The 138901-nt window shown below is 37.5% G+C and overlaps 1 long non-coding RNA gene across 2 annotated transcripts; it reads right to left on the bottom strand.

Annotated features, from left to right (window-relative positions):
- Positions 1 to 30826: 30826 nt before the first annotated feature.
- LOC307002340 lies at positions 30827 to 103726 on the bottom strand. Of its 2 annotated transcripts, none has more exons than XR_013798471.1 (4): positions 103108 to 103726; positions 97411 to 97533; positions 82323 to 82525; positions 30827 to 32700 (listed from the first exon to the last, which is right to left on the bottom strand). It is a non-coding gene; the product is annotated as an uncharacterized lncRNA (long non-coding RNA). The 2 variants fall into 2 exon arrangements; XR_013798472.1 differs by lacking the exon at positions 30827 to 32700 and adding an exon at positions 52537 to 52653.
- Positions 103727 to 138901: the final 35175 nt, after the last annotated feature.

Genomic DNA, 138901 nt, shown 5'->3' on the forward strand with positions numbered 1-138901 from the left:
TACCTTGCCAAGCTCCTCTCGTCTAGTTAACTTTACTGATGTGATTCCAGCTGTCACTCTGTTTAATCTTATTCTTTACCTCGGTGCTCTCCACTTCACTAACACCTTCCATCACTCCAGTCCTCCGCAACAGGCTATTCAGACCTCATCTCGCTCCTCAGCTATGTGGCCACACAACAGGATTTAAAACTCATTAAGGGATTTCCCAACAACCTCTCTAATGAGTTATGAACAGGCGGTATCAGGGTTGATTAGTGAGTTTGCTTTTGATGGGCCACTTCAACAATTGTGCCCGTAGCCGATTTGAAAAGGTTGGGGTCATGGCACGGCCTCGGTACCCTTTGTTGAAGAGGTTAGTGGTCAGAAATGATATCAGGTGGAGTGGCACAAAGTGAGGAACAGGAAGAGTCTTTGAGCTACCTGAGATTACTCCTGTCCCCTAATCAAAAACATATTTAAAATAAATAATTAATAATGGTATACAAAATGTAAAAGTTGCAATGTCCATAACATTAGTCTTGCCCTTGTAGTCGTTGTTTTATTGGACATAACATAAAAGAATCAGTTTGTGATTTACTCATACCCATTTTATTTTAGAAAGGCAGTCCTTCACAAAGGAATCATCATATTTGAAGGTCATTGCCATCAAAAAGTTGCAAACTTTTGAGACACTATATGACAAAAATATGCTGGCCAGTATTGCTAAAGCTTTATGATTATCTCTTCAAAATCATTATGTAGCCTATAGTAGTAACTCATTCTGATGAAAATATAAGACAAATTCACAAAGGATCTACCGGTAGTTGTTTTTGTGAGAGGTGGCATTTCACTAAAAGACTGGCTAGTAAACAATTCTGGGAATGACACAATGACCAGCACATTTTGTTGTAAAATGGGAAACTGCTAAATTATTCCTTTGTCGTTGGGGGCAAAATAAATGTATAATTGAGGAAATATAGCAAAATACAGTATTCTTCTGTAAAAAAAAACAAAAAAACATATATATATATATATATATATATAGGCCTATACTTTTTTTTTAAATTAATCTTGTTTTATTGCCAGGTGTGACGAGAAGTTGGAAATCAGAAGAAAGTTTTAATGTCACATGTCAGTTTAAAACTAATTTACGGTCTGAATTCAAAAGTGCCTCATTTGCATGCATTCAGTATCTCAAGATAAACTAAACCTTTGAGTAGCTTAACACATGAATGTGACAATTTTATACAATGTCATATGTGCTTTATTCCACTTTAAATGATGATAGAACCATGTGAAAGGCACTTTTTCTTGCGTTTCAGACTGTCAGAAGCATGTAAAAATGCATCTGACATTTTTGGTGCACTCAAAAAAATAGCCTCCAGTCTCATCAAGTGATTTGGGCAGCTAACACAAAGACACATGTGTTTTGGTAGCCCATTACAGCTAGGATCACACTGAAACGTCCTTTTTTTCTTCTGACACACACACACAGAAAGTCAATCTCCAGTAAAACAGATGACTCCACTGAAATGTTCTGTGAATAGAGATGCTTGTGTGCTATCAGAATCTGGAACCCTGACAAGGGCTGTCTCTCCTTCCATCACAGAGACTCTAAAACCTTCGCTTCATACGCTGCATTTCCTGGGAAAACAGCTTTTTTTTGTGAGTTGTAAAAAGCATTTTGCTGCATGTTATAACTAACATCTCTATGAATGTTCTAGCTTATATCTAGTTCAAAACCAGGTCCAAGCATAACTATAAATGTTTAGGTTAAAGATTTATATCACGTATTTTGTGAGAAATACATAATAATGTGATGAATATAATGCAACCAAATACTTGTAGACTCAGTACTGTTTGAAGGATCCCACCAGTAAAATCAGAATTTGCACATTGCAGGCCAACCAATGACAATTATAAGACATAAAGCACTATTGACATCTGCTAATGGCCTGATCATCTTTCTAATGGGCAATCTCGAGGTCAAAACAATTACCATACTAATGAAGTAGATAGTAGCTGAAGTGCCATGGGATCTAAATTGCCATCACCGTGACCTTTGTGTGCTTTGTTATTTGTACACTGTACAATGTAGAATTTCAAAAATTAGTTGAGGTTTTGTTTTCTATGGGTAATGCTTGTAAATGGAGAGCGCTTGTCTGTAACTATGGACAGCATTACATAAAGACTCATGAGAAAAATATACATATATTACATTCCTACAACTGCACAAATAAGTCTAAACATTATGTGCACGATTATTTTAAGCCGAGGAACAAGCACTTTATAAAATCACAAGACAGTAAGTTACTAAACAAGACAGCAAAGTCAACAACAGTGTAAATAAAGGTGGCAAAGAGTCAAAAAAGCCCCACTAAGATTCATGGGTCAGTGGAACTTCACTGAAACGCTAGTTTCTGGCTGTAAATAGACCCTATTTCACCTACCTATAAATAGTTACCTAATTTGTACCTGTAATAGGTGGTACTTTTACATTAATAGGTTGCGACCATTGAAAAGGTATGTTCTTTATTAGTATAAATGTGTTGTATTGGTGCGTTCACTCCATGTCGTAAATATGAGATTACAACTTGTAAAAAGCTTTCATGTCCTTGTGAAACTCATAATTACAACTTGTAAACTGAGGATTTTCTGAGAGCTCCGACTTGTAACACCTGACCGCTGCAGGTTCAATTTGGAATTGATAGTGTTACCATAGAAGTTCATAATTCCGAGTCTGAGGACATAAACAGCTCAGAGTACACGTCACATGTTGTCATCTCATAATTACGGTTATTACGACATGGCATGAATGCAGAATATGAATGTAATCCAGATGTACTACATTCATAATGTTGTCATTGTCATGTGATCTATAGTGTCAATTCCCTCGCTTCACTGCCATTAGTTCGACTTGAAGTGGCGCTGCACAGACCGATCGGTGTGTGACATCAAAGTACCGCAAGAGCGATTCGAAAGGAAACGGGGCCGTCTGCTCTCGCGATACTTTGATGTCATACACCGATTGGTCTGTGCAGCGCCACTTCAAGTCGAAAACACAACTCCTCATGGGATAGTGCACTTCAGAATCTTGCAGGACGTAGTAGGTCATCCTGGTAATTTTTTGCAACTGTTTTATGAAAGTAGGGATGAATATAGTAGGGTAGTATGCACATTCAAATGCAATCTTTGTTTTATTGAAGTCCCATTGACCTTCCAAGTATGCAGTGGGCAAGGCCTATTTGAACTGTAATGCATAAATGTACAGTAACTCAGCTGCAGTGTTTGTTGCTTTAAAAAAGTGATACAAAAGTAAAGCTGCATCAACAATACTTATATTTCTGAAAGTTGTATTTTGTGAGAAATAGAAGTAATTGACTATTCTTCGGCTTTATATACTGGATCTAAGTATATGTTGGCAGTGTACTAGCTCTATAACCTTTATTCTTTGTAGAGTGAATGTGATACCTGATTCTGTTCTTTTAGCTCTGACTATTGTTTATGGAAAACCCATGTTTTGTTATTTGCTTCACACCGCCTTTCCTCCTAGTGATTATATTGACCCCTGGGAAATCATTTCACAACAATTATAACTCAAAACACAGACTGCACAAGCAGTTATCTGCATTGAAATCATACTGAAGGAAACATTTAAAACAGTACAAGCTAAAAAAGAAAAGTCAAATTATTCCTGGCTGAAACGAGCATGTGGATGGTACAAATCTAAAAGTGAAATTGCTCTGATTACTGTGGCTGATGCATTAAGTCGAGTCATTCTAACAAAAAATAACAAAAAAATGTTTGCATTTTTTCTGGGAAGAATTAGTTTGACATCCTTAGAAGCCTGGGGGATTCAGGCAACAGTTGTTGGATGCCATGTTTTTTATGATTTTAAATGACCAATTCATTACTCATAAATATGTGTATCCTCATAAATATAAGTAATTTGCTATTTTTAACACCATCTCTTTCCTTCTACAGCAGTAAAGCAACCTGCCTGTCATAAGCTGCACGTTGCACGTCATGTCTGAGGTCATGTGTGTACAAGAGTGATGAGAGTGCGAGTGAGGCAAGATGGAGGAAATTTGCTGACTTAAACTGTGGCAAAGGTGACCAGGACTACAAGTGCACTGACAGCTTTATGAGCTGCTGGCCTGGGAGGAAAACGCTGGAACATGAGGCGCTGGCGGAGGTCCCAGATTTACACAGGTACTAACCAAAACAAGCTGGCGTCATACCAGTGCACCTCACAGCAGCTGATGAGCGACAGAAATTCTGTGCATACTTGACCTGCCTCCATTTACCATTGTGACTTAGCCAGAAAATTGATGAAATAAGGGAAGTATTGGGTTTGAGACACTTGTTCCATGGCTTTTAAAATATTTAGGAACATACAGCAGTACAGTCAGCGGTAATTACGCCATCACTGAATTAGCATAGCTTTGTCGAGGATGTCGTTCATTTCAAATTCATTTTCCAGCCAACAGCAACTTGATTCTGTGGAAACACAAATACATTAGAGTAAATTGTGCACGTGCTACAAGCTTTATGATGAGTGTTGTGTGTTATACTAAGAGGCACTTTGAGGGGCGTTCACATTCACAGTAGAGGTTGCAGAGAGGCTGTATTGTTGGTTGTAGTGGGTGTTCCTACAGCTAGATGACCGAACGTTATTGGTGGGCTGCACAACTAGGCATTGCTTTTGAGAATTTGATCACAAACGGCATGGTAAGAAATAACAAGATGGAATTATTATTTGAAAATATTTTTTATATATTGCTGCTAAAAAATGATTATTCTGAAAGCAAAAATGCATATATTTAGAGATTGCAGTATCGTCAAGATGAATGCTTACATTTGATTTAATAGATTAAAGTGTTTTCAAATGTTCATCTAAGGACCCCCAGGGGTCCTCAAAGGGTGTTAGGAGGTCCATGGAAAAGTTCCAAGAAAAACTGTAAAAAAAAAAAATCAACCTGAATTAGAAATAAGTAATATAAAATAAGTTAATATTATTACTGTTTTATTTTGCTTTCCAAGAACTGTTTGCACTTTTTTATTTTCTGTTTGCACTTTCTAATTTACTGTACAAATGGGGTAGTAGTGGTAAAGTAAATATAATTGAAAAGAAAAAATTTCCAGATACTATTTTACATTTTTATAGTAATAACAGTATTTTAAATGATCTTTTATACATTAATGGGTCTTTATCCGTCCTTCGTATGAGACGTAAAAATCCAAAGATGTCGTTCAGAAAAAGAGTAGGCTAGGGGTTTAACCCTGGCATCCTGGCCCAAAATTTGCCAAAAATCCATCATCATGACACATATATAGTGATTGGCTTCAACACTCTGTCTCTGTGGTGGGCTTTCTGGCGCACTATGGCTGTGCCGCATCATCCAGGTGGATGCTGCACATTGGTGGTGGTTGAGGAGATTCCCCACTTCATGTAAAGCTCTTTGAGTACCCAGAAAAAGTCCTATGTAAATGTAATGAATTTTTATTTATACATTGAAATATATTGCTATATTTTAGAATGGAGTTACCTCACAAGGGGGTCATATTTGGGGGTTGTTGCCACCAAACAGTTTGAAAACCTCTGAAATAACCCTCATTACAGCTAAACTTTTCTGAGTTTTGTCTCACCGCCAGTAGTCATGAATGTCTATGTCACTGGAAATCACGTAACTTCTAGTTGCGTTCTCAGTGCAAATCACTGTATGTGAATTCCCATGAAGTGTTTGATTCAAAACATTGCTCTCAACACTCACAGCACTTTTAAAGCAAATCTTTAAAACTTACGTTTCCTGAACGTCTGCTAAATAAAATCATGCTTCTGTCGCACTTCCAAAACAAGCTTGTTTAAACATCTGGGACGGTATAGTCGCTTTTTTCAAGCAGAGTGTAAATGCTGTGTTTACACTTGACCGCCACATCTCATTAAGCAGCCTCTGCACTCTGACTGCCTAAATACTGCGTCACCCTCTTTCTCTCAGTTTGTTTTCTCTGTCATTCACCATGTATTTGCACTCACTCAGCCTGTGGGTTTGGCCCCTGGCAGCAGCGCAAACGGGTTACGGTGTAACCGCACCCCTCGCCTGCTTCATCCTCCCGATCGTCCTCTCAGCCATGTGGTGTGAGGTAACACGGCTGACCACAACTGTAAGTAGTTCCACCTTCAGCTCATGGAAACCTGGGAGAAGGCTAGACCGTACAATTATGACCAGCATCTTCCAGAAGAAAAATACATTTCTCACTGTTAGCGGTTGAGGAATGGCAGTAAGGGGTTTAATGATGAGGTGGAAGGGCCAGAGAAATTAAATGACATCTGATGACCTCCATTATTAAGATTCATTAAGGGAGCATTGGTTCTGTGTAATCTAGTTTTAAAAACACTGACAAATGCTGACTCTGTCAATAGTTTTAGCTGAACTAATGTGAAAAGGCTGATGTGCTACAGTCAATATACTACTAGTTCAGAGTGGAGTCGGCGCCAGGATGAATTTCTTAAGGGAGTGTTTGGAATTTCGGAGGGGGGGACGCATTTGTCACTTTGCCCTAATTCGATGTAACGCTGATTAAACGAGTAGCTATTGCCGTCGTCTGAAGGAAAGAGCGATTCGTTACTGTTCGTCATTATATGCATAATCCTAAAAACATATGTACACTACCACTCAAAAGTTTGGAATCATTAAGATTTATGTTTTTGAAAGAAGTCCCCCAAGGCATCTCACTCAGATTGCATTTGATTATTTGATAAAAAATACAGTAAAACAGTATTTTGAAATAAAACTTTTTATTTTTATTTTTCATATATTCTAAAAATAATTCCTAGAATATATTGCAACAAGCTAACTGATACCTTTTACCCATAAACTTAGCAACATCTATATGTGTGATAAGGTTCCATTTTGTGAAGGCGTTGACTGCTTGAACCTTGGTGATTATTTCATAAAATTGTTTAAATATAAAAAAAAAAAAAATCATTTTTAAATGACTGTCTTTCAGTGTTCCAACTTTTAAAATCTCAAAAACAGAAGCCATAAATTAAAACACATGTGGTCAATATTTCACTGTTTCTATGGTTACACATGAAAAAAAAATCCGTTTAGAAATGTAGGTGATGTTTTCTTGCCCATTTTTGCACAATATTCTCTCTTGAGGAAAGCTGTAGCTCCTTCACATGTGAGATAGAGGCCTGCAATCCACATATACTGCAATCTGTCTTGAAAACAAAGTTCTGTTTTGTGAAAGCCAGTCTTCATTTCATCTTCGATTTGAGCGTGACTCAAAAAGACCAATTTACAGATGAAGCCTGTGGGTACTTAAGTAGCATCAAACACTTGAAAGCCTTTGATTTTAGTCCTGCATGCTGAATATGTCACAGAATTTACAAACAAGAATACCCGTTTAAATGCAAGCTGAGCTATGAGGTTGAGACTCTTTTGTGTTGTGAGTTTGTGTAGGGGCCTGGAACTCGCATTGATGGAGCCAAGATTGTGTTTAAAATGTATGTTGCATGTGTGTATTTTTTCCGAGTTTTATCCAATTACATGTGAGTCTTTCAAAATTTTTATAAAATGCAGATACATTTTAAATTATGTGTCTCATCAAACAGTAAGAATCATTCATTAAGAAAAATCAGGAACAGAAATTATAAAGTCAAATGGTTTAAATGTAAATTGCACAATAGGTTAATGAGCCAGATCGAATGAAGAAAGAAGTGCCTCTCATTTCACAAGGGCTTCGCAAGATTTTGAGAAAAATTCCAAGAACATTAAATCTGGTTATTCACCTCCAATATACACTGGATAATGGTTATAAATAATATCTCAAACTAAGTTAGATCTGTAGGGAATATGATTATGGTTTTGAAGTCATGGCAGAGCTTCAAAGATCCTGCTTGCTCGTGTCTGATGCCAAAGATTAAGAACACAGATGAAGTGCTCTTAGCTGTGAACGCTGTTCTGTATTAGAAAATCGTGACGAAACACCGACTGTCACTCAATGAAATAATAAAGTGAATGAACGTAAATTCTTACAGTTTATTAAAAATGAATCATCGAGTAGACTTTAGCATTAACAATAATTTTCATAACCATCTAGCAACTGTGAACACTCAGTGATTATACAACCTTGCTTGTCTTCACATAGGATGCGTTCTTGTATTCTGGCAAAATCATATAAAAATGCATGAGCCAAACCTAAAGTCCAACCCCAAACCTTAAAATTAGACTTTTAAAAGTTACAAAACCATTGCATTGGATTTTTTTATTGGATTTTTATAATTAATCACACTAAATAAAGTGTTAATTGACAGCACTAATAAATAAATAAAAATCATTTACCATCACATTTTTTTGTAGTTTGACTTCCAAGTTTGGGTGTTATTTTTTTTACTTTTATGCAAATTTGTTTATTAATGTGTATAATTCTTTAATTTACGTGTCACTCCAAAATGTTCTGAACTATCTCTTACATCTTTCGTCATCAAAAATGTTTATCAAAAATGGCTCAGAAAACATTCACCATCACATTTTACAGTTCAGGCGTCTCATTCCAGTGATGATCTGATTCCATTTTGGGAGCGTGTATGACATTAAATGCCCCTTTCAGAAGAAGGTCATCACGACAAGCAGTTCTTGATCTGTACACAGGAAGGGACATGCACGTATCCGCGGACCCACACACACATTTTTGTCCACAAGACTGGGGGCAACTCTTCATCACAGGAATTCTTGGGGAATTTCTGCTCTACCTCGCAGGCAAATGAAATTAGTGGGGATTGTGGTGACAGAGTGGCCATTGTGGGAATCATACAATGTGCTTCTTCATCCTCTCTACACTGCTTGGGGTGGAAAGTCCTGTCTTGAAGGCTGGTTCACTGGCCTGCAGGGGTGCTGTTATCCTCCCCCCTGCCCCAGACATGGTGGGATGCTGGCCAAAAAGGAATGATTAAATGATTACAAAGCAAAGGGGGTTTGGCCCTTATGGTCATCTGGCGAACATGCTTACTTGATACCTGTATCAATGGCAAACTTGATGAAGCCAGTTTTTATTTTGGACAAATTTGATTATCTGACAAGCTTATAAAGTCACATTTTCTCATGCAAATTACTGTACATATAAATATCAGTGTACTCAGTTCATTTACAAACAATGAGTATCAGTTGTATTCTGACAGCCAGGGTAGCAAGTTTGCTTTATTGCTGTCATAATGTAGGAGCCAGCTGTGATGTCAAGGTTGGCTTTGTTAAGAGCCTACTCTGTAACTTAATATTAATAAATATTCTAAAATAGCTCTAGTTAAATTTTATGCGGTACTGTGCCATAAAATTTGATTTGCAAGTAAATTAGAGAGAGTTATACACATTCAAATGCTGACTTCTGTTCAGCACTCAAGATTAAATTGTTTTTCAAAGTTGCAGAGAAACTGATGAGCCCAGCACCTGAGGTTGGGAAAGAGCTGGAGATTTCCATGGCATCATAACAGACCTTGTGATGTACTTACTATTTGGCCTGAAAGGAATAATCAAACATTATGTAGTAAATGAGAAGCTTTTTGTAAAAGAAAAGAAAATCACAAAGGTTTGACTGACAACAATGTCATTGTATGCTTTAGGTAGTGATCTTTACCAGTCTGGTAATGCATGCATACAGACTGCATGTGGAATGCCAGCTTTTGCATTTATTGAACACAGAGGACTTTACATTTCAAGCTTGGCAACTCGCGGGTAGATGAAATCTCATTGTTGGGACGGTATTCTAAAAATATGAGATGATCTGTTCGCCATTAAGGAGGTCTTTGTGGATGGCAGTTGGTCATACATTCCTTTGCACAATTACACATTGCCCCCTGTTCTAGGAACAGAGGTAGCATTATAACTGTAGCGCACGATTGCATTTGGGGTTTCAACTGACAAAATAAAAATGAAATGCTAATACAAAACATACATGGGGTAGCTCCAATGCTTGTTCTGAACGTTACATTTGATTTTATTTGTAATGTTTTCAGGAGAAAGTACATTTTAAAAATTCCTTTGTCAAAATGGCAAGTACAAATAAACACACTTTGTTCATGGTTTGTTCATATTTTTGCCTCCAGGTGTAGTTATTATTCTGTGTCTGGCCTTTATTGAAGTGCGGATAGATTTGGAAGTCTATAAAGACATAATTTTACTAAACGTTAAAAAACAGGTCTTGGATGGTTCTGAAATATGACTTTGAAGGGTGACTATTTTTAGTAGCATATATATAACACTTAATCGCATTGCAATAAAAATAATCAATCTGATACTTTTTTCTGTGAAATGGAGGAAACAGTAAATGCTTTATCTCTATCAGCCTTGGATTCCTTTTTGCATCGATTTTTTTATGTCATAAAAATAAAAAAGCAGTGACTTTTCTCATCTGTTTGAGAAGTTTCTAATCTTATTTTACAGGGCTGTGGCACAGTTGCCAGCTATTTACAAGGCTTCGCTAATTACCATCAACCCATCACTATTTAAACTCATAGAAACCAAGAACACAAAAGCCATGCTGGGCTTAGCAAACAGATTACTACTCTTAGAAGTACATGCAGTAAAGATTTAATCAACTCTCTTGAATTCTGGCACAGAACTGAAGCGACTTTATTGAGGCTGTGCATGATTTATCACTCTATGATCCAAGAACTAACATTTCTTACCTGTTTATAAGCATGGACTCCAGTCTCATGCCAGCCAAATACATAATTACCGGAGACCCTGACTATATTTTTTATGTACTTTACCGCAGTGAGTTCTTAAGTAAGTCCTGCATGTCCTTAATTTGATCTTCTCCCTGAATTACAGCCACCCAGACGGTGGTTCCCTGGAGGATTCTGACTGTTGTGGCAGCACTAATTTAACCACTGACCTCCCAAATGATATTGTCTCTCTTTCTTCATCCAGATTTTTTCCACATTTTCATTTGAGCACATATCTTTTCACCATGTTGTTGATCATGTTCCCTTTTTCCCCCTGGAGAACCCCTGAGCTGAACAAAGATAAACTCACTGCATTCCTCCGTTTCCTCCTGGTGGGAGGTAGTGCTCTGATTCCAGTGATGAGCACATCTTGACTTGCGGCACTGGCCCATCTGGGTTCAATATGCCCCTTGTCACTATTTCATCTGTGCCTAAACAAATCCTTTGATTTGGGTAATCACAGGCTGCAGTGTAATTTCGTATTTTTATCCTAAAGCCAAAAGTTTCTACCTGTGTCTGGAACTGAGCAACTTTTGTTTTAAGAAATCTATGAATTTATGAAATCTAATCATCTGCCTTAGGAAAGATGTGAATAGAATTAATCAAGTAGCAGTTGATTGTTTATCATTGGATTGTACCTATAAGATAACATAAACTTTAGAATTTGCATTTTTTTTATCTAAAGCAAGTATTAGACTGCAATTATTTTTCGGTTTTCTAATGTGCCACTGAGATTGTTCTCAAATTACAGGATACATTTTACTGCAATTTAAAGGGAGATTTCATCCAAAATGAACCTGTATGAGTTTCTTTCCTGCAACATAAAAAAGTTCTGTTAAAAAAGGGTTTAAAAGAAAGCTAGAAAGTTGCTTTTTCCCACTCAGTTAAAGTGAACAACAGTGATAATCATTCACGATAATTAAATGGACAAACCAGCTTGGACATTCTGCTAAACTTCTCCTTTTGTGTTCCTTACAAGAAATAAAGTCATAAAGGTATGACATGACACGAGGGTGAGTAAATGAGTTTTTGTTTTTTCAAGAATGTGTCTAGTGTAATGCAGCAATACAAATTGATAGTAGTGCAAAAACATATAAACAATATTTGTCTCTGGATCTTGGCATCTGTGGTTTTCCAGAGTAAGGTTTCAGATGTAGTTTTAGATTGGATTAGTGGTAATAAAGTGAGCAGAAGGGAAACTCAGCAGCTGTTGGTGCCCCCCAGGTGAGCGGGACGCCCTGATGGCTTAAGGCTGTCTGAGATAATGGCACTGTCTCACCCCTTCATCTCCCACTGTCTTTACATCCTTACCAGTAAGAGTTTAATGATTAATCCTTCAAAGTGTACTAGAGATGTCTGGGTAAACATTCACTCATATTTCCTTCTTGTAATCTAACGGCTCATTTTGTTGGTGTTTTGTTTTATTGGTAAGATGAGACTATGATAGCACTTTCTACAATTGTTTGATCCTCAAGAGTCTTATAAAAGCGTTTCACAGCTGTTCCTGATAGACCAATAGAAACACTTTACAATAAGATTCAATTCAATGGATTGAAATTTATTATAATCAACACTATTAAAATTCACGTAATAGTTTTAAATACATGAAGTGTCATGAACAACCATTTTTACAGCATTTATTAAATTAGGTTAATATTAATTTATAATACTATTTTTGTTTATAGTTAATTATTGTTTGTTCATAATACATTGACTAATAAAATTAAAACATTAAAACTACTTAATTTTGTATATGTAGAAATAAACATGTCTTTGAAGTCAAAGAAGTGAAAATTTGTTTAGACATTTAGACAAACTATACAAACATTTAATGCATAATAGTAATTCAATTTATATAAATGGTAAATACTGTCATACCTTCCACTGTAGTGAGAAAAATGTATATAATTCTTTATTCTAATTATTGCTATTATGTGTGTGTATCTAAACTTGAATGGATGTAGGTGTATATATAATTTTTTTTTGTTTCTATATATTGTGTGTATAATACTGTATACTGCACTGTGTCCCGCACCTGTAACCAACTTTTTCTAGGATTTCTCTACAGAGACCAAACTTTTTTTTAGTTAACATTCAAATGGTTGCTTTAATATATGTACATAAGATTATATCAAATAAATGACATTGTTAAAATATGACTACATTCTTTAAACAAACATAATTCGGGCTGCATTAAAAAACAAATCATGGTCATTCACTGCTTCACATTTGAAGGGGATCATTATCTCATGGACAAAAGAACACACAAGAACAGGTGACAGAGGCCTCACAACAGTCTAAATTCCCACTGTGGCCCCTTTCGGCCTAGCAGATGGCACAAGGCTTGTTGCTAGGGATAAGGAGTAAGGAATCCATTTTTTAATTCCAGATTATTTGCTTCAGCATGGCAAGCAATATCCAAAGCTTTCCCAAGGCCAAAGGGGGAGGAGGACGCATTGAGAGAAGACACAGGCCAGGTCAACAGTCACTTTTATAGGCAAAAGGACTTGTCAGTACAGCTGGCTGAGCTCGCTGAGGCCTCAAAGAAACAGATTTGCTAAAAGTTGCTCTAGTTCGCTTGAAGTGCCTGAAAAGGGGGGCAAAAAAAAAATGTTTTTAACAGGTGAGAGATTGCTGGCTCTCTTAATTAATGAAAACATGCACTACCTTTTTTGCTCTCAAGTTTGTTGTGTAGAAAAACAACCGGTCCACTGGACACATACAAACATTGGATAAGTGGGGATTCCAGCCAAGAGGGAAGTGTTGGTGGTCTCCCAAGACGTTTGATGAAGGAGCTCTACCGCAGCAGCTGATGTTTGTTTTGATCTCACCGATCTCTTTATCGGGCTCATTTGTAACAAGAAACAAAAACAGACTTTTTTAGTTCAGAGAAAACAGTCATGTCCACCTAGAAAAACCTATTGGCAACGATGTCAGATGTTAAGGGCCAAAAGTAAAAGCACAATAAGAGGGTTCAACAAAGGATATGGAAATGTCACAACTGAATTTCACTACTAATTTGTCACATATTAGCAAAACGGTACAAAATAAATGTGTCTATCTATTATAAAACGGAAGCAAGTCAGTTTGAGCAAGTAAGCTCATCAATATACTGTTCAAATAAAGTAGGGCATATTTCACCTATCAATCCAATCATTTTGGAGTCTTCTTTGTATTCATAAATATAAGTCCGTAACTTCTGGATTTCAACTAGATAAAACTCAATGCCTCTCCAGTGAGACAGACAAACATAAAAAAGCTTTTGTGAAAGTTTGAGTAGTTCTGATGTAATGAGAGGAGCTCTCCATGCAAATGCTTATGTGCCGTCTCTCAGTGGATCTGATGTCAAGACTACATTTACACTCCATTATATGCAAAAGCAAGCAATAATACATGTTTGAGAATGTGATTTAGCGCCCTTTCAGGGAAAAAAAAATACAAATGAAATGGCTGTACTTTAACTCATTTTATCCTGAAACAATCCAATATAATGGTTGAGGAAATGACACTTATTTGGCTAAATTAGGTGTCAGCAAATGACTACTGTGTTTAAGCAGGCCACCAATTTCCTTGTAGTGAGTTTCGTATCAGTTTGTGCTAGCATCTGAGTTTCAACTGAGAGCAGAAAAGAAAGTTCCACAGTTTCAATGTCTGCATATTGACTTCCACGTCACCATGCTGAATCTACATTTTCAGCTTAATTTTAAATGTCATTTAACATGTCATTTAATGTCATTTAAAATGTCATTTAAAAAAAAAAAAGTTTGGCTGGTTAGTGTTGTTCAGGTGAACTATATGTGTTAAATTTGAATTGTTCAATTTGAAATGTAATGCAAAAAAACTTTTCTCATCAAAGAAACCCGAAAAAAGCAGTTTCCACAAAAAATATAAAGCAGCACAACTGTTTTCAACCCTGATAGAAATGTTTCTTGAGCACCACATCAGCATATAGACTGAATATCTGAAAGATCATGTGAAACTGAAGACTAATAGGACTAATAGTAATGGCTACTAAAAACTCAAGAGATTTTTATTTTTTATTTTAAACATTGGCTTTTAAAAGTGTTAAATTGACCGTTTTCTATTTACATCACATGCTGCCCACTCCTCATTCCTCGCCTCAGGTTACAAGAGGCATTGCAGCCTCCACCTGTTTCCCTCATGAGTGACATCATCCCAGCCCCGCCCATCGCATGCCATCACGTCAGTGGTCGTGTGCGACAAGCGCATGACAAGCAAACACCGCGCGGACAGGCTATTTGTCTGAGCAGGCAGCGTGGCGTCTCGCAGTCTGCGTGAAGACTCTTTCGTCATGTTACATTTCCTCCCTCTCCTCCATCTCTTCCTTTATCTGTGTCCCTCGCTCTCCTCTCGTTCCCTGCAGCTCAATTTCAGACTCTCTCACATCCTGATTATAATGTCGTTATCTCATTAAAAACGGCCATAGATGCAAGAGCGAGCAAGCTGAGTTTAGCACACAAGCAGTGTTTACTGTGGTAAAGCTGAGGTATTGTCCATGTAAAGATGAAACTTTGTAACTTTTCAGAACCAAATTCCCACATTCTGTAACCAGTACTGTTCGTCTGGACTCAGTCAGGTTGACAGGTACTTTAAATCGCCTTTATGTGCAGTATCTATGCATCTCTGTGTGCCGTTTAATGATTTCTTTCAGCTGAAGTAGGCCATGAAGTATGACCATTGGATTTGTTCCATATAGATTTGCAATGTATTTATCTCTTATTTCATTAATTTTTATAGAGCAGACAAATCCTTGCTAGCCACTGTCATCAATAACTCTTCAGAAGTGAAGTTCCAGTGCTCTACCAGTGATTCATGGCCGAAACGTATCCATTTTTCTACTTCATCTTCCTTTGAAATATACTGTAGCTTTTATTTACTAACTGTTGCTCAGTGAATCTGATCGTAAATAAAGAATGATTTTTATACTAACAAAAGAAGAGTAAAACATAACAGATGTGCACCATTAGAAGAGAGTTACAGGAACGGTCACAATTCAAGTGGGCATTACAGTGCCAAAACTCCAATGACGGAATACCACAGTGGATCAAAAGCAATAAAAGATTATATTATAATGAAAATGAATGATATTCTCACTTATAGGTTTCTCTGCAGTACAGTGAGGGTTTTGAGAAGAGCAGAGCAAGGTTAGATTAAAAAACTGTCTGGCCTCGAGTTTAATTTAGATATTATATGATTATTGACAAACATTGGGTGGCTTTAAGAAAACCTCAAGTTGCCCATCCAGCCCAGGCACCAGGACTTTGCTTGTTCTCGCCCTTTACTAAAAATTGAGCAGAATTTTTATATAAATGTTAGATTAGTTATGCAGAACTGAGCTCTTGCTGACTTGCTGCTTTGACCTGTCAAGAGAGACTCGTCGGTTTGCTGAATATTAAATTCAGAGGTAATTTGTTTGAAACGAAAACGTGCAGCAAGGAAAAGGATGTCTCAGAAATACATTAAAGTGTGTTCCTATATGATTATCAAAATACTATAGCATGGTGTTTTGTTTAACTACACTGTTTAGATTTGGCTTAAGCAATGTTGTTTGTACGTGAAGACCAGTTACTGGTTCTTTTGAGGGGACCGTGCCATTTAGCCTATTTTAATTCTCATGTTAAACACTCCCCTGAGACGTGTTTCTCCTCTGCAGCTCTTAAAGATTATTATTGCAAAAATCTGGATTAAAACAGCAGGATTACCAACTCACATGTGTGTGTTTTTTAACACTTCACCTTTTAACCATTTGAGAGCTTGTAACTTGACAGCAAGTCTGCCAAAGGGATTACAAACCACTTTGTAGACATCGGTTTATAACCACGTCTCATTTGTTCTTCTACAATGCTCCTTTGACATTGATGTACACAGCACTAAATAGAGCTCTTTAATGCTATTTGAAAGCAAAAAATGTTAGAAAAGCATCTTACAAACCATAGCGTCCTAAGCAACAAGCTATTTTATAATTATAAATAATAATAATAAATTATAACAATAATTCAGAATGTTACTGTTTTCACTGTATTTTTGAACAAATAAATATAGCGTTTAGGTTTCTTTCAAAAACATAAAAAATCTTCCAGACCTCATGGTAGTGTAGATAAATAGATTAATAGATAAATAAATAGATAGATAATGTTAGTAGCGTTATTATTGTAGTTAGTTACAGCCCCACACTGGTAATCTGACTAGTGCATACAATGCAAATAATCATTTGTCTTGACATTGTGGGATCTATACTGTATGCATTTTTAAGTATGCAAAACAATTATGAGGAACTGTCACTTTTTCTGATTGTACTGTTTTCTAATGCAATGATGTTAGCTGTGTTGAATATAGCATAACTCCATGTAACTAGTTTTGAAATGAGCGCAAACCTGCTGAAGCTGCACTTGACATGTTCATTCCTTCCTGAACTCATAGCATATATGACTCATGCCGAATCAGATCATCTGAATAAACTCCAGCCATACTGGGAACATGCTAACCAATTTCTCTGTAGGGAGGAATCTTTGGCATTACAAATTACGGCGAGGAAATGCGCCCATCAGAGACCTCTAAAGTGTTGCAAAGGGGAGGATGTCATGCCGCGTATTTGCTACAACACTCAGAGGATGTGGCTTACGCATATTTTTAATTATCCTTGTCACCCTAAGGCTGGGCCTCAAATGTGTTTGTGTCTTTGACTCAAATGGCTCAAGTGAAACTCATTTTCACAAACAAAAACCCGAAAAGTTTTCCTCACGTAAATCAAGTGCGCCGAGCGCCCCGCAGTTCTCCTCCCTGTCACTTCCCTCAGAGCCCTTTGGCAGGGGCTCGCAGTAACTTCTGGCCACGTTCTGGAGGAGATCCACCCCGGGTAATTGCGGCCTCCTAATTGCCCAGGCACCGCTGGGCTTTGTGAGGGGAGACAGCGGCCCGTGCTCGCCGGCAGCCCCCCCTCTAAATGAATGCCATGTGCTGGGAGTGAACGCCCGAGTGAGTGGCTGCGCCGGAACGTTCTTTGAGGTGGCGCCGTGACTCCTCCGGCTCCATCGCTCCGGCCCGGCGCTGCCAAGAGCAGCATAGTTCAACTCTTACGTCTCTCAAGACACACCTCTCTCTCTCTGTCTCTCTCTCCTGGTTTATTCTTTCTTTTGGTTTCTTTCTAGCTGTCTGTCTCCACACACACCCTCTCCTACTCTCGCCCTGTTCTTGTCTTTGGCCATCTCTGTTTCTCTCTCACTCTTTATTTCTACTCTGTTTAAATAATGTTCATGGGACATTACTGCTCATTACCAGCAAAGCTTGAGCTTCTCTCTCTCTCTCTCTCTCTCTCTCTCTCTCTCTCTCTCTCTCTCTCTCTCTCTCTCTCTCTCTCTCTCTCTCTCTCTCTCTCTCTTGCAGTCTCTCTCTCTCTCTCTCTCTCTCTCTCTCTCTCTCTCTCTCTCTCTCTCTCTCTCTCTCTCTCTCTCTCTCTCTCTCTCTCTCTCTCTCTCTCTCTCTCTCTCACTCTCTCTCTCGAAACTGGGGAATGCTGGCCTTGGGAATGCCAGCATGTGCCAGCCTCTCTGGATAGGCGACCCTGCTGGTTTTTCTCTTCACTGGCCCTGGCTTCTTCCAAGATTCTATGATGTCAGTCAGAGAGCCTGACATCTGGGAGGCTAGTTAGCACACCAGCGCTTAAAGAGGCCACGTGTGTTTGGTGGGAAACCCTCATGCTGCTGTCCAGCTCTCTCTCTCTCTCTCTCTCTCTCTCTCTCTCACTCACACACACACGCACACACACACAACACAAGGCCCCTTTAAAGGGCTGATCCTCTTGACCACATCTCTGATTCATTCCATCAAGAGATTTTGCCATTCTGAATTTTGGGAGCAAACGTGTAGGACAGTATGCACTAAAAAAGTATGCATATTGCTCTACATTCAAAATTGCAGCACAGCTGTTCTGCACCCTCTGCATTTTTCTTCACGGTATTGTATATGGACACAAGGCAGATTTAGGCCCTGTTTACAGCTGGTATTAAGATGTATTTTGGTTGAAACGATCACAAGTAAACGAGGGAGACGCATTCCCAGAGACACTTACCACTTTCAAATACTTCTTTCCTGATTTCCTTGAGGGGAGGGGCTCAAGCAATTGAACGCACTGAAGATGACGGAAAAACACACGGAGAGCAGCAGCTTCAAGTCCACGATTTTGAGAGAACATTGTACTTGGTACGTTTTTTTTGTCTTCAAACCAAACTTGGGTCTTCGGCCGACAAAGTTTAAATCCTGTCTGGCACTTCCCATAATGTTTGTGCATTAGATCAGTTGAAGGAGAGTAGGCGGTCTTTTGTGGCTGTTCGACGCGTTCAGCCACATGAGCGCCTACCATACGAAAGCAGTCCGGTCCAATGCGTTTTCGACTACCTCTGAAAGTGGTTGAAAGTGGACAAGCTCAAAACGTTTTAGACCCTGTTTACACCTGTATTTAGCATCGTCCACTTGCGATCTGGTCAACCAAAACGCATCTTAATACTAGGTGTAAACAGGACCATGAAAGTGATGGGTGCAGTAGTTCTATCTACAAACAGATAGATAGACATCTATAGATTAGTTAGTGGTGGAAGAAATGAAAAAAACACTTAAATTTGAATTTATATTCAACTCTATCCTATCCGATTCTATTCTATTGTATTCATATTGTCACAACAAACAATGGGAAAAAGGTAATTAAGCTTACCCTAAAAGGGCCCAATATAGTTAAACAATGCAGTTATCTCTGATGTGTTCTGAGGTAAACCCATGGAGTTTCGTAATATGAGCAAAGGTGTTGTAAAATAGAACTATTATGTCTCAATATGCATCATGGGAAACAGTGTGACTAAAATCTGTGTTCTCGCTATTGTATAAATAGGGGATTTTTACTGAGAGACTCGCCAACATTTTTTACTCCTTCCCAAAAATCTTTACGAGATAGGTGCATTTTTTCCCAGGCTAGAACAACAGCCTGTTCCCTGTGGAATTGAGTGACTGACTGTAAGTCACACACACACACACACACACACACCAGACGTCCCCCCCGTCTTGCCCTACAGAGAAGCAGGAAACGTCTAAAAATAGACTCGATTAAAGGTATGTTATGGCAGAGACACATGAGAAGGATGTACTTGTGTAAGAGAAAGATTTGCTCCTCAACATTCCTGCCTCTGTTTCTCATGTGAAAGTTTGGGAAAGAGCCCAAGCAGCTGAGAAGTGGCCCGTTTATTTTCCTTTAAGGTTCAACATTCTCTGTGTCACAGTTCAGAGAAAAGAGTAGTGTATGTGTGTGTGTCTCTCTATGCATGCGTGCACATGTGCATTTCAAACATGTTAGTTGTTTTTAGAACAAATTAGACTAGTGGCATGTTTCCTGTACAACACCTTTGATAGTCTAGTCTTGTATTTTCTGTTCTAGTCTATTCTATTCTGGGCATTCTCAACTGATTTTACTTTGGGACCCAGACATTTACATTAGTGGTGACCTTACACAGTTCCAAAAATGTCATCGTACCAAAGCAAACAAAGCAAATTAATTTAAAATTACAGTCACACTTTAGATTAGGGTCCAATTCTCACTATTATCTAACTATTAACTACGATAACCTCAATAAACTCCTAATTACTTCTTATTAATAGGTAATCACTCACTGCTCTTGACAACGCAGTGTTTTATTTTTACATTTGATTATTCAGTTTATGTTGTTAAATAAACCTAATGTTGACCTACCTGAAACCCTAAACCCCGTGGTTTACACTGATAATAACACTTCTTATGCTACAGTAAAATACTGCTGTTCACTTTCAGAAGTTGTGGGGATGTTTTCTTGACAAAAAAAGAATGTGAAACATATGTAAGTTCTATAATTTTAAAGAAAATGTAAGTTTATTTTACACACTTTAAACATTATTGTATCGCATATTGAAAATTGCATTATTTAATGAGTTATCGCATATCGCAGATTAAGGCAATAATATGTGCTTTATAAGTACTGATAAACTGTCAATATCCTAGTAATATGCATGCTAATAAGCAACTAGTTAATAGTGAGAATTGGACCCTAAACTAAATTGTTACCTTAATTATTATTGTAGTTATTAATTATTATAGCACATACTGAATAGGAACCATTTTGGGTCAGGACCCACTATTTGAGAACTGCTGATCTATTCTATTCTGTTTTTATTCTATTCTATTTCAATCTATTAAGACTGTTATTGACTTCTATAGTTTTTTATTTTATTTTTTTAGTCGTGTGCAGATGTACACGGCCATGCATGTGTGTGCGTTGTGCTGTATGTCTGCACGTATGCAAACATTCCCGTCTGCGCTGCACCTGAGCAGCACTTAATGAACGGAAACCTTGTAAAATTATCTTTGTTACAGGCACTCAAATAAAAGGACTGCCTTCCAAATTTCAGTAATTTCATCCTGCCAAAGGCAATGCAGTCCCTCTGCAGCCTCTCTTTTTCATCATCCTTAAATCAAGCCTTTCAAATCTGATTAGAGATATCCCTCCGATGAATGTATACAAATGAAACGTTTGATGAAATCTTGTGCGGCCCTTCTCACTCAGAATTTTCATACGCACGTTTATCTCTCTCGACACCCAAGAGAAGTCAAGAAAATGTTGAGCACACATTTCTAGGCAGGATCATTTGGGGCAATTACAAACACATGGCACCAAAGGGAGGAATAAATTGTAATTTGAGTGGATTGGCTGAAAGCACAGAAAGCATTTCAGGAGACTCCGTACCTGCAGATATGCTAGATATGAAGGATTTCTCTGAATGCATGTTTTTAAAAGTGTCACATGCGTTTGGCAGCTCATTGACTGACTTGCTGTTTTATCTTTACCATTTTTGCAGTGTTTATTTTGACTTCATCATTCCTACTCTAATGTTGACAGAATTAAACTGACTTCAACCGAATGGTGCCACTAGATGAGGTAAAGGCCTTTCGCACTCACGGTGCATTCGAAACCAGAATGCGATCCAAAGCGAGGGACGCCACATCTGGATCTCTCTCCTTGTGAAATTAGTTCAAAGACTCACAGCTCCTTGATTATTTAAACATTGTTCAAGCCAATTGAGGCGCCTTCTTTTCAGAGGGGATGGAACTGTATAAAAATACACCGCAGTCACTTCAACACCCCTGTAAGAGCACGGAAAAGAGGGGGGAGCGGAAAAAGAGAAAGAGAGGCTCCATACGGAGGACTTCTGTGGGCAGCGTGTGTTTGCTTTGAATCCTCTCAAGACATCATGTCGCTTCGGGGAGCCTTTTGACGTGCTCTTTACTCTTCGCGTGAGGCTTTGATGTGGTCTGGATGAGGGTTATGTAAATCAAACCCATAAAATACCGAATCGCGCTCTAGATTTGAGCCTCTACAATACTGTTGTGGCGTATATAACATTAGAACAGATTGTAATGAATTCTAAGCGAGCACAACCTCGCCCAGAATGAAAACTGAGACCGTTAGTGGTGAATAAAAACTCTGAAAGTTTGTGAAACCGTGTTTGTTTGTGTTAACAAAATGTGACGCCAGCTTCGTCTCCGGCTGACCTCCAATCCTACAAATTTGGTTGAACCGAACTGGGCTATTTTAGGGCCAAGGTTCGAAAGTCTGACGCGACTTTGATGTGGGAAAAGTTTGTCCTCTACACTCCCCTGTCGCCTGATGCATTCCAGCTCAACAAGTCGAAGAGTGTGGTCTAAAAATGTGTATTAATGTGTAGTATGTTGACATAAGGGATTTAGAAATGTGAGAGTCAAGCCATCACTGTTCAAACAGGTCAGTGTCACTATCTCACACACGTAGAGCGCAGGAAGACTTCCTCCTTGGCCCTCTCTCTGCCTCGCTTGTATCAGAGGAATGGCATTCCTGAGCCATTTCATTGCAGAACAGGAAGTGGGTCCAGGGCCAAAAATGATTAGGGGCTGGGGAAAACATAACATCCCCAGTGCCTGAGTGCTTCGGTGGGAGTTTTGTGGCCTGACACTGCGTCAAACACATGTGAGATAGCAGTCCCTTACACTTAAGAGACCAGATCCGTGGCGCTCTGGCTGCGGTACCTGACTCCCACCCTGAGAAAGCAGCCATAGTCCAAATATCAGGGGATTCTACACAAACAAGGGATTGGAGGAATCAAAACTGTGCTGTTGATTTAGTAATAACAATACGTTGGATGTGTCTCAGTGTTTTACAATACGAATGTAGTGTAATTGAGATATATTAGGCAATATGTAATTACTAGGCAAAGTAAATTGACATTTTCCTCCTCAAAAGGAGAAGAAAACAATATTGTCTTTCTCAATACTTTCTGAACTGTGGAGATTAATTCAGTCTTTTGTTACATTAACAAAACAGCAGTGCTATTAAAGTTGAAAATAACCTACTCTATTGCAACGCTGATATAACATTCTTATTTTTCTAGAGCCAAAACAGCATAAGTCGAATGCAAACGCTTTGCATATACTGTAGGTGATGGAATACCAGGAGCTCCACCGATTTGATATTCGACTTGTGTTTCCCGCGCAGTTTGGGATTATGCCCCATCCAGATCCACTTGGCAGGATGTGTGCCTCAGTTATTAATATTCCACCAGAGCTTAGAGAAAATAAACTCCCTGTCAGAGCGTGTTGCCATAGCATCTGTGGCCGCCACAGAAGTCAAACTTTATTTGGCAGGTCCAAAATGTCTCCGCATGGCTCATTGTTCTCAATGGCTTCATTTTACAAAGAGGCCCCTTTTCAGTAGACGTCAAATTTCCGTTTATTTACTCTCTACATTAATCATGTCTTTTATGAACAGAGTGTAACTTTTTTGTCTTGTTTTTTGAAAAGAGGAAGAAAGGCCAGCAAAACAGGAAGTTTCTAGCAGGGCATGAGACAAAGAATCAAACATTTTTAGCAAATAAAATATAAAGTGTTGCTTTGGAGTCCCGCTGGTTTCAGCCTATTTTGCACATTTCAAGCATGTCCATTATCTCCCTGCATACCCAATTGAGCAATGATAGAGTAGGCATATTTGCATAGACTACAATAAATTGACTTTTATAATCTTGGGAAATGAAATTTCCAGGTAGAATCTCCTATTAGTATGAAACTGCAGTTTTGTCCTATACAAAATAATCATAGTTGATACATTACCATTGAAAAGGTCAGTAAGAATACCTAAGATTGCTGTTTCAAATAAATACTGTTCTTTTTAACTTTCTATACACCGACGAATCCTTAAAAATGTTATCATAGTTCCCACAACAACATTAAGCTGCACAACATTGATACATTTTTTAAATAAAACACATTAGACTGATTTCTAAAGGATCATGTGACATAGAAGACTGCATTTTTGATCAAATAAATAGTCAAATTGGTCAGCATAAGAAAAAAGAAAAATTTCTCTCTTGCATAATACTTCACTCAAAGGTGTGACAACACTATTGCATATAGTGCAGCAAATTGTGAAACAGTAAAGCAGCAATTTCCATGATTTATTATGTTGCAGTGCATGCTGGGAATTGGGGTCTTCCCCCAGCACAGCATACATCAAAATATATTATGGTCAATTTGTGCAGTTATTGTACAGTGAATTGTACAATGGTAGACTGGGCTTTTTGTATGGACTGTTCCTTTGTTTGAATAGCTACTTACCGGTAGTTTCCTATGAATAACAATATATTGTATAATAACATTCATATTTAAAATGTTATTATTTATTACAAGTAATGTATTGTATATTCAAAGAGATCTGCAAAGTAAGCCGGATGGTGAGAGGAGCTTGAATAAAGGAGGACAAGGATTTCCAAGTGTCTCAGGCAGGCCAAATGTATTGTTCTTTCTACGAGACAGGCTGAAGGAGTCAGGAGCCAAGGAATACACTTTATAGACACAAATACTCGTAAATTGGGAATGTCACCTTAAAGTCAGGGCATTTTTATTATTGTTGGTGGAGCTGCTGAGAGCCTCTGATAGTTTATTCTCCGAGACTCCAGCCGTTCCCAAGTCCAGGAATCCGCGGTGTTCCTCTTGCCTGTGTGTGAGGGGATGACAGGGTGCCAGGGGGCACTCACTAGACCTTGGGGTGATTGATGGCTAATGGCTAACCTATCTGCACACAGGACAGGATTATGTTGGCTTTCATTAGAAAGATTGAATTCACTTTTGTCACAAAATTGTTTTGTTTTGTAAAAGGGGATGCTTAGTGCGAAGGTATTGTAGACAGTTTAATGAATGCTGCTAAATGCGGTGAGAGCGGCTTTTCTTGCCAACAGTGATTCTGTGGAAGGTTTGATGTCATTAAAATTTGTGGTCGCTTATTTTTATGATTTGCCCACTTGAATGTTTGACTGAGTTTGTTGTGGTTGACTAATTTAATCTGCAAAACCTTTGTTTCTAAAATATAACAATGACACATCTAATGGCATCTGTTATTTAGATAAATAACAAATGAGTCACTCTAGGCAGGTCATAGATAGATAGATAGATAGACAGACAGACAGACAGACAGACAGACAGACAGACAGACAGACAGACAGACAGACAGACAGACAGACAGACAGACAGACAGACAGACAGACAGATAGATAGATAGATAGATAGATAGATAGATAGATAGATAGATAGATAGATAGAGAAAAATTCAAAAAATGTTTTTGCCCAGGTTTATGGTTCATTCGGTTATCTAAAAAGCAGTATCTATGATTTCCCCTTGCTGCCAAGTGGGATAGGGGCAACAGACAAAGGAAACATTCATATATTCCAATTAGATTTGACACACTTCACTGGCTCCAGTGTGTATGGGGGTCGGAAGGTCCATTTTCTGTCTGTTTTCCATTTTTGTTGGTGTCTGCAAATTAACAGAGAATGAGTGTGTTGCGTTTTTATTTTACCTCTTTAATTATCAGAGTTTAAAATGCATGCACACACATACAGCCTTTAATCATTTTTTGTTGTGAAGGAGTCTTGCAAAATACAATTTGCATTATACAAATAAATATAGTATTTGTATAATGTTGACCAATGCAAACACATACAAACATTGAACTACTATTGAAATACTACATACCACTGGGTTCATTTAATGATTAAAATTAATCTAATTCATTAGAAATTTAATATAATTCATATTCTACAAAGCTGAAATGATTTGTAAATGTGTCTCTTAAGTTGTTCATACGTGAAAGGTTTTACATTGTAGATGTCAATGCATTTATACTTATAATGTGTGTTGTAATTAAATGTACATGTGCTAGAACCACTTTACATATGAATACCTGTGAATACTAATGAGATCAGTAACTGAACCTTAATTATGGACTTTTTCCCTTTTTTTTTTTGCTAACAAGCGACCATGGCAAGTTTAATTTGAAGGCAGTTGATGTAGAAATCATACCCCCATCTCTAGTTCAGCTCGCGTTCCTTGAGCCCTGCAGTTAACGTGGCGGTGTTTCTCAAAACAGTAACTCAAACCTTTTTTTGTGCTGTAAGCAGCCTCGCTTCAAATAAGGTAGACCACAGACCACAGTGCTGTCAACTCCACACAGGTTTGTCAAATGTCAGCCAAGCCACGGTGCCGTTTTCAAAGGGACCACAGCTAAAATTATATGTCAAATGAGAAGTCTTAAAACTGTTGACGAAACAAAATGAGAAGAAGAGGCTGATTTGGTCCGGACTGTTTTATTTTTCAGTCCTGTTTTTGGAAGCCTCCCTCAAATACCTGTGGAGGCTGGAGATGAGGGACTTACTACAAAACCTTGACTGCTCAGCGGACTGAATTTTAGACAATTGATTGTGTTTTATGTCAAGGGTACCGATTTTAAGACCGCAGCTGTGCATAAACTATTTAGTGGAAATGACAACTTAACTACTTTCCATCATTTTTCTCTTGAAACATATCCATGTGCATAATCAATTGCTATTTTTCAAAGTGACAAGTGTGCATAGTCCGCTCCAATCATATCATGTTATGTGACAGTATTTTACAGTGAAATTACATTTGGAAACAAAATTCAAAAACACTGAGCTTGACATTGATCAATTAATGTGCGATGAGGTTCAGAAAAGGTATTAGAACAAGAATATGACACATTCCTGAATTTGACAACTTACAAGCAGTGCACTGGTAGTTTGACATGTTGCAAAAACAGCCGGAGGAGTACAAATTAGTGGCCATACTGTGTTCATGGACTGAAACCTCAGTCACATATACAGTGGGTTGAGAAAACAAATGGATGTCCAGAGCAGCCAACCAAAAGTGTGGTAAAGATTGGTTGGTCTGAGAACTGAGTTGTCGTGGAGAAAGTTCAAACCTCAGTGCCTTCACAGTCTCAACAGCCCATAGTGTGGCATGACCCCATCCACCACCCTTTTCCCTACTGTATCAACACACTGCTTGACTGTATACTCATGGCTCAGGAGGCTATAAAATGATCAAAATTAGTATTAACTACTGGATTCTATATCAAGCACATTCTCCCCAGCCCTTGAGCAAATAAAGGCCTTAATATCTTTTTCTTGGAAAGGGTTTCTCCTTTTGTCTGCTGACGCCAGGAAGCTTTTCGCAACAGGGTGAGTGAAGCAGGAATATGAGGTCACATGGCCTGCGTGTATGGGTGTGACTGGTAGGAGGCATCAGAGGCTCGCTATCGCATTCCCTGTGAGAGGTCCCTGCGTTCCAGGATTGAGGCTGAGGTCTGGCACATGGATGCTCAGTTAATTTTACTCTCCATGCTTATTTCACTTGGCAGGCAGTCTGAGGATCTTGAATGCAATTGCTGACCATGATGGTTAGCATCCTTTGACCACTGTTTTTAAGTGAGTTTTCAAGTGTTCTATCAACCTGATCATTTGAGTGGTGAATATCAGGCAAGCGGTTTCAAGGCGGTTAAGATGTATATCCAGGGTCATGCTGTTTTAAGAAGAGTCACACACTTGATTTATATTTGTGTCACTTTGCTTGGACTGTATGCTAACTGCTAACATAGTAAGTTCTTTTTAAAACATTGGATGGATGGATGGATATTATTTATACAATAAATATTGTAAAAATTATCTACAATATTTATTCAAACTAGGCTATTAAGTGGATTAGAGCTAAATGTTACAACATCTGTGGAACTGATTTTGGTGTCACAGCATAAACCAATGCACAGACACACATGTCCTCAGATGAGCTTGTAATTCCATGGATAAATGCTTTTAAAAAGCTAAGTTATATATTTAATTATTTCCCTTCACTATCTGCAGGACGCTTATAGTAATCTGATTATATCTTCAGCATCTGAGCGGTTTTTCAGGACCATGCATTGCTTTCTGCCTATCCCCCTTTAAACATAATGCAGGTAGGTACAGTACTGTACATTGGAAAAACACGTCCAGTTGTATCTGAGAGCGGAGAGGACCCTGGTAAATCCCAACCTCTGGGTCTATCGTCACAGGCTCCACTGATCGGTGGCACTGCTATTGCATATGAGATCAGGCATGTTGAGACCATTGTGTATCCCTGAACAGATGCCTTTCTTCCGGGCTTGGTACCGAGGGAACACATTTTTGTTGTCACAATTTCTGAGGCGCAAAAAGGTTAAAACAAGCCATAATTCCATGTAATGCCTCCAAATGCCACAAATCTGGAATAGCACATCTATTTGGCAGATGTTGGAACAAAGTGATACAGAAAAAAAAGGCATAGGGAAAATGTGGGAAAGCATATTTCTTTCATTTGGTAGCTTTAGATGGAGAATTGCTCTGTAGTGATATGTTAAAGTGAAAAAACAACACATTATGGTATTTAAAAGAGTGAAGTCTGCACATGATTATATATTTCTGTGAATTAAGAACCTTTCATATATTAACAACAAAGAAAACCATGTCTATTAAAAAAACTGGTGAAAGGGAAGACGATATACATGTCTCGATAAGAACATCAGCCCTAAGAGAAATGCAGCATTTTAGTCATCTGTTAATGACCTTGTTGCTCTGGAAGAATAATAGCATGGCATCTCAGACATTTCTGTAACAAAGACAACGATCATCACCATTGAGTGAAAAGAGTGGAAAGTGATCCATGAACTGGAAAGCTCCCTCAGCACTGTTAAATTAAATGAGTTTAAACTTTTATGAAAGAGAGACACCAAATTATAGCTCAAATACTTCCATCGACAACATATAATTTAAAATTCACCAAGGAGATGTCTCTGCTGCCAAAGAGTGCGGTTTTCTTTTGAATGTTTTTTGCATATGACAGGCTGCAATTATTCAATCCCAGTAAAATGTCACTGATGTTTTTAAACAGACATGCGCCTCTCACCTCAATTAATCAGTCCGGCTCATTTTCTAGACTTTTTACCACGTTCATTCAGGTTGTTTTGAGTTACATTTGAAGAGAGGAGCCTCAAATGCTTCAAAAAGCTAAATAATGGAACAATAATCATATCAAATTTGTGGTGAGACGCTGCCAATGTAGAAGGCATACTTACTTCAGCCTGAAGTAATTCAAAACTATTCCAGTTCATTGGTGGATTCATTAAAGAGTCATTTCACCTAAACAGGAATTGTGAAGCATTTTCCAGAAAGCTGGTCTACTGATCATTTTGAGGTTCTTAGCTACATCTTTGTGGTTCAAGGAGTTTCTGGATTCATCATGCTCTCCTTTGATTTCAGATGGTGTCAAAATGTAAACCACAAATGAAAATTCTGCAATATGTGGTGTAGTAGTACGCTATACTATAATGTAGCTGTGTAATATTCCGGGTTCAGTACAAGTTAAACTCAATAGACTGTATTTGTGGTAGAATGTTGATTAACACAAAAATAAATTTTTCTTTTGTCCATTTTTGTCTTAAAAACAATGTTTACTGTGAGCCAATTACAATGTGAAATGAGACCAATCCATTAATGCTAAAATATTAACTTTTCCAATAATCCTGAGACCCTGTATATGACAGGTGGTTTGGAAATGTGATGGATGGATGGATGGATGGATGTTTAATAGTATAGCCATTAACCATGTGTGTTTCAACATGATTTTAGTGGGAAAATGTGTTAAGATATATTCAATTTAACTACTTTGTCACCATGGCTTAGCCCTAAAATGACCAAAAAGCTTCACAGCTGAAATAAAAAAATTTTACACAAGAATTATGTAAGTGCTTTTATAAAATAATTAACTTCACCTACCTAATTTTTGAGCTATAATAACTCCTTGCAATTTGTCAGTTAAAAGCTTAACTGACAAATTTTGCCCCCTTTATTTCCATTTAAAGTGCCTAACTGTAACCATTTTTTCTTTTTATAACGAGGGACAAATTAAATAATAATTTCATGTGGTAATCAACATTATGCCACAAATCCTGTCAGTTGAGCTCAACTTGTATTGAACCTGGAAAATACTAACAGCAGGGAATGCACATCAACTGCACTATACAAATGATTCTGGATGGGGGTGAATGGCTGAGGTTGTCAGAAGCTGAGCGTTTTGTCTATGAAATGGAATTTCTGATCTGCTTCAGTCTAAGTAAATTTTAAATTCACTGCTGGAAGCCAAGACTGGGATCAGAGGTTAAACTAGGCACAGAAAGGTGGGGGACTGTAAGTGGGCATCCATTATCTAGAGCTGCATAAATACTGAGGTTTAAATGCTGAATTATGCCTCCAAAGCCCAGATTAAACTAGCCCTCAGTATAAATGGGATTTTGGGAGCTCGGTCCACTTAGCTCATGTCCATAGTGAATTTTACCTTGTTGTGATTTGCAGGGGGTGGGGGATTTGTCCAAATATGGACAAATCCAACCGCTGCGTTTAAAAATGTAATTAAACATTTTAAACTAGCGGTTGGGTTTGTCCATATTTGACCCAAAAATGGGTTGAAACTTGAAACAACCCAGCATTTTTTAGAGTGTATAAAATCATACTGCGCTGTAAATCATTTCATTGGATGCAAAGCAACACACAGGGACAAGACGCGAGTCACCTAAACAAATTTATTATAAAATTGAATTAATAAAATCAACCCATTATGCTGGGTTAAATAACCCAATTTGCTGGGTAAAATTAGCCCAACGTGTGTTCTGTCCTAGTTTCACCCAGCCCTTTAGCTACCAAATTTGAGTTGTTTTTAACCCAGTGTTTTTTTAGAGCGGCCTTGTACATGTAGCGTAAAATCTCAAGGTGACGATACACAGGGCAACTTTCTTGAGCAATGTTGCCGAGCGACGTTGCTTGGGGACTTTCCCATTGAGAATGGGCAACAAATATCCATCTTTAGATCGGTCGTGGGCACTGTCTCACCTGGTTGCCCGTTGACAGCAACATTGCCCAGCAACATTGCTCAAAAAATTGCCCCGTGTATCATGACCTTCACTCTTTACAGATAGTCCAGCATGCTTTCCTCCCCTTTTAAATGCACAGATCTCACTGACTGCTTGCAATTTGGCAGCATTAACCTTGTCTCTTGAGCTGTATGAGTCTTGCGGTGGACTTCATCTCAACTGAACTTTTAATCGAATGGAATCTGATTGGTTGTGGCTGTCCTGAAGTTTTGAATGACAAAACCAAAATTCTTGCCTCAGGATTAGAATCATCATCCCTTCAGAGTGCTGACTATATCAAAGCAGTTAGTGATGACAGGATGCCTTCTGAGACAGAAAGAGCATTGGAAAACACATGGCCACTTTTATGTTCCAGGCGTTGATATTTATTTAAACTAGCAGATTTTTCTTTTTTTGTTACATTTAAAACTTTTTAAAACTGGGAAACTTTTTTTTTATCATGCCTTCTTTTATTATGCTGTTGAATGCTTGAATCAGATTGGTTGACGAATGTTCTAAGGTGTACAGGGAAACTCACCGTCACGGCTAAAGTAGTTCCAGGTAGTTGCCTGCATTACAGTTCCATATAACTTTGCCAAATGATTTCAGTTCATTCAAAGGTCCTTGCAGCCCACAACAGCAAAACAACCAAACCCCACAACGGCATTGACAAAGCAAATTAACATATTAAACAATAGGATAAAAATGAGAAATTATTGCCATGTTTTTTTGCACATGCTCTCTCCTACTCAAACGCACAAACACATACATTTTGGACATATACATATAAGGATACACCCTAGCAACCTTATACACCCGCTTAGCCACTCTCTAGCAACCACCCCAAGTACCCTAGCAACCACTCAGAATCTGTCTGTCTGTCTGTCTGTCTGTCTGTTTGTATCGATAGACTATTGCTTTCAAAACCCTCAAACTTCAAGCTTTAAAAGTTTTTCAAACTATCTGGTCTGGCTTTTTCAAGGTAACTTCAAAGTTTGTTTTGATAAATGTTTTATCTAGTTTAATATATACTAGAATATATTGTACAATGCAAATATTAATTGGGGTGTGGTGGAATCTTCTGTTACAGGAGTTCTGGAAAAATAATTCCTGTGATGCATGTACTGTAAATCCATTGTTAGTAGACAAATAAAATATAGAGAGCGTGAAGAGCGTTTTAGAGTTAGTGTAAGCCCACAGGGCCAATTTATTTTATTAATTTAGTAGGAACCATATTTTTTAATGAATTGTATTCCTCTTAATATGGGATGATTCATTCCTAATCTGAAAAATATATTGGCACACACCCTCATGAAGATCTACAATACGAAGACCTCCTTGTTTAGATAACCCTGAAGATCGGGTCACACTGCACTCGGGTCACAGATGAGGAGGTCACACTGAACTCTACACAAGATTAAGGGAAAAAAGCATTTTTATCCATAGTTGTCTTGACCGCCTGTTCAATTTCAGCAGGACACGTCTGGCCCCGGCTCATCGACAGCAATATGCCCAGGACATCTGTATCAGCATACTAAACACTTCTTGTATCTGACCGGATTAGTTCAGATGTTCACAGGGACAAGAGCCCCGTGCTCTGGAACTGCCGACACAGGTGGCGTCCTGCTCTCAATCCCGTCCTAAAACGGCTTTACAGCTGCCTGTCAGAAATAAAAAAAGAGGAGGCAAAAACATCTGTCCGGAGATTGCTTTTTTAAGACTGATTAATGAAATAAAGCTGCTCCACCAAATCCTCTACCTTGTCTGAGTAGTATTTCCAAGTTGAATGTCCATGTGGTGAGATAAAAAAAAGTCAGGAGTGAAGAGGTCTTGTAAGCCTGGGCTAAATCCTCGGCCTGCTGGCTTAATGTGTGGCTGTCTGCTGTTATAAGGTGTATTAGAGGTCATGTAAATGCTGTATGTCGGTGCTTTTATTTTAGTGTTTTCAATGTTGATGTGTTGTTGCTATTGTCTTTGGCTCCAGAGATCTGATACCATTGTTTTTGGTTGGGAACATAACCAATTCGTCTTTATTTGCAGAAACATGGCCCACTGTGTTTGGTATAATGTATTGCTGATGATCGACGCGCTTAAACAAAGGTCTCTCTCTCACATATGAAAGTATGTTGAGCATAATTCATCTTACCTAAACTGGTATTAAAGGAAGAAAAAATATGACATTAAAAAAGTTATTTACAATCTTTGCATGGTGGAATTTAATATCATTGAATTCTCTGAAGAAGGCACGCGCCGAAACGCGTTTGTGCAAATAAAAAGATCATTTATGCATAGTGCGGCCTCTCTCCTGTTCTTAATATCATTGAATTGCCCATGAATGCAGTAAAACTGAACATTTTGAACGAAGAAAAAAACCTTGCGATTCAAAAGTTCTGAAGATTAAAAATAATCGACGTGATTATTTTATTGTGTAGTATGTTTGCCGTTTTTAAATGGCTGCTACTTTTTTAAATTCATCATTGGTTAGCGTTTTTTAACTTTATAAGCCAGCTGTTCTCTCTCAGGTCCTCTGTACAAGAAGGCCATCAGGTTGTTTCTGGTTTATTCATCATTGATTCTTTGGAGAGTTATTTTAATGTTCTGAGTTCTCCTTAAGAGAACATGCTGGACCATGGACCTCCACAGGTGGGAAATGAATTAGAGGAAGTAGAGTTCATTGTGCAGTGCATACAGTTTTGATTCCAGCTGAGAGCTCTTTGTATGTGGTCACTAATGGCTGCTAAGAGCCCCTCACTCGTTGGAGGTGTTGATACAAAGGCCATATCAGGCATGAGAATAATCACAGTTTGCTCATACACTTACTGGGAACAGCATTTTTCACACATGAGTTTCACAGCACACTCAAAACAGAGCTCATGCCACAAAGCAGTGCATACATATTTAAATTGACTGATGAAAATCCTAAAGACTTTAAAATGTTACAAAATATATATATTTTTTCTTCTTTTGAACTTTCTATTCATCAATAAATCCTGACAAAATGTATCACAGTTTCCACAGAAATGTTAAGCAGCACAACTATATTCAACATTGATAATAATAATAATAATAATAATAAATGTTTCTTGAGCAGCAAATCAGCATATTAGATTGATTTCTGAAGGATCATGTGACACTGAAGACTGAAGTAATAATGCTGAAAACTTAAACTTGATAAATTACATCTTAAATTGTATTAAAATTGAAAGCAGTTCTTTTAAATTGTATTAATATTTCATAATATTATGATTTGTCCTGTATTTTTGATCAATACATAACATAACATAAGAGACTTCTTTCAAAAACATAAACTCTTACTGACCCCAAACTTTTGAATTGTAGTACACACATTTATAGCTGTTTTTTATTTATTTATTCATTTATTGACAATTGACAACCCTATTTAAAACGTCTCAGAGTGTCAGTATAAATTTAAAATTCTATGCTATGTTGTAGCATGACTGTTGAATCTTCAACAAATGTAACAAAAAATGTAGTCTGGGTTCATCAATTTTCCCTTTATGCTCCTGACAACATTACTTTTTATTACTTCCCAATATGCTGTTTGGGAAAATATTGTAAATAGTGAATAGATGTGTTAAGATGGTCAGCGTGATTAGCCTGTATTACTTCTCTTCTAAAACTGACAAATCCGCCGTAATCCGTCATCCAAGATAACATGCGGAAAAGTTGAAGGACACATTGCCAGAGAGAAATTACCAATATTTCTACTTAAAGAAGCACTCTGGGACTTTTTGATGTGTGTGCTTAACTGGCTGGCCCATCATTTCTGATTACACTAAAAGCATCTGACACATGCTAATTATATTCAATTTATCAACATTTGTTTGATTAGTAATGACATGGGTGTCACGAGTGGCATGTTTTCTCATGATGTGTTCACTGTCTTGTCCAAATTGGCTGTTTTTTATTTTACCCTGCAGAAAAGCTTCCTGTAACGAACTAGCCGGCCCTTAACGCTTCCTCATTTGTGTATCACTGATGTTAGCGCAGTCAGCTTGAGATGTCAGGCAACTGGAAAAAGAACACAGTGCTTAGAGCACTTATCTGGGATGAAGTGAAATGACATGGTCTCCAAGTGAAGCATGGGATAATTTCAAGTCGCTAACAGCAAAGAGTCCAGTGATGTACTGGAGAACTTCTAATTCGTTGACGTCCCCCAGTCTACAGAAGAGCACGTTGGTTGTTTCTCACAAGGATTAGGCCGATAGTTGGTTCGTCGGTTCAACATTGTTGTGATAGTGGAATCCGACCAGGTGGACTCACGGGGGCATGTTGCTTTTCTCTAATCCGCGTGTAAAACGGAAGTGTAAATGTTCTGCTTTGTTTAGAGTCACTAAGGCATACGCTCAGGGAAAATCCAGCGTGTTTCCCATTTTAATACCTACCTCCATGAGGGTAACCAATCCCAGATGTGCTCCAGCACAAAATACATTTTCACTCTCTTTAAAACCTCTTTTTTTCCCCTCCCTTCTGACTCGGGGGTCAATGACTTGAGTTTCAGCTGTAGTGGTAGCTAAATATAGATTTATTGAGAGTCACTAAATGACTTGTTTTTAGAGCATTTGTCAATGCGGCCCTTAAGAGAACAAATATTTATGCATTTTTAAATGGGGATACGTCCGGGAGAGTGGCGTCGCTCTTCCTGGGGCTGACGTGAGAATGCAGTTCACCGCGTGTCAGGTTTTAGTAAATCAAGATAATTGGTCATTTAAAAACAGGGAAGACAGTAAGTGTGAGAGAAAGAAGACCCTAACGGAGACCTGGTCCATCAGTGTCTTTTGCTGTAATAATAGACATGGCAAGAACAATAATATCAAAAGGGTGAAAAGGCGGTGGTCCTCTTGTTTGAGAGGCCGCTGTACACAAACCAGCGCATCGCAAACTCTGTGAGAAAGTACGGGCTGGGTTGGAGGGGTAGGAACGTGTGAATCTATAGTGTGTTATGATAGCTCTGTACAGGGCCCCCAGAGCGATGTCCTCTCCACGTTTTGGATCACCTAGGGGGTCCTTGCATCCTGTTCTTCTCCAGCAGGGAGAGGTGGGAAGTTCCCCCGACAGGAAGTGGGCCTGTCAGATCTGCAGATTGTGAGGGCTTTGAGAAAGTTCGGGGTGTTTGGCTTGCCCCGTGCTTTCCCAGGGAGAAGAGCCTCAGGAAGAACTCATGAGACGGGGATTTAGGCCTGTTTCCTTTTTAGATGTTCCTCGTGTTTTCGAGTATCTTTTCCTTACTGATTGGATGAATCTGTGCCCTGTAACAGGACTGTCACTGTGTTCTTGTTATTGTTTTGTCTCCTGCACTGTGTTTTGAACAGACAGAGCTTATCTTTAGTAATGCTTTTTTATCGCCATACTTATATTTGACTTTATATTAAGCAATATGACTTTATATCTGACAGTTTGACTATATATCTCACAATAAGACTATTTGCAGTTGCTACTTTATTTCTTAAACCTGCAACTTTAGATTTCAAAATTTGGCTTTATATCTAGCAATATGACTATTGCGCAGTTGCAAGTTTATTCTCATAATTATGACTCGCATGTCTATTTCTTAAAAATTGTTGTTGGACTTAATGTATCACAATCTGACTTTATATCTCACAATTGTACTTTAAATCTCGCCATATAACTTTATAATGTGCAGTCGCAACTTTGTGACTTTTGTGACTGTATGTCTTAAAAATTGCAACTTTATATTTCACAGTTTGACTTAATATCTCACAATGTCTATTAGTTACTACATTAAGGAAGAATATACAGTATGTACATTTATAGGATGAGGAAAATTGTTGAATATGATTGTTGAAGCCTATTTATTCATAAACTTGGAGTCATATACATAGATATAAGAATATATGTAAGAAAATGAATGCATATTGAACGATAACATACATATGCCACTTTTGTTCTTCTTTATTTCCCCCATAGTTATTTTGCTCATTCATCTCAAATACAGCCCTGTCCAAAAGCAGCTATGAAGACAGAGCCTATACTAAAACTAAATGTTCCATTATCAGCACTGAAACTGAAAGGAAATGAAATTAGGATTTTACTGTCCTTAAGTCAAAGGCCTGAAGCAAGCTCTCTCTCTCTCTCTCTCTCTCTCACTCTCTCTCTCTCTCTCTCTCTCTCTCTCTCTCTCTCTCTCTCTCTCTCTCTCTCTCTCTCTCTCTCTCTCACACTCACTCACACACACACACACACACACACACACACACACACACACACACACACACACACACACACACACACACACACACACACACACACACACACATCATGGGAGATAATCTCCCTCACTGTGATGTGGCTCAGCCCATGGGCATTGTGATATTGGTGTGCAGACATGTATCAGCACTGCCCTCCCAGTGCCACCCTGGGTTCGGCCCACAAGCTAGACCTCATTGCTGCATGCATGAACAATTCAGGGATGCCGTCAAGGCAGCTTACTGGAGACTTGAAGACTCAAGTAAGAAAAAATGAAAAGTGAGTTATACTTCCTGTTAGAGGCCAGACATATTCTAATACAATATTGTGAATTTGTTATGCTTTATTTGGGGGGGGATATCAGTTTCTACAAGAAATATTAAGCAGCACAACTGTATATTAAGCAGCACAACTGTTTTCAACATTGATGATAATAAAAGGATATGTTTCTTGAGCATCAAATCAGGAAAGGATCACATGACAAAGGATCATGTGATACTGAAGACTGGAGTAATGGTTGCTGAAAATTCAGCTTTGACAAATTACATTTTAAAATATATTAAAATTGGAAAAAAATTCAGTTAGGTTACAGTTATTTTTAATTGTAATATTTCACAATATTACTGTTTTTTTTTACTGTATTTTAGATAAAAGAAATGGAGCCTTGGTGAGCATAAGAGACTTCTTACCGACCCCAAATTTCTTGAACAGTTGAACAACATTGTTGTGCATCTGATTAATCTCATGATGTGTTTCAGGTAGTTAATTAACCAAAAGCACTTCAACTTACCGGTGTTCATTCATAATGATTGGATCATTTTAAACAATTGTATTCTTTCTATATATATATTTAAAAAAAAGGAAAACATTGTCAGTGCATTGTTAATCACATTTTCGTCAGCAATATATTTGAGTTTAAATCTCTTAAAGGGATAGTTCACCCAAAAATTCTGTCATTGTTTACTCACCCTTTAAGTTGTTCCAAACCTGTATGAATTTCTTTAATATGCCGAACACAAAATATATTTTAAAGAATATGTGTAACCAAACAGTTGATGGACCCCATTGACTTCCATAGTATGTAAAACAGTAAAAGTCAACTGTTTGGTTACCAACATTCTTCAAAATATCTTCTTTTGTGTTAAACAGAATACAGGTTGGGAGCAATTTGAGTGTGAGTAAATGATGACAGAATTTTCACTTTTGGGTGAATGATCATCATGTTGTGCATTTTTCGCCTCATTATTATCAATAAAATCAACAAACCTTTAAGTTATTAACATTTTTATCAGAACTATAGGAAACTGGGGTAAACGTGAGATAATCACACAGACCTCCACAGTTGCTCCACGACTACCCAGAGCGCACTACACACGGTGTCACTGCTGTGTTAAAAGGAGAGCATAAGCCCTTGGGGGCCGGACTAATGGCAACATTTAAGTGTGTATGTGTGTATGTCCATTTGTGTTCAGGAGGGCTCCACTGTTTCCCCTCCCACTCAGGTCACTGGTAATGCACTCGTTGTACATCCTGGCCTCCACGTAGGGGGAAGGAAAAATAAATAGTAGCAAAAGAACGCGTCTGGGATCTAAGGGAGGAATGCAGCGGGGCATGGGAACGGCAGTCGCCCACGAGGATACTTTGGCCAGGCATTAAACGCCACCTCACCGTCATTACGACACACACACACCCAGCCCCATATTATCACTGCAGCCATCGGTGATCGTGGGGGCTTGAGAAAAAGTGTGTGGGCGCTGTCCTCATCCAAGAATGGGCAGGAATCACAACACCTTCTTCTCATTTGCTCTCTTTTCCTGTCCCTCTTTTCTCCCGTCTTTCTCACAAAGTCTTTGTTACTCTCTGGGGGAGGGCTTCCAAAATCCTGAAGACAGGATGGCCTAACTTGTGAGCTTCAGACAGCCGGCTCTACACTAAGGACAATTTATTTTAACCGTGGGAAGGGGGAGGGCGACTCGGGTGTTGTTTGAAGGTTTAAAGATGACAAGGCCTAAGGTCCATTGGGGAGGTGGGGGGGAGCATGTTGTTCCCACGAAGAGCGAGGGCCGGAGGGGTTCGACTCCCCGACTTGCGGGAGCTGACGCACAGAGGAGCGATGACTGCGAGAGAACTGTGTGCAGGACGCTCATGTCAAGAGAGGAGGGAGGCAGATAAGGAGCGCTGCCTCATTAGTTTGGCTAATGTTAACAGAGTCGACAGTGGAGAGTAGAGAACGGGTCACAACGAGAACCCCGGTTTGATTTTGAACAGGGGATGGATGGAGTGCAAAGGCCAAACACAACAAGTTCCTGAACTTTCCTTTTTGAATATGCTAGTTACTGGAGAGGCATGAAACGCTGTGTAGTGTTTTGAAATCGTATTGCCAGTGACATAGGTTTCATTTGGGAAGGAGGCACTTACTCGCCCTAAAAATAAACAAATAAATAAATAAACTTATATGTCAATTTATAATATGATAATGGGAATTGTGTGATGACAAAATTATGATGAATTGAAGTAGCACAACACTTATTTTTAACATATAAAACCGTTTCAAGGTTTGGGTTCAGTAAGGTTTTTTTTATGTTTTTGAAAGATGTTTCTTATGCTTACACAAACTGCATTTAATCAGAAATTCAGTAAAAACCGTAATATTGTATTATTACAATTTAAAAATATTTTAAAATGAAATGTATTCCTGTGATGGCATTTTCAGCATCATTACTCCAGTCTTCAGTGTCACATGATCCTTTAGAAATCATTCTAATATGATGATTTTGTGTTTAATAAATTCATGTGATACCTTTTTTTAGTTCAAAATAATAGAAAATGTGATATTTTTATTTAAAAAATATTTTTTTGTAACATAAAGGTTTTTATTGTCACTTTTGATTAATTCAATGCACCGATGCTAAATAAAAGTTTTTTTTTTTTTTTTTTTTACCTTTTTAATGGAAATGTAAGGTGTATGAGTGAAAAAGAAAGCTTTATTTTACTTCGCACTGAATAGTTTAGTGCTCTGCATTATGGTGTTACTTTACATGTTAATCACATTAGTGTTGCTTGTAACGTGTTTTGACTATATGCTAGTAAGTATAGTTATTAGCCTATATAGTAAGCAAATACGGTAACATGGTGATATTCAATCTGGGTTTTTTTATGTTGTCTGATGCAATGCAGATATTTGAGTGACTCAATTATTAATTAAATTATGATGGATTAATGTCAGAAACCTTGCACTTGCACCAATACTAATCGTTTGATGAGAATCAAGGATCAAAAGTTTGGCATTTGTGAGTTTTATGCATGCTATTTATTTCCTAAAACTAATTTATAGTTCACTCCATTACAAAGAAAACAAATGGCAATTTTTGTGAAATATAATGTGGACAGAAAAGAATGATCCACACACATGACATCAAACTCGTGAAGCTGACAAGCCTGTTGAGTACACTCTGTATTTCTTAATCAAATGATTTATTGTGTGCACATGAGCACGTGTGTGTGAGAACAAGAGAAAGAATCTGTGTGCGAATGGACATCTTGAGAACACCTCTGATGAGAGATTGGTACGAAATTGGCAGAAGCAAATGAGGTCATTTTGTAAAGCATAAATCTCAATCTGTCTGTGTCATAACATGAACTATTTCAGCTGCCATTAAAATGTCTCAAAAGATGAAAGATTCCTCAGGATGGAAAGGAATGAGACATGCCAAAACCGAACGTCGTTATTTCAATACAGAGCAACTAAACACATTTCTTAGTTATGTTTAAACTACAAGTTAATTAACACATTCTTAATTGAGTACAAGGTACATAATTATTTCACAAGCAGCATAAATATAATTGAACTTTCCATTTCAAATGTTCGTCTTTTTTTCTGTCTACAGGTTAGTTTAATTAGGCAAATGAGAATCCACGTTTGCACAACCTAGGCTTTGATGTTCCCTAATTGTTGAGATCATCAAAGGCAGAATTGCCATTTGGTGTGAATAAATGTAACACTTTCTTCATTAAAGAGAGGCGTATGTTAATGAAGGTGCGAGTAATTAAATATGGATGAATCCAGGAATGTTTAACAGGAACATTTGTTTCACCATTGGCACAGGAAAATGAAGATGGTTGAAATAACAGTTCAAATGAGAGGAGATCAGACAGAGACTAATCTTTCCGTTTCAGGTTGTTTTCTTAATTTGGAAAGCTCCTGCAGGAATTTGCTTGTTCGCTTGCAAATTCCGATTGGCATAATCATAAAAGCTGTTCGACAACATCATCCTCCCTAATCTGTTTCACACTTTGACCTTTGACCTTTGAGTGAGCAGTCAGTAATGTGAACCCTTCGTCAATAAAATATTTATCCTGTCATTTAAAAAATTCAAGTCTTTTATAAAAAAGTTATTTTGAGGATGGAACATATAATATATTAGATGGGCATCTATAAACCAGCCCTATGCTGCTATAGGCAATGTATCACCTCTACAAGACAAAGTTATTGGTCATTAAGAATTTAATATACAATGCATTTAAGTTCCAGTTAAATTCTAGAATTTAAATTGAACATAAAAAGAGGCAGCAAACAGAACTGCAGTTTTCAAATTTGAATGTAAGGAATTTAAAAATAATTGAAATTCAAAGAACTATAATTTCTGTCATTTTTTAACAGAAATGCAAAGTTTGTTGAGACAGATTTTCTTTAAAGGTCTGAAAAACATTACAAAGTCTTGAAGTTTGACTGCTATTCTATTCATATATATATCTGTCTCATATCGTTACACAGTTCGTTCTGGCACAGTTCTGGGCAAATGTCCATTGTCCGTTTATGTGTAAACTGCTTGTTATTTACTGTTATTGTGAAGCGTCCTTGAGCTTGGGCAAGGCGCTATATAAATTAAACTTATTATTATTATTCTATTGTTCTATCTAACAGGCTGTAGATTAAAAAATTCCTATCGGAAGTGAGCATTCCTATGCCCTACTCACTCCGACAGGCAGAGCGCTTTAAAGTGGGGACTTTGCAGGGAGCAGCACTTGCATGTCATAATGTAGCCATTTGGAATGGACTTGGTGAAGGGAGCAATGACAGACAACTTAATTTCCTCATTATCCTCACCTGGAATGTAACCATAACCAGGGCTGCATAATATTGAAAAATGATCAAAATATTGCAAATGTAGGCTACCTATTGAGATGCATATCGCAACAGCTTGCGATAACTGCATGATTTTAATACTCAAAAAGATTACAAAAAGTCCAAGTTTTAGGCAGACAGCAGAGAGTAGACTGGACACATGACTGTTACATACATGTGACATGCTTAGTGTTATTAAATGCAATAGGCGAAGTACCCATGCGCACAGCAAGCAGGTGATCCCAAATTCAGTTCTCTTCCGCAGCTTATATGGCCAAATACACAAATTGATGTCAAAATGCCCGTCTTGGTGTATTCACGTAAACACAGTCAGTTGTGTCTTAAATGGACTAAACAGTTGAGAAAGAAAGCGTGCATAATATATTGGATCCGTGGATCTCTTAAAGTGACAGCATGCTAATAAACCTGCTTCCATCTGTGTGCTTAATGTTAATTAAACAAAAGACAAAGAGAAAATCACTCACTGCTCTTGGCTAAATAACTTGTGCAGCTTTAATAACAATCAGTGTATATTTAATTCATGCAGAATTAAATTCAATTTAATTGATATTTATATTTATATTTAATTCAAACGACTAAGCAGTGTTTTATTTTTATATTTGATTAATACATTTTGGTTGTTAAATAAACAATGTAGGCCTACCTGAAACCCTAAACCCCCTGGTTTACACTGACCTAATGTAATTGTAATGGCACTTACTTTTTATGTAATGCTACAGTGATGCTACATTGCTGTTCACTTTCAGAAGTTGTAGAAATGTTTTCTTCTCACAAAAAGAATGTTAAACCTGCATGTTGTTTTTATAATTTTTAGTATTCAAATATATTTAAATATAATATATATATATATATATATATATATATATATATATATATATATATATATATATATATATATATATATATATATATATATATATATATTCAAATGTATTATTTTAATTTTTTTGCTCTGATCTGCTACAGGCAGGGGCGGCTTAAGATCACCAAAGCCCTCTGGACTACAGCATTAGCCCAACCTTTTTTCTTTTTTTTTTGACACAGCACAGTTTTGATAAATCATGATACAAAAGAGTAAACAGTAGTTATTAATATTAAGAATATTCTCATAAATATAAAAAAAATGTTAGACGCCGTAATGGACAAAGTGTTTCTTGAGTAAAGAAAACACTACCCTTACTCAAACATCAGTTATTTATATACCCTTGCATTGCAAACAAGCAGAGATCTCCAAACTGTGCGCGGCACTTCATTCTAAAGAGGCCGCGTGGAGTAATGAGGTTTGACTTACAGTTTAAGGAACCAATGGATTTACGAGGTTAAATCATAACCTCTTAAATGCTTTTTATTCGTTAAATATTTATAAAACCCATATACAGATGTAAAAGATGACAAATAGCATTCATTTTATAAAAAAAAAATGACAAAATATAGAGACAAAAAGTTGCGGCCCATCAGCGATTATATATTCTTATTTTTAGCCTTTAGTTTTACATATTTTTTAATACTGCGCTGCATTAGGCTATTATTGGCATTTTATAAAACGGTTAGTTTTATATTTCTTATAATATGAATTTGTAAGTAAATTTGTATTGTTATTGTTATTTCTGGCCAAAATGCAAGTTTACAGGTACAGCTCCATGATATAAATAACAAAAAGCATACAAAATATTTATTAGCCATCAGCAGTAGATCAAAATAATAACTTGCAATAAATGTGGGCTATTTGGTGATTGCAAAAACCACCTGATGGAGGTGGAGATTTAGCTTAGCACTTGGTATGGCAGATCCCGAAAGTTTAAAGCGACAATCACCAGTGACAACTGGAGATTCACCAGTTGTAAAACCCAAAAGACTTTGGACTTCAGAGCTGCGCCGAGCTGCGTCTAGGACAACTCGTATCGCACATTGGACGCGCACTTTCTCAGTTTATGGGCAGCAATAAAAACGCTGAATGGCGCCGCCGGTGTGTGTACACTCATAGAGAATAATGTGTTCGCATTTTAAATACGAGGCGATGCGCTTCTCGTCCGGTGTGCGACCCCCTTTAACGTTACATTTTGAGTGGATGAATGATGAGCGCGAGACGCCGAAATGGATGCCAAGATTCTGAATGGAAAGTTTACTTTTAAAAAGTTGCCAAATGGTTCAATTGACAAGACCAAAGTGATCTGTGTGTTTTGTCGTTGTGAACTGAGCTATCATCGCAGCACGTCCAGTCTGAAATACCACTTGATGGTCAAGCACACACACACAGCTGATGCGTTTCTACGCCCACTCGTCAATATCAGTAACGTTACCTTGTCAGTATTTCTTTCACCCTTTTATTGATGGACAGTGTTATTGTGTGAGAGATTATTTGCTCCAAATGAGAATGTTAGTGTGAAATTGAACACAGTAGCTATACGCCAATGTTGTTTTCAATAAAAAACATTTGCACAAAGCAAGCCGATCAACTTTTCCACGTTGATAAGAGCATTAAAATGAGAAAAAATAATGGCACAAAATGAAATCAAGAGACATTTGGAATAGATAATGAGCGATTAATCGCGAGTTAACTATGACATTAATGCGATTAATCACGATTAAATATTTTGATCGTTTGACAGCCCTTGTTTCTAAATAATGAAGTTTCTTTATATTGTGTGTTCCGTCTCTGGTCTTAACTTTAAAACTTGTCGTCTTTTGTTTGGACACTAGAAGTGGTCAACTAACATACAGTATCTGCTATATTAAACTAATTTCTTAACTATGAAACTGTTTACTAACCCTATGAAACTAAACCTAACCCCAACCGGCATCCCCTTCCCGAAGTGCCCTTCATAGGTACAAAAACGCTGTTTGGAATCCGCTCTGTATCTCTAACTTACTTTAAGTATCCCAATATAATATTGTAAAAAAATTACCATTTAACCCATATGTTTTAATTCGCACAACTAAAACACTGTCAAACATTAGTGACCACCAATCCATGACCTGTCAATCCATAAAGCTTACAGTAAATGCTCGTGGTGAGGACCTTTGCTAAGTATCGTTAAGTCCAGCTACAGAAGGCTTTAACAGGCACCGGTGAAGTGTGCATTAGGCGTGTTGGTTAAGTGCGTCATAATACACAGATAAGCTGGCGACAGATGTGTCTGCATGTTTACCATTGTTTGTCCTCCATGCAATATGATAGATAAAAATATTCCCTGTCCTAATAGGCTTTTTTCACTCTTCCAGCTTTGCCATTTGGACTCTTGACATTCATTTGATCTTACAACGTGAACGTTACGTAAACACTTATCTGTGGAGTGAAAGGGGTCAACGTTTGCCTTAAATTTGTTTTACACTATAGGTCACCTTTTAATGAAACCACTTTCTTACATTCACAATTTATGAGATATTTGTTCAAGGTTGAAGTCATGGACACTCATTTTAATATCCTCCCCCCCCCCCCCCCCCCACATACATTTCACTACATACATGGTCACCAATAACAGTCTACAATAACGTGGCTAAAGTTACCGTCATGTATAGCTAAATCAGTAAATGTAAGGAGCCTTGACACAAAGCAAACCAATGCCATAATCGCAGATATGTATTCCCTATTTTGTTCCACTTCTCCATACTTGTTGGGTCTGGATATGATCTCATATTTCAAGTACTTGTAACATCAGATAAGGATTCATAGTCCCACTTAAGACTTACTCTCTTTTCTCGAGTCCTGTTTTATCTCACACAGGAAAGAAAAATCACCTGTGCCACAACCTTCCACCAGAATAATGTGGGACAAATAGGAAACTCTGATAACGGATATTATATTTCTGTGAAAATGTCTGTGACCTGGCCTTCTCAAGACAAACGCTCTACTTTCATAAATGTTTACGAGGGGAATGTTACTGTCGGCTTGTATTTCTTTTTAAGTGCGAGTGGTGTTGAATGGCCCTACAACTCTCTCTTCACCTCATCAGGAACTAGATCTATATAGCCAGTTGTGATACATCATGGATATGGAAACATAAAAAGGTCAAACTTTACATTACAGTGTTTATGCAATGTACAGCAATGTTAATGTAAAGTGTAAACCTAGGGGACAGCGGAATTAAGCATTTACTGAGCATTTTTCGTCAAATTAATAAAAACAAAGAATCGTTCACAGACTGTTATATCAGAATGAATAATAGTTGTGTTCTAATACCTGAGATTGGATTTTCTAATGAAATCGCTACAGGTCCAAATTGTGATTGTTAGCAGACTTTGTTTTGTCAAAGTGGGAATGTAACATTCAAGAGCTTATCGGTTTTGGTGAAGAACAGAATGACCAGGTTACCATGATATGACCATGATACATTGTTACTTGAATATGAAAATAGTCAAGTTCAGCACACCACCTTTATACTATTCATGATATTTATAAGAAATAATAATAATAGTTGGGTGCTTCTTCAACTTCAGACACTTTTATGAAATAAACAAATCATTGTATTTATTTTATGTAAACGATAAAAAATAAAATAAAATGATATATATATATATATATATATATATATATATATATATATATATATATATATATAATAAATGGCTATCCCACAGTTATAATATAATTATATAATAAAATAATAATAACATAAAATGGCACTGATTTTTATTTATTTATTGTGCATCACTTCCAATCAAGCTGTAATTTGATTTAATTATGCAAAAAGTATGGATTTTTTTTTTTTTTTTTTTCAAAACAAATGAATTTGCCATTTCATTCCAAAAACATTTCAAATGTGTTTCCAATTACCATAATTTCAATAGGGTCAATACTGCCCATTGTTGAAGAAACTTTTCTATGTGTAGAACCCAAGAACATAGCTGAATATCAGATTTAATAGCATAAACATCAGACCGAACAATCAAAGCTTTTATCATCATCTGTTTACTTGGTTATTATATGATTTTATCTGACCTTAGGTCAGAGATATTGATGAAAAATAGACGGGTACGCAGACAGAGAACTTGAGCTTGGCAGCATTTCCTGAGAATTCTTTAGGATTTGTGTCACCCTGCTGAGGACATACAGACAGCCTCCTCCCCGCTCATCTTCTGTTCCTCTGTCCCACGAGACAGTTTAAGGTGGGTGGGTAGGCGGCACAGGAAATTCTCCAGATACTCTGTGTGTGCGTATGTGTATGTGTTTTAAGTCGAAACTGTTTGTGGAATGTAATTGACCTACAATTTAACCTGAAATCAGTTCATGTTTCATCTTTATTTTTGAATTTACCATTTTAACATATTTTGAATAAAGCAGAACATATTTGTATCCTATGTTTTAAGAGATATCAGGCCAGCTAACATCAGACAAGAGCTTGACTCATGCTGATGTGGAATAATGTTCCTTTACGGAGACCATTATCTGATCCAAAACTACTCCCAGTCACGGTTCCTCAATCTAAATGACATTATCCGTGCTCTGCTCCCTACACCACAGCGTTTAGGTGTCTTAAGCGGTGCTCAGAAGTGTCCAGAGGGGGAAACAGACACAGTCCAGTGACATGAAACAGCCTAATTGCCTGGGTCTTTCCTATCTCAAGGCAGAACTTCAGTCTTTTGCTTACATTGCACCACACACACAGGCCTTTTAACTTGAACCTGAGGACACGATAGGGAGTTTGCTTGTTATCAATGTGTAATTTAATGTAGACTGAAGGCTAGAACTATCAAGGTAAATGACCTTTCTAAAATGTGTGTGTGTGTGTGTGTGTGTGTGTGTGTGTGTGTGTGTGTGTGTGTGTGTGTGTGTGTGTGTGTGTGTGTGTGTGTGTGTGTGTGTGTGTGTGTGTGTGTGTGTGTGTGTGTGTGTGTGTGTGTGTGTGTGTGTGTGTGTGTGTGTGTGTGTTCTCATGTCCTTTTAGCAGCTGCATGGATGGCTTCTCATGCCTTTTGTGACTCCTGGGACTAAACAATTGTCAACACATCCTCTCTCCCTCTCTCTCTCCCTCTCTCTCTCTCGTGTGTGTTTTTACGTGTGTGTGTGTGTGTGTGTGTGTGTGTGTGTGTGTGTGTGTGTGTGTGTGTGTGTGTGTGTGTGTGTGTGTGTGTGTGTGTGTGTGTGTGTGTGTGTGTGTGTGTGTACAAGAGTTTGTGTGAGATCACGCGTATATGTGTGTGAGTATACGGGCGCATCACTGTTTGGTTGACTCTTCTCTCTTTTTTTGGCAGGAATTGATGTACTTTGCTGATAGTGAAATGTAGTCTCTTTTTTCAACAAGTAAACATTGAGCTTGTGCATTTTTCTCCAGCTTTTTGAAGTTATTCAAATATATATATCAAATAATTTCATATTTGGAAAAGAAGTATTTTCAAATTTCATTAGGTAGGGCAGGTGGTTAAGAAGTGTAGTTGTGTTTCTATTACTCCTTAGCTAGTGTAAAGATAACCTGCTCTCTCCGGATAGCCAGCTCTAGATGTCTCCATCTGCCTGTCTCTATAGCCAGGCTGTGGCCACTGAGTCTTTGTTTCATTCCAAGGAGGTAGCCTAGTTTTCTTTTTGTGAATTAGTTATTTGGTTGGGCTGGATTGTGTGGATGAGGGTATTTGTGAAGCCTCATGACCAGCTGAATGAGGAGGCTCTTTTCAGCGTTCATTTCATGGTTAAAAAATATAAGGGGGAAGAAATACTAGGGAAGCCAATTGGGACCAGGAGCGGTTTGGCTTCCAACATTTTTCAAAATATCTTCTTATGTCAAAATATACTCATTCAGGTTTAGAACAACTTGAGGGTGAGTAAATGATGATGGAATTTTAATTTTGGGGTAAAATGTCACTCTAAATATTCTCAAGAATCCCTTTTTAACATTGTACATCTTCAAATTGACCATTAGCTAAATGTGTTACTTTATTTACAAGGCAAAAAGCTATTTTCAAATAGCCAAAATTCGATAGATATTTGGCTTGTAACTAAAATACAATCCACATGCACACAGAAGTAGTTAAGCCAGTGAAATGACTGTCATCCAGAAGTGAACTCACAATCAATCCCTGGTGATCTGGTCCACAGGGAAGCTGTCACCAGACTGTAAATCTGACTGTCACACCAGGGTCTGACCTCTGTCAGGAGTAAATCCACAGGGCTGATGTCAAACTCCTCAGCAGTCACCGCTGTCAGCTGTGAGAAACTGACATGGGGCAAAATCATTGATGCAAATACTGCCCTCAAAAGAAATGTACAGTATTTGGGGATCGAATATTGACAGTGTGGAGTGAGGGCAGAGAACAGCACAGCACATACTATGGTTTGTCTCCTCAGCTCCACTGTCAAGAGTTATTTGCGATTTTGTGTATGTCAAGATTAGAAAAACACGTGATGCAGGTTTAAAAAAAAAGTTATGTCATGAACGAATGTCACATACCATAGGTTAAATCAGACTCAGCAAAAATGCAAACCAGACTATAAGCCACAAGAGTTTAGATCATTCGGACAACACCCATCAGTCAAACAAACATAGTTACAGGACGCCCAAATCCTCACGTATCTCCAAGATGCTTTTGTTGGGACGCGAGGACTTTATCCAACAAAGATCACAACACAGGATGACAGAACATCCAATAACCACTGGAAAACAATTGTGAGGAAAAGTATGACAAAGAAAATATTTAATGTGTGTATGTTGCTTTGGCTTAATTTTGAGGTCAAAAGGTTGTTTGCAAAGAATGCAAAACATGATAACACACACCTTCATCAAACTTGGCAGTAGTTTGATAGTCCTAAAAAAAAAGAAAAAAAAAAGAATAGATGAAATGACTAATACATGCTTAGTTGAGAAATTAACATGCTTAATGAAACCCTGTTAGTCTTTTGTGTTTATATAGTTAATAATATTTGATGCTGCTGCTGCTGTTGTTCCCTTTTCTACCATGAACATTAGACATTTTAAATCTACTTCAAGTGGACTAAGAATGTGTCCAAATGAAACAATGATACTTTTTTCAAAAACGCCTTAATCTATCACTGCCAGTTACTGTTGACATGATGGGATCTGCCAGTCTTTATCATGGGAAAGTATAAAAGAGCAATTATCTCGATTAAACAACCCGTTCTGTTCTCAAAGGCTGTCCTGAACATTAAAAGGTCCTGTAACAGCCCTCCTTATCTAAATGGGGTTTGATCAGTCCAGAAATAGCTGAAAAACAGCATTTCCACTGCTCTTATTCAACAGTAACTGAGTCCCAGGCAGTGTTGATGGTAAACCTGATGGAGATTAGGTAAGGTGGAGCAGATCTGGGGCTGTACCTTATCTCTTCCGCTAATTTAGTCATGCAGCCAGCGTTCCAGAGAAAGCGAGTCAGCACTAGCTCACCGTAATCAGGTAATTAAAGCTATTTGATCTAATGGCTCTCAGCTCCATCGCACAATTGTTTATTCCCTTGATCCTCCGGCTTATCTACCTTGTTGTTTTTATAAATCTTGAAGGCAAAATGAAGGAGATCCTGTTATTGTTTCCTGTCGCAGCTAAGTATTTATTTGCGCCATTCCCTCAGTTACAGGCCTGTGTTCACTGTGAACTTTTGAAGTAGGTTTTATCGGGGAAGTGGATCCATCACAATAACCCCTGAGCAGACAGTCGGTAACTAACCATCTTCGTCTTCTGTAAGTCATCAAGTTGTGTTTGTGCCCGTGCCAAGAAACCTTCTAGGATTTGACAAAACCCACCGTCCCTTTCGCTCCCAGAACTGGATGATCTTGGTAAATACAGAAATAAATAGAGAAACAACCTCAAACAAATAAATCCACTTTTAAAGACGCTCTGGCTTTAAACAAAGCAAAGGATCAGATGCGTCTTGAAGATGCCAAGTGAAAGGAGCCACAGGCTGTTGTTTGAAAAGATGGCTTCGCTTTTGTTCCAGATTTTGCTTTTGCTTCATTTCTGTCTCCTCCTGTGTCAGATTTGCAGAAGAGATATGTCGTGAGATTTAGGCTACAGCTCTGAGCTCGAGTTATAACATGGTGCACATTTTTTTTGAATAACCAGAACTTCGCTCTTTACTCTTTGTTAACCATAAATGAAATAAAGATTTTAGTAAGATTAATAAGATAAACACAGTAGTTGATGTTTGCTGTGCTCAGTTTTGAATACAATAAGAATTTTACTGAATAAGTTTAATAAATGCATTTTACCCTGACTAATGACTGATAACTTGTGTGATGTTCATGTAATATGATGTTTTATCACTGTTCAAAAGTTTGGGAGCAGTAGTTTTTTTTATATAATTTTATTCAGCAAGGATGCATTAAATGGACAAAAGTTGGTTAAGAATAAATGCTGCTTAAAATAAATGCGGTTATTCTGAACTTTCTATTCTTCAAATAATCCTGAAAAAAAACATCCCAAAATATTAGGCTAAAATATTAATTGATAATAATAAGAAATGGTTCTTGAGCAATGGTTCTTACAATGATTTCCGTAATATTTTGAAATATATCCCAATAGAAAATAGTTATTTCTGTTTTTATTTACTGTTGTTATTACTGTTATTAGTACTGTGTTTTTTATCTATTACTATTTTTGATTAAAAAAATACAGCTTTTGTGAGCATCGAGATTTCTTTCAAAAACATTAAACTGTTAATGTTTAATGTTAAACAAAACTTTGAATCAGTAGTGGACTGTATATACAGAATTATTATTAGTCACATTACTAATAACAATAAGGATTGTTCTTCTGTAAGAGACAAACCAATGTTAGTTCTAGATACTAAACTGATTAAAAACATATGTACTTTCTTTCTTGAACTGTTAACCGCTTCTTAGTCTTCAGTGTCCTGTTAGTATGATTAATAACATGTGGAGTTGTTATCAAAACATCATGCTCTTAATAAGCATCATATCACAAGACTACCAGTGAAACAACAGCAAGTCAGAGGATTGGCTCTTTAGTTTGTCTCCAAGACCCCCAAGGCGCAGCAATTTCACTTCTTGGCATGGGCCAGGGATTTCAACCCAAACAATGCCCCAAAGGCTCACTCATTTATGGGGATGAGATCAACTCAAAAACAAGTAAGGGAGAGTGTGGGGTGGGGGGGGGGGGCCTATAGCGCTTTATGACTCATTACATAAGCACTTAGCGACATGAATATTCCTCAAATACCTGGCATTGCAGAATGTAATCTGCTTACGACGACAGGACTGGATGTGCCCGGCTTGTGTGGCAGGTGTTTCTGCATTAGCTTCTGTTACAAAAGATTACGGAGGCAGTGATGGCAATCTTGGCTGTGGAAGAGAGGAGGGGAAAAACGTTTTAGAAATGGCTTAATCCAAGGGCTAGATTACCCACAAGGTACCGGCTAGGTAGACATCAAAGGCCGTCCCAGCCCACTCAGTGATATTGAAATGAAAACGTGTTCCCGCTAAGCTTGAATGGAAAGCGTCGCCGGAGGTTGTCAGCTCGGTTTTGGGAAAAGAGAGGCGATAGAAGAGCAATCCTATTCACTCTACTCATGACAGTGTTTGGCTGTGCACTTTGCTTCTGCGCTTATCGCTTTGTTGGGCTGAAAGATGCGATGGAATGTTTGCTCCCGTTTCAGAATCTTTTGATTCCGTTTTGTTTCTTGTATCCATCTGAAATGGCACAGGAAATCATGTTCTGCAACATTTCATTTACCTGCTTCCAATATAAAGGCTCCAATTGCAGCTTTTTTGAGAATAATTGCATCATCTTTTTTATTAACCCGACTGCAATTTGTCATGGCAGGATAAAACTTCTCATCTACTCTGTGGCGTTGCAACGGTTGCATGTTAAACACATTCAAGCGTAAAACACTCAGACCTTTTTTTGGCCGTTGCGGTCAGTTCACATGACCAGAAGGTCCTGGCTAATTTCAGTCAAAATCCTCAACAATGGTGCTCTCTGACAACGCTCAGGTTGTTATCTACAAGTGCCCTTAGATTTGTGTCGCTCGTAGAATGCCGCTTTGGAAAAGCGCATGAATCACTCGCTCTGTTAACTTACACAGAGACACCGTCCACACTGCCCCCTTTACTATTTCGAAGGTCGCACAAAACCCCCCTGAAGCCCTGAACCATGTCATCCGTCACCGCTAGCCCGGAGTGCCGGGTCTCATGCTGCTGGGAGAAATGCCACTGTTTAATGACTACGGAGACTCATAGACGCTTACTGTCAGGCTAATCAGCTATAATCGCTGCACAGTAGTTAATTGACAAAGGTCACGCCTAGGTTAGGCACTGCCGCTGCTAATGGTTATAAATAGAGTTCTTAGATTGTGTCTTCTGTTTGATGTCACCAATACATCATTACAATATGCTCATAGTAAGCAATGAGTTAGTGGCCACATCAATATTATCATGTAAGAACAGACAGATAAAATGGGGGAGGGGGGCTTGGTACACATTTAATTGCCATTCAGCAAATAAAAGGTATGCTAATTATTATTAGGCATTCCTCTTGTTGCTATTTGGCTATTGTATGTATGCAAGTATAACATTGTGAAGCCTGAGCTTCAATGAAAGAAGTGAAAGAGGGCTGCATTATGCAACTCATCTGAGACCTGCAACCTTTCTCCACGTCCTGTCAGCTGACTCATTCAGACAGGAGAATGTGTAAGCCTGCACCGCCGTGTTTGTTTAGTTTGCCGTTTCACTTTAACCTGTCCCGCGGGAGAACGTTTGTGAAAAATGTACAGCTTGTGGGAGCTTTTTTTATTTCTGTCTTGAAAGCTGATAGTACCTTTAGACAAAGTTCTTTGTCACTGCCTTTTTAAAGAATATGGCTGGGTTGTTTTTAACTTTGATCTATTGTGTGTGTGTGTGTGTGTGTGTGTGTGTGTGTGTGTGTGTGTGTGTGTGTGTGTGTGTGTGTGTGTGTGTGTGTGTGTGTGTGTGTGTGTGTGTGTGTGTGTGTGTGTGTGTGTGTACAATATTATGTAAGATTACTGCATTGATATTAATCTATTTCAGATGTGTTTTTATCCTTTTAGTAAAATACTTAAAAACATTATAGTTTCAAAATAGTAATGATATTTAATCTGTGATTAAGCATTTTAAAGACTCAATTTTTAGGCCAGTGAATCAATCATATGACTATACATCAATGGAAGGAAAAATCTAATTTTTCTTGGCATAATGAATTTTCTATGCTAAAGAACAAGACAATTGATAATCACATTTTGGAGGGTGAATTTTTTGTCACTCAAATGGTCATCCCAGTTCAGTTTATTTACCTCATTATCTGCAGATGAGTGTAGCGTGCACATGCAATTCATTATGTATGCATAATAAAAAGGCATGCATAATATAACTACTTTCTTAGAAAGAATACCGAGATGACATTCCCCATGTCCACATCTTTCCAAGAGTGTGCAGTGTTGCTGGGCCGTTGTTTGAGAGCTGGCAGAGGTTGACTGTGGTGTTGTCCCTCTCTCTGTGGTGTGAAGGGCTACAGATATCGACTGTCAGATATTAAAGCTTCAGCAGGTGTCCTGTAGCACTGTGGAGACGGACCCTGAGTGAATGCACTAAATTGATCGCACGGATAAAAAGGCCCCTCGATGTGCATCAATACTACATTCACTTTATCTGGGTCACTATACGTCCCAGGAAGAGCAGTCATACATTTCCACATGAGCCATGCAGTCATGTTCATAAACTGATAAATCTTCTGTTTTGCAGAAAACGTCAGATTCTGCCATTATTTACTTTGAATTGGTTGATAACAGTGTGTGTATTAGCACTGGGTCCAAACTTTACCCTGAATTATTAAACGAATGTAAACTGCCATTTAAAAGTTTAGGGTCGGTTTTTTAATGTTTTTAAAAGAAGTCTATTGCTCACCGAGGCTGCATTTATTTGATCAAAATACAGTAATTATGTGAAACTGATAACTGTTCACTGTTTTAACATATTTTACATTTTAAATTATTCTTCAATCCTCAGTGTCACATGTTCCTTCAGAAATCATCCTAATATTGTGGTGTAATTTTTTGCTCAAGAATTGCGTTATCAATGTTGAAAACAGTTGTGCTGCTTAATAATTGAGGAAACATTTTTCAGGATTACTTGTTGAATTACAATTTCAAAATAACCGCATTTATTAGAAATAGAAATCTTTTAACATTGTAAATGTCTTACTGTCACTTTTGATTAATTTAATGCGATTAATTTAATGCATCCTTTTTGCATAAAAGTAATAATTTCCTTCAAAAAAGTGCTATTTCTAGTGCTATATATATATATATATATATATTTATTTATTTATTGCTGATTATTATTTTTTATTCCACTGGGCAGTTGAGAACTGACAGGAAAGTGGAGGGTAAAAAGAGTTCAAGCCCAGGTCCCTGTAAGCACAACAGCAAACGGTGTCATATTTATATATCATATATTAAATTTGTATTTTATGTGATTTCTGAAAACAGCACTGAATAACATCAGCACAGGTATGTTCAATACACACAACAATCCCGTAGATGAGCTTTCATTTAACAGGTGAATGAAGCATAAACAGCTTCTTATGGGTATGTACTGTTTTTATAAATCATATGTAGTCTAGTCTTTTTTTATTGATTTTACATTCATTGCTTTGTTTTAAATGTCAAAATACAAAACTTTCTATTTATCTGTGTGCGGGTTTGTTGAGGCCTGTTTTGCTGCATTTATGAGCTTGCATTGGGCTAGGTGAAAGTGTGGCATATCGATAGCCTCCCTTTGTGAGTATCGATCAGGTTATGAATGATGAGCAGCAGGGTGCGTCCCCTTTAAATGCCTGACAATGGCCACTTAGCCTTCCTTCTGGAAGGTGCGTGACAAAGAAATCATTGCGAACACAAAAGCGTCTTGTCACACCTGGAGGTACAATGTGTTCTTTCTCGCAGGAGCTCCACATCAATAACCCATATAAAAGAGAATGTAAAAACACTCCTGCTGCTATAAATGACTTTTGGCATCCTATAATTTAAACTCTCTGTGCTTCTTTGTCAGGTGTATCATGTTAATTCTGCATTCGTGTGTTTGATGAGCTCCATACCCCTTTTTTCTTTTCCAGTCTTTCTTTGTAAAGTTTCTAGACCAAAAGCTGAAGTGTTTTACTCTTTTATCCCTGAAAATAGTGATAGATGCCAAATTTCCAAAGGCCATTCATGCATTTGTGCTGCTGTGCCTTATAAACATGGACATAATCAAGAAACATTTAATATCACCATATCATGTGATTTAGCCACTGATATACGTCTGTGTGTGCTCAAAGCACTCTGTAATCGTGTGTGTGTGTGTGTGTGTGTGTGTGTGTGTATTTTATCTGTTTTTTGCAAGTAACAACAATAAACTGCTGTTTAATTTAAGGTGAAAAACAGTAAAAGGGCATTCCCAGCAGTCATGACATATCACATATGATTAAATAATTTGGTTTCATTTTCGTTTTCAGCAAGGTGCATTACAGTGTTTGTGTTACATTTTCTTTTATTTTAATGTTTATTTCATTATTTTAATGTATATTTAACAGAATATTTTAACGGTATTGTTACAGTGATATACACACACTGTGCAAAAGTTACATCAGATGCTTCACAAAAACAAGCTATTATATCTTTAGCTTTGGCGAGTCAATGGGAGATATCAATTTAGATTTACATACATTCCTTTTGCAAATATTGTAGTGATGATCATTTTTATAGGAGTGCTCACAGAGATCTGATCTCAGCATCAAGTCAGTCTGGGATTAAATAAAGAGACATTAAATACGAGACATACTAAATTAATAGAAAAACTGTGGCAACATCTCCGAGACAATTGGAACAACCTTCCTGTAAACTACAGTAGCTTCTGTTTTAGCCACTTGCTGTGAAATGAGAATGTTGTCAAAAATAATGCATTGAACGTCGGTTAGCTAAATTGAATAAATTTTGGGTATGACCCTTTGCTTTTTCCAAAGAACAGTTGTGCACAGTTTTAAAGAGGTTTGCAGGTATAGGTTTGTTCCAAACATCTTGTATCCATTGACAGTTCTTCTATGAATTTAAAGGTCTCAAAATGAATGCTTGGAAATCTAAAATTGATATTTTCTATTGACAACACTCAAGCAAAAGATATAACCGTCTTAAAACAAGTGTTTTTGTGAAGCATCTGAGATCCGCACAGGTCTAAGGCTGGGAAACACTATCCTTGGAGGTTTTTATTTAGCTGGCAGACAAAATGCATCCTCATCACCGCGTGGCCCCAGAGAGGATGTATGCTTTGACTTATTCATTGTTCTTAAACATATATGTTCTTGTTTGCTCCCAGAATGTAACCCCACACACACTGGGTCGTATATCATGGCTCTTTTCACGTTTTATACACCACGCATTGCCAGTCGAGCTCTTCAACACAATCAAACGCAAACACTGGAATGATTGAATCTTCCCTTCACACTGCTGCTCTGCCTGGTACAGGACTGATTCATTTCAGAGGTGTGTGTGTGTGTGTGTGTGTATGCCGGTCTCAGGGCGAGGTGAGGATAGGGCTCCTCACTGTCTCCACAGACAGCAGCGCTAACAGGGCGTCTTTGAGGGGGGACCTCATCCGAGCGGGCGGGTGCACATCTGGGCGGCCGCACAACAAGTGGCCCACTGTGCCGCGGACCCCTGTGGCGTATGAAATCAAACGCACATTCATAACGCTTTCTGTGATTCCCCTCTGTCCCCGGTCCCCGTTCCTTAGCCAAAGTGCATCCTCGGGGGGTAGAAGAGGATCGCACCATTATCTGTGGCGCTCGGAGAGTAAAACATGCTCACGCACAAACTCACACACAGAGGTTTTATGTCCAGCTGTTTTTTTTCCACACATGGATAGAGGAGCGTATCACAACGAAGAGGCTGTTTAAACGACAGAGCGAGGCCTTGTGGACAATCCAACTTCCTGTTGACAAGATTCCACTCCCATAATGCAATGCTCACTATCGTACGCACAGCCAGATGAGTGTCAATGGCCGCTTTTAACACAGAAGAGACACATAGCGGCTCGAAGGTGAGCTTCGCAGAAGAGGCCCTCAAACTCTTACAAAAGCTTGATGATATTTTAAATAGAAGTAATCCATCATGCAACATTAATGGCAAGATCAACTGTCGTATCATATGCATATAATGTCTCTTGTGAAGTTGAACAGGAGAATAGAGGGAAATTTGAGAGGAAGAAAAGTATTTCTCAGTCTCCCATGTGTGACTTCAGAGTTAGTCTCTTATGCAGTCATCGTCAGGTGCAATACACATTCATAAAAATCTGTTCAATCCCCTGCTAAAACATCTGCCACTGAAACATTATTCTGAACATCACCGTTTTGAAATGCTCTTACTTCGATGCTATTTTGCTACTGACTGAGATTTCAATTTACAAATGACAATGGAATAATGTAAATGGGAAAAAAAATATATATATATATATAAAATATATATATATAGCTGTATTACATTCGATTTTATTCAACTTTATTTAATTGACTTTGTATTTTTGCAAACATAAAACATGTTATAGAAATGGTAATATGCAAAATATGGCAATTTGTTATGTGTGAATCAAAAGCACAAAGCTGCTGTGCACATCCCAAACACCCAGATTGGGCTCAGGTGCAGGACAACTAAGTGATATAAACAAAAATAAAGAAGTGTGAAGTCCGCACACTGATATTAACTGCTTCCAAAATGGATTTTATTATTAAAAAGGCAACGTTTCGACCCTCAGGTCTTCATCAGTTTGTGTAACATCAAAATTAATAAATAACAACATTGTACAGATAAAAAAATATATAGCATTTAGATATATAACCAGTGCAAAAGTAAATTAATAAGAGTATTACTTTCTAAGTTTAATGCATCCTTGCTGAATAAAACTTTTTTTTTTTTTTTTTTTTAAAGCACATACTAGCGGGTTTTTTAAGGATCCCGTGAATTAATCAAAAGTTTCCGAAATATTTTGTAAAACTAATACATGTCTTTACTATTTCAAATAAATACTGCGCCTCTATTCAGCAAAGAATCATTAAAAATCATATACAGTATCACAGTTTCCACAAAAATATTAAGCAGCACTGTTTTCAACATTAATAATAATATAAATGTTTCTTGCGCACCAAATCAGCATATTTTAATGATTTATGAAGGCTCATGTGACACTGAAGAGTATCATATCACATTGGCTGCTGAAAATTCAGCTTTGCCAACACAGGAATAAAATACGTGTAAAATATTTTAACTTTATTTTACAGTGTCCTTGTTGCAAGTGTTACATGTAGTTACTATAGTAATAACTATAAATTATGCATAATTACATCCAACTAACCCTAAACCAAACCCTCATCTTAACCCTTACCCTATAAGTATATGTAGTTAAGTATTATTACTCGGTACATAAAAATATATAATTACACTTTAACACTATAATAATTTCTTAAAATAAAGTGTAACTGAAAATTTTAATAATATTTCACAATATTTATGTTTTTACTGAATTTTCGATTAAATAAATGCAACCTTGGAGAGAACAAGAGACCACTGAATGTTAGTGTACATATTCATATATTAATGGCCACAACATTTTGAAATAACTTGGAGGCAAATAAGTATTTCTTTGCTTTTAATGTGCACGTGCCTCCCAGCATTCCTCTCCTTACCAAGAGCAGTTCCTAACCTCTTTCTGTCCCTATCTTGTTCACTTTTGTAAGACGGATATCTGTTCTGACTCCACAACCACAATATTTGTCCAGAGCGGTAGCTAATAACAGGAGCACAAGAAAAACATGAGAAAGAGAGAGGAGTGAGGGATAATTCTGTAAGTTATGGAAGAGAAGCTTAGTGTGGACTTAGGGCGCTCCTGCAGCGATAAATGCACTCACAGCTCTTAAAGGGCACGCTTGGGGTGAACATGCTGCGCCTAACTTGCCCCTGCGCCGTTCGTTTTCAGCCGCGATCACGGGGAGCCCTGCCCGCTGCCAATATCCTGCAGATACCATGTCCAATATCCTTCCAGTTCATTGACTAGCCTAGATGCAGCGGCCTGTTGAGTGTGAGCTGTTTCTACTTAGTTTCATGTTGAATCATGTGAAATTCAGCACAAATACTAGATTCTTCTTCCATCTTCCAGGCTAAAAATGTACAAATTACATGAACACATGCACACACACACCAATATATGCATCAATACAAAGATAGATAATATATCTTACACATGCATTTTCTATTCCTCAGGAGTCATTTTCCTTTTACTAGTTCTCTTGTCACCTCCTATGGATTGAAAGCAATAAAAGCGTCACCTTGAGTGATTTGTGCGCCCTTTGGCATTTTTTAGTTGAAAGACACTAGGCTTCTTTGAGTGTGGACACCCGTGGACCATCCCTCACAGCCTCCACATTGATATATGCTGTGGTTTGTGCCTGCTCTTATTCGTGCACAGCTGTGGCAGGCAGCGGGCAGGAACAATGGTCGTCTCTCCTTTGGCCCACAATGCCACACTTGTGCTGCCCTCTCTGGACTCTGAGGCGACCCCATCTCCTTTAGAATAGTGGGCAAAGGGGGGAGTGACTTTACAGGAGAGAGATGTTAAATGAAGATAGGAGAAGACAAAGCTAGGGGTTGGAGATATATCGGTAGAGGGGAAAGAAAGAATATTTGAGGATAAACATGCAGTGAATTGACAAAGTGCTCCCTGCTGGGTGTTTGTCTTTGGTCAGGTAGTTCCTGGACTGAATCCCATTTTCCAACACAATTGGCAGACACCTGCTCTTCACAGATGGCGATGGCAGGGCTCGATTTGCCACCATCTGCTCCATATTACGGAAAGGTGCTGCACTCTTCCTTAAATATTAAATAACAAGGAGAATCTTGACACGTCCAGCGGAATGCAGCTCCAAACGTTACTTTATCCCTTGGCTCTTGTTTGTCAAAATGGGTTGTTGTAGTCTATGTTTAGGAATTATTTGGCCTGCTTCACATACTTTGGCGCCCAAGGTCTGTGTTTTGCACAATAACGAGAATCTGTTTTTTGAGTGTGCCGGGACACTCGTTTTTGCTACTATTGATTCACCAGGCAGATTTTTTTTGTTAGATTTGAGCTCCCTAATGAGCTGAACAAGTTCTCTGGTTCATCTTGAAAGGTCAAAAGCCCAAGGAAAGTGTTCAGGTCAAAAAAAAAGTTGGAGTACTTGACCTCTCTACCTAACATCTAACACCTTTAAACACGTTTGGCTTTGACTCCAACCGCCACCCTCGTTCTCCATCCAACTTGATTATTCCTATTGTCATAAGTCAAGATATAATTGCGAGATCAATTATTGATTGTTTTCTGACTTTGTTTATGCGATCTGCCAAGCGCAATTGTGTTTGTATTCATTATTTGAATATGACGTTCTCGTGAGGATTTGGATGCATTCGAGAAGAGGGGAAGAACTTTGCTCAAGGCAAGAGCATATCTTCAATGTCAGATCACACACACACACTCAGGCCTCTAGACTTTCATCTGCAGCGATACCGAGATGCTCGGCAGCACAGTTGGAGGTCTCTAAGTTGGGGCAAGGGCTCCTCAGACAGAGCGTTTCCTCCACGCACACAACACACACACGCACACGGAGACACGCACAGCACACTTGCTTTCGGCGTACTTGAATTATTCATGAAGTAACAGGACAAGAAGCTACAAATGAGGTTATGCAGACCTGCGCTGAAACATATTGACTTCTCTCTGCAGGAAGATGATGCTCCTTTAAATCTGTGCCACTACATTCTCTTTGAAATAAAACAAATTGGGAAGGTATTGTGTCAAATAATAATAGCAATGTAAAATACACATGGTTATTGAAGAGCACACATTTAATGAAACCATTTGCAGAATAAAAAGGAGCAAAAACTGTGATTGCGAAAGAAATGTCCTTTATTTATAGAATGGTATTCGTATAGCTAAAGAGGAGTCTTCATCAGTACAGCTTCAGTCCAAGTCCAGCTCATGCGGTGAATACATAGCTATTATTGGTGATTCTTTCTGTGCTTATATACACTACCAGTCAACGTCTGGGGTCGGTAAGTCTCTTATGCTCACCAAGGCTGCATTTATTTGATCAAAATACAATAAAAACAACAATATTGTAAAATAGTATTACTTTCATTATTATTACAATTTAAAATAACAGTTTTTTATTTTAATATATTTTAACCATAATATTGGTTAAATAATATATTTTCTTATTCTTATATATATTCAATAATATATTCTTATTATCTATGTTTGGAACAGTTTTTTATTTCAGGATTATTTGATAAATATATAGTTCAAAAGAATAGCATTTATTTGTAAAACATAAATATCTTTACTTTTACATTAATGTTCACTTAATGTAATGAATTTCATGCATTGTTGTGAAATAAAACTAATTTATTTAAGATAAAAAATTATTACTATCCCCAAACTTTTCAACAGTAGTGTTATACCAACGCAATATATATATATAAATAAGAATTATGTTTGTGTTTGTGTAAGCAAAAACACTAATAATCATTATCAAAAATGTGAATACATGCTTGATTATTTTGTGCTTGTATATTATTTACAGCATTTTGTGAGTGGACAGCTATTTGGCTGTCAGATATTCTGGGGGGTAAAAGAGCTATTTTTTCATTATTTTCTTATTCAAATGTAACATGTTGTCTAACATTTGTCTTACCAAATGTTCTGACCACTTCCTTTACTTTAAACTACCTTCATCACAGACTCTCATTTGTTGCCAGTCTGAAGATCTGAGTCATTAGCCATTAGCCACATTTCTCTTGAGAGGTTCTGAAGGTAAAGAACCACAAGAAAGAGAGCAGAGTTTTTCTCAAGTTTTGCTTGTATAGAGATGTCACTGTAATACTTATAACAGAGTTTTCCTCAAGTTCTACTTGTATAGAGCTGTCACTGTAATACTTATAACAGCTCACCGTCGCTCCAGTGACTAACTTCTCTGCCGTCTTCCTTATTGACAGTGACCAAATAATTTCCGATATGTAAAATCTTTGGAGTGACTCCCACCAGTGCAGAATTGTGACGTAGAATATCTCTAATATCTAGAGTGACGTAAAATTTGCATAAATTCAGATATGACTGTTTAGACTGAGGTCGAAATTGCGAAAGACCTGTATCTGATTTAGGACCACATATGGAAGTGGCCCAAATCAGAATCGAAAAGATAAGATTCCACGTGGTTTGTGCGGTTCACAGAAAAAAAAGTCACAGTGAGCAAAAAAAAAGAGATTTGGGTCTGAACGTGGCCTTCTTTTCTTTCTCTGACCAAGCATTTGTCAGTGTTCATGTTCTTTTGGTGTAGAAACGTATTAATTAATATACAATAAATCAATTCAATAAATTATTGATTAGACTAAAAAAAAGCATTTTGTCAAATTTGGCAAGTCAATATAGTTTTGTTTTATTTCCATAGCACTGAACATCAACCTATCCCTGGTCTACCTTATCAAATATGCATACAAATCTAAATAATCAACAACAACAAAAAATATATATATAAAATATTACTAAATTACTAAATAAAAATAAATGTTTATATTATTTACAATACAAATAATTACAATGCATAAAAAATACAATATCTAATATCTAAACAGAGTATCTGTGAACATTGTAAGTTTTGCTACTTAGATATAGATAAAAATACTGCACAAAACACACACACACACACATACACACAGTCACAGAGGTAAACCTGAGGCACTCAGCCGGTAATAGAGCAGACATAACAGCATGCTGGGTATTCCCTCAAGATGTCACATTAGATCAAACATACAGTGAGCCAGAGAGAGCGAGAGACAGAGAGAGAGCGAGTGATCCAGGAGCGCTGGCCTCAGGTGTACTGGCCACGGCTGTCTGCCAGACTCTGACGCGTGCCAGGTGAAACATGTCATCCACAATGTCTTTCTTCAATGAGGCAAGTAAAGAGCTTCCCAGCGTCGGCAGTCTGAGACGCAGGAGGCGGCCGTCAGCTGCAGGCTCTACCTGTCTGTGTTGGAGGGACGCTGGAGTGGATAAGTGGTTATGTAATTTGTTGTTGAGCAGCAAATTACACGCTCTGTAACTTTTACCCGCCCAGCCAAACATGGGGCAAATGGTGGTGTGTCCTATGCAATTACAAGCGAGGCATGAATATACGTGATGCGAACGCAAGGTGTAATTTGTTAATGAATGGTAATACTCTGCCCATGAGCTCTCTAGTTCTGTTAATTATTTCATTTGTGATTCATGATTAGGCATGATTACCTAGCAAAACACATCCTGACTCAGAGTAACTTAATTCAAACTGCTGTTTCCTAAATCTGATTGGATAAGATCATTGTAAAAGTCATTGTAAAATAGAAAGCAGACACGTCAATAGAATTCCATAGTAAGTTCTGTGGTTTGAAAATGGAAACTTAAACCAAAATTTAGAATCGTTTATGCTTAAAATTTGTTTAATTTATTAACATTAGGTAATGCATTAGGTATTAAACTAATGTTATTGTTAATATTGGTTATGTTCATTGTTAATTAATGTTTTTTCACAATATATAAAATAATACTAATTTATACATTGTATATGTAGAAATTAACATTAACCAAGATTTATGAATTCTGTGTTGTATTTTTCATTGTTATTTCATGTTTATTAGTTAATTAATTATGTTACTGAATTGAGCCTTACTTTAAAGAGTTAAAGTTATTTTCATTTCAAGACATTATATACATATACCATTCAAAAGAAAGAAACAAAATGCCAAGGATCTATTAAACTGATCAAAAGTGAAAGTAAAGATATTTAAAATGCTACAAAACATTTCTATTTTGAGTAAATGTCTACTTTTTTAAGAATCCTAAAACAAAGTAACATGGTTTCCACACATCAGTATATAAAAATGAATGATTTAAATGATTGATTCATATCTGAAGGATCATGTGGCACTGAAGATTGGAATAATGGTGCTGAAAATTCAGCTTTTTTTTTACTGTATTAATTTGACTTGATTAAATAAATGTAGCCTTTGTTTAGCATAAGAGACTTCTTTCAAAAACAATAAGAAATCTTACAGACCGTGAACTTGAACTGTACTGCAGTTATATTTCAGAAAGATTATGGTAATTCTTACTATTAATAAATCTAATAATTTGTTAGTGATTCCATTAAGTCACATTTACAGTTATTTGCATGGCCAAGAGGTGTTTTATGTGCTCTGCTTTATGTCATGTCAATGAGCGTCACTTATCTGTGGTAAAATCATTGGCTCTCTATACCTATCTGTCAGGTTCTAGACCAATAACATTATATGTAAATTCAGATTTAAGGAAAAAATAAATCAGCTCAAACATTTTCTACACTGTCACAGTCAAAAAAATCTTTAAAAAGAAATCAACAAGCCCACAGTTAAGACCGTTCTCACATACATAAATGGATTGAGAGCTTGCTAAGGGTGAGTCCCTGCAGGGCCCTTTGTGCATTTGAATGATGGACTATCTTCAGAGCAAACTTATAAGAACATCATGTCAAATGCCACGGGCCACATCCACAAACATGCTGCCAAATACCTCCAGAACCAGCAGATCCCGCCAATGTGAATCCTCAGCCTGCAGGTGAAATGGCTATTTTTGCAGCAGATATGTGATTATACATATGATTATACTCAATATCTGATCTTTAGCATGAAAGTATTTCAGTGAGTTAGACATCTGAGCCTCCGACTTTTGCGCTCTTCGTGTTTAAAAGTTGAAAGATATGAAGCAGGCTGTGCATTAAGTATTTAAAGAAGGAAATATTGATGCCTGAACTTGAATATATAGAGGATATCACATTAAAGTTTTATTACAAGGAATAAAAGTACCTAAAGCAAGATGTTCGTACAGGAGAGGCGCCGATACCGGGATTAAATGATTAATGAATTCTGGAGGGAATACTTGCGAATCTTGAAAGCCCACGCTGCAACTGGTGAAATGGCTAAAAAGAAAGAGAGGCTCCATTTTCCATGCCGTGCGTCAAACACACAGACGGAGCGGGTTGAATCTGTTCAATTGTTCTAAAGAACAAACATCTTCTTTTACTCATTACCGAAGAACAGTTCTCGTTTAGCACCGTCAACCTTCGAATGCCTCTGAATTATACACCAATTTCCCTTACATTTTGAAGCGGTTCAATTATATTTTCTCAGATGAGCAACAAACATTTTTGTTTGTTATGCTAACAGTAGGTGCGGCAATATAGCAAACACATATTTCAGTATTTAACTAAATCCCCGCTCTCTTTGTTTACAAGAGTCACGGTCCGGACTGGAAGGAGGCTGCAGGCTTCAAATTAAAGTCCTATGAAAATACATGAAGATAGAGCAAATGTTGGCCATAGATGTTAGTGGCAAAAAAAAAAGAATTCTTCCACAAAAATCTCCCAAAAGTTGACATAACTTCAGGTCCTGACTAACAGCCCAGTGGGAAGAAATGAGTTTCAGTGCAGTTTTGGATTGTTTTCCTTAAACTGAGCTGTGAGCATTTTGGCAGACATTTCTGGTGCTCTTTCGGAGGTCCTTTGCCTATGTGAATGCGAGTGATGCTTCTGCCAAGGGTAGCAGCGAGAAGTCTAAAATCCTGGAGAGTAAGATGCAAGGCCTACATTAGTTATGTGAGCTTAGCCAAGGCTCTGTTTTTCTCCCTGGCAAAAGTTGTTTTTATCAGGCCCCTGTCAGGCTCATTTGATAGCACACTCCTTTGGTTTTACAACTGCTTTGGCTAAAGAGAGACAACCCACTGAGCGATGGAAATGGCGCACACCCAGACCGTATCTGCGAAGACCGACAGGTCACAGCCAAAAATGTATTGCATTTTACCTTTATCAGCCTCAGACTTTGATTATACAAGAGAGATACATGTGCAGGAGACATCTGATACCCAAGATATCCAAACTGGACGGAACCCAGACTTGTTCTGTAAGAGCTTTGCAAGGCATCCAGCTTCAAAATGGAGTTTCCAAATCTGTAATTGTGTGCTGTTTAGAGATTTTTGTGGAATGTATAAAAGGGTGAATTGGATGATTTCTGCAGAATGGGACAACACCCACAATGCCGTGCTGGGCCACGAGACTCAGATCCAACTGAAGAGTAACAGCATCGTTAAGCTGTCCAACTTGGGATAGTTAGGAAAAGGCAACGCTCCAAATGTGGATAGAGAACAACATCCTCTTGTTGACGACTTCGATCCATCATTTTATGAGCAAAATTTCAGTCCAGAGATGTCCTTGTTGTTTTAATTTGGAAATATTATGTGATGACAAGGGTGCATCATAGTAACCAATTTTATATCTAGCTGATATGAATAAATCTTATGGACAGAAATTCTGAAACAAACACAAGCTAATTATTATAATTTTATTTTTTAATGCATATCATTGTTATTATTATCACTATTATTATAATTGTATCACTTGTTTGTTAATTGAATGGATGTTGATTGTAAAGTGAACTTGAGCTTTTTTTAGCAGCTATAGAAATGTATTTATGTTCCTGTGTTCAGTTTCTGGGTTAGGTTTTGTAGTCCTCCTCTCCCTTCTCTTTTTCTATGGAGTTTATTAAAACCTGTAATTGTAGTTTGCCTCTTTTTTGCCAAATAATTTTGTCAGATTAAAAAAAATAAGTTTAGTGTTTTGTTCCTTCCACAAATGGGATATGAGGAGACACGCACAGGCGAGTGATGTATGTAATTTCCCACGAAAAACATCCCATTAGGTCTAAAATATAAACGCTTATAATATATTTAAAAATATTTAAAGGTATACTATTTAACTTTTTGTTCAAAATTAACAACATTTGAATAGACAATATATCATCAATGCTTTTTCTAAAACATTTTTATTTATTTTTTTGTCTTACCCTGAATCACTATGGTAACGGTAAGCCTATTATAAGCGGTTATATTTTAGACCTAATGGGATGTTTTTCGTGGGAAATTACATATATCACTTGCCTGTGCGTGTCTCCTCATATCCGTAAATAGAGAAAAGTTGCTCTGGCTTCTTTGACATGTATATGGTGTGGAAGTGTGTCATGATCCCAGGCTGTGTTCCCCTGGTCTTGTGTGAACTTTGTTATTTCCTGTTTTGAGCCATGTTTTGTAGTACTTTGTAGTTTTTCTTGTTGATTAGTTATTCGATTGTTCCCAGGTGTGTCTTGTTTGCGAATTACCGCTTGTGTATTTAAACCCCAGTGTTTCTTGTGTTCCTTGTCGACTCTTGTCCTACATGGATGTTATGTTTGGTGAACTCATTTGGTTCCCTGGTTCCCTGGTTCCCTGGTTCCCTGGTTCCCTGGTTCCCTGGTTCCCTGGTTCCCTGGTTCCCTGGTTCGGATTTGTTATTCTGTTATTAAACTCGCTGCATTTGAATCCAGCTGTCCTTTTTTTTTTTTTTTTTTTTTTTTTTTTTTTTTTTTACCCTACGTAACAAAGTGGTTGTCACAACGAGCGAGAAAGGTTGACATGGCTCATGCTAAATGTTGAACCTCCAGGGAATCACCCGTTTAAAAAAAAAAACGTTGAACAGAGGGGAGTCTGCTAGCAAAAACAGAAAGCAATAGAGCTCAGAATAAAATTAGAATCAACATGGGCTTGGCTTTAAACAGGTGAGTAAGGTATTTTATCTAACAGATAAATTGCCCTATGTAGCTCTCTAGCAGAGTTCCTGGTAAAGCATTATCTATTGTGAAGGGTCATATTCAAGCAGAGCCGAAGCACAAACAAAACAATGTTCTTCCGCAAAATGCACGCAGTTTTGTGTTTTAACTGGTATAGAGGGCCGAAAGTTACCTTCAAATGATGGACTATCTTCTTTAAAATAATAATATTTCCTCATATTTTGACAGTTAAATCGAACTTTAGGGTCATTAAAAACAAATATCCCATCCGGACATCACTTTTGGCCACTACTGTACATTATTATTATTATTATTATTACTATTATTATTATTATTATAGTCAAGATTTCAAACGGACAACCAATTTCAATAATTAATTCTCTATTTCGTAACCTGAAATGAGCATGTAAATATCAAAACTGTGGTGAGAACGTATCACAACATGGTTTCTCGTGACTCCTCTCAACAAAGCTGCAAGTCAAAGGCGAAGTTAGTAGCAGTTCCAGCAAGAGCTGCGTTTAACCAGGAGCAGATGGATTCTAATCCTAAGGGTTTCCCTTTGCTTCCGGAGTCACCCACGTCCACAGGTGCTCGCCTCTTCTCCCCCCATTCCCATTTTAAATCCTCCCCCTCCATTTCCTGTAAAGCAGGTGCAATGTTAATCCCTACTGGGGGTCAGCGTGGCAGCATGCCTCTGGCTAGACCTCCACCTGCTCATGTTGAGCAATACCCATCCACAAATGTATTCTCTTATGGAAATAATCATACTCTGATTGAGGCTAAAATAAAGATTTGTACAAACGTAGCATCGACATACAGCAGCGAGGCTGACCTTTCTAATGTACACTGCATAATCTCACTTTGCAAAAATGTAGAACTTTCAAAACAAGAATAAATAATTGTTTAAATTATTGAATCTTTAGAGAATGCTTGAAAGTCTGCCGTTTGTGTTTTGAAGCGCCAATCAACCAGCGAGTCATTTCACTCCCTACTTCCTGCCTGAGTGATCACCTCTCGCCTTCCTGTCACTCAGACTTCACAACGCAAGTATTTCTGAGAAAAGAGGGGAAAAGTCAGCTAGCGCCTCAAAGACGCCATGTGTCAAAGAGCCGGACTTTTCACACTTGAAAATGTACATGCAAAATTCCATTTAAAATTTGATTACACACATCTACTTCCGCATGCTAAGATAAAACAGCATAGCTGACTTATAGCACGGTGGCCCATATTTTCATCTAAACCAGTCAAAAGAAGTTCACCAGCTGGAGTGTGGCAGAGCTAGAATGTGGAGTCACATGTTGGGATAAGTTACAGATCTGTGAGATTACTGCAGATGGTCCATGCAAATAATTCAAATGAATCAAACATGTTACAGCAGCACTTCTCTTTCCTTCCATCATGAAATTATCTAATTCGACTCCTAAGACCAGTTAAGGCCTATTTTCACTTAGTCACTTCATGCATCTTGATTGATTGCAACGGCTGTTATGTGTCGCATTTTGCATGCTTTCATGGTTCCATTTAGGAGGAGATTACGTACATGTGGAGATTTTCAGGTTTTTGGTTGCCATGATCTTCCTGAATTATAAAGCCAGATATACAGTTGTGTGTAGAAAGTCTCATTTATATGTGTGATAAAATCAAGCATGTTCAGAGTGAAATGTCTGCAAATGTAAATAATTGGCTATTATATTGTTACAGGACTAAAGCCAAAACAAATATATTCTGCTAATTTTACCTGGTAAATAGTTACGTGCTATTAAGCTGACAATGTATTTTAGTTTTCTTAGAACAATTAAATGTTATATTTATAAAAAAAATTAAAGCAGAAAAAAAATTACTGCTTATTACTGCTTCAAAAAAACATGAAGCAGTAATAACTTTTTGCATTAAACATTTACTAAATACGTTTGAACTAAAATCATTTTCAAATTTCTCCAGCACCCCCTGGAGCCCAGTTTCAAAACCCCTGGCCTAAACAAACATGTGCATTTACATATGTTCTCCAAAAAAATGTGTTTGATTCCGTGTCTGTCTTCAATGCTCAAATAGCCTCTTAGTCTTACTCCACTTACTGTATGCTAGGTCCATTAACTACACAACTCAAAGCACAATGCCAGCATCTCTAAATTCTATTTATTGATTGATATACATCTGCTTGTTAATCAATAAACAGACAAATTGTTGTTGATTTCCCTTCATATTCCCATTTTACTTTTAAACCCTTACACTCTTAACCACAGGTATCATGTCTTTCTGAGACAGTTTCTTAAGCAACCCTCCCTAACCCTCCCTCTAGTTTTTCTTTTGCAATCCTTGTACTTTCTTCACCGCTGTCCTCAAATGAGGTAAAAGGAGAAACAGATAGAGGTGAAACTGCTACTTGTGTGTTTCTGTATTGAGAAACTCAAAGACAGCATTCCAGTTAAGGTTCAGCCTCCACGAAAACCCAACTGCATTATCAGCATGATTCACTACCCAGATCTCTGCGCTCAGACTTTGCCAGGTACATGGTTCGGCCGACTGGATTGCGACAGGCCACTCTTGGCTCAACCTTAGTTCCCTCTCTCTTAGTTTCATGAGGAAATTAAAAGGGAAGAGGTGACTCTAATCAGAGGTTAAATTATTTTTAAACATCTGGTTAAGAATGTTGTGCAAAACGCACAAAGTCAAAGAGGGAAACAAAAGTTAAGTCTCATGTAAACGAACAAAACTGTTGGAGACAATGGTGAAAAACTTCAGTTAATACAATCTGAATTATCATGTTCAGTTGAGGCCCCCAAAAAAATCTTTGATAAAATGTTTTTGATTGAGTTTGTTAAAAATAAATGCTAAAATATATAAACCAAACCATATATACTGGTGATCTATTATCTCACCTACAGACAGACGTGCAAAAGAAAAAGATAAGCATGGTGGCCCTATTCCAATATTTATTTGTAATAGCATAGCTATTTGCATGTCTAATAGCTACTTGTCTAACGGTAAATAAATAAAGTATATAAAACAACAACATAGTGGGTGCTATAAGGGAAATTCAACAAATTTCCACGAAATGTAATTTCAGGACTTTGTAGACTATGGTAGAAAAATATGATTGTCATTGTTCTAAGCGCTTAATTACACAACCACAACTGCCCTCTGCTGAGGCTGTGGTTCCCTCAAAGGAAAGTCACTGCTCTCGCAAACCTTTACCACGAAGTTACAGCCTTATTATGCCAAATTACTGCATGCAATCTTGGGCCTTAAAGGTAGCTCATCATGCACTGATGAAAAACACATGAACAAGCACATGCCTTCATTTCACTATTAAGAATGATTACAATCGCACCAGGGGCGAGTCCTGTAAGACTATAGCAGTAATTTGCGTTAATTACCCGACATTATCAACAAAGGAACTGCGTTTGTCGAAACCTGTCTGATTAGGGACTGAGAGACATCGGCCTCATGGGAACGAGAAACAAATGTTCTCCCCTGATTTCTGTTTGTATAGTCACAAAGTTGCCTTAAAATCCCCTAAAAGTCATCACATTTGCATGTTTTCCCCCCCGCTCTGGATTATACCAGACGTGGCTCGTCCTGCATAATGTCCTAGGTCCTTAAAACATTTTTTAAAGTTTGACCCGCTCCTTTGTTTATATTAGTGCTGTCAGCTTGGAAGTAGCGATTAGAGGCAATTGGCAGGTTTTTTGATGTTTCATAATATATGATAATTTATGCCAGTGGGAACTCATGCACACATAAATGCCACCAGATATAAGTTGTCTGTCTGAGGCAAACTTGTTTGCATCAAAAGTGCAGGGAAATTAGATTGTATAGCCATTTTCAGATTACTTTTTTGCACACAAGGTGCTCATCGTACTTGGGTCAGTAATTATGTCTGATTAAATTGTAGGTTTACAATTGGTTTATTTACAGAAAATATATATTTTTTTATCTAAACAGGTAAAATTAACCAAAAAGCTAAACTAAACAACCAATCACATTTGTTTCAGTTAAAACACGCTAAAACAGCTCAATTGTAGACTGCCAAGGAACATGTGGGTGGGAATTGTGCTTGAAGTATTATTGCAGGGTCGAGTACAAAATGCAGTGTTACAACTTTTAAGCCCACAGATATATTTTAGTTCTTCCTGTCATTAGTAGTGATATCTCCCCCAATGCTAATGGATCTGTAAAGCATTACCATAAATCTAACCTCCCCCATAATATCAGAGTTCTTATGGGTCACTGACTCACTAGATTCTACTTGATGCCTTCACACCGTGTTAAAAGATACAAGCCCAGTAGCCTTGTGTAATTCATTTATAATGCTACGCTCTAACCTTTCAGGTTGCACTGCTACCTAATAAGACATGTACACACATGACGTGAATAGGCCCCTTGAAAAACACATTCAAATATGAGTAATATCGCTTTGACAGCAATCTGCATAAATTCAAATGCAGCCTGAAGCATGCACTGGCCTCTGTTTAAAATTCAGAATTATCCCTCTTTTAGCACACACACTATGGCATCTGTCCTCTACAATTACCGCATGAAAAACGGCACCTCGCTCTCATGCAAATGGCAAGTTTTGATGAAATAGTGTGGATTGTGTCAGATTCTCATCACAGAGGTGTCTAGGGCCACATCCCGGTCTTAGGCAAAACATATTCTAGCATATACATTTATTGACTAATCTTGCTGGTCTTGTTAACAGGGCAGATGTTCTTATGCGCTAAGGAGGTTTGTCAATTTTTAATAACTTATTTGAAATTTCATAAGGGAGAGATGACATCTTAACAGAGAGGGGATTAAAGCATGACATTTTCAATGATTTTGTTTTTATTAGAGAAGGTGGACCATGCACAGAGAGACTTGGACCACAGATAGATGCATCAAACGCACACAAAACCCCTGCTGAATCAGCTTCGCTCTCAGGAGTGTTAAGAATATATGAGTCACATTTAACAGGTTTGACACTCAATATGCGATGTTTATGGCTATTAATAGATTACATTTCATTATAAAAGGCAAGTAATCAATTTAACTACGAAAAACAATATTACAAATCAATATTTTAGTTTTTGTCAACTTATGCTTCTTGTATTTAATCTGCGTTATTTCTTTATTCTGTATATAACACACACACACACTACCCTTCAAATGTTCAAGGTTGGTAAGATTTATTTAATGTTTTTGAAAGAAGTCTCATGTTCATTAAGGCTGCATTTATGTGACCAAAAATACAGTAAAAACAGTACTTTTGTGAAACATTACATTTTAAAATAACTTTTATTTTCTATTTTAATATATTTACAAATGTAATTTATTCATGTGAGGGCAAAGCTGAACTTTTATCTGCAATTAATGCTGATTTGCTGCTCATGTTTTCTGTCATGACAACTCTTGGAGAGTTTGGCATGGTAATGGATATAACAATGTTGATGTTTTGTCTTGGCGGAATAGGTCATCTATGCTGCTGCTGATGTTGGTTATTGCTGCTGCTGCTGTAGAGAAAGTATGGGACTTGCTACTACCAATACATACAGTACAAGACACACTGCTATGAGCAAGTAAGACACGCTGCTGTTGCTGCTGTACAAAATAGCATACGTGAATTACCCGTAGCGGATCTATACAGGTGGAGCTGGGGAAGGTGGAGGGTCCCTGAAATCGCGTTGCAAACTGCTACAGCAAACGCTGACCAATTATTTAAAGGTTGAGCAACGAGCTCATTGGCTACTGATACAGCAGGAAGCAGTCAGCTGTGCCCTATAAAGAATGATGTGATTGGAAGCAGATTGAGTTAAGGACCTGTTAAGTCATCCTGCTTAATATTTTTGTGGAAGCCACCATACAGTTTTTCACAGATTATTTGACTAGAAAGTTCAACAATAGAAATAATATTTATTTGAAATAGAAAATCTTTTGTAACAATGTAAAATTCTTTACTGTAATTTCTGACAAATTAAAGAGTCCTCAATATAAGCATTTCTTGATTTTCTAAAAAGCATTTCTTGATTCATTTTATTGAATCAGACTCCAGAATTAGTTCACGTGTAGTTAAAACTTTGCAGGAAATTAAATACGGTAAGAGGCAATTAAATAGGCCCGAGAGAATGATGGGAGTGAATTATGTCCCAGACGAGTGTGTCTCCCCAGGGGTGGAGGTATGTGTTGCTGTAATAGGAAGCGTTTGGTCAGCACTGAGCAGCTGAAGTGAGCAATCAGGTCCGTGGCAGATTACCTTACCCAGACGACAGGCCTGCTGGGAGCGTCCTGATCTAACGGCACCTGACATGCCTTCCCACAGCTCCCTGCGTGTGACTGTGTGTTTCTCCCTGTATGTGTGAGCATTTATTTGTATGTGTGTGAGAGTTTAGTGTCTGCTGGCAAGTGATAGCTGGCGAATCACAGGTTTTGCCAGTCTAGTGGGTTGGCATGTTTTGAGTGGAAAGGAATTATACTATGTGAAAACAAAAGATTTAAAATTCCTCAACAAATTACCCCACACCTTACCTAAATCTACCCTCACAATTAAAGTGCTTTATTTACCCGAAAAAGAAGCGACAGTAGTGGTTCAGTCTCCTTAAGCCTTTTCCTCTATCAAAACATTCATGGCCTTCAACTCGGCCCCTCGTGACCCCAGCATTTGTTCGAGGAAATGGCCCTTGTGCATCATGAACTAAAATGAACTTTTCCTGTGGGCTTGAATGAGAAGGTCATTAATGGGATATTATTTCAACAAACTCTACACTCAACATATCCACAAAACGGGTGTCATTTGTGTTCCTCATAAATGTAAAAAAAATTAATTTGAAATTTGAAACGCATCAACAGTATTTTATTTTTATTGAACGTTTTATAATCAAAGACTTTCTAAAAAAAAAAATTTTTTTAATCACAAGGATTGTATTATCAAATTGTAAATGTTAATTCTGTTACTTTTACAGACAGACAGACCAAATCAAATGAATCCATGTCAATTCCAAAATCAACTGAAAACTGTTCTTTACTGATCTATCACAGATTGTTTGTATGCTTTCTGACAACGCCAACACTGTCAGAACGAGGCATATGTTCATCTGACTGCACATAATTTGCTTAGTGACATTGTAATCTATGCAAATGATTTTTAAGCTGAACACAATAATGCCCTCTCATTTTGTAACGTAAATAAGTATGCATGAACAGACACTTAGAATATGATAATGTAAATATCAATCAAATCGTGGGGAAAACATGTCAACGCTAATTGCGCATCTATTTGATTGCCAATAGCCACAAGCACTGTTTTTCTCATACAGTTTTATTCATTTTGAAGTTTACCATGTAGATGAACTTTGTGCTGGCTGTTTGTCAGATCTCGATTAATATGTTGCGATGTGTTGTTGAACAGGTTTACAGTGTGAACTACAGGAGCAACTTTAAATGTGCATTCTTGAGTGTAAAACGACACACGGCATCTCAAACCAACAACCAGGGTCAGCAGAGGTCAACATAGTCTCGCATAGCCAGACCTTCAGACTGACGGCAGAAGGTCTGGACTACATCGCAGCTTTCATTGGCCAAGGTCCGCCCAGATCAGATGCCATCTGACTGACATGCAAAGCAACCAATCACAGTTCGTTTTGTTCTGCTTCATGTTTAGGAGCGTGAAAATGTAACATATGTCCCTACAATTTGACCGGTGTGTAAAACTATTGGACATATTTTACAGAGTAAATGCCGTGAACTTTAGATACTTCGCATACTTTTGAAAATCCAGCGTTTAGTTGATCCTTATAAGCGTTCATTGTCACAGTTGTAAACACGACGGTTTTCTTATTCCATGAGGGGGTTTAGCATCTTTGTTTCCAGGTGGATAGTTAAAGAACGCGACACTCGTGTCTTCCAGACATCCTGTAGAGTTCAACCAATCAGATGACTTCGAAACTCCTAAAGTGTCTCCAATTTTGTGTGCCATATGCATCAGCCAACAGTCCGTGGCTGAGGCTAGGGTCAACATGTCACTGTTTACTCTTCAGTGTCTCCAGCTTCTTTTGTTAGTAGTTAGTTTTGTGGACCTCACCAAATTAAATGACAAATGATAATGACTGATCATAAAACAGTTACATTTGAAAGTGCTCAAAAGAAACATCCATCAGCAATATATGATTTTCAATTTGGTAATTATAACATTTATATTTTCAGTCTTATTGTTTATGTGTCTAATACTTAGTCCAAATGCTTCTTTTCGTATTACAAATCATAATTTTTTTTTCCCTATTTGTTAAAATTTGTTCTTAAAGTTAAAGCGCATCTACTTAGTTCAACACAAAGTTGGAGAGGGAAAAATGTCAAAAAAAATTAAAAAATTATATTTGTATTTAAATTTTTTTACATATTTTATGATTTTAAGCGATTATCTTTGGTTATTGTGGCATTGAACAATCAGAATTCTCAGATGTTCATAAAAGTTCTTAAAAAGCAAAAAAATAAAACATAATACAGTTTAACAAGTCTAAAAGTGCATTTTCATATTAACCCAATATACAGTGGATACTTCTAAACATCTATAAAAATGTTTAAAAATGGTATTATTCATTCATTTTTATTTTTATCATTTATTTTATTCATTTTTTGCATCAAAATATGTTAATAAAAGCCAGCATTTTATTATTTTTTTAGGTGGCACAATGTAAGTGAACTCACAGACATTTTTTGTCAAGGAATTAAGAAAAGAATTAAGTCATTATTCAAAAACAGCTCCGCTCATCTGCCTTTGGTTGGACAAACAGATAGTCCTGCCCCAGATCTCACACCATTGGTTGTCAGTGTTGCTGTACCAAGTCAATGCACATTCAAATTTGGTAGGAGAAAGTATTTCAACATCACAGAACAAAAAATTACATACATCACACTTAAAAACATTGCCTACAAAATAATGGCCAAAGTGAGGTCAAAAGTACACACCTGACATTTCCTGCTTTTCCTGTTTCTAATTGGCCATGTCCGACGTTTACATTTTTAAAACCAGGAGAAGTGTGGCATTTACCCTTATATAAACACACAACGCCATTCAGGATGCAACAGCTGTCGAAGATTTACATGCGGCATGCCAACCAGTGCCGCAAACTTTCATCATTATAGTGTAAATGCTCAGACAGCAAGGTACCTGCAACATGTCACTCACTATATTTGTTATTTGAGCTGACGTGAGTTGAAAGCATGAACGCCAGAGAGAAGCATGCAGGAGTGATGTGTGACTGTATTTTTAGCTCAATCCTGTTCATTTACTATTTCAGTTACAGCCATGATTTGTAGAAGATACATTTTCAAACGGAAACGCTGTATCATGAAAACCAAACGAGAGAGTATAACGTTTAAATATTTAAAAATGCAATCGACTCAGGAACCTTGTGTGTTTAATGTAAATCGTGCCATCATTTGTATTTAACAAATCAAGCAGTTCCCGTTTTCACATATAACCTAAGGATTCATCGGAAAATGAGAAGCCTATAAATTACACGAAACAAATCAAGTTCCCTAAATCAGCACTAGAGTTCCCTAAAGGCTTGTTCCATACTGTCGTTTCACATTCTCTGTCAAGTTTTTCCCTTTCAAACACACACACACACACACACTGCGGCACAAAAACGTACACTGTGATTTTCTCATTGAAAAATGTCTGTGAGCAGTGAGCACCTATGAAAAGTTTCAGAATTGTATTTCCCCACATCATTTATTTTCTTTGGGCTGCCGAATCTTTCTCCCATGCTTCATGCTCTGGCTGTGGTGAGCTGAGAGAGAACAGGACACGCCTAAAAAACCCTAAAGTGTCTCTGGTGGCCGGTGTCAGTTGTGCACAGAGATTGTGGTCCTTGGCCCCGACCCAAGGATTAGGTGTTCCAGGGAAGAGAGATTTCTTGGCCCTCGCCAATCCCCAAGAGTGCTTTGGGAATTGTGTGTTTGTGTATATGTGCCTTTTCCCTCCTCCCTTCCCACCTCCTCTGCACTTGAGTTTTGCGCCATCTTCCTCCTCCTCCTCAAATGCCCACGATAGCACGCGGATGGCATAATCAGGGTCTACCCTGGCTGGGTGGGTTTAAAAAAGACTGACAAAAATGTAGCTTAGATTGCGAGGGGGGACAAATCTAGTAATATAGTCAAACAGAGCGGGAGAGCGAGAAGGGGGGAGAAAGTGAGAGAGAGCAGTCAAAGAAGTGAGCGGTGGGGGATCTTGGGCAAAGGAGGTAAGACAGGATATGAAAACAATGGACTCATTGTAGACAGATGATAGAGGGATGAAAAGGAGATTGGTGGAACACAGCACCATCTACAGGCTGATATGGCACACCATCAGATGATCGCAGGAGGACGTCCAGAAGTGGGTGGGATGGAGTTTCCTTTCATGACTGGATATCATTTGTGACTGGAAAGAATAAATGATGAATTCACTGTAGTGATACGGGTGAAATCGCTTTGATAAGAGATGGATTATGTTGGTTTTATAGTTGCAAGATGAGAACGAGTGAGTCAGTTTGAAACCCTCCTGACGTGTTTCCACATAAAAGGCTTCGACAAACAAGAGAGAGGTGACCTATAGTGACAAAATGCATTCTTCTCCATTTCCTGCATTTTTATGGGCTGCACATGAGGAGCTTGAATTTCAAATGGAACAGTTGTGTGAATGCCAGCTCCGACGCTTCCGCTCTGCTCCTAAGTCCCTCTTTCTGTTCTCCAGGTGACTGTTTTCTAGCCCCTCCACCTTTCCTGTGCCAAAAATGCCAACTGTAACAACAAAGAGTGGCAGATGCCAAGGGAATCCCAGACGAATGACCTCCGTGAAGCGGGCCTACTAAAGAGAAGCAAATATTTACCCTGCGTGTTTGAACCCATGGCGCTGTGCCACGACTGCCCCTCGGAGCACATACCGGGCCGATAGGCTTACTCGTCCTCCAACTTTACTCTCTTCACCCTACATGACGGCCAGCTAAAGTCTCAATTTCGGCCATCACGTCATGGAGATGAACATGTCAGAAAGGGGTATGTTTAAGGAGATTTTAAAAGGAATATTCAATACTAGTTAAATTCAAACATAATTTAGATTATCACGAAAATCAATTGGTTCATCTATCTTTTTCTTTAAAAAAGAAAAAGAAGGAAAAAATTAATTTCTTATAAAATGTTAAAAAGCTCACTTGAAATGGTGTGGTGACAATATGCATGTTAATGTAATTTTCTTTGTAGATTTATATTATAAACCTTCTAATGCCTTAAAATTATTATTCAATCAACTTCACAGCTCAAATAAAATATACATTTTGAGAGAAGATTTAATCTAAGTGCTTTAAATAAGTAAGCTTGACATTTCTAATTTGAAACCCCCCAAATCTGCCATATTCAATTCTATTGTAAATGCCTCAACATATAGCCGCAATTTTTGCTTTTTTTTAAATAAAAGCAAATGCAAGTCAAAATGAAAGTTTGTGGTAATCAACCTTATGCCACAAATGCTGTCGATTTTGTTTAACTTGTATTGAGTACAGAATATAGCCTACCTTTAATTTTCCCTTTTCTTACTTTCTGTATAATAGTTTTATCAAACAATTAAAAATTTCTCAAACTCAATTTAAAAGGCCTTATTATTACTCGTGCTGACTTATTCCGTTCAGGTCCGACTCATCCCAGAGCTCAGCCGCCCTGAGACCAATGTCTCCTTACGGGGCACAGACTTCAAAGTCCATTTTGGATGGACTGATCTGAAGAACGCCAACCCGTCTCTGATAACCAACAAGAGCAGTCGGGATCAGTGAAGAAGCCACCAAATGAGATCTCCAGGGCATCAAACACACACAATACATAAAATATGTGCATATATTAATGTGCTGTTCTATTCTTCTGTCGAGGTGAAGTTGGTTGAAATATGCTGACAGTCTTGGCTGTGCATGATTTACTTTTCTGTCATCATTGAACAATTATATATAGAAAAAACACATTGGTTGTAGTTTTCCTCGACTCGTTGATATCGAAAGAGTTTGCAGGTCATACCAGGGTGCAACAGATGCAAGACAGCACATCCGACCCACCTGTGCACTCAATGGCCCCATAACCCAGCATCATCCTCCATCAGATTAGCATGTCCACTCCAAGAAATGAGCTCTCAAATCGGCCTTTAATCCTCTCAGGAGAAAAACAACAACAACAACATAGCACCATATAGGACAGATGTGCAAAACCTTAACCTGGGACAAGAAAATGGCCACTTTGATGCTGTGTCAGCCATCATTTTAACAACAAAAAAATCTGACTTAATCTGATAAAAGGTTCCAGATTAGGTGTGGCGCAAATTGATAAACCCTGATAAACTTTGAATGCCTGTCAGGATTATGGTATTGTGCTTCAATCTGACTCCCACCGTGCTGGATTGTAATCCCTGTATCCTGTAGGAGCAGTCATCGACTACATGGTTGGGAAGCGGGGTTTAGAGGCAAAATGGAGATGTGTGCAATGTATTGAGCTTTGTTGAAAAACAGTATCAGAGGCTTCAGTGGATATGGAATCAAGCACTAGTGCAAGTGAATTTATGGCTCTACTAAGCTTGTTCTACTACTCAACTCAACTTTTATATATAAAGCACTTTCAAAACCCTTCAAATGGACCAAGCTGCTGTCCATAAATAATAAATAACTCAAAAATCATACAAGACACAACACCTAGCTTTGAACAATACTAGCTAGAACAAGCTAGACAGGTAGGTTTTTGGAGAACAGTGATTCAAAGGAAAATGGTAAACAAAAAGTAACTTTTTTACAGAAATATTCCACATCAAGCTCCATGTCGAAAATGCATGACTCCAGGAGTTGGCATGTGGCGGCGATTCTAGCCTGCTCAACCCACGCCATCTCTAAAGACCCTTAAACCAAAGCAAACGTTTCAACAACATTTCCATCCATTCCTACTCTAACAGTGTGATGAGAGCAGGTTAAAGCTGTAAGCCATCAAAGTCTGCCGAGCAGCGTGCCCTGTTTGAAACTCATCTGGATCCCCCATAAACACTCGGCTGCTAATTGGCTGCACATGTGGCGCTGAGTGCATTTTAGCATGCGTTAGTGTGTGTGTGTGTGTGTGTGTGTGTGTGTGTGTGTCTGTGTGTGTGTGTGCCGTAGTGTGTTAGAATGTACATGCGTGTGTTGGCATACACCATGGCTTATCAGTCTGATCAAAGACAGCCTTTCCTTAAACTGTCTGCAATATGAAAGGCACACAAAGGCCTCATGGTAAATATCTGATCCGGAGAGTAATTGGTACCTGTCTCGGAGATCTGGCTCTTTGATCGACACTCCTTTCCTCTTCCGTAGTTTAAATGTGGAAATATATTTATTGGTGGCTCCCCCACATCCGATCGTCGTGCGCCATCTGGCCAGGGTGCTAAAAGATGCTCGCTGCCAAAATGTGCTCTCTGAGATCATGAAACTGTCCTCACTTCTCGTCACACTGCATATCAAGAATACCTGGGAGGAATGACATGCAATTTAATTATTAGGAAAAATTGTAAAAGGTTATATTTAAAAGGGCACTGAGAAGCTTATAATTTTGAGAAACAAAAGACTCAAATGACTTGCTTTATTGATAAGACTGAATTTATTGCGAAAGAAAGCAATAAAATAAATAAATAAACATAAAATCAAATGCATTACACTATTTCATGTAACAAAGAATGTATTTTTTTCGAGTACAATACATCCCTTCAGTAGATCCACTATTACAGACATGAAAATCATCTGAATACATCCTGTTTGAATGATTAATATGATGCAAGCCACTTAAACTTAAATGAACCTTCTGAGGTCATGTGACTAACATAGTGTCTTGCTGGGACAGGGTTGAGAGAGTCACGACTTTTCACCCCAGTGCATGGCTGTGTTGTCTGTCATTTTGAACATGACTGAATGACGGCTATTTACATGCCCTAAGGGACAGTATTGTGTGGCTGGGGCCAGATCACATGCGCAGGGTCCGCTGAATTGAACGCCTGTTCTAACGGGGGATTTTTGCCAATGTAGAATCCTTTCAAAAACAACATCCATAAACTCGTACTTGCCTCTAAATAAAGTCAAACTGTTATGTCAGAAGATTTAGTATAGTCCGTGGGATTTTTTTTTTTTTTTAGGAATTGTGTCTCAGCATTTTATAGAAATAATATGCATTATAAAATTATATATTCACATTAAATTACCTGTAAGGTGCATAAAAGAGTTTCCCCCAAACAACCAAGTTGTTTAGCTGTGCAATTACTATAGGTAAAAAAATAATAATATAGGCTTTTATGGTTGCTGCTTGGGACAATTGATACTCTAAACTAAACCATCTCTTTTATGCATGTAACATATCACATTAATAACTGTTAGTGTGCAGGCAGTGTATTGACAATACACAGGCCAATACAACCTCAAATGTCACCTATAAGACCATAAGCCACTTTAGGGATTTCAGTGATGCGATAACTCACATATCATAATCAAACAGAGTCTGGATGCGATCACAAAAGAGCCAAAGGCCTCAAGAAATCCTTCTGTCCTCTCAATAACAAAAGGATTGCTTTTTCTCCCACTAGCTGGCCACGTTCTGTTTCACGACAGAAACAGCGCCTCAAAAACATCTTTAATAGCCTTATCAGTCTGGTTGAGAAACACAGGCCCCCGATTCTCGCTCCGTACATCAGAAATGTTGCCCTTCAAATGCTTAGAGAGTCTGGAGTTATTTAGCTCTGGTCCCCAATTCCAGGCCCGTGCCAAACCCAGAGTAGCATTGGAGGATTGTGTTTAAGAGCTGGCACAGGATAGCTCAGATACTTGTGTGCAAAGACACTGCCAGAGGGAGGGTGCCAAGAGGGCCCATCTCATCTCCAAGCTGTAAGCAACTGGAAAGTTTCAACAATTGTGGCATTACATTTTGTCTTGGACTGGGATATTTTAATGTTCACCATATTTTATGTCCTGCATTGGAATCACCTGAACAAAGTTCAGAAAACACATCCATCATTCCTGCGAGTGACTTTGTTTAATGTCACCATAAAATCAAAAAAAAAAAAAAAAAAGTATTATAAATGATTTATCCGTGCACATAATTTATTTTAAATTGGTGTGCCCCCATAATCTTTAATTAAAATAACTGTATATTTTTCTATATGTATCGCAACTTTCGTTTCCATTTAGACTCTAATTTGTAGATTTGCTGTCTCTTTAACATTTTAGCAAAAAAAAAAGAAAAGAATCGACTTCAGAGACGTACAAAAGTAGTTCAAAATTAACACGCAAAGACGACTCAGTCGAACTCAAAGCTCCATCACTGATTTCTACGGGAATATATCATTGCTTGATCTATGCAAGTTCTATTACCTCCAATGTATATCAGATGGGGAAGGGAAAAAAAACAGTATTTACGTCCCATCCAGCTTTTTGCCAACAGGAGTCTACGAATCGGCGGCAAGTGGTGACGAAGCGGGGCTGTGAACCTCTCATTTGCAAGAGCACAGAAGTGTGTGGCTTAGGAAAATGGCTGTAATAGCAAACATGTGTGCCATATGTAACATGTTAGTGAAGTTGGGGGGTCTTTACAGAGTGGAAATCTTGATAGCTGCTGATAAGAGCTCTTTCTTAATTTAGTTGACTATACAGGAGGAAACTACTATATACAAGCACCAGACAGATGAAACAGGGTGAAGGGGTTGTGTGATGTCGCTTTTTATACAATGGTTCAATTAAAAAGAGGTTAATATTGAGAAACTTACATTTTAAGACAGTTGCCAGATTATTATATATTTTTTGCTCCACTAACGAAAATATTAAGATAAATAGTTCCAAACTTGTCAGGGTTACACAATCAGGGAAGGTTTACCATTGTACAATAAAAGAAAGATTTGTATAAAGAAAATGAAGAAAATGATGGTAATGACTCCTGGAGAGTCTGTTTATTGAGAAGTGGTGGAGATTGCATGCCCTGACTAAGGTAGCATTGAAGTTTTTAGATTTCCTGGTAAACATGGCCTAAATGCTTTGAGGGTAACAAAATTAATTTTCAGTGAGTACGACACTGTTTTCCTAAAATAATACTCACTTTATTATGTTTCCAAATACTTAAAATGCATGTATAATTGAGGAAAATGTAGACTTCATTTGATGAGATTTTTTTTTTTGAAATTGTGCCACTGAAGCAATGGTTGGAGGCTATATCCAAACGCAGGAATGTTTCGTAAAAAATTATACAGTAGCTCTTTCCATATCTTTCTCTGATTCCGAAATTTTTATTTTATTTTTTTCTCTTTATTATGTTGATTTTAAACGTGCATTTGAATGGTACAGGGATGGACGTATTTTTGGAGGCCAACCTGGAAGTTAGCATCACACTGGCTCTCGCAACAAAATGAACCCCCAAAAATAAGCTCTGTGGTCAAAAAAAGTTTTATACTTACATATTTACATTTTATAACTTACATTTTTGTCCATTAGGATATTTTTCACAAATGAGCACAACTTTTATGAATTTTGAAGCCCAAATACAATCGCCAGAAACAAAAAGCTAAACGTATAGGCTATAAACAAACTAGGCTACATCATAGTTTCTCAACTTCAACGTCACCATCACTAAGATTCCGACAACTCTTTCAGTCTTTATTAAAACAAAGTGAGAGTTAGAATAGTTTGCAAGAGCGTGATTATAAACACAACAAGGCTGTGAAAGTAGATAAGTTTATCTGTTCAGCTTGATAATGTTTAATATCCCTGACAACGTCTTTAGTCCCATTTAGCAACTTGTTAGCAACTGCCTTTTTCAAGATACGAAATTATGAAATAGAAATTATCTTGACCTTGTGTTAACCACAGACAGGCTTTTAACCAAAATCCCATTCAAAAAAAACTTTGACTTTGGGATGATGGTACTGGAAGTGCTAAAATACTAACCCGTTATGTTACTGTGATTAAATCACAGATTTATATTATTATTTAATCGATTCCCAGCCATAATGGATGGGTCAACAGTCATTTCGAGGAAGTTCACAGCCCTGTAAATAAGTAAATAAGAACCTCAAAGTTAAATTCATCCTTTGAGTTTTATTGTAACTACAGACTTGTTGTTTATTGTCAGTTTCTCAGCAGTAGCAGCTCTAAACTAACATGGTTCATTGTGTGTTCATCAACAACTTGAAGCCTCCATTCTTCAAAAAAAAAAGAAAAAAAGGAGGATGCCACAAGGACACCAGCACGTTGGTTCAAACGGATTTGTGCTATTGCTAAGAGACCACTGGTCGAAGCCAAAACCTCTTCCTTCCTTCCGACCAGCCTTAGCAGAGAACAGCTTAAGCTGCAATGAATTAGGAAAATGAGAACCGGAAAATTGCACTTTTAATTTTCTGACCTTGTTCCATTTCCTGCGCTAATGTCCAAGCGCTCTGGGAGCCACATCCCTCCTTTGTTTTTATGACTTTTATAGACAACACTCCACCATGTAAACCCTATTTTCAATACAGAGCCTTACAATAAACATTTTGTTTCAGTTTGGATCGATGTGTCTGGGTTTCCTCTGATCACGGGGTTTCCAGCAGAGAAAGGAGAAGAAGTGGCTCAAATAAAAACTCAAGGGACATCATGGAGATTTTGGCAGATTTTTGAGCACCATAACAATATGATTTTAATGTGGAAGAATATCTCCATGGGCCATTATAGCCTGTAGTGAAACCCCGTCGAGTTGTACAAAAAGTGAAAGGAAGTATGCCAAAGTTCTCAGAAATCACAAAAACAGATATTTGATTTTTTTAAAAGAGCGGTTTATTAGTGTTGACCGTAGAAATCTGTCACTTTTTACATCTATTTTATTGAATCCTATTTCTTATAATTTTTTCAAGTCTATTTTGTTCAGAGGATATTGGAGTGACTGGCAGGTGCGTTTCGAATCAATGTATGAGACCAATATCGCTCAAAGTCAGCTTTAATCGGCCAAGTCTCAATGGTTCCCCGGTGCTGTTATATAGTGAGAATATACAGTGCTTGAATCACCATTAGTCAACAGCTGGCTTACTGCATTTAAACCAACGGAACGGAGGTCCCATGAGAAAATGAAACTGTTTCAACAACACCAGTCACATGCAGTACTAAGTGATGACATTCAATGGCTGTGGGGTATGTGGAGGCCTTATTAATCACAATACTTTTTATCATAACTTTATTTTTGTATTCAAACATACTTTTTTTGTGTGCTCTTCTTGTTTGTTTGCACTACAGAATCCTCGGTGGAAAAACGAATCAGTTCCCCGCGCAGAACAATAACTTATTTGATTTCAATGAGAGCGTTGATGTTAAGCCGTACTGTAGCATACTATTTAGTGTAGTGTGTGAGAAAGAAAAGGGGAATACTGCATAACTGTCTTGCGTTAGTGTTTGGATGTAAGCCACTCTGTTTTTGCTCCATGCAGAGATTCATCGCGCCCTCAAGGAGCCTTATTTAGAGTACAGATGCATCTCATCTTCTGGGTCTTAGAAGCCATGCCACGTGGGAGGACACAAATTTGTTTTAAGTAGGACTTTAAATACTCACATAAAGAAAACTATCTCAGTGCCTTGGTCTTACAACACAAACTTTGCAGATTTCACATGTCTCTTTCACCAAAGTTCTCAAAAAAAAAAAGAGAGCTGCCCCATTTTAAGTCGCTCACCACGGCCTGAATAAGGTTGCGCGCACAGACAATGGCGCATGTGAGCAATTTGGCAGTTCTGTATTGTTTGTGTCACCAGAGTAAAGTAATTTATCCAAGATAACCTAAGGAGACCTCATTTGGTAGAGCTGAATTGACCATTCAGTCTTATCTCAGACCTTTCTGAGATGTCCGTATAGTCTCTCTGTTTTATCCGAGTTTAAGTATCGCAACTCATTGTCCTTGTCTGATCTAATTAGATGGCACTTTATTTGTGAGTTAAATGACCATCTCTTCCTCTTTTCAAATATGAAATGACATTGTGACAAGATAGTGATTCAAATCTGCCTCTCATTGTGTCCCGCTTGTAGGGACGCTGCCGAATAAATTAAGCAGATAAATGAATATTCATAATAAGTTGCGGTTAATCTTTCTCTGCCTTGAGAGGTAAAATGATTGCAAATGACATGCCGTAGATACCGATGCAAGTTGTTAAAGTTAATATAGATTAATTTACTGTTGTTAGAGGAACAAACTGTAAGATGACCCTAGCGTGTGCCTTATTTCTACGTGGAAACACCACACTCATATCCTAACGAAAAGGTTTCTAGAAAGCCCAAAGAAAAAAAATGTTTTAACTTGAACTCAAAAACAAAGACAAATCTTATTTACATGGTTCTCTCAAAATATTCTAAGAAATGTTTAAGGAAAATTTGAGTTTTACACCCACCCAAATAAATCAGGCCTTTTTATAACCCTTTTTGTCAGCCTTGTTCTTGTGCAAACCTAAATTTATATGCCTACTATATAGTGTGTGTATAATGCTACAATTAATACATTTAATTTTAAAATCCCATCATTTTATTTGTAATATTTTATTTTAGTTCAGTGAAAAATCGTGTGTATTTAGTCAATTGTTAGTTTTAATAGAGCAGGGGGGGAAAAATCGATCAAAAAGCCTTAAACCATCTAACATTTCAACCTTTAGATATAAAGGTCTATTTATAAAGGTCTATTATTTAGATATAAACCTTTAGGTTGATAGAATGAGATCTAACCTTTGACCCTTCCTGCTTCTCTGGGTTATAAAGTGACTGAGCGCGACATAGCCACGGCAGCTCATTCTTAAAGGGCTCGTAGGAAGGACACACTGCATCTGTAGTGAACAGCCCTCTGGTAGAGCGTTTCTGCACAAGAAGGCTTGAGGACGCATCTGAAGTGCTTTGATAAAGTGCTTTGAGAGAAAATGAACTCCCTCATGGATTTAATGACATCAAAGAGTAAGTCTCTGGCATCGTAATAAATTCAGACCAAACTCATTGAGAAAGAGAGGGAAATTGAGCCTTGATTATCACAGCTTTTGTGTGACATTGAAAAGACTAAGAAGGCCAAGGGAGGAAGGGGATAAAAAAAACCACTTGTCCTCTCTCAAACTAGCCCACAGAAGAGAAAGAGAAGAGCCGTTTTGAGGATAATGTGCTGCCTGGTCGTTAGAGTGCTACACTGTTCTGAAACAGAAACTTTTCTGCCCATTGGACACAGCTTTTATAAGCATATATGAGGGACAAAAGAAAGCCTAGAGTAGCAAGGAGCCCTCACAGTGGCCATTATTTATTAAGAAAAAAACAAAAATCAAATCCCTTGATGCATTATTATTTATATGTGATTCACAGTGTGCAACTTCAGACTGGTCTTTTTAAAGTCAATCCAAGCTGTGATGTTTAGCTACTATTTTATTTTGACATTTTATGTACGTTATTTTATGTGGATTTCTTTTACAGAATTATTAACTACCAGTCACTACCTTACTCTCTTTTCCCAGTATAAATCTTATTTTCAGACACTGTGTTAGATTCTTCAATGTTTCATAGCAACAGAAATAATTGAGTTTGCGAGCACAATGGGTCTGGCATCAGTACCCTGTCACAACCGTTCTTACCTCATAAGAGGACGTAATTCCACCTCAGTTCATGCCAAATTAAATAAATGCTTTCATAGTGGTATCCAAACACTTATCCAAACAGCTCACCGACTCTGCCTTCCACACACTGACTCATAGGTAACATATATAACATGGAAATATTGGATATAAAAGTCAGGGGGGTGAATTATGGGTGTAAAAAAAGCTTTAATGTAAAATTCAGGCCAGTCAGTCATTACCTCAAGCTTTTACAGCTATACCTTTCAGCTTGGATTTTGGGTGTCAAGATTTAGTTTACTGGTACACAGGCTTTCCCCGTCAGGATAGATGAGTTTGAATTGATTCCTCTAGAATTTTCCATATAATTGTTCCGTTAGATTTGACATTGAGAGTTTTTTTTACGTTTTACTTCAGCTTGTATAATCGAATTCTAGTTATTGTTAAAAAAAAAGAAGAAAAAGTTAGATGCAGTCCTGGCTGTGCTAATCTGTGGTTTGCGTGGAATGTCTTTATTTCAGAATTGTGACTTGTTAAATGAATATCCATGAGTGAGCGAATTAGGCTACCACTTGACAAGAGACAGAGAATGAGTGGCACAATGGAAAAAGTCCGGAAGATAGTGGGTGTGCGCTCATTTAAGCCCTCTATAAAAATCAGGGTGGAGAATCCGGAGGTTTAGATGAGTTAGTGCTGGTCTTGATTTGGTCAGAATAAATACATTTTATATTTGGGGTCAATACGTTTATTTATTTTAAATTAATATGTTTATTCACCTAGGACACATTAAATTGATCAAAAGTGACAGTAAAGACATTTATAATGTTACCAAAGATTTATATTTTTAAATAAATAGATATTTATTTATTTATTTACTTTTTGGAAGAATCCTGGGGGGAAAAAACATACTAAACAAATAATGAGCACAATTGTATTAACATTGATAATAATGTTTTTAAAATCATATAATTTAATGAACCACAGACAAGAAAACCTGAAACATGTTAAAGAGCCATCTTTGTTGAGCAAATACCGGTAGTTTTAACAATCAACTTCAGTGATGAAAGAATAATGTGAGCCCTTATCATGGACTAGAAACTTATTATTAATACTGATCAGATATGCTGAGAAATTCTAAGGTAATTTGACATATAAGCTAATGAATTAGTTAATAAACTAGTGTTGGAGAATCAAAATGGTTCTCAAAATCCCTACTGCTAGTATTTCTTTGAATTCTGATTATTTTATGGTATATCCATTCACTGACCATCTCTCAGATCAATCCAAAATGTCCTATTTTCAGAGGTCCAGATTTCTTTTGAACAGCAGGTCATTAATATTATGCAATTATGTTTATGGTGGGGTGCCACACCTGAACTGACTGAAACACCTGATACCAATTACCCCCTTTTCAAGAGTTCATTATCCAAACATTCCACATGCCTTTTCCATTAAAGCCTTCAATTGTTTAAACCAGGGTTGTATACCTGAGATCTACCTTCCTGCAGAGTTTAGGTCCAACTCTAATCAAACACACCTGAAGCAACTTAAGTCTTGAAAATCATAGGCAGGTCTGCCGAAACCAAACCTATTCCTGACTATATACTAATATACTAATATACTTGGCAATACAATTTTTTGTGTGTGTGTGAAATAATAGTTAAAGGGGCAATATGGAGAATTCAGAAATCCTTTTTAGAATAGAATATAGAATAGAATATACTTGTATTGTCCCCTGGGGGAAATTTGTTGTGGACTCAAAAGTGCTAAGTGCCATCGCTGCCGTTACAGACAATACATACACATAGAAATAGAATAAATACACAACTACACATACACAAATATAATAGCTAAAAATTATAAAATACAGCATACAGCGTTATTACACATACCTCAGGCCTATCTCATACAAATCATCACACAACTTCTAATTTAGATTTTAATTTAAAATTTTGGTGGAAACTGGTACGAAGGAGTATTTATACCGATTCAATCTAGTTTTAGGTATTCTGTACCTTCTACCAGAAGGCAGGAGCTCATATTCTGTTCGGAGAATGTGGGACGGGTCCGACAAAATTCTCTGCACCTGCCTAAGTGCAGACTGCTCATAGATGGACTGAAGGGAGAGCTTTTCAGTCCTCCCCATCACATTCATAGCGGTCATACCAGGTGCTGCAACTTTGATTTTGACTGTGTAGAGAGGTTACCGAACCAAGCTGTCATCCCATACCTGATGACACTTTCTATCACTGCCTGATAAAATAAAAACATAATGTTCTGACTGACACCAAACACCCTTAGTCTGCGTAAAAAATACAGTCTCTGCTGTAAACGGGAACATACATAATCCACATGGTCCCTCCAGCTTAACTGGTTATCCAGGTGGATGCCCAGATACCTGTATGAAGTGACCTGTTTTATATCCTCTCTGTGAATGGTCAAGGGGGTATGATCCCCCACAGACCGAGGGTCAAACAACATCTCCTCTGTTTTTTTTGTGTTAATTGTAAGATAGTTTTTGTCACACCACAAAACAAATTTGTTAACTTCCGTAAAGTACAGCGATGGATCTGAGTATGTATGAAGTAGACTAAGAATGGCAGTGTCATCAGAAAATTTAAAAAACAAGTTGCCCGGGAAACTATTGGTGCAGTCGTTAGTATAAATGGTGAACAGGACGGGTGAACTTACACAACCCTGAGGCGCGCCTGTACTGATGCATTTTGATTTAGAAAGAGAGTTGTTAATCCTAACAGTTTGAGTTCTCTATTAAGAGAACTCAAACTATTAAGAGTTCTCTATTGAGTTCTCTATTAGCGACACTATTAAGTGAACTGCAGCCATCTACGTATTGCTCTCGCTCGTGCACACGTAACCTAAATGAGAGTCCGAAAATATGATCACATAACTCCCATTCTGCATTCACTGCACTGGCTTCCTGTTTCATTCCGGATCGACAACAAAATCCTTCTGCTCACACAAAAATGTATCACCGGACATGCACCACCATATCTACAAGAACTCATCACTTTGAAATCCTCACCCCGCACCCTCAGATCATCAGGCCACCTGCTTCTTCAGGTCCCCACCACCAGGCTTCGTACCATGGGGGACCGAGCTTTCTGTTCAGCTGCACCGCGGCTTTGGAACCACCTCCCAAGTGAGCTGAGAGCAGTACAGAGCCTGGACACTTTTAAAGCAGAACTGAAGACTTTTTTATTCAGAAAGGCTTTTATGTGCTAATTGTTTTTATTAGTTTTTAGTTACTGTCGTTTTACTGTGTAGCACTTTGAGATTCTTTGGAATGAAAAGTGCGTTATAAATAAAATATATTATTATTATTATTATTATTATACAAGAAACTGAACGTGATTCAAGGCCCTGATACACTCAAACTTTTTTTTTTTTTTTTTTGCTTAGAATTAAAAAAAGTTGGAAATACATTTGCAGTGTCATACTGTTAACAAACATCCAGACTCCGTCCACACTGCTGAGAACGAAGGTTAGATATGTAAATGTATGCTGCGTGCTTTTCTCTCAATAACAAATTAAACACACAACAAAAATGGCAAACTATGGCAACAACAAAAAAAATATGTTTGCACAAGTTATTCACCAACATCATGTCAACAGATGAGGTAATTAAAATTCTTACACTGTTATTATGATAGTATGAGTAAGTATATTTGAGACATCTAGGCCTGGTTTCACAAACAGGGCTTAGATTGAACCAGGAATGATCCTGAACATTGTATAAGCATTTGTTTCCAGTACAGAAAGATTTTATTTATTTTTTTCCAGCAAAACCTCCCGGAGTCATTCACATACGAATCAGTCTACAGACTTTCATAAACAACCTAAGATGTCTGGGAAGTTTAGTTACAAGCTATTCACACCAGTGGCGGATACAGAAAGTGAATGATGGGTGGGCCTCTAAAAGTCTGAATAATTTGCACTTGCATTTATCAACTTAATTTGGAATGAGAAACCTGTATGAGAACACAAAAGAAGATATTGTGTAGAATCTTGGTAACCAGACATGTTGACGGTAGCCGTTGACTTCTATGGTATATTTTTCCTAATATGGAAGTCAATTGCTACCATCAACTGTACCTTCTTATCTTCTTTTGTGTTCTCAGAAACTGGTTTAAGTTGCTAGAATTTCTTGGTTTGGGCATTGGTGCAATCAAGGTTGTTTTCTCCTTTTTTTAGGTTTTTTAAGTAATCAAAAAAATCTTTTTTTTTCTTTTTCTTTTTTTTTTTTATGAAAAATCTATGGTTCTTCATTAGTTTACCACAGTTCTTTTCAAGTGTTAGTGGTTGCATCTCAAAAATTGGAAAAGGCCAACTTGCCATTCCAATTTTGCAAATGGAGCTTGAGGTAAGTAGTTTTACATTTTAGCACCATGTCGTGTTGATCAATACGCCATTTTGTGTTGCATTTTTTTGCCTAGTCAGTAGACGTAGGTTGTAAACACACTGTGATCGTGATCAAGGACGTCTTTGAACCTCTCACGACGTAGGACCACCGTTTAGGACCGTAGGACCAAGTTGTTTGAGGCGTGCTCGTCCTGTCACGCGTATTATTAATAATATTAGGATAGAGTTCCAATGCATGATAAAAACATATCACATTTAAAATGATTTTTGAACTATTGTCAAAAGTTAAGAAAATTGTATGTATTTCCCACGATATAGGCCCACCGCTTCACACATTGGCAATAAAAAAGCGATTAATACATGAAAAATCTTACATATAGCCCCTTTAATCTTATTTATATTATTATCCTACATGTTTAGAGATTGTAATGACATTGTAGGTGATTCATTCAAACATTGACTAATTTTTTCTTTCAAAAAGGCTTACAAATAAAAAAAAATATTGAAAGTTTATTCAAAGACAAGCTGGTTTCAAAAACAGCAATAATTAATGCTTAATGCTAAAACAATAAATATAGATAGAAATAACACATTTATCGTTTTTAATTCTTCTTTTTTTGTTTACTCATGATAAATAAAACCAAACTGTTAAGTGTTTTAACATTTACCAACTAAGTGTCTTAAGATTTTCTGAAGTGTCAACAGTAACTCAAATGTGCAAAGGTTTAAATATATTTAATATATATATTCTATATTTTTTTAATTAAAGATAATATTTTTTACTATTCACTGGTTTAGAATTTAACTTATGTTATATTTATAATCAAGTATGTGGAGAGAAAAAAAATATATATATATATATATAAATATATGTTTTTAACTAAATATTAGCGGTTGGGTAGAGACCCTTCAGCAGAACGTTCTTTCTGTAGTTTGGCGGAAGAGCACAAAACTTTCAACATCACTGTCACAAGCCTCACACACAACAGTCTCACTCAACTCAATGGCTCCACCCAGCAGTAAACGCTCTCCGTTTTTTTTGTTTTTTTCATAGTGAAAGCAGAGCAGGAAATGATATAATTGTTGCATTTTTCCCATGCCCATTTGCCCTGTGCTTGACCCTCTCCTTCGGCTGCTGGGAATGGTCACTTAGTGATTAGTGCTGTGAGCGTCTGAGTTTTCATCCGCAGAGATCTGTGTAGGGGGTGTTCGGAGACTTTCACAGTGCGTCCGTGTGGCTGTGAGAGAGGACTTGTGGGAAAAACGGGTTTATGTGGCGCTGCAGCTATAAATAGAGCATCAGGAAATCTGTTTAACAATCACTCATGGGATGTTTAATGAGTCTATAGTTAGCAATTCCAGCAGAGAACAAAAAGACATTTTTAATCAATCAGCCACATTGCATTACGAATGTGCAGTGCGCTAAGCCTTTCGCAGTGGATGTGATTATTGCTGTTTTATCACGTTCAACATCAGCCTGTTCTTCAGTCGATTAATACTGTGTATAATAAGGTTGCTCATGGGAAAGGCAACCTCTAAACAGTGAAGTGAATTGTGTCCTAAATCTAACCAAGTGACATCATGTCGTTTTACTGCTGAGGTCATATGAAACGCCCTGTGCCGTGTTTCCCAAAAGAAGACAGTGGAAGATTTTAGGTGTTTCGGACATTCTGGAAGTCATTATTTAAGTTTTAAATTAGATCCACTAGTCTCAAATCTTGACCGTAACAAAGGGAAATGTCCGTCTGATCTCAGGCATCACCGAGAGTCTGCTGTCACCGGTTAATAATGTTAAACTGGCCCTCTGTAGTTCCCATAAACATTTATTGACTCCTATTAAGAAATCACAGAAATTACTCTGTCTGGACGCTTCTAATGAACCCTAAATTTGCACTTTTCTTTTGTCTCTGAATGGACCATAGCTACTTTCCCACATTAAAACCTGAGATTGACTTTCCTGGTAAAGCAACTAATTTCCATCTTCTTGTCATTAAGTGGATGCAACTTCAGAATCTTGACGGAAGTAATAAGTCATCCAGATCATGTTCTCCTGCGGTTTTATGAATACTGTGAATTTGGACATGCTACTCTTTTCACATTTTAAAAGCATGAGACGCATGCGTCAATGAAATTGAAATGTGTTCTGTGAACGCCCCCTCACACCGGGAATCTAATGTTTAACTGATTTACCAGTATTCCTCACAGAATGTTCTCTAAACTGACATTTCATGGAATCTCATGATTCAGATGTTGGATTATTGCCCGGCGTTCTTGTTGATGTCTTATCTTACTTTTATTCAATGATGTCATAATATCAGTTGAGCAGGATTGTCTATTAAGTGAAGGTTTGACTTTATGAGTCATGCTTTACTTAAAATGCTACTTTTAAACAAAATCATTTGAACTCATACATGTTTGTCAGCCTCTCCTCACCTTTTGGAATAAAGTGGAGGGGAACCCTCAAGAGCTCTGCCTCTGACACATTTCGCTTACTGAATGAAACAAATCCAATCAAACATCACAATGACGATACATCATTCTGGATCCAACTATCAGTCAGACCTCAATTTATCTGGCATCCAAATTGCTTTTGTGACATTTATAAAGGAAACCATTGAGCTCTGTGATTCCAATCCAGCTTTTCCCTTTCAAAGGTGGATAAAGTCATGAATTATGGGCAGTAACTACTGCAGAACTTGACATACTGAGACCCACAGTATCACATCCAGTCGCACACACACACACATCTTCCTCAAAAAAACAAATAAACTAGCACTGGCTTCTTTTTTCCCCTGATACACAGAATTGGGTGGAATAATTGGCTGCCATTTTCTTTTATTGAGAGAGAGCAGTATAGACTGTTTGTGTATTTTAGTGCATTGCCTGACTTGAGAAGTTAGCCTACATAGTTCCATTCCATTTTTTGCAGGTTTGTTATTTTACTATTTGACTGGTTTAGAGATGTCTGAAATCCCCTAAAATTAACATTTATGTCATGTTTTTTATCAAATAAAGATAGAAAAAGAGACATGTTTGATAGGTAGTGGCAGAATTCACGCTATATTAACTAATTATATTAATTAAAATGATAAAAAATTGTATATTAAGTTAAAATTTAAAATATAAAAAAAAATGATATATAAAATTAGTTTTAAAGCAACACTAAAGAAGATTTTCTACCTTAAAATAATGTTTCCAAAATCGTTTCATCAAGTCATAACAGGGGAAATGCACTTCTGCCTTCGTTTTGCAATCCTATATCTGATATAACCACACTATGTAGCCTAAGTTTGAAAACTACAAATTTGGCTTGCTTTACGTCAAGTGTTACAATAGTCATTATTTAGTTTTTCTTCATTTCTGATGTCGCAATACATCATACTTTCATGAAACCATGCAACATACTCTACCTTGTCTGTGGACATCGCTCAATCCAAAGCCGGCGCTGGATAAACAGCGAGCCTGCGTGCGACAGTAGGCTGCGGTAGGCTAAATTATTTATGACAGCGGTAATGGACAATTCCGCTTCCAACCTGTAGGGCGACCAAAGAGAAAAAGTTATTTAGTGTTGCTTTTAAAATATGCAAGAAGATAAAAAGAACATTAAAAAAAGAATAAAAAAATAACAATAATAATGTGACATGACAGTTTAGGGGCCGTTTTGGGCGTTCATTTACACAACAACGCCGTTTTGGGTCCTGAAAACGCAAACTTTTAAAAACGGATTTCAAAGTGCAGGTTTTTTAAAACGACACAATTATCATCTCCATGAAAACTTCAAAAAAGCGATTTGTGAAAACGGTGATGTCATGCGTATTACGCGTTGTTTCTTTACAAAGTGACATCGCCAACTACTGTCCTGGCATGCACAATACAGCCTTTTATTAGCTTTCACAGAGCCGTGTGAACAGGAAGCGCTTTGACAGCGTTGTCGTCCGCATGCAAAAATCGCAAAGGAAAAACCTTTCCGTTTTTAGTACATCGTTGTCGTGTAAACATATCCTTAGCCATATCTGCAGGTGCAAGACTGACCGAGTCATGCAATAATTGTCCTCATTTGTGTTGTGTACATTATGATTACATCTAATCATTTCTCATCAGTAACACAGTTGTATACCAATTTTACCTTCTTTTTTTTTAACAGTGCAGGATGTCTGGTGACTGTTTATATGACGGATCCCAGCAGCCTTTGTGTTTGAGATTGGGACTATTGTAGTAGCTCAGGAGGTTTAGTTAGTTTGGGTTGGCAACAATCCCTCATTTTAGGGTTTCAAACTACTGTTTAGTTTTTGCATAAACAATTGCATTGTTCAATGTCAACCTTATTTTTACCTCCTTTCTTTTTTGATAGTAGGATCGTGTCAACAGTTGAACTCGGAGTGGTCCTAAAAATCGCACTCGCATGAATTCCAGCCAGGCTCTCATTGATATAGTAACAAAGCACGATGAGTGTTGTTGGCCGTAAGGTTAAATCGTACAAACAATGTGGATTCTGGAATTTTCATTTGAGTTCTGACGCGTTACAGTTATTTATGTATAACTGTGCGCTTGATATGTCAGGGTAATAAGGCGGATCTGCAGTTTAGTATCATAATAAAATGTCTGATTTATTATACTTTTTTCTTTTGTTCCCTGTAATTATGTGTGTGTTTTATTTATTGAAGATGAGAATTAATTTAAAAATACTGAATGGATATTACAACTGCATTTTCATTTCTTTGTGTGATTGTGCAGACCATCAGAGTGATTTATGAATTTATGATATTGGAGTAAAGCTGTTGGCTTGTGGCTTGGGAACTGTAAGAACTGGATTAGACGGTTTTCGGCCTGTGAAAGTAGAAAAAGAAAATACCAACATGCCAACAATCCAAGGTCCATAGTGGTGTTGTGTGTGTGTTATCAGTGGAGTGCCAGTGAGGTGGGGGATACCGTGGCATTATACAGTGGTACTGAGGCATCCGCCTATGATGAATAATGCCAGGCTTAAGATGTGCCCAAGCCAAGATTTGAAAAGCTTTGAAAGCTTCACCACTAAAAGAGGAGGAGGAAAATATCTGCCTGATTGTTTTCTATATACACAATTCTGCTTTTTGTTATATGGAAAATGTCACCAATAGTTTCAAATGTTACATAGAGGGTTTGAATTATACTAATTTATAGCATTCTTATGTGTACTGCTCGGTCTTGTGAACATCTGAGACCTTTTTAAAACAGAAGAAAAAGAGAGAACAAAAAAATACTAATTTGCACTTGTTCTCTTTAAAAAAAAAAATGCAGGGTTTAAGTAAAGGCCAGTATTTACTATACAGTGTGATTTTGTCAAGTGCATGGTTTCCTACAGAAATTGCTGTCACTCTTTACCTCTAACATCTGCTTCCATTAAAAGCCACTCAGAATGGTAATTTAGTGACCTGAAGCCATCTCTACTGAAGCACACCTGTGCTTTTCTAAGAGTATAATGGGATCAGAACTATTAGTCGGCAATTAGAGATTGTTTAAACCTGAAGTATTACCAGATCACATTACGGGCACTGGCCAACATTTAGACAAGTTCACAAGTGCAAGTCACCCAGACAGAAATAGAAGCCTCTTTAATGCTTATATATTCCTGGCCTAAATGTTGAAAATTGTTGCACAATTGCCCTTGTACTGTAAAAAAATTGTTTATGGAGCTTGGAGCAAAAAATACCTGGCACAAAAATGAATACCTGTTTATTAATACCTGGCACAAAAAAAGTTGTCACAGCATTAAAATATAAAATAAAATCACGTTAAGAGTATTTTTTATGGCTTTTTAATTGGTCAATTTTTGGTACATATGACCACTTATATAATGTCACCTGCATTTATATAAATATTTGAGTTATGACTCTCTTCATTTGGAGTTACTGACAACATACACCATTTCACATTAGTAGATGACATAACTAATGCTTGAAGCAGCCGGGAGTTGCTTGACTAAACATTTATATTAAGGAGACATTGTGCACCATGTGAATTTGATAACTTTTGATTGACCCTTGTGGATTATTAAATCTTAAGCGCACACAGTGACCATGATCTGTGTAGAACTGAAAAACATGTCTAAGTGCTTACTTAATGTTTCACTTGTAGACCAATTTGGCCTGTCCAATACCCTGCAGCTGTTAACATACCGTGAAATGCTCAGACTGGGCCAAAAGACAGGAAGTGGCTTGTATTTAGCCATCGACTTGATAACCACCTTCTTTTTCTTTCTTTTTTTATGAGAAAAAAAAAAAACAGTTCTGAAAAAACATTCAATTACACATGGTCAAACTGAAATCAATGATGTGCATTTAAATAACATTCATAACATGTTATTGTACGCTCAGTCTGTCACTATAGGCAATACATCAACATTCTGAAAAGGTTTTTTTTTAAACCAGCATATTCTAGCCACTGAAATCTAGTGTTAATGTCAACATGCCGCCCTCTAGTGTTCAAAAGACACCTTACTGTGAATAGAAACCTTTCCAGCTGAAATCGGCTAAAGAAAATTGGCTATCAGAAATAAATCTAAAACTACATACCCATTTTCATTTTAATTAAAATGTCAAAACTAATTACAATAATAAGTTCAATTGATATGACCACATATAATTAGATAGAAGTTTAATATAGGCTTAAACATGAACACATAAAATCCAAGTAATGTTTGACTAAACCATAACAATAATACTTCAAAAAATGATATTAAATAAATATTAAGTTGTTCAATTAATGGAAACTATAAGAACTAGCCTACAAGGAAACTATAAGAACAAAAAAAAAACATGTTTATATTTTCTGTGGAAACCAAAAGGAGATGTTTCAGCTGGTCCAAACTGAAAAGGTTATAGCCTATGCAAGAAACTGTTTTCAGAATTGAAGAAGAAGCTTTCTACTTGCTGCTCACTTGAGCTACTCATAATAAACTTGAACATAACATTATTAACTGTTATTTCATTTCGTTCGAAACTTTTGTAAAAGAGGCAATGAAAAATGTTGTACTTAAAAAGATGTGGTGTGCCTCGTAAATTATTATGTGCAGTTTGGGACGGACTATTCCTGTGAAACAGCAGAAGACAGCAGTGCAACAAAAGTGGTCCAGCAGTAGTGCAGCCAAAATTTGCCACCAGATGGCAGCAAAAGCTTGTCTAAAGGCTATACCTTATAATTCATGTCACATGGTAGCTTCTGTTTTTTTATTCTTTTAGACATTTTTGGAACGGCCACACACACGCACACACACACACACACACACACACACACACACACGTTAAATCAATGTTCAAAATGCTTAGAATTAAACAACAAAAACTTGATAGTTTAGTGCACATTCAAAAATGAAAATTCATGTAACGTTAGGCCTAATCATGTCGTTCCAAACATTCTTTAGTTTAACCCGTGAAATTCAAAAGGAGATGCTAGGCAAAATGTTAGGTAGGCTATAGCCACAGCCCAAGATACCATTTAGGCTACTTGCATTTAAAGCGAGTATGGGGAGGCTGCAGACCTGGAGCCGGTAGATATACGACCCAAACAGTTTTACGCCCCTGGCAGTTTTACGCCCCTGTTGTTCCTGATGCGTCCAGTAGGGGGAGACTGTACAGCGACACGAATTGAGGTATGTTTTAATCTTTTTTTAAATTAATTTATTTATTTATTTTGTATTGCAAATGAAAGGATACAGACATTAACAGTGAGAAGAGAGGGAAAAAAAACAAGGGGGGTATTACGGACATCAAAAGAGATTGAATTAGGCTACACAAATCAATACAATATTACATTTTGTCAATAAAAAATGAAAGGTTCTTTACAACAGACTCAAGGATATTATTTGTTTTAGAAACCTTTGAGTTTAAAGGTTTTGACATTGGATGGTTCTGTCTTTATGCATATGAAACTTGCCCAGAATTTACCAAAAAGTTCAGGACGATCTGGCTTAAATTTATCTTACCACGTATGTAGGACACTGTTTTGTAGCTGTATGACGACCAATAGAGAATAGTACAGCAGATATTAAATCGAGGATCCATATGATTACTAGGTACTGTAAGTCTAATGGTCTAAATATGGTTAATATCTAAATGTAACTTTATATAAATTCACAACAACATATTTCACTTAGTCTCCATATAAAAACATACGGTGAATAGGCCTATAACTGCAGTAGGTCATATCATTACTTGTCATAACACGTAGTTTATCCAACTATGTGTATTTTTAATTTTTCAATTCACAAAAATAAAAGTCTTCTGTAGGCTGAGTGAAGAGTGAAAACCGACTGAATATCTGCATCTATTTTTCTATTTTAATCCGTGCAGATCTACACTGTAGCGTTTATATTTAAATGAACAAAAAACACAAAATTGTCAAGTCTATGGACGGGTTATTAATGTGTTAGCGTCGATTTAATGATAGTTATTTCGCAGTATATCCCCCTACTGGACGCATCAGGAACAACAGGGGCGTAAAACTGCCAGGGGCGTAAAACTGTTTGGGTCGTATATCTACCGGCTCCAGGTCTGCAGCCTCCCCATATAGTTTAAAGCTACAATATGTCTTTTTTTTTCGCCGCTAGGGGTCGCTGACCTCTTACAATAACAAAAGCGTAGGTTTATGACGCAGTGGCAAACTGAATGATGGGACTTGCTGTCAAGCTGATGGATCTCTAATAATGTTAATGGATGAGTGAAAACATTCATGTTTTTTAACATTAAGTTACCGTGGTATGAAGCAGGTCGCGATTGCTAATAAGAGACAGATATTACACGCGAGTCCCGTGGAAAAAAAAATATTTAATTCTACTGAACTAACGTTACCCGCAAGTGCTGAATTACTAACTCACACAGGTCAGTTTATTTGACGAATTAAACTTGAGGTAAGGCAGCGCTGTTTCACTTGGTCTAACGTTACACTATCATACTAAACAGCTTTTGAGTGTGTTGAAAGTTATAATGTTATTCTATGTGTTAGTTCGTTTCCTATATGAAACTAGCAGCTTACTAGTAAGCTAGATCAACATTAGAATAACATACAGATCATATTCTAACATTTCATCACGTTGAGCTATACATTGATTTGTTTTATGTACATTTGCTCACCTGTCTAATAAAGATGTTCAAGAGCGGTGTCGCTGTCAAGTCGTGACTCGTGAAGCTCTGTCAAGTCCAAGTTTGTCACGGACGTGGAGCTCTCGGCATCTCGAAAACGCCACGCCGATATTGAGCCTCATTTTAGTTCTCCTTTTTTGGTCCCAAAGTCTGCTTACCATGGTCCATAATGTTTGAACGAAATAAAAACAGCGTGCCGCTAAACGTTTTTCCACTACGCAGTTGTCCACGTCACCATGGTTACGCTATGGCAGTACGAGCGGAAACCGAGGATAGTGCGGATATTGCGTCATTGACAGGCGACATTTTTTCCCTGGACGGAAAAAAGTTTTATTGGACTTTGTTAAAAGTTAATATTGGAAAAAATATTTGGATACTTTTCGGATATTGTAAGTACACAACTGCAGGAAATATATCACACTGTGCAAGTGATTTTTGGATATTTTATTACAAAATTATCCTACATATTGTAGACTACTTTTAATCTTTTAAGTTAATGTCAACTGTGGCTCCTTCTGAGATGTTTAAATAGAAGAGGATTTTTTTGGGGAGGAACTACTCAGCAGGGGGAGCCCATCGTCTTCTGAGTGTCTGCACATATTTAAACAAACACAGCAAAAAAGACAGATAAATACAAAAATGTTAATTTAACCATGCAGATATACTAATCCAGAAACAGAATATGACAACAGTGACTAATTGATCTCTCGTTCAATTAAATGTAATGATGAATTATCATAAGATGGCAATGTTACTCCCTTTACAAGAAGATTGGCAATGTTACTCCCTTTACAAGAAGATATCTTCTCCATTGGAGTACAGCACTTCAGAATGAAGATCTTAATGAGTTTTTTTAAAGCTAAGTAAAGCTATGCTAGAGCCATCTCTATAACTAAAACCCTTGCTTCACCTTTTAGAAGTGAAACCACAAAACTGATGTCAGATTTGTGTGATGAGGTAGTTTCCACCACCATCTTAATGAGATTTTCTTGGCAGCGCTTATAGCTCCATCTAATGCAAGATAATTCTGAACGTAAGACCCCCTATTGATGCCTGATGATGTAATACGTGATGCAACCGTCTGTAAGACTTTGACCAGATTATATAAAAGATGAGGCCGGGGGATATTGGTGGAAAGTCATGCCGTTAGGAAAGAACGAGCTTGTACAGCTTTTATGTAAAGTATAAAAGTGGATCTGAGAAAGTATAGCTCCTCTTTGTTTGGTAACAGCAGTCTACAAATACTCATTGTTGGCATTCTGCTTTCATTGTGATTAAGAAACTTTTTGATATCTGAATTTATAAAGAGGCCACTTTGTGACCAATACAATAAAAGACATAATCAAATCATCAAATGTTGTTTAAGATCATTCTATTGTTAAATTGTGGTTTATTGAGCTGCCTGTTGCTATAAATACTGATGTCCTCTGTGATTGAACTGTGTGTTTGGGGGGATGAAAAGCTCTGACGCCATGTGCCATTTTAAACCTTTCTTTTATGTGCCTTTTTACTTCATGTAACCACACATAAAGGCTGGCACCACAGGATCAAAGATATGAATCCTGTTTTTCAGAGATTAAAGTGTTTTACAGTTTACAGTTGCATATCTATCTATTTGTCTATCTATCTAGACACACACACACACACACATACACACACAGATTTGTTAAAATATTAGAAATGTAGTTTAAACCTGGAAATGAACAGAAACTTTTGCCATTAAAATAGCAGAACAAAGTAATGATGACATATACCAGATTCTACATTAGGCACTTAGGTCACTTATCGAATAATCAAATTTGTGACACTGAACATGTGAATTTCTTTGTACAGGTGGTCAGATCGTCTTTTTTCCATTGAAGCTCAAGATGCTGCAGAACATCAGGTTTGACACAAACTTGTGGAGTTCATGCAGATTCAGTGCTGCTGCCATTAAAGCAAAAGGGAAACAAAGACATTTAAAAATATTTTTTCAATCAAAATATATATAGGCCTATGCCTCATTCATTCTTCATTCATAAACTCGTTTATAATGAACAAAAATTGTAGTAGCCTAAATTAGAAAAATGCTAATTATAGCTTGTGGTAAAAAATAAAAAAATAAAATAAAAACTCTTCTTCCTCTATAATTTCAACTGAATTTAGGCACTTATGAGACCCTTTTGTGTTTGACCACAGCAAAACAGAACCTGCCAACCACCAAATCCTATCTATAACTAAATATTCTAACCGCTTCTGTGCACAGTAGATCCTTTTAAACCATTTAAGTGGCTCTACCTTAAAAAATAGAGGCATTATTATAATCCATTGACTGGGACAATGTGGTGTCGATAAAGTGTCAATGTGTCCCAGGGCATGTGTTGGTGTTATTGGGCTATTTATATATGGCAGAATGTGCGCTAAGATGATAGGAGACATGTGTTTGTCCAGCCACGTTCCCTCTAAGCCTCGAACCAAAGAGGAAGGTGAGGATGGGATAAGAGCAGCCGTCCCTCTGAGGCAGGGTTTGCTTTTTTAGCTGTGGTTGATCCAGCTATATTGGCTAGCTGGCACCTGAGTGCAACTTGGGGTTTTTTTTTGTCATGACATGTCCTTTGACTTTTAAACAGTGTGTTTGGTTTTGGTCCAGCTTTTGTTTGAAAGCGGACCGAGACAAACCTTTTCAGCTTTCCCGGTCCACTTGTTTGGTGCGCACCAAGATTTGGAATGGCAGCGTTCACATAATGAACCGCTCTAACAGAGCTATCGCACCAGGGTCCGTTTTAATCGTCACTCCGTTTAGTGTGAACACACCAAAGGATAGTTACCCAAAAAAAAATATTTTCTCATCTTCCACGTCATTCAAAACCTGCACTCTTAAGAAAAGGTTATATTAGGCACTTCATATATATATATATAACCTTTTATGGGGTTCCTATCATTTTATGGATTTAGTTTCAATTAAGTAATCAGGTTTTCATTTATTTTAAATTTGGACTAAATTTTTTAATTAAACAACTCATAAACATACTTTATCCCTAGAAAAAAAACTAAAATAACCATTAAACATGAAAGTATTATGCAATCTTTTTAAGACATTTCTCCTTAGATCCTTTTTGGCATGAAGGGCTCTTTAAAATTTTGTCAAGATCCCTATATAGAAACCTTATAGTGTGTGACCTTTCTTTTTTTAGCAGAACACAAATAAAACATTTTTAAGAATGTTTTCATCCTTACAATGGAAGTCGATGGGGCCCAAAACCACACTGGACCCGATTTATTTCATTGTATAGATAAAAAAGGGACATTTTTCAGGGTGCCACAATCATAGCCTACGGGTTTGGAAAGGTGAACTCTCCTACTTTGAAGTTGCATGACATATTTTCATCTTTTAAATGCAAAATATTTATGGTGTTAGATGTTTGTGTGCGTGGACATTCCAGTTGTAGGGTTAGTATGTGCATGGGAGTGTAGGATAATTAGCGTGACTGCTGGCGTACGTGTGAGAGAGCAGGATGGAGGGTGTGTGTGTGTGAGAGAGAGCGAGAGAGAGAGAGAGAGAGGCACACTATCTCATGTGTAAACAGCAAAGCTTCATTTTCTGCGTCAGTCCAACATGCAGTCATGTGTCTGCGTTCGAGAATAAACCACCAGCTTTGTGTTGTGTTTGTGTTTTTCACAAGTGTTTGCATTCCTCGCTTCTTCAGTTAGTGAAACAGCTGCCCTCTCACACATAGCTGTAAGCTCCTGGATGAAATGTGGTTAACTACACAATGCTTTAGTCCTGCCGGGCTGAGGGGGGGATGGGACTGGGGTTTCTGGTCACGTGATATGAACCATATTTAATACAATCTGAACTACATGAAGCAGGACTTACAGCAGTGGGTGAGCCAGAGGCACTGTACAATCTCACAATCTGTGTCAGTGACCCACTAAAGACCAATACTATGTGCTTGTTAATACCAGTCGTGTGACCAAACCTTGAATTCCATGAGAAACACAAGTACAGTGCAGTCAGTAAGTGATTACTGCAAAATAAACTCTTGACAGGGTGATTAGGACCCCAATGTGAATTGCAAGAGTCTTGTATCACCCTACAGTAAATGGGTTTATTTTGAGATAATGACCAGCTAACTGCACATTATCACAATTATTATATGGCTACTTACCAAATAAATAAATAAATGGGCATGAAATATAGTTATGATGAAATTATAGTCTTACTGTATATTTCGCTTAAAGCTTTATTAAAAGGTTCTAAAGCTTGGAGTCATATGACTTTAAACATAAAAAATTTATTCAGTAAGGATACATTCACTTGATCAAAAGTGGCAGTAAAGACTTTTACATTAAATATTTCTACAGATTGTCTGTATATGAAAGTATCGCTGTAGCTTAATGTTAATCATGCAGATTTCCTTTATTTCAGCATGAGGTCTGAGATAACAAAAATAGCTGTGATCAACAGCTTCAACACTGTTTCCAGAAATATGAAGGGTGGGTGGAAAATGGCATCCTTCTCTGTGTCCCCCTTGCTTTTTGTAATCACTCTGATGTGACATGTAGGTCACCGTGGCTCACAAAGCTTAATAGAGTTGTGAAGTGTATAATCAACAGCCATTAACAGTGTGACATGTGAGACTCACATCTGGATGAGCATGATGGTGGATCATTAATCTTTTCACATCACATGCTGCTTATCAGCATACGTTCAGGCTTCCATCTTAACCTTTATGACATTATTTCTCAAGCTACTTAGAACTATGCTATGGATACACCACCTTGACGTGTACGAAATAAGCATACACTATAGCCTGAAGCAGAATTTACGCTGATATAATCTGGTCCATTCCGCAGTGTTGACCGCATTTAAAATGGGTCTTTGGTACACAATAGGGTCTTTGATTTAAAAAATATTATTTGATTCAATGTTCTAATTGTTTTTTTGTTTCTGTGGTATTTTTCATATATATATATATATATATATATATATATATTAAAGTCTTTTGTAAAACAGATCAGACTACAGAACAGACTTTTCTGCTCGGTTATAGCCTTGATACATAGTCACACATAGAAAGTTCCTAAGATGAAGAAGAGTCCAAAGTTCCAGAAACAAAGTAATTTAATGATGAAATCCACAGAGACTAATAAATCATGGGCAACAGTGTGTCCAACACAAACAACAACCGACAAAGAACAGAGAAACCAAAGGAACTTAAGTAGTGGTACAAACAAGGTTAATTAATGATACACAGCTGAACAAAAGAACTAATCATATCAGTAACCATGGTAACTAAAGAGTGGCGGGAGAATCAAACAAAGGAACACATGTGACTGATGAAAACAAACTAAAAAATCTATGATAATGAAACGGACAGTATATCTACATGACATAAGCGCGACCTCGCACCAAAACAGAAGAGATGAGGGAGGGATGGTGGGGGCTTTGGAGGTGGGTGAGGAGAAGGCGAAGGGCTGGTGAAAGGATCAGAAAGTAAAAGGATACAAAAAGTAATGACATCATATCAAAAAAGAACAACACACCTGAAGAAAAACTTGCAGAATTTCTGGACATTTATAAGGAGACAGCCAGCGACCAAAATGTGATAAAAGTAATAACCGATAAATAAAATCTGTATGACATGATTCCCAATTATTTCCATTATTTATAGTATTTGCAAGAGCTTTTTTTGTCAACAGTAAAATCCAGATAACTGAGTAATCCATGCATGAGGAATGGGCCCCAAGTCACAAGCCAAAAGGCAGCTAAATTGTGCCCGTGTTACTTTAAAAAGCCATGATTTGAGCAAAAAACAAATGCGCCTTCACACTCTGAAACATTTGTAATTAAATACTCATAAATTCATGCCAAAAAAAGAGAGGAACGTTTTATTATCAAACTGCAGCAAAATACAAACAAAATGACATGCTGAGCTTCAGAGATGTGGTGGCATTTCTATTTTTACTTCATCTTATTTAAGGAGTTGATATTCATATCCTTGGGAGCATGCAGAATGTGTCTTACTCATCCATGCGTGATGTTGTCAGGGGCTTGATGAATTATTCATTACAGGCCTTTATTTTTTTGCGTGCCTCTTTAGGTTTAGATCAAACACATGGTGCATCATTCAGGTGGCCGACAGTATCTGGTGCAAAAGAACAGTCAGTATTGATGTGGGGGGTCACTGTAGTCACGGTTAAAACTAAAATGTTCCTTATTGAAGTCAAGACTGTTTAAAGCAGCAGACATAAAACATTCATGCAGCAGACGTCCTCAAAAGAATTCACACTCAAACCTGTGAATATGTTTCACATTGCCTGATCTTGACACTTCAAATGTTCATCATATACACATTTTGTTGTTTTTGATCTAGTAAAATGAAGCCATGTTTTTGTCTAAAGTTCAAATGGAAACACTTCAGCGCTGAGGATATTGAATATGTATGATCTGTCCACAATCCAGAATGCTGGAAATAAGCTTAACAGAACAATAAAATGGAAGGTGCACAATTTAACTGTTTATTTAGGTTTTGGTGTTTCTTTCATCACGGATCAGAGATGCTGACCGCAGCTTTCTGTTGAAATGGGGAGGGTCGGCGTGACCTAACACATTGCATCTAAATTCTGCTGCTATGAGAGTCTATTATCCATGCTGTGCTTCCTGCAGCCCACGCGCTCTTTTCATAGAGAGATTATGCAATTTCCACCCAGCAGAAATCATGTTTCTTAACATACAAGGAACATTACAGAAACACTATAGAAAGATCTTCATGCATGCGTTAAGAAGATCACACGATTTGGGTTCGCTAACATTTGTCGGAAAGAGAATTACGCTTTTCCTGACCCCCCTGCTCACTGTTGATGTACACTCTAAAAACTAATTCAGAGGACCTTTAGTCATTACTTAAATATACATATTGTTGTGAAATAAAAAATCAAGTTCTGAGATACAGTTAGACTTTTTACTTGTAATTGTTATTTTATTGAGCTTGGATGACACACAAATTATGCCTATTGATTCAATATACTATCATGACTTGTCAGAGTTTAACATTTTCAGTCAATCAAAAATCATTTAATTTTAAGTTCTGCTAATGTAAAATACAATTTGATGACGTGTTAACGGCCCACAGTTTCCGCGCATGTTCAATGCCAGACGACGAGTGGGACCACACAGTTGAAACTCAATCTGGTGAATGGTTAGTAATTTTATGTTTAATTACACATTTGCATTCGCTCAGGATTCTGTTGGTGATAGCCTACTGTATAGTAACCGAATACCGAAATCTCGAAGTCCTTATTCTGAAATTTGAGTTGAGTGTTGATAGTAGGCTGTGCGTTCACACCGGACGCGAATAGCGCGTCAAATTCGCGCCTGCCGCGTCTAATTTGACGCTTGAACATTTTGAATGCATTCGCGCGTCCAAAGCGAAATGGACTCGTATAAAAAGCAAGCGTTTGGAGCGAAATTGACACGCGTCCGAGGCGAAATCCGCTTCCTCTGGGAGAGGCAAGTGCTGCGGGAAATTTAAAAATACTACTGTTATTGTGTCACGAAATTAAGTTTTAAGAGTTGTTCAGTCGAGAATGTAGTTGTTTAAAGCTCAAATCTGTGGTTTATTTATAAAGATAGCGCCTATTTAAAACATTTGATCGGACGTTTTCGGGTTGTGTGAGACCCAGGGGATCACCGGGTGCTCGAGCCCATGTAAGCCGCCTGGAACAGCCTTTACCTCGGCTGGTCCTCCTGACGTCTGCCGCTGGTAAACGACTCGAGAAATGTTTAAATTCACAATATATAGCTTCTGTTCTATTATATGAAACATATAATTTAAAGGACATTAATGACTCGTTATAACGTATGTCAAACGACTTCTTTAATTATGTTAATATTATTATATATTAATATTATAGTTCATTTAAATGTTTTGAAAGGGAAATATATTAAAAGATGAATGTTACATGTATGTTTAAAAGAGAAATATATTACAATTTAAAAATGGTGCTAAAAAGATAAATAGTGTTTGGAAAGCTGTTTAAAAATATACATAATTCCTTATAAAAGTCAGTCATTTAATTTGTGTTATTTAAAATTTGGGCTGCTCCGAATACCATTTTTGAGCTTCGAAGCTTCGGTAGGAAAAAACTTCTTCACCTAACTTAAAACATTATGTTGGATCAACTTAATTACTTGCATTCATGTTGAAAATTATTAAGTTCATGTTACTTAGAAATGCGTTTTATTGTGGACTAAAAGGTAATTCACCATACTCAAAACATCGCTTTGAATTAATGTAATTATGCCAGCAGTCTTAACTTAAAAATTCTAGTGGAAAACGTTAACATATTTTTTTTTGTTGACCCAATGTTTTATTTTTTAGAGTGTACAGAAACAAACACAAGACTCAACGCCACGTTTTAAATGAACAAAAGTGGTCTTCTTACTTACATATTTTTTTGTGTGTGTGTGTTTTGTATTGTAACACCATGCAAATATGATTTGTGTATTTTACATGGATGGAGAATTGTCAGATTAAAGAATATTCTGGGCTCAATCGACTGAATTTGTGGCATAAAAATCAAATTCCACTTTTCCTTCCTTTTCTTCAAAAAAAAAGAAATTGGGGTTACAGTGAGGCACTTACAATGGAGGTGAATGGTATGTAAAACAAAAACAAAGAATATGCACGTTAACATGAATTAATTGTGGAAAAAATACTTCAACTTTTTCTGTTATATCCATTTTTTTTCACTATGATCCCAATATCCTATGTTGATTATTTAAACAGTTTTAACAGAATTAATGTAAGTGCATTTCTAAAAAATCTATCTTGAATTTAAAGCCTCCAAAATTTCATTGCATACTGTCACCTTGTTATTTGCCTTGTTAAATCAACATTATGGCACAAATGCTATGGATTGAGCTTAAAGGATATTCACTTAAAAATGGAAATTATGTCATCATTTACTCACCCTCAAGTTATTTCAAACCTGTACGTATATTTTTCTTCTGTTGAGGACAAAAAGAATATATTTTGAAGAATGTCGGTAACTAAACAGTTGATGTTCCCCATTGACTTCCATAGTAGAAAAAAAAAACTACGTCAATGGGGTACATCACCTGTTTAGTTACCGACATTCTTCAAAATATATTCTTTTTGTCCTCAACAGAAGAAAAATACGTACAGGTTTGAAATAACTTGATTAAATGATGACAGAATTTTCATTTTTAAGTGAACTATTCCTTTAAACTCAATCCATATATTTAACCCCGGAATATGACTTCAAATATTCAAGAGTTGGATTTTATTCACAGATGTGTGTGAAATGTGTAAAACCAAATTAAAAGCGAACAATCATTATTGATGAAATGATGACTGGTGTTCTACAGACCAAGCGCCACTGACCCCAAACGTCAGTATCAGTGACAACACCACGCCACACTATTCAATATGACGGCTAAAACACACATCCACAACATAGCGCATCCTCAGTAAATGCGTGCTAATCTCCCTAAGCTCCAACTCTAGCTGTTCTACCAGAGAATAATTCTTCCAGCATGAGTCGACTGTCACTAATCATTCAATCAGTTCACTCACGGGAGCGCAAACCGCCCGAGCAGCAGATTCCTTCAGCGAGAGTCAGAGCGGAACTCAGCGAGCGCAGTAATCCATACACGCAAGAGCACACATACACATGAGGAAAACAAGAGCTTGTGCATCTATTTTTGCTCTCCGCGACCTATGGTTTTACAACAGATGCAAACCAGACTGAAAGCCTACTGGCTAATCGATAGCAGAAAAAGTGAACCTGTAGCCACAGAATCTGACTCACTGTATAAAGTTACAGAAAAGCAATGAGTTGAAGTAACAGGATAACAAGAGCGCATCTACCCGCTGAAGCAGGGATAGAAAACAAACTCATATATATGGATGTGAGTCGTCTTCATTAGATTGGTGGATAGGCTAGATTGGTGTCAACTGCAGGAGGAGGACATGCTGTTCTGTCTGATGGCAGAAAAAAACATTTCCATTTCTGAGAACACAGTTGGAATAGGCCTGTGGCAAAAGGTGGAATTTTATTGCATTACCCATATCATAATGAAAACCTGTTCACCATGAAGTATTTAACTGCCAAAGTTTCAACAATCTTAAACATTATCAAAATGATAAAAAACCAGATGTATAATGACTAGAAATTATTAATTTACTTAGGCCTATATATAATTTGCATTTTAGGCATGTTAAGGCCAGTCACACTACACTTTTTGTGTAATACTGGAGACTGGAAACGCTCATGCAAAGAAGTTTGGCATTTGTCCATTTTGGGGAACTCTGACCTGCAAATATTTTATAGTGTGAAGATGTGTAACTATTACAAGATCAATGTCACAACGTGACTTCTTAAAGGTTAAAGGTGAGATTTGCAGCTTTGCAAGATGTAAATGCCTGAATCCAGTTTTTTTTTTTTTCTCAAATGGATTCAAAATAACCTTGTGTAGGTTACATACGCAGTGATGTGATAATTTAGTAGCTAAGCCAAGTATATCAAGAGTATCAAAAAATGAACATTACGCAAATACTTTGTGTACAACACTACAAAAAAAAGGAAGTTTCTTAAAAGTAACAGCCTATTTTAGATACATGCAGCTTGTACTGTATCTCTGAATTATCGCTTTCAGCTAAAGGTTTAGCTAGCTAGCTTAGCTCATTGTTAGTAATCAACCACCATCCTTTGCACATTCCGATATTTGTTGACAATTAATGTATTGTATCGTGCACAATAGGCAATACAAGAAGTGACCTCTAAAGCACTGTATCATGTGATATAAGGTTGGTAGATTGCATCTGACAAGAACAAAGGCTAACCAGCAGTACAGTGATCATGCAACTAATGCAAACACAATCAAATGAGATACTATTGTGTATTGGAGTAACACACATGTAAGCCTCAATCAGATATCCCACCCGTAAGTACTTGCACAATCAGTAAAGAACTGATTCTTTGTTGGCGGAGCTCAAGTTGTTTGAGTGCTGCATTGTACTGTACTGTACGAGGAAGAGGAATGGAGGGGCGAATCTGGAAAAAAGCCACATAACTTAAAAGCCTCCAGCACTGTTCTGAGACCAGCATTTAGATGTCCTTAATTGTGGTGAAGATCATGATTTGTTAAGCTTTAATTCATTGGTAATTGTATAAAGCTAAGAATTAAGTGAACAACTACAATGGATATGCTTCTAGGGAGGGAAAGAATGGCTCCGTCATTTTATTATTAAAAACAGAGAAAACAGTTTTAATTTATATTTAGTCACAAGGATGTTAATTTAATACAATTGCTCATACACATTTTTTTTATTTTATTAATGCAATTTATAATGCCCACTGATGCTGGAAGGGGCGGAACAAAACACAGATCTTTCGGTCTTAATTGTTTTGATTTAAACACACTACTTGTCTTTAGTTGTGAGAGACATTGAAAAGAAGAGTAGCGTGAAAGACTGAGCGAAGACTGTTTGTCTGCACATATGCATACACCAAAATTGAATGCAGATTGAATGTGAACGATTGGACTGTAGACCAGTGGCAGGTGTGTTCAATAATATGGAAATAAAATTAACAATAAATTGATTTTGTAAGAACACTTTATAATTTCTAGTGGTAATTAGAGTAAGTACTATTGAAAATATTAAAAGTGCTCTAATTAATGTTTTTGACTGCCATGTAATGTCTTAAAGGTGCAGTACGTAATTATGGGCTCTCTATTGGCATCTGAAACATAAAATTGCAATTCAGTTGCAGAGGAACATTGGAAGCCTACAATGTCCTGCCAAATTAAACCGACAGATTTTTTTATGCACGTTGTGATAAATAATATACTTAGTATTTTAACATTATCTCTAGGCTTGATTACTGCAATGCTCTTCTGGCTGGTCTTCCATCATGTGCAATTAAACCTCTACAAATGATCCAGAATGCTGCAGCCCGTCTTGTCTTCAACGAGCCCAAAAGGGCCCACGTCACTCCTCTGTTCATCTCTCTGCACTGGCTACCACTCGCTGCTCGCATCAAGTTCAAGACATTGACGCTTGCTTACAGATCGACCACAGGCTCAGCTCCCTCCTACTTTCACTCGCTCCTACGAGTCTACATCCCTACCAGAAGCCTGCGATCGGTCAATGAGCGACGACTCGTGGTACCATCACAGAGAGCCACAAAATCACTCTCCAGAACATTCTCATTCACGGTTCCTTGCTGGTGGAATGATCTCCCTACCCTCGTCCGGAATGCAGAATCCCTGACCACATTCAAAAGACAACTGAAAACTCATCTCTTCCGTGAGCACTTGACATAAAAAAAAAAAAAAAAAAAAAAAAAAAAAAACCTCTCCTTTACCCTCCCTTGTTTTGGCTTATGCTACTCTAAGCAATTCCAGAACTTTGTATTTTGAGCACTTCTTGCGTTATTTTTGCTTCTTCACGATGACTCGCTTGTTGTAGTCCTCAGTTGTAAGTCGCTTTGGATAAAGGCGTCTGCTAAATGACTAAATGTAAATGTAAATGTAAACATTAAAATTATCTTGATATGCGGGCTCTTTGCAGCAGATATGCAATTCATTGTGATTAATTTAATTCATTAGGATATCATGAAATTAATTTGATCATAGTTTCTAATCGATTGACAAACCTGGTTGTGATCTACTACATACAGAACTGGGCATGGACATCACCAGATGCTGATCTTTCTCAGTGTCAGTTTGGTAAACATAATCAAGTACCTTTCAAAGGCTAAGCATAACGTGTGTAGTTTCCTTTTTTTTGCCTTGCCTTGCCTTGCCAGAGGAATAGGGATCGCTATTGATTTCATATGCAGCCGTAACACTGCATCCCCGTTTGGAATCGATCAGCTGTTCAAATGCTAAAGACTGATTGCTAAAGTGGAAAAAATAAACCTCATTAATGGGAAACTAGACCACTATCTTTCTAAATGGCCAGTCAGACATTCATGAAAATCAGCTGTGCCCTGTAGTTTATTTTTATAGATTACATAAAAAAGGATGGTTCAACAATATTTCAAAGTTTCACAGACATGTTACCGTCCCAATAACCTGAGTGATGAGGACTTTATCAGCAGTAAATGTAGTGTAATTTAATCACGTTCCAATTGCACTGATTTAAGACTCTCAAGTCTTAAGTGTGACTCATTTGAATTGCTCTGAAAGATGAAAAATAACTAGTTCACAAGAATGTAAACATTCATGAACCATTAACATATTCAGCTCTGAATAAGAATCCCGATCAATTTCTCAACATTTTCTTCACACACACAAAAGGTAAGAGGGAAAAACAGCCAACTATACTGCATAGTCCAGCATAACCCTGGGAACCAAAGACAACTGTTGTCTTGTCATCTTTGGCACTTTTTTCTCCGGCCTAGAAGAGAAAGATCATCAGAAAGAGTGAGAACGCGTGTGAATTTTCCCACTGTTCTTGGCCGAGCTGAGTGACTGCATGGTCTGTGAGTTTAGTGGCTGCTAATCATCTCTTCCCGTCGTTGTTGTGGAAGTGCATCCTGTGCCAAGGCCTGAACCACCCTCGCCTGGCACGCTGCCTGGACCATCTCGCCCAGGCTGCATAGCTGAAGTGGCTTGTGGAGCCAGCATGGACACGCAACCCAGCGGGACGCTCCTCACAAAACCGCCCAGTGTTAAAAGAGAACAGATCTGTTCTGTTAGCATGAACATAGTGATGGAAATATATTCCTTTCTGATATGTGCACAGACAGTGCACTTTACATACTCGCTATACTGGAAACTCGAAAAATTTGAATATTGTGCAAAAGTTCATTTATTTCAGTAATTCAACTTAAAAGGTAAAACTAATATATTATATAGACTCATTACATGCAAAGTGAGATATTTCAAGCCTTTATTTGTTATCATTTTGATGATTATGGTTTACAGCTTATAAAACCCCCAAATTCAAAATTAGAATATTGTGAAAAGGTTTTCACAGCTGTAAGCCATACTCATCAAAATGATAAAAAATAAAGGCTTGAAATATCTCACTTTGCATGTAATGAGTCTATATAATATATTAGTTTCACCTTTTAAGTTGAATTACTGAAATAAATGAACTTTTGCACGATATTCAAATTTTTCGAGTATAGAAGCCAAAATCCGTCTTGAACGCTTTCTCGATCTTGCAGATTGTTCTGAAGCACAATCTATAATGGGTTGAATTTACATATAAAGGAGGTGTGTTTGCATAGAACAGTGACTTCATTTAAATAATCACAGAACAGCACCATTTCAATGGATTTAGCGTAAGGTTCAACTTGATTGCTGATGGTTTGCGCAACCTGCTGGTTTTTGTCATCAAGTAGCGCAACTGTTAAAGGGTGTTTACCCCAAACCCCAAAAATGTTGTATGAAAATTAATTTCTTTCTTCTGCTGAACACAAAAGAAGATATTTTGAAGAAAATGGGTAACCAACCAGTTGATGGGCCCCACTAACTTCCGTATATGGGGGAAAAAATACAATGGAAGTCAATGGGGCCAATCATTCTTCAAAGTATATCTTTTTTGTGTTCAGCAACACAGCAGCACTGGATATTTGATCAAATATTAATGTCACATTTTAAGGACTACAATCGTTCTGGTGATTCTGTGAGGGTGTTAATGATGATTATCATATGAGGACGCGTTTCTGAATTGTAATCTTCTTAATTAGCGCTTGCAGTCATCTGTTGTGTTCATCAGTGGTGATGTAAATGACTGCATTAATAATTGATTGTTGGCACACTGATCTCTAGCTACATGCTCTTAACAGATGGCCTGATGCTGAATGGAGGATTCTGCAGCTGTTGGTTACAAGTTAAGGCAGGTAGAACTGGATTTAACTTCCACCAAAAGCCTTTTTACTGCATGGTTTTTTCTTTTCTTTATAAGGGTAAGATCACATGCCCCCCATCCCCTGGCAAACTCGGCATACTGTGCATATTCCTGATTATTTACTCTTTGTTTGGAGAGGTTTTTTCAGCTTGGTCAGCTGACTAGATTTGTTACTGCCAAGGTTGTCCTTAGATACCCTTGTTGCACCTAGTCTTTGCAATTCAAGCTTAATCTGTTACACGGGGAAAGCGCAGCCGTGTAGGAGGGAAACAACATCAATCTTACAGCTGTGGAGATGTCACGCAGCTTACCTATTTCCACCCCTGCTGTCCTGAACAGCCGTAGCGCACATGCTTTGACCTGTTTAGTAGCTCTTGAGCGCTGTTTTCAGATAAAATATTGTTGAGAGAGCAGCATGGTCTTTGTAAGAATGCCCACGCAAGGCCTTGCCAGGTTATGGCTGAGTGTATCGCTAGCATCGGATTCCATCCCCATGGAGAGAAAGAACCAAGGAAACCAAGGGGCTGATGAATAAATAGTATCCCGCTGATTTTACTGTGGAAATGTTACTTTAGTTTGCCATAGACCAGGGATCAGCAAACTTACATGGCACATGAGTGAAAGAGAAAGAGAGCAATAAGTATTTTATTACGCATTAACCCTTCTTAGTCACAGAGCTTGTTTTATTTAGTTATGAGCTGAACTGGAATAAAAACAATAGTGAAGTGTGATTAATATGTGTTAATCAACAGAATTGCACTGCGGTGAGAAATAATTTGAACAACCCACTAAACCGAATGCTTCAGGCTAGTCACAACAATATATTGCATTTAGTGCATCATATACCCCCTGATAGCGTGGCACAAATGATGTCCTGCTTGCTATGGACTTATTAAATTTGCTGAAATTTCCCTATAAATACATATTTTCTTTTCCAAATGTAGTGGATTCAGTTCTTGAATAATAAATAGAATATATTTTTGCTACTAGCCTGCAGGCACCACTAGCCTTCTCATTAACCGCGTGTTTCACGCACTGATGATATTTCACATGTTGAGCTTATTATAAATATTATAATGAGATTAGAAATAAATTTGCTGTTGAGAAGGCACAAATAAAACTGCTTTTATTCATTATTTACTGATAAACAGGATTTATGTGCGCACACACACACACACACACGTTGGGTTTCCATGTTTTATGAGAACTTTCCATATAATGATTTTTAGCCTGTACAAACTGTATATTTTATCCCCTAAACACAACCCTCAAAACATAATTTACTATGATTTATAAACACTGTTTTCCTCATGGGGAACAAAAACCAGACATTTCGTTCCAACAACATAGAACCACCTGAAACACACACAAATAAACATATAGAATGCTGACAAAACAAACATATTTATATTAAATATTTGATTTTTATTTATGATTAAAGCAAATAAATATGTATGTGCGTGTTGGTTCAGAACCTATTATTAGATCTGTTGTGCATGAGTTCATCAGATCACTCTCTCCTCTCCCACACATTGCAGTGTTTGAAGAGCGTTAGTTGTAGTTGAGCACTGGCACTGCCACCCATTACTAGTCTTCTTCAATCCTCTGTGAACTGCAGTTCAAGCTGATATATGATGAAATATCTTCTACAGACCTTTGTGTGAGGGAATAGTCAAATGGTCTTGGCATATTGTTTGCCGTGGCGGCTTTTTTATTTATTTATGTTTCGAAAACACAGTTTCATTGAACTTGAAAGACGACAGCTAGTGTTGAAAACGAATGACATAAACGTGACAAGTGAATGACAAACTAATCATTTATGTTTCTCATAATTTATCTTTGGCTGCATTATAATGATTTGATTATGATCAAAGAGCATGAACATGTTCTGGGAATTTGGCTATTGAAAATAAAACACTTAACTCCACTCAAATTACCAAAATGCTTCACTAATGATTTGATAATTGTGCTGAACGAGATTCAAAGTTAAAGCAGCTAAATTATCCTTTTTGCCTATTCTGCATATGGGTTAAGTTAACATATTACAACTTGTATAAAAAGAGCTTATTGTATAAGGTGCGTATATCAACCATTATAATCACCGTCTGCGGTTTCGCAGACACCGTCTTCTTTCGCAAAAAAAACCTGTGGGCGTAAACAGACAATGTAATTCAAATTGTTCATGAACATCCTTTCATAATTTGGAAGTAGCCTACATTTTGAAGCATCCAAGTAGTTCATCTGGTCAGCGCTGGATTTTTTATGTATGTCTGATATGCATCAAGCAAGTTGAACAGTTTTTGTTTTCAGAACAAGGTCTACTTGATTCAAATAAAATCACCACGATAAATGTTTGAGAGGTTTCTAACCATACAAGTTTTTTAGCATTGAAGACACAAACCGAAATGCTTTCAACACACTGACAGTAACTCTCAAAACTACATAATTAATGGAAAAATGCACTCTAATCAAACACAACAACCAATACAGAAAAATATCAGTAAAAAGAAAAAAAAAAGTAAACTAAATTTACAAAAACTACCAGTAGTTTGCAGGAATATGGGATGTAGAGTAGTCCAATGCATACAACTGTGTCACTTATAATGCAATGAACTTGTAACTCAAGAGAAACATGTATACACTAATAACTCGAACCCACATTAAAAGCAAAGCTTTAAACTCAGCGACCTTCCTGCTAACGGCCTCGGATATGTCCTCGAGCCATTTGCCGGGATCGTGACAATGTCACCGTGCTGCTTTCATCAATTGCACAGCCGTTCACTCGATCAAAGGGATCTCGGAAGAGAGTTGGTAAGAGTAAGCGCCTCTGACGAGACCAAAGCTCTGCAAATGGCTCTCGCTCCAGCACTCTCATGTTGCAAATGATCAGCTAATTGGCTAATTAAAGTAATCTTTGTATAAATTGCTCCTTAATTACAACCAGCCAATAATGAGCTACCCCAGAGGGAGGGTTAACCCCCTACCCACACCAATGTAACTATTATTACACCTCTTCAGTTTATATGAGCATTAGATTGGTGAACCATCAACCATTCTTATTGACAAACATATACACATTTGATGCCAAAGGAGTCAGATAGCCAGAACAGCAGATACACGCAATTACTTACAAGACAACAGCTGGTCACTGCTGACACTGAAAGGTAGATTCTGGAAAACTAATCTCTGTAATTTACAGACAAACCTCATTTTCTGATTGTGTTTGTTATATTCCAGTAAAACATTCCTGCTTAATCTCCCCTCTCACTTTGAACAAATACTGGTAATTGATTTAGAAATGTAGGCCAACTACCCTGAAATGATGCCTTTCAAGCAAAGGCGGCTATGCAATTTATACACTGCATTTTGTTTCTACAAAAGAAGTCCAGAAGTCTAGAGATCTTCATATGTGCTTAGAACGCACTTAGTTAAAAAAGATTGCAATTTTTCACAAGGGAAGAAAATTGGAGTCTCATGACAGCTGGAGTGCTTTCAGGATAATGTGGCATTAAGACTGGTTAGTTCCTCTACTGGAATCCAGTGGGGTTATATTTATGTTCATGATTTATGCATATTAAGACATTAGGCATTTAGGCATAGGCTATAAAGCTGCATTGTGTAATAAATAGGAGTGTCTGTTGACAAAAATGCAATATCATATACATAACTATGTTTTCAGTGGTGTATGAAGACCTTACTTAATGAACCGTTATGTTTTTCATTACCTTAGAATGACCCATTTCTACATACACAGCCGCGGGGTCCCCTTACATTGAAATGCGCCGATATTGTTTCTACAGAGGCCCTAAACGGACAAACGCATTCCGTCACTATGTTGGCAAAGAAGCAAGCTAAAGTCAGCGAATAAAACACTGACAACATGATGAACAAGTAACAATAATATCCGCAATAACATATCGTTTTACTGAATAATTAGGTAAACCTAATTTCTTAATTTATCTTTGTAAAGAAACCTCATTGCTTATCTGGCTACTCTCTGCTGTCACAGACGACGACATCTTTTCCTGTCGGCCACCGTAACTTCTGTTGGTTGCAATTCGCAACCTCCCCACTAGAGGCTGCTAAAAATTACACAGTGCACCTTTAAAATAGACCCACCAGAAAACAAATTGCATAATGCTTAATATAAAGTTAGAAAACTATCCAAATCTGAAAAGTTAAATGACAAATAGTTACACTTGTAAATATGTAGTAACTTAATGAATATAAATATAATATAGTAAATATAATCTGAATACAGCCTAATTCATGTTATTTTGCATATCAACAATATTAAGATAATGAAAATAAAATAATTGAACGCACCCGGCCCCACTCCAGATTCTGAAGTGTGCATATGATGGACACTTTACAATCCCATGAGGCCACAGGAGAGGATTTGTGAATGACAGGGTGTTTCTCAAAACCAAGAATGCAAACCAAGCCTACCCTCAGCTCAAGGGATTAGGCTACTCTACAACTGTACACTACAATGTAATGTATATTCATAACAATAAAGCAACGCCTGTCTCCTTTCATTCTGCTTCTGTTGTTTGTTTGTGTATACATCACTAGCCAACGGCGGGAAAAAACGCCGGTAAAAGGCAATGGTCTCTTGACCGTGGGGTAAAACGAGTCTGTGAGACTGGCCGGTTGGCTCGCAAGCTAACTTAACACCCGCAGGTGCTTATGGAGAATCTCACTTCCGAAAACGTTTGAGCACATTTTCGATTCAGCATACATTTTCATAAAAATGCCAATATTTAAAATCTACACAGTTGATTTCTCGCATCAAATGTCCTCAGAAGTGAATTTAGTGATGAAATAGCGTACGAAATTGTAGAAAAACGACTTTCTGCATTGACCTGCCTCTCCTTCCTCGAAATCCGAAATGAATGCTGGGATATTTCAGGCGTCAAGTTCACACAAGTTACCAACCGATGCATCCTCGGTAAAATGGACGTGTCAAGAACACTTCCGGGATTTTTAACCGTTCTTGCCATAATGCAAACTTGTGTATTGGGACAGTACTTGGGCCACAAAAGATGACGTTTCACAAGAACACAAGAACACAAGTACAGACAAGAACACAGATTGAGAAAGGCCCACAGTGAAGCGACACAACTGATGTTGATAGGTTACATGATAATGACAACATGGCGAATGTAGTAATACATTCATACGACACACGCACTCATACTATATAGAACATACTTTTTAGCGGCCATGAAGTTATTACTTATTCAAAATAAGTACCTTCTCAAGAGAGTATGTGATATCAGACGCAACCATCATAGCAGTCACTGCAGAGACATAATATATGCATGCTACAAAACGGCAGTTATAGACCAGTTGTACGTTTAGTAGGCCTATGTGTGATGGAGAGACCTTGATGTTGTCTTCCATCACTGTTTTTATTGGGGTCTCACTGTTCTTATGCATTTTATAATATTTACGTGAGGTTTGCTGTTTTATATTTCCTGTTTTAACTAAGTGGGCGTGGCCTTAAAGAAAGCGCGAAATGCACGGGATCGCTTATTTTTGCAAATGTATGTGTTGGTTTTATCCACCCTATTTATTGACTCGTTGTGTAACAAGGTTATTGTAGCGTTGCTTGAGAGCACTGAAAATGTCCTCAATAGATGAAGAGGAGAGTTTGTTGTGTTTTAGTACATAACAGTTCTAGTTTTTAGACTGTTTTTATTGATATCCTGTTTTATTTCTCTTAACCATGTTTATTTGCACATTTTGCACATCCGCTTTAATAAGCACCTTTTTGTACTGCAACATCACTCCCGTACTATTTACATCTTGGTGCGATTCACCTTGTGACCACTCGGGTCTCTATCACACATGTGGTGGGATATCAAATAAAATCAGGTTTATTGCTCAGTTACATTAGCGCTGAGTGCCAAATCACATCAGTTGATGTCTATTACCTCAGTAGTTCCCAGAGCTAAGAGGATGCATATAATTTAAATGGGTGGGAGATGACTCCTTTGAGACAGAAAAAAATAGTGTTCCAGATGTTTGACTGACAAGAAGAAAATTGCCATTGTTCAGTTTCACTTAAATAAACAACCATGGCCTGCTGGGCTTTTACTGTATCACTTGTCTGCTGAATGGAAGTATTTTTGTGTATGCCAACTTCATTCTCCTCCCACACTTTCCTATTTCCATGTATCATCTTTGACCTCATGCTGAAATAAGAATTTATCTTCTCAAGTTTTATGAAATTCATTTTATATATGACGGTTTATGGGAACAGCGAGGGACTTTTTTAGATATACAAGTTGTGTTTTGTAAGGTTTCTCTGAGAAGGCCTTGCGCAGGTGCCACACTATCATTTTTCATTTCATGACACTGTCCTCACACATGGCGGTTTATTTAATGGGACAAATAGGAGCATCAAGGTTATGGCGAAGCCATGATGCAAATGGACCGGCGCATCGGCGGGGGTGGGGGTTGGTGGGGGTGACGGCTTGAGCAACAACAAGAAAACGTGAGACACTATTTAAAACGTGGCACCCACATAATGCATGACCACCACAGCACCTTTGAAATAAAAGGATTTTATTTATATGCTGTCAATACAGTTAGCTTTACATCTTTTCAATGGCAACACAGCGGCTCCAGACAAAGACACGGTGAGAGGCAGCTATGTGAACGCAAAAAATATTGTTCGAGCTCACTACAGCTGCCTTGCACACTTTTGGTGACGGGTTTCTACAGTAGGTTTGGCCAGCGCAAGCGGCGCAGTGTGGGAGAGTGCCTCTCGACCTCGCAGACTGAAAGGGTTTCCCAGGGACAAGCCACAAAGAGGTCCGTCCGTCAGAGGGGCCCACGCACGCCACCTCAAAGATCCGCAGCAGCTGTCACGCTGGAGTTCTCGCCAAGCAACAACAGTTCGCTGCTTTGAATAATTTCAGTGAGATTTGAATAAGCACATTTTCAAAAGGGGTTTTGCCAGCTTCAGGGTGACTGTGAGCAGAGCGAAAGGAAAATGAGGTGACTGGAGTGAGAAATTGAAGCTCGATGTGAAGTGAGAAGTTTAGAGGTGTGAGGAAATCCATCTCTATGGTCTCGATGGAGAGATTCAAAATGAAGTAGCTAAACTAATATCACGCCGGTTTAAAACTCTTCATTGTCTATTGTTATGGTGATTACATATACATTTTCAGTGTTTCCTAGCCTGTTTTGTCTCATGCTGCCCCTGCAGCCCCATCAAGTTTCAAAGTCAAATTCCACATAAATGGATCGTTCACCCAAAAATAAATCATCTTTTACTCACGATCATGTTTTTCCAAACCCATAAGACTTTCGTTCATCTTTAAAACACAAATGAAGATATTTTTTATGAAATTTGAGAGATTTCTGTCATCTCAATTGAAAGTCTTCTCCCAAAACTCTTCAAGGTTCAAAACGTTCATAAGGAGTTTGCGAAATAAATCCCAAAACAAGCAATGGTCAATTCTGCTCTGACTTTGTTTGGAACTATTTTTGTTTGGCAGCAAAAAGTAAAGGTCTGCTCACATCAAGGACCATAATATAGTTTTAATAATCATTCTAATTCTGTGATAACAGGGAAGTCCACACCACAGCTATAACGATAATAACACAGAGGAACAATATTGATATCAGATTTTTCTTTTTCAGCTGATAAGTGAGAAAAACATTGACAGCCAATCACAATCTATCCTGCTTTAAACAGCTCAAGCATTTAAAGTGGCAGCACTCAATATTAACATGTTGTTTATTGAACTCTCTTTAAAATGTTTTCTTTTTCTTCTTCTTTATCTATTAGTAGGCTACATTTGTTTAAAGTTTTAAACCATAATTTGATTCAGAGAAAATCTCCAGCCCTGCTGGAAACGGTTTAAGTTATCGCTTAGTAACACGTAACTCTGATATAATTGTAGGCTATATAAATATTATGATCTGCATTAAAAAAATAAATACTGCTACTCATCTTCATCATACGATGCATGTTCAGTCAATGAGAAAATGCAAGTGATATCTGATAACAGAAGGTTCTGGTTGATCTGAAGGGTTTCTGTACATCTCAAAATACCCTTGAGTCATCCTCATAAACCATATATCATACCATATATCACCACATTTACTGCAGACAGCTTCAGCAGCCAGGAACACAGGCCCCAAGCTCAAGTTTCATTTGCATCTCTGATCAGGATTTTATCTACAAATAATGTGCAGACGCCATCTCGTCTCCTGGTCTCCGTGTTTGATCTCAAGCGCAGTGAGAATCTGATATCAGAGGCTCTTGTAAAAAGAGACAGGCATCAAAAAGCCTGCCACAGAATAAGTGTTTACCCATGACATAAGGAGCTGTCAGTGTGTCGTCTTTGCTGTCTGTCCCCTCGGGATAAAGAGCTGTGCAGATTTTAGGACTTTATCTCTCTAGAAGGGATTATATGTGGTTACAGGGCAGAACTGAATCATTAAAGGAGACTTCCGGGTTCAAGAAAAGTTACGTTTAGGCTTAACATGCCATAATGTTGATTGACAAAAAAAAAAAAAAAAAATTTAGGCAAAATTGTGGTTACAGTAAGAAACTCACAATGAAAATACAAGGGTAAAGAAAATCAACCTAAAATGACACCCTTGCTTTAGGTTATAAGTTATAACATCAGATTTCATAACTTGCAGAGCTCATGAGAACAGGCCTTGATTTCACAGCATCTGCTCCAAGATTCTGTTGTAATTGTCAATGCCAATGTTTCATTGTCTGACGAGCTTACAGCGAAGTGCTTGTTCTTCTGCCAAGAAACAAAACAAAACACCAATAAATCTGACAATTGAATTTTTTTTCCCCTTTTTCAGGTCTGGTAACTGACTTTGCATTGATGTCCTCGGGCAAATCACATTATTCATAACTGTTGACTCATTATTCAAAATCATTACCACGCAGACAAGCAATTAAAATGCACCCCAAAGTTGTTTCCAATGTGTCATTTTCAGGGACAACTGGGCAGGCATACAGCATATTTCACACTATAAGATTTCTATTGTTTCAGATCTGTCAGTACAGTTCTTGTATTTTGCGGTTTTTGAACGCAGTATATATAAAGCTTTTTGCATTCTTAAAATTCAGTTTATCAGCGGGGGGAAATTAGCAAATATTAATCCAGTATCAGCATTCTAGGTTCACTAACAGGTAAGAATAAACAAACATAACAATACAGTATCATTAAAAGCAAAACCCAAAATAAACTTAAATTCTTTTGTCAAAACCTTTTAGTTTGATAGATATCTAAACTTAGGTCAAGAAGAGAACATTTCATCTTGTCTCTCATTACGGAGTCCCTAAGGGGACATGGTGATGGGAGAAAAAAAAACATGAGAAGGGAGGAAAAATTATATTTCCATGCTTTTTTTTTTCTCGTAAAAAAGTATTGTTCCTCAGAGAAACTTTGCGTTTTCTTGGAAAACTATTGCCTTTCTATATGATAAGCTTTATGTTAATTTACAAAAGCACTGAAATATTGTTTTTCCTTTGACCTGAGTCACTCTTGCGAGTGAATGCAAAGGTTTTTGAGGAAACGCCAAATGTTACAAGATAATGCAAAAGGCATTGAAATACAATTTCACCTCCCATCTATTTTTTTTTCCATCACAATGTCCCATTATGGGCTTCGTACTCTCGTCAGTTCTTTCAACAGCTCAACATATCCTAACCCACAATAGCATTGCAGGATAAGATTTTATAATCAATATTATTATTTATCATTTTAGTGTGTTTTTCACAGTGAATTCTTTCATTTAAATAAAACAGGTGTGAATTTGAGAAAACAGGCTGTGGTGGACCACTACAGGGAATTGAAACCCATCTGGCATTCCTTCAGACTTGACAATATCACTTTTCCAGAATGTGTCCATGGCTGACAGCAACAACTTAAATGAATCAACACAGATGAGGCATATGCGATTTTCTAAGCTGACATCTTGAACAATATCTTTTTTCAACCTATGGCTGAAATGGTTGAGGCCTGTCAACCCCACCAGTCCCCCTTGGCACTTGCTCTCACATGGAGCACTTTGATACATTCAGTATGATTTAGATCAACTACCTTGGACAAAACCACTTCGGCAGGAAGGTACGAGGAGAGGAGGGGAACAGCAGGAACTTGAGAAATGGCTCTTTTATCAGCACTAAAGTGCTGGTTGATCGATGGGCCGAGATTAAAGAGACTCTGATGCTGGCCACGCTTGAGAGAGACATCAGGAGAGCCTGCCAGGACAAGTTTCTCAGAAGTGTGTTTATGCGAGTAAGCGTATAGCCGATTTGGTAACTGGGTTCAGCTGAGGACAGGAGTAGCATGGGGATTCAGGCCAGAACATTCCGCTGGAGAGACACGATCAGGTTGGCCCGAGGGAAAAGAATCTCCGTTTTGAGGATACAGTCCCAAAGTGCACATTTGCGCTTGGCATCTACTCAGCACTATTGGTGAACCAACAGGTTTTCTTACAGTTGTTTATAAGCGATCATTCATAGTCTTAAATATTTATTCAGATTGAAAACAAAATTTGATTGTGCCTTTAAAGTCACCATGAAATAATTGTTTTTGTTTTAGTTTAGTATGAATGTGTTAGCCTTACTGTTATCTACATAGTGTGCTCTAAAACACAAATGACAAAATTCACATAAAGAAAATATAAGCGTTCAAAACGTACAGTCTCTCACTTCTGCCAATATGGATCGATGATTTTGATGACATGCACTTCAACATCTCATCAGATTTTCTGTCTAATCAAATGCGTCCCGCCCCCTGCATTATAAATAGACGCTTAGGCTGCGGCTAAAATCGGTCACTTGTTCACACATTTACTATTTTCTGCATGGTGAATGGCACATAGTGCACTATATAGGGGATAGGGAATGAGTCAGACAGTGTAAATATGCTTTACATTGGGGCGAATTAAGTCACGAATGAATTTCATGTTAGTCTGGTCCAGACACACAGTAGCACAGACTGGATCATATGCGCGAGTCGGCCCATATGCGATTGTCTATTTTTTTAAAGGGGAGGAGCTGTTCAATATGTCCCGCCTGTCTTCCTATTTCAGTGGAAATTACGTCAACACATTAAATAATGCTTAGCGTTTCATGGGCCTTTAAATTATGTGTGGCAATTTCTTGTGTGGCATCTGAAGAAGCATTCTGCACAACAATGTCAATGTTGAGCAATCTTTTTTTGTCCTTCAAGAATTAGGCATTTTCCTGTAAGTATATGACTGGAACTTCAGCCGAGAATGAATTAATCATAGAAATTCATACAGTATTCATGCTATGGACATAAATGTATTTTAAAAATGGATCTATCATGGTTAGCCATTCTCATGACACCCCGACTTTGATATCAATATAATTATTAATTTAAGAAAACCATTTTTTAATGTTTTACTTGATATCTCCTTGCTTTTTTCATTGCTTGAACAAACATAGTCCACTAACTCTGATGAAGCCAACATGACCTAATGGCAATTCATAACTATATTATGTTTTGGCAAATTATTGGCATCATACATTTCCATATGAATCAAATCGCACAGATTAATACGAAATTGTAACCTTGTAAAATAATTACATTTAGTCTTGAAATCACGTTGTTAATTTTGTGCCCAGTGTAAAATGACAGACACTAGAGGAAGAGCAGTGAAGGACAGACATTTTCCAGCCATTTAGAAAAGGTTCTGTCCTCACAACAGATTACAATAACTGAGGGAGATCAAATGAAGTGGTTTTTTAATTGCAAGAGAGAGGCTATTAGTGAAGTGCCCACGCAGAACCAGCTCTGCTCGGCCATCGCTACCACATTTCACTGCAAATTAATCTATATAAATAATTAAAACACAGAAAAGGCAAGAAAGACGATAAAAAGCAGCAGGGAGATTCACTCACAGACAGAAGATATGATAATTACAGAAAAGGGCAAGATGAACTTTGGGGACAACAAGACGTGGAATGGGGTGAGAAAAATAAATAAAGATCAAGGTGAAGGAGGATAAACAAAATGTTCCTGAAGAGTGTACTCATGTCATCCGCTATAAGTGTCAGCTCTGACATATGTGGCATTTTCGAAAGTTTCCCTTTGTTTACCCTTTAAAGTGTGATAAGTCCAAGTCCTCAATGGCTCGCTACGTTTACTTTTTTACTTATGTGTTCTTTCTTTCTTGTAATATACAATGAGCATTTATATGATATTTTTTTCTGATGTTTTATCTAAATGTGTTGTGTACTGCAGCAGTGCTGTATTGGGGGATGTGCAGTACCATCTGTGCTGTGCTTTTGAAGGTCATTAGCAGGTCCACATGGAATCTGTGCGCACAAAACTCTGCAGATTTCCACAGAATTGGAACATCCGTCTTTTAAAAAGTTCTACCGCATGTTTGTGTGTTGAAATGCTTTCAGCTACCAATAAGAGTACTCTCATCTCCATTCAATACATTTTTTCCACATTCTACAGAACTACGTGCAGTTTCCAAAAAACATTGCAGAAAGTGCAAAAATGTTAAATGTTGCTGGAGAAAGTAAGTAATAGGGATGTAAATATATGTGTAAAATCAAATCCTTGCCTTTGTATAATTCTCAAATTTTTATGTTATTCACCGAGTCACAAGCTATTTACTAAAGAAACCTTGATGACCACATTTGAGTCATGAGGTGCCATGACACTTTTATAATCCATAATGCTAAATTAGTCATTAGTGCTCGCTAAGTTTCAAAAAGAAAGCACCAGCAATAAATGTATGAATATAATAATCTCATACTGGTCTCTACTGCTCATGTTTTCAAGCAACAACTAACTTCACACTTGAACTCCACAGATGCTGACCTAGAAATTAATATATTTTCCATTTCAAAACATCCTGTTTGATACCAACATACACCGCATCCTTTTGTTACAACCTTACTTGTTACTACTTTCATTTTGTGTATATATGTATAAAATTGTCAATTTGACGATTTAATTTGGTACAATTAATGATATAATTTAATAATAATATTTACATAGTTAAAAGGGCATTTAATCATTGCAAACATTAACTGCAAATAAATGTATTAATTTATTATCAGGATATCAATTATAAGTCACTTTGGATATAAGAGTCTGCTAAATAAATGAATATAAATACAAATATTAATATAATCCCATGTTTTATTGACTTATAGATCGTGCTGTTATATATGTCTGAAAATGTTCCAATGTTCTTTCATCCTTCTTGAGAGTTGAAATAGTGAAGATGAGGGCAGAACGCTTCTGTGTCTGAAGTGTTTAGCTGTGTTGGGTCTAGTGGATGTCAAGAGGCACAGCCAGGAACACTTTCTCAGGTCATGCAGTCACAATACAGCCTTCAACCCCACAACCACCAGGTAAAGACAAACACAAAAGGAACCCCCTGCCTGTTTGTCCAGGTGTGGGGCGACACCACAGCAGGGGGGCAGCTCACAACCTTTAAAGCGGGGCTAGATGCAGGCAAGCTTTCCTTGAAAGTCATGCTGTCAAAACCATTTTGATTCCCAATGTGAACGGTTTATGAGTTAAGGAAAACATCACTTTACAAAATCTAAAGCTACCATTTACATGCTGTGATAACTGTTATATATATATATATTACTCATATAATGATTAAATGCTATATATATATTATTATAATTTGGGGGACAATTATATATTTTTTTATAAATTAATTAATAGATAGATGGATAATCAATTATGCCTCGGCTCTTATGAAACAAATGTTTCAGTCGTTCACTGTTTGTCAGTAATGGTCAAGATAACAATAAAGTGAAGATGTCCAGTGGAACAGCATGTCTAGTGAGAGACGCTTTCGTGCTGTGAGGAATTTATCACTATGGCTCCATCAGTCTCTGCCCAGCCAAGCTGCCAGTCTTTGGATGAAACCCCACTTGGCACCGGCCACTAGCTTTTCATTTCAGCCACGGACAAACCGAACCATCAGGGAATGAAACAAAGCAGTTAAAAAAATTGTTTTAATGGTACAAACATAATCTGTGGGGTCCCTTCTCTGTTCCCTATACATTCAGAAGAGGACATCTTTAGAAGTTTACTTGATGAAAGTTCAACGGCATCAAACACAGACACATACGTTTTTGGAGTTCAAATATTAATATATTTTGTCATACTTGAAACCACTAAATTTAGTGATAAATAGTAAATAATTTAATAGATAAATAATAAAAAACGTTAGAGCTTTTAAAGCAGCTTCTCAAAGTGCTGTAAACAAGATAATCAAATGATAAATTCGAAGAAAAAAATGTCGATAAAAACACTGGCAATAAAATAAAAGAGCAAACGTCAAAAAAAAAAAAAAAACAGTCTAAAAAAGTGCGTCTTAAGTTGAGCTTTGAAAATACCATAAGTCTGAGCTTCCATAAGTTCAGGATGAAGGGAGTTCCAATTGATAGGAGCATGGGAAGAAAAAGCCCTGTCACCCATAGACGGGTTTCTGTGCAACGTCATAACAGAGATGAGCGCGCAACTAGGCGGCAGAAAGCAGAACTCTTTAAAGCATTTCTAGCAGAAACAGAGATGACACGGATGTTTGATATGTTTTTATCAAATTACCATATTAGACTGGATTAATAATGCTGAAAATGCAGAACTCGGCATAACACCTGTTAGCGGTTTTGCCTCTTGATTGCGCGCGCATCCAGTATTGTTTGTATACAAGAAACCCGTCTGTCTATAAGCGGGTTTGAGGAACAGCCAACAAATTCGATTGTGGGAGTGCAGTCAATGATTTGGAATATAAGAAATGAATAACTCAAATAAATAATGTTGGGCCAAGACATGGAATGCCTTACATGTCAGCATCAGGATTGTGACTACATGTCCTGGTCCCAATCAGGATCCTGGCTGCCGAGTTTTGTACTAGCTGACTGTTGTTAGTTTAATATGAAAATAATTGCGAGTTGTTTACATGATCAAATGTGTAAGTAAAGTTGTGGTCACATTAACTAGCATTGTTATGCTAATTTTAGTGGAAGAAATCAAATTATTTCAATAGGAATCCATGCTAACGGGAATTTTGTGCGCTAGTGAAAGATTTCCCCATACAGATTTCGCAACAGGTTTAAGTTGGTCTCACAAATTTGCATCCTAGACCAACAGAAAACTGCTTGGTTTGAACATGACTTCTGTGTGTGTTGGAAGAAGGCAATGGATCGTTTTTCCACTAAAATGTTGCTACTATGACCGTACCTTAACTTTTGTCGACCTGGGCTGCGTTTACGAATAAGCCTAAGTAGATAGTAGAACCATTGCCACCATGGTCTCTACGATCAACTTAGCTCACGATGCTTTTGGAAAACGCAGTCCTGATCTGGACTGAACATATATGCTTCCTGCGTTTCTCAATTATGACAGCCGAATACCGTGACAACCACTTTGCAGGGCACTATTGGGGCGAATGGAAGGTACCACTACAGTTAATGTATTTTTCTTGATACAAAGAAGAAATTATGGGGAGAAGAAGGTGGAAAGAGCATGTGCCTTAACAAGTAAGTCATGAGTCTCTATGACACAATATGAGCTCTGACACCAAAAACAGAGAGGCAGTATGTAATGTGAGAGTATGTTTTAGTGTGAAATCAAACTGGGGCGTGCAGGCTCTTATTTCACCATATGCTGGGACTATTTTCCTACCTTTTCACGAACAGTTTTATTCTCAAGGGGAAAGTCATTTATTCCTCCTCTTGTGTCTGTGGCCCACAGGCACTAATTCCATCTAAGGAACTGAAAAATAATTAAGAGCTCGTTCTGCTTATGTGTTTTCTGTACGGCACTAGCTTCTCCATATGCTTTTCAGATTTATTTACCACACTGTAGAGCCTGACGTAGACCGCAGGACAATGACAAGGTCAGTGATATTTGAAAAAAACAGGATGGCAGTCAGATAATAAATAGACTGAAACTGCTTTCAATTGAAAGACCCAGCTGTGTTTTAATGCCTTAGGGTTGGAAGATTGATGTGATATGTTTAGGTTTTAATTCTTTAAATATTCTATTTTACATGCACAGCAGTACATTAGTGAGATTAAAGGGATAGTTCACCCAAAAATGAAAATTACCCCATGATTTATTCACCTTCTTGCCATCCTAGGTGCATATGACTTTCTTCTTTCAGACGAATACAATCTGAGTTATGTTAAAAAAATGTCCTGGCTCTTCCAAGCTTTATAATGGCAGTGAATGGAGGATGATATTTTGAAGCCAACTAACAGCATCCATCCATGATAAAACTAATCTATACGGCTCCAAGGGGTTAATAAAGGCCTCCTGAGGCAAAGTGTTGCGTTTGTGTAAGAAAAATATCCATATTTAAAACTTAATCAACTAAAATAACTAGCTTTCAACAGACGGCCATGATTTACGGCGAAAGAGTAAGCCATGACATGACGCATGAAGTATTGACAAACGCGGAAGTGCAGAGGATAGAGTAAAACAAAACACTGGTCACGGATTAGAAGTCTAAAACGAGAATTTTTTAAGAAAAATTTGTTGCCCAGCCCTATTTGTTTGAACCGCGAGGGGCGTCAAAGCTTACGCTTCTCCTACGTCCTACATCGCGTCAGGGGTTAGGCTACTCTTTTGGCGCAAGTCAACTTGCGTAGACCGTCTGTCAGAAGCTAGTTATTTTAGTTGATAAAGTTTTAAATATAGATATTTTTCTTACGTCTGAAAGAAGAAAGTCCTATACACCTAGCATGGCTTGAGGGTGAGTAAATCATGGGCTAATTTTCATTTTTAGGTGAACTATCCCTTTAAAGCTAATTAGGCATGTGTCATTTTGGCCTGGGTCACTCGGGTAATCTCCAGTCACCTTTAGTCTCTGAGATAGTCACTGTCAACCTTAAGCCTCTGCCTTTAAACAAATCTGTTTCATGCACACGTTAATCTATACTCTTACATAGCACATGCAATAATAACAGTGATTGTTTCATCTAATAAATGTTGGTCAATTGGCTCAGCCATAGCCTTGAGTTTGCCGTGTACCTCTTTATGTTTATATCATAACATTGAGAAGCAGCCACTGCTGTGAAATGAGCCTATAATCATCCAATGGTTTATATTGGTGGTGCGGTAAAACTGCAGTACTGCAATGAATCATTTTCTTAATCAGTATTTTGTCCTGTTTTTAGTAAACATCTTTCAAATAAAATAAAAAAAACTTGAAGGGCAAATTCAAAATATATTCAAGACATTAAGACTTGTGTACTTACTGAGAATATATAGGGATAGTTCACTCCAAAAAAAATGACTCCCTTATTTACTCACTCACCCTAATGTTGTTCCCAACCTGTATGACTGACTTTCTTCTGTGGAACATAAAAGAAGATATTTTGAATAATGTTTCTACAGTTTTTGCACATAAAATGAAAGAATCCGAAAAACAATTTACAAGAAATAAAAAATAAAAGAGAAACAAGAGATGAGCTAAAACTGAGATAAAGATATACTAAGTGGCCATTCACACAGAACCGTTTTACATTCCACTGGTCTGCTTTTCATTGTTTTTCTATGTAAACGTGCCGAACGGAGGCGTTTGACAGTTGCGCTCGTGTCTCTTGCATTATCTCGCACATGACACAGCGTTTTAAAAAAAACCTGTTCTGTGTCTCAATGGCCTATAGTGTAAAACTGAAATGATAAGTCTAAATGTTCTTCAAAGCAAGTTCATCTTCCTAAGACGCATGCATTTTTAAAGGTTACTGTATAATACAGAGGTGGGGACAGAATATAGCCTATGCTCTGAGAGACTCTGTTGTGCGCAGTGCATTCACCACAGTATGTTATGCATGGTTAAACCCACATAACCATGGATATCTCAAGCATACATCCAGTATTTTTCCCAGAATACATTTCAGGACTGTTTTCAGATCTTTCTAGCTATATTGTAGAACGTCGGTCAGTGGAATAGCTGTAATTTAGCATTTGAGACTTGATTACAGCTTTCAGATGGTAGGGCATCATTAAGGCTGCCATAAAATAATTAAATCAAAGAAAATGAAAGGGAAGTGGAAGATGATGCCTTGATTTGCTGTTATGGTGAATGAATAGGGGTATTCTTGTCACGTGTCAAGGCTCAGCATTAATGTGCTTTAAGAGAACAGGATGTAATGTGATTTGCTAGTGCTTAGACTGTGCGCTTAGCCACGAGCAGGAAGAGGTAATATAAGACGCAAGAATGTGGCTTAGTTTTTGAGAGCTCATTTTCCAGGCAGGGGTTATGTTTGCATCAAATACGCAATCATCTGATTTCATCTTTGACACACTAATTCATTGATTTAGCCTGATGTTAGAACAAATACAAAGACCCAGGTCCATTGTGATTGGGGCCTGACAGTAGGTTATGCATAATTATTGGGCATGCGGCAGTGGCAGATAAAGCACCAAGGAAAATGTTAATTAGTCACAGAAGAGCCACATGTCCATCGGCCCAAGGACGCCCGGTCTGACGGGTATGACAAGCACTGACAGATGCGCTGCCATCTCACACGCTCCCTTTGAAATATATCAGGATAATCCCTGGCACGTTTAGAACTTTGATTAAAAGTTAATGAACTCACAGGAAGAGATATGTTAGGCATCTGCAGAATTCCTGCAGTCAACCTGCAAGGCACAATATTCTTTGTGGTCCAGTAGAGAGCATGTGTGCATGATGTCACTGAGACACTGTGCTGACAACATGTCAGTCGAAGTATGTGTTAAATATCCACTCGAGCATTGTGCGGTGCGCGTGATTGACTAAGCAAAGAGGTTCCTGTGTGTCACAAGGTCGATAAAATGGGTAATTTCAATGGGTTATTGTAATGACCTTCCATGGGAGGGCACGGCTACTGTAGATAAATTCCGATTTTCTAGCTCTTAATTACGATGAGCTGGAAAGGAGATAAACACTTAACAGCCAGTCACGGTCAAGTTGACAGTCCCTCAAAGGCCACAAAAGAGTAATTCCATTCTAGACCAAACGTTCAAAATCGTTAGCCGCACAATATGGACCAATGAGGTTTCCTAGTAATGACAATGGCAAGGAATCTTTGTAATTGCTTGACAACACTGCTCTGGCCTCGAGCAATAGGGAAATAATTCCTGTTGATCAGCACAGAGCAAATGACGGCCTAGTGAACTGCTATCTGTGGCGAAATGGAAGAAAAGATGCTCTGTAGTCTGCTGTCAATTTCCTTTTCACAACTGTTTTACATTACTGTGAAAGAACATGTCAGAAATATAAACTCCAAAAATTATGTTATACTACTTCTACTAATAATAATCCTCTAATTATTTAAGGTTTAGGAATAAAGATTTAAGGAATAAACTGAAGTAAAATCAACATGTCAATATGTTCTCTAAATGTAAATGTCTAGCAACACTTCAAAGTTTGGAAAATAATACAAAAAAATAATAATAATAATAATATTCGCTCTGCTCCCAATCATTAGAATATGGAAATATAATTTACTGTCCCTCTGATCACACTGCAGGAAAGTATGCAATATGAAGTCTTGATTTCTGTTAAAATGATCAAAATGAAGCGTTTTATGATTTTATGATTCTATCTATCTATCCATCCATCCATCTATCCATCTGTGGAACTGCATAGGTTCATTTTAAAGGGGAAAGAGGAGGTGTGGAGGTTTGTAGAAAACAGCGTTCTTCAGCATTCTCTCGGGTTTGAAATATCAGGAGAGGGAGACAAAGTGCGGTGGGCACTGTCATTGATCATATGTCTTTGACCTTCACACAAGCTTAGTTTGAATATTTCCAAAGTCACCTCAGGTTGGTGGAAAATTGACATTTTACTTGTGAAATATGTTCCAGAGTGCTCTTTTCACATTTAGTTCCAAAGCTTTCAGCTCTTTCATTGCATACACTGAATCAAGAAACAGAAAGACTTCAACAAAGGTTCAGATCACTGCAGCAATGGAAAAAAAATGCTTATGGTTAAATAGGGCATCAGGATTATGTGTGAATATTTGTGGATCAGATTACATAGGCTGCATTGGGCCAGGTTGGGAGTTGCTATTATGTTACAATGAGAGCAGCACACAAATCACTAAGAACAGTCCTCTGTGGAGACCTTGTGTAGATTTATGATGCTTTTCATTTAAAAATGGTCTGGTTACCTATCTTATGCTACTAGATTTGTTATAGTACATTTAAATGTCTGATTTTTATTTTTTATGCATTAAATTAGATTAAATTAAATTAAAATACACAAAGCTGCTTCACACAATGGTCACTCCTGATCCTGGCAACACACATTTATGAACATATTAAAAATAAAATCAACAACTGGTTAGCACAGAGGTGTAAAAATAAGTATTACAGCTTATATGTAATCAAAGATGAATCTGCTTTATAATGCTAGATAAATTCAAAGAATAAGTGCCCTTCAGCCTCTGTTATGAATTCAGACGTTATAGTCAACATGTGACTGTAAATAAATAAAATAATTGGGATTACATTTATGAAGCAAAAGAAAATGAATGACATTTTATTTAAAGGCAACTATGCCATTAAGGTGAAACATCCACAAACTTTTGTTCTTTCATCAACAACAATGACAAATGATTTCTCATCAACCATGCAGACATTTAATGGTTTTTAGAGTAAAACAACAAATGACTTATTACACCTCTCTATGTGATTGTTTCCCTTTCATATGATTCCTGTGCAAATAAATGTGCTGATATCTTAGTAGCTATAAAAAGCTTTTAAACATCATCACTGTAATTGGACATGTCAATAGCGGCAATCACACAATGGGGTAAGTTGTCATAAGGGAACATGGCATCAAACAGCCTATCTGCTTGTTAAGTTGTGACGTATCGAAAACCGTTTCGGTGTACAAGCCTCTACTCTGTT

Source organism: Phoxinus phoxinus, assembly GCF_949152265.1.
Source record: "Phoxinus phoxinus genome assembly, chromosome: 7".
Lineage (NCBI taxonomy): Eukaryota > Metazoa > Chordata > Actinopteri > Cypriniformes > Leuciscidae > Phoxinus > Phoxinus phoxinus.